The sequence below is a fragment of the Nilaparvata lugens genome, chromosome 4 (genome assembly GCF_014356525.2).
Source record: "Nilaparvata lugens isolate BPH chromosome 4, ASM1435652v1, whole genome shotgun sequence".
NCBI lineage: Eukaryota > Metazoa > Arthropoda > Insecta > Hemiptera > Delphacidae > Nilaparvata > Nilaparvata lugens.
Genome location: NC_052507.1, coordinates 61,932,632 through 62,076,404, shown reverse-complemented (window position 1 = coordinate 62,076,404; position 143,773 = coordinate 61,932,632). Strand labels below are relative to the sequence as shown.

The 143,773-nt window shown below is 35.3% G+C and overlaps 1 protein-coding gene, 1 long non-coding RNA gene and 1 other non-coding gene across 3 annotated transcripts; 2 read left to right on the top strand and 1 right to left on the bottom strand.

The window, feature by feature from the left end:
• Window positions 1-25,610: 25,610 nt before the first annotated feature.
• LOC120350898 lies at window positions 25,611-51,409 on the bottom strand. The gene is made up of 3 exons (XR_005571089.1): window positions 49,326-51,409; window positions 27,908-28,137; window positions 25,611-25,745 (listed from the first exon to the last, which is right to left on the bottom strand). It is a non-coding gene; the product is annotated as an uncharacterized LOC120350898 (long non-coding RNA).
• On the top strand, window positions 46,047-46,119 carry Trnak-cuu. The gene has a single exon. It is a non-coding gene; the product is annotated as a tRNA-Lys (tRNA).
• Window positions 51,410-52,737: 1,328 nt separating the features above from the next.
• LOC111053427 (glutathione hydrolase 1 proenzyme) lies at window positions 52,738-133,185 on the top strand. The gene is made up of 8 exons (XM_022340318.2): window positions 52,738-52,958; window positions 54,393-54,612; window positions 61,069-61,281; window positions 111,863-112,118; window positions 116,373-116,566; window positions 120,541-120,778; window positions 121,234-121,347; window positions 132,605-133,185. The coding sequence occupies exons 1-8, from the start codon at window positions 52,811-52,813 to the stop codon at window positions 132,758-132,760; spliced, it is 1,539 nt and encodes a 512-aa protein (XP_022196010.2). The 5' UTR covers window positions 52,738-52,810; the 3' UTR covers window positions 132,761-133,185.
• Window positions 133,186-143,773: the final 10,588 nt, after the last annotated feature.

Here is a 143,773-nt window from a genome sequence, read left to right as displayed (position 1 = left end):
AATGGACAATGTTGACTTTGGAGTAATTCAGGGAAGCACTCTGGGTCCAACATTGTTCCTGGTATATATTAATAATATTTCCCAATTGAACACAACAAGTAAAATATTTCTATTTGCTGACGACACTGCTGTAATTTCTGTAGGTAGAGAATGGGAGGAAGTTTATAGAAATGCCACAAATGATCTCGCTAGAATAAAAAATTGGTTTGACCACAATAGTTCAACAGTAAATCTGAGTGAAACAAAGTATATGCCTATAGTGACCAGGAACCAATCTGATCCAGGTTCCAGGCAAGTAAAAATGCATTCCTGTAGGGATATAGAATCTACTGCATGTGCATGTGGGTCAATCAAGAGAGTCGACCAATATAAATACTTAGGGGTTATTTTTGACAATCATCTGAGTTGGGTCCCTCATGTACAGAATTTGAAACAGAGGGTTAGGAGGTTGCTTTATGGTCTGTCTCAACTCAGTAATGTACTAGACATCAGGTTGTGTAGGAGGATTTATCATGCCTACGTGCAATCAGTGTTGCAGTATGGCATAATAGCATGGGGAGGGGTATCATCCACATGCCTGGAGCCACTGGCCGTTACCCAACGTACAATCATGAAGACCATCCTGAAAAAAGAACCCAGGTACCCCACGTCACTGCTTTTCTCGGACTTCCCTGTGTTAAATTTAAGACAGCTATTTATTAAAACAATTCTTACATATATTACATATATTTATATATTTATAAAATATAACTTCTCGCCAACATACAGCACAATTACCATACTAGACTAAGAAATAACCATGGCTATTCTATCCCCAGATTAATGCATGGAATAGAACTTAAATCACCGTTCTACTTAGCTCAAATTATCTATAGGAATTTGCCGGAAGACATGAGGGAGGCCGAGGGTTGCAGCGATGTGGTGTATAAAAGGAGGTTGGTGGGGTGGCTCTTTGGCTTGGGCTGGAATGGAGCTGAACAACTTCTTCTTTCACCCTACACGTAGCATCCCAGCATTGATTATATACTAATATTACATTTGCATCACCGCTTGTCTTGATCCCTTTGCTCTTTCACTTTTCTGTATCTTACTTTTATGATCACTCTGCGCTAACAAACAAAAACAAAATGTTTTGTCTTGTTTTTTTCTCCTCTGATGTAGACAAAATGATATCTTATTAATTAAGTATGTTTGTAGTATATTATTATTTGATGAGATACATATTACTCTTACTTGATAAGAACTCTCCCTCAACCACAGACGAACAGTCTTTTTGGGGGAATTCCTCTCTATATATGTATTATGGTAATAGTATTTAATATGTAAAAAAAAATCTTTAATAACCTGTTTGAAATATTGTAAAAACAATGAAATGTATGCACTTTTACATATTCTTTTAATGTACCAAATGTGGAAATAAACTGATTTGATTTGATTTGATTTGATTTGTCTGTTTGTGTGTATGGCAACAAAGGCGGTACATATTGAGTTGGTATCGGATCTATCAACGCCCATGTTTTTAGCTGCGTTTCGTAGTTTTTTGTCACGTCATGGACCCTGTCGTGTGATGTATTCCGATTGTGGTACTAATTTTGTAGGTGCCAAGGAACAGTTGCAAAAAATATCTCAACTTTTGAACTCATCCGAGTTTCAAACCACATTGACTAGTCAACTCGCCGAACACAAAATTGAATGGAAATTAATTCCCCCTGTTCACCGCATTTTGGAGGTCTGTGGGAGGCAAATGTCAAATCTGTAAAGTTGCATCTGTTCCGAGTAATTGGCAATCAACTTCTCACCTATGAGGAACTGAACACGGTATTGGTGCAGATCGAAGGTGTCCTGAATTCCCGCCCACTGTGTGTACTGAGTGAGGATCTGTGTGAACCGCTGGCTTTAACCCCAGCGCACTTTTTGACTCTAACACCGTTGAAATCATTTCTCATGCGGGACGTGGACGGTGTCCCCGTGAATCATCTCACCAGGTATGGATTGATTGGTCAACTTATTCAATCGTTCTGGAACCGATGGAGAAGAGAGTACCTGCACGAACTTCAAAGTCGTAAAAAATGGTTGAAATCACCCACTTCTATCAGTGTGGGAACGGTTGTGGTAGTAGACCAACCCAACACACCTCCATTGCATTGGCCACTGGGTGTCATTGAGCAAGTGTTTCCGGGAAGTGACAGTGAGATTCGAGTGGCGAGTGTTCGCCTAAAAACTGGTATTTATAAAAGACCAGTCACAAAATTGTATCCACTCCCAACTCAATAGTTGTTGTGCTTGTTGCATTTTTTCTTTGTGTTGTTTTTTGGTGTTGGTGTTTTTTTGTTCTTTTTGGCATGTCTGGATTTTTTCCTTTCTGTGGTTTTTTCAGTTTTTGTAGCTTTGCTGAGAAATAGTTTTTCAGAGGCGGGGGTATGGTCCGGCCAGAGCATTCGAATCGTAGCGCCAGAATCCCAGACTTCAGTTCTGCCAATAGTAGGCTTGTTTGCGCAAGCGCAGATCGTCCAGCTGTTTTGCCTTGCCATTCTAGTAGTCGTTCAGTCGTTCTTGTTCGTCCATTCGTCATTCACTTGTTTTGTCAGCCCGTTGTCTTGTTGCAAGACCGAATTTGTATTTGTAATGTAATTTCGTTCGGAAATTTCTTATAATTGATTGTTTAAGTGTCGTGTGTGTGAATTGAGTATAACAGCGTAAATAGTGTTAAATTGAATTAATTTGAATCGGATTTGAATTTTTAAAGAATCCAGTTTGAGCTTCGTTCGAAATACAGTACAGAGCCTGCAAGCGGAACGTGAAAAGGCTGCCCAGAAGCAAACCTTTCTTTTCCCAGATTTCTTTCCACCCTGAATCTGACCAAAACACCTAATAAAGGCTTCGAAGGGCAATTAGACAAAATTGGATTAAATCTGGTGAGTTTTTGCTCTTTTTTATTGTTCATTAATGCAGAGTTTGGCTGTACAAATAACCTGGCTCAAATTGAAGATTAAATTTTGCCCCTCGTTTGTATTTGATTATTTGAATAGTAAATTACAGTCCTCTAGTAGCTCTAACCTGAGCTTTGTTCAGAACACATACACTATAACCCACAATAAACGGTCATAACAAAACTGGAAGTACAAAACTAAGAAAACTAAACACGGCAAGTTCTCAGAATTTAATACGTACCGCATCAAAACTTCGGAGAATTCGCGTCGGTGTGCATCTGCTATTAACAATAACAATCGCTCGCCAATCGCCAAAGTTGTTGGCGTACTCTATATATTTATGTCAACATTCTCTAAACCCAGACAAAACAAATGGAAAATTGAAAGAATATGGAATTCTGTGTAATTCGTCGTATATCGCATATCTCCTGAACCATCTATTGACAATCAACAACTATGAATGCATTAAATTCATCTTTGAAACACTGATTTAACCTATCTATTTTTTTTCCAATTCAACACTTTACAGATAAATAATACTACCAATTGATTATGATGAATATGTTTTCGGAATAATAAATGCTGCATGACTAAGCACATAGGAAGTCCGTACTGAGATGTAAATGAAAATATTGATTGTCAGATAAAAATTCATGATTCACAAAAAAAAGTTGAGTGTGACATGAGATACATTGACGTTTTGGCGTTACGAAGTTCGCCGGGCAAGCTAGTTCTTCTATATAATAAGAAAGAGTAGGGTTGTGTGTTCGTTTGTTCGCATCAAAACATGTCAACTTATGCATACCGGATAAACGGGAATGATTTAGATCTCCAAATTTTGCACATAGATTCTAAAAATATCAATCTCGTGTACCAAATTTTAATTTTCCTTCTAGATTTTTCAGAATTAATTTCTAAATTTTTCATTAATTTCATAAAAAAATCACCAAATCATATGGTCGAAATTAAAAAAGGAACATCTGTTTCTATATTGCTTTCTACCTGAAAAACATAGATCACAAAGAGTTTCAAAGAGATTCAAAGAGTTTATCAGAGATTGACAATGGTGTAATAACCGAAACCGGTCTTTCTAATTATCAATAAATCAGTGGTTTTTTGACAATTTCTTAGTCTTTTTCATTCAATAGTTTTGAAACTTCGTTCTCCTGATGCAATGTTTAGGCCTACACTTGGCATGGATTATTAATTTTTCAGCTAGAACAATTTTTGAGACAAAGTGCTAAATAAACGTCTACAGTTTCATCAATGCTGTAACGGAAATATGAAAACGCATGCAGTTAATATGTCTTTGAATGAAGGTGTTGTTATTTACATAAAGAAATTATATTCTTCCATTTTCATTCAATTGAAATTTCAAAATTATTAGAGCCCTGATAGAATGACTGACTCACTGTACAGTCAGTCGAAAATTTTAATATTGGAATGAGGGGTATTTTGGCAAGCTGAGCAAAAAAATAAGGTCATATGCACCTTCTCGTTATATCTATCTTCAAATGGAAAATGAGTTTTGTGGGTTGTCAAAACTCCCTCTGAAAGGGAAACTACTCAACTTATTCTATCTTTTCGTAAAATAAAATAACAATGATCATCCATCCATCTATTATCTTCTGTTTTATAATGAAGGAAAGAACTGGATTATACACGTATACAGGTGTAAAGTATAGGAAAATCATGTTTGACGCATTATCACGTCAGAACTGGACTGATTAACTTGAAATTTTGCATATAGATTTTTGCCTAACCGAGGGTGGTTATAGACCAATTTTAAATTCTTCAAGATTTGATTACATCACGTTTTCAGTTTGTCAAGTTTTCAATTATTTGTCATGCTCCCAGTTTGTATGGAAGCAGCAGAAGATTTCTCTTAAAAGGGAAATTAGAAGATAGGTATGATTGGGGATCCTTTTCGAATGATAAAAACAGGTTTTCCGTCACACCCAAATTTTTTCCACCATTATAACTTCTTTTTTTTAATTAAAAGGTGGTCATACTGATTTACTTGAAATGCAGCATATGAATTCTTAATCAACCGAGGATTCTTATAGGCCTATTTTGAATTCTTCTAGATTTCATTACGTCAAGTTTGAAGAAAGTCCCTTGTGAAGCACGGGTTACCTGCTAGTATATAATATTACAATAGTTATAACTTTGGTATTATCTCCCCAAATTTATTTTATTGATATATTAATGTATTGGAAATATAAAGATTAGATTTTTAATATTGTATGACAAAATATTTTTATTGTATATATATATTTCGGCGGCGCCCTCAATTTTGCCGCCCTCAGACAAGAATCTTACTTACCTTCCACCAAGACAACGTAGCCCTTAAAACTTAGAGATTAAGAATTTAAATCTCATCAACAATCGTGAAAATCTTCAATGATAACCTCCGAAAAAATAGAAAAGAGCATATTAAAAAAGTTTGAGTTTCAAACAAATAACCAAATAAATACCAGAGAAGAAAAAAACCTATTTAGAGATTGAAATTTTTATTATGATGTACATTGGTCATTGAAAAATACTTGTGAGTTACAAACAGAATCTAAAATAGACCAATAGAGAGCCTCTGCGAGCGATAATCACCCAATCAACTAAAAGCGCGCTAAAGAATAAGTAAGCCGGGAGATTCAAAACCGGTCTTACGGAATCCATTCGCTCGAACAGTTTTTCGGATCTGGAGGGGAAAGGAGCCATGGAAAAATTCTACAAAAAAACAGGAACATTTATCTTAACATTAGTGTCCTTCCCATAAATTTTCAAGTCAATCTGTCAACAAATAAAAAAGTTATTGAGGTTTTTCGGATTTTATGTCATTAAACGATCAATGTACAATAAATTCTGTGTAACCAACATAGATGTTGAACACAATTCGGACTACCCATTTCATTTTTGTCAAAAATTGATTATTCAATGATATTTTTGAATATTTCTGAATGCAGGATTGTGTACCTAAAGAGTTCCTTCATATATCTAACATATCAGATAGATTTTAAATCGTTCAGTTCTTCCGTAATCACTTATATTTTATACACGCGTATATTTTTGACAATGATATATATGCTTTCAAGATGTATAATTTGAATACTTCTAGTTCAATTAACTACATGAATCAATAATATTCTAGTCGATTCGTAAATATTTCATTGACTTACTTGGAGGCTTTTATTCAATTATTTGAGTATAGTGTAACAGAGTCATACTTACTTACGACTTACGGTACTGCATTCGACTAATTATTTTATTATAAATTATAACTTACTTTCTTGTAAAGTCAATTAATGCAATGAACTGAGTGGAGATACTTGAAATAATTATTAATAAAATAGAACGGGTAGGTGTTTCTTAAGATGAATTACACCCAGCATTTTCACTGCGGTATGGAAATAAATTTTCCAAGAATCTTACAATCAAAACATTGAAAAGTATTCTAAGTAGAGTTTATTTGATTGTTTCTTCCTTATCACGATTCAGAAATATTGTCGCTAATTTATTTTTAGCATTACCACAAAAGAAGAAGTAACAGTATTCCTTCAACTTTGTGGCATTATACAATAATACAATCATTGTAGCTGAACTAAATATTTCAACTAACATACTATAATACAAGAATCCAAGAATCTTCTGATAATGAGAATGTGATTTCCTTAATTATAGGTACTTAAAATTATTGGATTTACAATCAGGACCTTTTGACTCCTCTTTGTTTTTTCGCTATGAACATTTTCCATCACTCATAATGTTCACCAGGAATTACAATAGCTTGTTTTTTCTTCTGTTTTTTTTTTCATTGTTATTTTTTTCATTACGTTTGTTTTCCAAGCTGGTTCTCAACTTGTTTTTGATCATTTCATCCTCAAGTCTCACAGTATGACCAATTAACAAACACTGTCTCATTATAATAACAATATTTAATTTCTATTACCACACTTTCTACAGTTTTACTTTGAATCAATTAGTTACTGATCTCCTTTAGTCTGAATTGCAGTAACTATATTACCCACAGTATGGCCATCGACTGTCACGCATTTGATTGACTAGCTCAATCACGTGGTACAAATCCGCCATTAAGATTTCAAACAAACTTTATAGTCCAATCTTATTGCGTTGGTAATTTGGTACTTATCTCTTCTTTCACCGATTAAAAACAAATTTTGAACTTCCGATGAGTTTGGTATAACATTTTCGAAGGGAAGTTGGTTAGGCCTATACTTAAAAAAAAAGACTGATAAAGTTTATTCAAATAACACTAATAGCGTAAACATCAATTTTTCTTTCCTTGGGCTCCTTGCGGACCACTTTCTGGTAGCCACTGATCTTGATGAATATGCAGATAGATTTCAATTTTATTGTATTTACTCATCCAATTTATTGGATCGAACTTCTAATGATCTAATTTCAAAATACTTTTGCAGCTCAATTGGATATAACATTTCAAGAAATTAATATATAAATCACGGTTGAATATTTTAAAGTTTTTTCCAGCCTATGAAGATTCGAAATATAATGCAGCATAATTATAGTGAATTATAAGTAGGATCGCTCGCCTTCACTTATTAAAGTATATAAGATTTCCGTGATTACTTCGATATAATCTCTCTGGAGTTTTTTATATATTCTCAATAGAGTTTTAGAACTTCAATCAGTAAATGGTAGATAATAGCAAGTGAAAATGGAAGGTTCCTAGTAACGCAACCTGAAAGCTGAATCTCCAAAAAATGACTGATAATCTTTTGAAATATGTCAGGATATTGTTATGTTATATATTGTTCCATTGACAAAAAATAATCATTTTATAAGTGATACTTTGAAACCACTGCTAGTGGTATTGCAAGTCGAAACTCATATATCAACAGCTATTGAACAATTTAACATGCTATGGGTAGGCTTTTCAGGACTGAAGAGAATCAATCATAGAAGAAAAGACGGAGTGCGGTACGGCATACAGTTAAAACAGAGGCGAGCGATTACCAGTAATGTCATTTCAGATTATCATTACTCTTTAACCCTACACAATCATTCTTCACTGTCATTACTTTCCTTCAGTAAAGGTGTGGTCAAGCTTGTGTTACCACAACGTAAAAAATGGATCAAGCAAAAAAGCTTGTGTTGCTATAGTTGACCGAGCGAAGTGAAGTCTAAGATTCAAGTCGACAGTTTGACATTTCTCTTAATGTTTGAATGTTTAAATGTTTATATGTTGCGCATTTACGGCGAAACGCGGTAATAGATTTTCATGAAATTTGACAGGTATGTTCCTTTTTCAATTGCGTAAAAATCAGACTATAGAATTATTCATCATGAATCAGCTGACAAGTTATTACACAGATGTGTGGAGAAGCCAGTCTATTGCTGTATTTCCATAAGGTCTTTAGTTTCAATCAGGTACTTGTGGATGAGAATACTGCGTGGAGTCTACTTTTCACAGAACTACTAGTTATAGTATAGCTACAAAAAGGCGGGTAAAACGTAAACGCTGGTTGAAGGATTAGTTGAAAAAACGTGAACAGTACTCTCATGTTGTGTTGTTAAATGAAATTCAACTCACCAGCCAGGACTACAAAAACTATTTCCGCATGAATGACATTATGTTTGAGAAATTGCTGAAACTATTTACACCTTTTTTACTCCGAGAAGATACAAACATGAGACAATGTTTGCCAGTTAAAGGAAGACTAGCAGTAAAATTAAGGTACTTTGCCACTGGGTGAAACTTTGAAGACCTAAAATTTTCAGCAGTCATGTCACCTGCATCAATAAGCAATGCCATTGTTGAGACTTGTGAAGTACTTGCATACATCTTGCAAGACTACATGAATGTACATTTAATTTACTTCATACTTGCATTTATTTATATTCAGCATTAGTATGTTATTGTTAAAAAACATACACAGATCAATTAAGTTTCCCTTTCCATATGTAGAATATAGAATACTACATGCATATAGTGAGGTCCACGTTGTAATGACAGTGTTTGATTAGCAATGGTATTGCTATCCTTGTCTATCATTCAACAAAGCGGATAGCACTATCTCTTTCTCGCTTTGCTCTGTTGCCAGATCGTTTTTTAACAATGCAGAATGGATAATTGATTGACAAAATAGGTTCCACAGTTCTGGAAGGAAGTGCTTCGAATGTTTTGATGAACTGTCGCAGATGTTCTTCTCCAAATGTATTTCCTTCACAAGGTGCAATCACTTTACTATCGCTGTCCATGATGATTGTACAATCTTGCAGTGCGAACTGAAAAATGACGATATACTGATGCACGACACTACACGATCATTACTAATGATATTATCCAAAGCGAGTAATGATTACTGAAATCAGAAAATCCGGATTTTTGTCATTACTATCCATCATTACTATCTATGTCTCACTACACGATCATTATTAATGACATCAGTCTCCAGTAATGACATCAATAATGACCGTCTAAGGTTTGCTCAACAGCTGATTTTTAACATTATGAAACATTATATATGCTCATGTTTGCTGAATTTGCGATGCTCGGCGGAATGCACGGTTTGCTACGCGGTTCGAGGTTCGGTTCGGCATGTGTGGACGCACCTTTGGTTGTTACAGGACATTTATACAGATCAGAGGCCAAAGCGACATAATAATCTAACTATAATAAAGGAAAAGAACTGGCTTATACACGTACGGAATAGGAAAATTATGTTTAACACAATAATCACGTTTCAAGTACTGGACTGATTAACTTGGAATTTTGCATATAGATTCTTTATTAATTAACCGAGGATGGTTATAGACCTATTATCGATTCTTCAAGATTTGATTACATCAAGTTTTCAGTTTGTCAAGTTGTAAATAGACCCTTGCGAGCACGGGTTACCTGCTAGTTAACAATAATAATCGTTTACCAAAGTTGTTGGCGTCCGCTATATCTGTGTTGACATTCTCGAAACTCAAACCAAAACAATGTTTGTTTAGTGACGTTCACAAATACATGTATTGAAAACGTTTTCAAAACACATTAGGAACAATAGAAACCAATAGAGAGCCTCTGCGCGCAATGATCACCCAATCGCTTTAAAGCGCGCCTAAGGGTACGTTTATGTCGGAGCTGCGATTAGTGATAAAAGCTGCGATTCTAGCAACGCGTAGATAATACCAACGTGCTTTCTAATAGGCCTGTTTATGTCTGAGCTGCGATGAAAATCGATCTTGGGTCCTGACCATCGATAAGAGCATCGATAATGGTTCGGTCCATTTTCGAAGCTGGTATCGAGGCTAGTATCGAGTTGTAGAATACAAAGTGATTTCGTGGTGATCCATGATTCACTTCCATACAGGAGAACAGGGGCAGCCATCACTCTGTAGAACTTCATTATAGTTTCTTTCCTCGCTTTCTTCCCTAAAGTTCTGCTGATGTTACCACATATCGATTGGAATTTTCCGATTTTCCTTTCAACATCTAAATCATCTTTGAAACTGATATCACAACCAAGATGACACTTGCTCTAATACTTTGTTATCAATAACTATCTTTGATCGTGTGGGAGACTTGCCAGTGAATGCCATAATTTTTGTCTTACTTTGAGAAATCCTGAAATTATAACCCTTGCATATTTCATATAGTACATGGACTGACTTTTGGAGGCTATCTTCATTTTCTTGTATTATCCAAAGGTCATCCGCGAAAAATAGTGCGTTCAGGTAAACGTCTTCACTTAATTTAATACCTAAATCTACTCTGTATTTCCATTCTCTGAAAATGTCATCAATGTAAATGTTGAATAAAGTAGGCGATAAACTAAACCCTTGTCTAACTCCTTGATTAACATTAATTTCTCTTAGCCTACCTGTATTTATAATTATCTTTGTATCGCGGTATAAGGTTTTGACAATATTAACCAAAAGAATTCAGTTCTTCCGTAATTAACACTTATATTTTATACGCGCGTATATTATTGACAATGATATACGCTTTCAAGATGTATAATTTGAATACTTTTAATTCAATCTTTTCTCTATTTTTGATAAACTTCCATCCTCAAATCTCGCAGTATGACCAATGCACTCACTCATTCCAGCAATATTTCATTCTTATTATTCTTATTTTTACACTTTCTGAAACAGTTTTACTTTGAATCAATTAGTTCCTGATTTTCTTTAGTCTATATTGATAAGCTGTTATGTACAAAAATAGGGAGTGACTTCGAAGCGGAACACATTTAATATATTTTCTAACACATCATTAATCATAAAAATTCTTATGAATTTTCCTTCTCGAGTAAATAGTCCAGGCGCAAATGTCATGAATAAGGCACTCCGTGGTCATTTATGCGTAACAGCCGTGGAAGATGTATCAATTTCTTCGTTAGGTCTAGCATAATAAGGATCGTGATGATGATAAGTCAAAATCACAGGCAAACACCTCGAAAACAAGATGGCCGCCAAAATTTCCAGGGTTTTGCTATATCGCTTGTATTTCAATAACCGTTCAAGATAATCAACCTTTGTTTTGGACGAAAATAATTTAAAAACCCTCCAATATAATTTTTGTTGTATAAAATCTTCCTCTAAAGCTCATATTGTTTTAGTTATGACCTTCAAAAGCCCCAAAAATACGTTTTTTCTAATTTTTTACAAATTTAATTCCTTTATAACTTTTTTCGTGCAAGAGATACAGAGAAATTTTGAATCTATGAAGTTGAGAGCGTTATTTCAGCTTTGGAACGATATATCTTCATGCGCTGTACGTCAGGAAATGAGTTCTCAAGCGCCCTCAAAATAAAACCCTGCACGGTTTCTGGTGCTTTTTGCCATACACATGAGGTGACAAGCTAGAACTATAAAATCGATTTTTTCATGACTACTTCAAGATAGAGACTTGAAAATGGTCTCAATCTCTTCGTTACAACAAGCCGAATAAGAATATTGATGATGGAAACAACAAAAATATTCTACATCATTGAAAAATTCAAGATGGCGGTCATTATTGACAGAAATTTTTATATCGCTTGCTATTTAGTTATTGTGAGAGATATCACAATATTATTGTATGTAAAGAAAATGAATAAATAAATAAATAAATAGATATCGGATTGGTTTTACCACCAAAGTGTTCAGAATCGAACAAACTATGATGTTCGAGAGAAGAGAATCGACTCATTTCAACCACTCTTCTCATGATTCATTCAACTTCAAAAACTTGAAACATACATTTTTCGGCTACAATATTTTACTTTCCACCCTGTAAATGTATTCGCAGTAGACATACACCAGTGTTATTGGTACAGTGTTCTAGTATATTTCTAAAGCTTCAAAATGACATCTGGTTGGAGGCAGTCAGTTCATATTCCACGGCTGGAGCGTCATCGGAAAAAGAGAGAAGAGTACTGTTTGCAGCTGAAAACATGCTTTTTCCACCAAATGCCAATCCCAACAATTAGAAAATCCTTTAACTCATGACTCCTTGAAGGTACAGACTTGGGAATGGTATCAATCTCTTTATAATAATGTGTAGGCAGAGATTATACATTATGGTAATCTCAAAAATGTTTGTCATCATAAAAAAACAAGATGGCTGCAAAAATATGCCGATTTCTAAGAAATTGTCCGTAATTCTAATAATGTCGTGGATATCGGATCAGTTCAGCCATGTGGAAGCTCCAAAATAATCATACTACAATATCCGAAAGATTTATCTAATTCCAACAACTTCTACTATGGTTAATATAGATGTCAACCAGATGTCATTTTGAAGCTTGGAAATATACTAAAATATAAACTTTGAATTCTTTGTTGCCTAGAGGACTGGTACATAGAAATTTCAGTCTGTTTCCACTGTTCCGATGAAGTTAAATTCTCTTTCTGCCTGGCATTCATTTGTATCACCTTTTAACTTATAGCTCAGCAATCACAAGTGAGCAGCTTATTTTATAATTCTCGTATTTTGACAGTAGGCTTATAACTGTAGCTCTCTCAATAATGAAGAATTTGAAAATGATTAGAGCTTACACAAGACAATCATCCCGTTGTTCTCAAGATTATTGCTTGTGCTTAGGCCTAATGATTTTTAGAAATTATTGCTGAGGAAATCGAATTTCTTCAATATTTAGCATTTTCTCAATTGATTGACAATCGGGAGTATTGAGTATCGGATTGACATTGAAGTATGATCAAGCTAGACAATATAGCAAGATTTGTAAAAATTGATCAGCTATCAAAAACTTTCAAAACGTTTGAGGCTTGCAAGATTGTCAGAAATCATAATCTAATTTGTTAGGCAACAAGGAATTCAAAGTTTCTATTTACTGCAGTAGGAAAATTCATGAGAATTTTTGTGATTAATGATGTGTTAGAAAATTTATTAAATTTGTTCCGCTTCGAACTATATTATTTTATTTTATCTGATATTATCAGATTAGCTCATTTACTTTAGATTACCAGTTTACCAGAGATTTATAATGGTGTAACAACCGAAACCGGTATCTCGATTTTTTATTAATTTGTGGTTCGACAATATCTTTTCTTTTCATTTAATATAAATTACAAAATACGTTCGCTTGAATTCTAGGTTATGATAGTTGAAAATGATACTAATTCAGTATTCAATTGATTGACCAAAGCATAAATACTGGAAGGACTTATTTGAAGAAAGAGGGAAATGAAGAGAAAGAGGGTGCGAGAGTCAGGTTCTCTTCATCAGACAAACCCATGAGTTTGTGAGCGGGTAAAAGAGAGTAAGATAGAGAGATAAAGAAATTATAAAAGATAGCAAACGATAGAAGATAGCAAATGATAGGGATTCAGAGAGCTTGTACAAGAAAGCAAGAGAGTATTGGAGGGTGCATACAAACTCGGCAGTAATGGTCAAAGGAATTTCAGAATTTCATGGAACCCTCAAAAAGTGCTATACAAACTCGGTAATTTTTGTAAAGATTGAGCAGGGACTACATAATACACCTATTGTATTTCGTGCTTGCTTGTACAAACCCTTTCCACTCATCACCATGATCCTTCCCATGAAACGCACATGACACCACTCAATCAAGTGATCTAACAAATAATTATTAATTTCGAATCGTCCTTTCCAGTTTTCAAGTAGATTTCAACAACTCTTATACTGACAGATAACAATTTCTATGAGATTTACAAGGTTCTGTTGAAATTCAACACTACAATAGAACATTACTACATCATTTACAATGTATAATCCTATATTGTTAGTTATAAGATTGTTATTCTTAGTCTATCATTCATTAATTTTATAATATGGAAAACTGATATTATTTCATATGATCTTCTTGAAGAAATATCTTGAAATGCAGCATATAAATTCTTAATCAACCGAGGATTCTTATAGGCCTATTCTGAATTCTTCTAGATTTCATTATGTCAAGTTTGAAGAAAGTCCCTTGTGAAGCACGGGTTACCTGCTAGTATATAATATTACAATAGTTATAACTTCAGTATTATCTCCCCAAATTTATTTTATTGATATATTGTTGTATTGGAAATATAAAGATTAGATTTTTAATATTGTATGACAAAATATTTTTATTGTACATTTTGGTGGCGTCCTCAATTTTGCCGCCCTCAGACAAGAATCTTACTTACTTAAAAAGCCTATTTAGAGATTGAAATTTTTATTATGATGTACATTAGTCATTGAAAAATACTTGTGAGTTACAAACGGAATCTAAAATAGTCCAATAGAGAGCCTCTGAGAGCGATAATCACCCAATCAACTAAAAGCGCGCCAAAGACTATTTGAGCCGGGAAATTCAAAACCGGTCTTACGGAGTCAAATCGCCCGAACAGTTTTTCGGATCTGGAGGGGAAAAGAGCCATGGAAAAACTCTACAAAAAAACAGGAACATTTATCTTAACATAAGTGTCCTTCCCATAAATTTTCAAGTCAATCTGTCAACAACTAAAAAAGTTATTGTGATTTTTCGAATTTCATGTCTTCAAACGATCAATAAATTCTGTGTAACCTACATAGATCTTGGACACAATTAGAACTACTCATTCCATTTTTATCAAAAAGTGATTATTCAATGATATTTTGGAATTTCTGAATGCAGGATTATGTTTCTAGAGAGTTCCTTCATACATTTAACATATCAGTTAAGTTTTAAATCGCACAGTTCTTCCGTAATTAACACTTATATTTTATACACGCGTATATTATTGACAATGATATATACACTTTCAAGATGTATAATTTGAATACTTCTAATTTAATTTTATACAAAAGAGATTAGTTTATGTGAATAACAAGATATTAAGATTATGAAAGTTAAAAAAAAAAAAAACAATTTTCCAGCAATTAGGGAATTATGAAGGGGGAATCATAATACGAAAGAGAGGGGAAGGGACATAGAATAAGAATGCTGAGATCCACTCCAGGAAGAGTTTGAATAAGAAACAATCTAGAATGTAGCTTATACACAATTTTTATGCTAAATTTACATGAATGATAATGCAAAAGAGAAAAACCATCATTTTTACTTGTGAGTGGAGGGAAATGATTATAAAGGATAAGGATAGGGTTTAAGGAAGGTTTAATTTGAATGTCATGCTGCTCTAGGGTTGGACAGTTTCAGCCATTTTTTCTAAAAGATAATGTCTGGATGTACGGGTGAAGGCCGTTTGACTCTCTATGGACCTAATTTGATTTGGGAGTCCATGCACGACAACCGCTAACAAGGAAGGACTTTGTATAAATAGTTGTTCAATGATTTGGAATTCTTAGAGTATTTTTTATTTCAAGTTACAACCAAAATAGGCGATATTCCAGTGTTTTATAATTTTTTTCTTGGGAAAAAAAGAATATATGATGTTCATATTTAGTGATAAATTTCAGATTTGGTATGAAACTGTTACCGTATATTAGAAAGACTTCGAGATAATGCCAAAGATACAAAAAAATCAGAGCTATTTTAATGTTTTTCTGCGAGTCTCCTAAATTTGTCTGCGTTTACTTAACCGAGAACAAATGAACAGAAAATGGTCAAATTTAGGAACAGGTGAAATTTTTATTAAAAATTCAAACTCCCGAAGGAATTTGAAGTAACATCAAATATAAGCCCCAAATCTACGCTTTCCAGCGTTTCTTGCCTTTTTCGAGAGCAGGCTGGAAGAAAACTTTCAGGTTACGTACAGCGGTTCAGCTAGGGTCATAAGATTTTGTGATGAGAGAACTCCAATATTTCGTCAGAGTTACGTCAAAAATTCATGTTCCTCCAGCGTTTTTTATCATCTTTCTGTTTTTTATCTCCTTTTTTAATAATTCATGTCTTTTTATTCTTCAAAAAGTATATTTACAAATTAATAGTGTTACAATAATTTAATAGATATAACCCCTACATGGATGATTCGTGTGTGTGCTCTCAAATTCCTCCTCTAACCAATAGTTAGACACATACAATTCTTCTAGGCTCTCAAACTGTAAAATATACCGTATCTTGTTTCTATTGTACACTTCTTTTATTGCGATAATGACCAACTCTGTACCTTCTGGTAATTCTTCTAATCTTTTGCACTGTCCTACTTTTACTTCTCCTTTATTTTCCAGCATTGTGATGTTATTATACTGCTCCACTTCTGTCTGTGTGAATGGGGTGTCTTCCAAGTTTTTCCATACATCTGACAAAAATTTCAGATTTTGTATTTTTGGAAATGTGTTACCATTATAGCTTGTCATGCCATTGGTGGTAATTTAACAAATAATTTCGTCCCTTGGTAGACAAATAATTTCTTTTTGGTCGTTGTATGGGATTACAAAATAACCCACTTTCTTAAGGTCTTCTATTGCGTTGTATGCATTTGGAAAAACATTTTTGTGATACCCTTTTACAATGTACACATGTTTCGAACCTTCCTTTTCTCCTAAAACACCTACATATGGAAATTTCCCTTATTATTTGAAGAAAATGCAGTCACATTATAAACCCCACTAGGCTCAAAATTCCTTCAATGTGAATAAAAATATGGCTCAAGTTCCTCTCTCAAATTTTCCATTTCTTTCTCAAATTCTATAAGTTGTTTGTGCTGCTCCTTTATGCTCTCTGTAGCCTCTAAAAACTCAATTTTCCTCCGTTTTAGATCAATTTCATCCAGTTCTAGCTTACGCTTCTTGACTGATAGCACTGTGATAGGAGACAAGGGCTGTATCTCTTTAACAGGGTATGGGAGAAGCTTACAGGTTATGTTTGCTCGTTTTCTTAAGACTTGTGGTATCAAGTTACCTGTTGCTACAAGGCCCAACTCATCTAGGTCAACAACTTTGGATATGCTAGAGAAAACTGTGGTTGACTTGAAGAAATAAGTCTCACCACTCTTAATATAACAATTTTGTATAAAACTAATATTGTCCTTGTTGTCTGTATCCTCGAAAATTTCCACATAATTAATGGGTAGTAGATTAAAGCTAAATGCAGAGATTACATAGGATATTATTTTATTTCGTTGTTGTGGATTGGTAGGCAGATTTAATTGTACTCCAGTCAATTTCTTGGTATTGCTATTTCCCCAGTAAACATATTGTAAGAGATTGTTAAAAACCAAACAACAGCTATTCTTCAAATTGTTTGTTAGTTTAGTCCACATTTTAGCTAAGGATACAGAAAATATAGGAGCATTTTGGAAATAAGTCTTACTGTCATTTAAGAGTGACAAGCAATCTTGAATAGGGTCAAATCGATTAGAGCTATAGTTATTTCTAATGCTGTAGTTATAAATTGTTGCTTCCAAACAAGTAATACCATGCATTTTAGCCAAGTCAGAGGTAAAGGTTTCACATAATCTTGTATCTGGACAGGCAATAAAGTCTACAATATGGTTACCTAGCTGCTTATTTACACCAGGGTTTGTCATTTGACAAATAAACTTATTATAAATTTTTACTCTCACATTATTATTAACCCAAGTCAAGCAATCAATTCCAACAGTTCCATCATTATTCACAATTACATTATAGTCTTCTTCATATTCTCCTTGGAAACAAAAACAATGATTTGTAGTTAGAAAATCACACATTCCACTCTTGTTAAATATTCCAGCAAAGTCCTGTGTTATGTCCAAGTCCAGAAGATAGGAATGTTCCTTCCTTAGCTGCTCCAATATTGTTGGTAACTCCTCCATCAATGTAGCAATGGGGACATCGGCAAGCTCTACTTTGTATGGTATCCCCACTGGATTGTAGTACTTCTGCTGCACTTCTCTATAGTTGTCCTCCCCAAGCAGTTGTAGAATCTTCTTCGACATATCACTTCCACTGTCCAATAAGTATGGTAACTTTGCTTTAACTCCATGCTTAGCTGACACCATTTTGGAGAATTTTCCTCTCAAGTACAAATTGAATGATCCACACATCTCCTTCTTTAGAATAAAACATCTTTTATGCAGTTCTTGACAGTCCTCCAAACCACAAACCTTTACCAGCATAATATTGTCACAAAATGGTTCTGTTATAGGCACAAGATTTGATTCATCCTGCACTAACAGTTCTTCTCCAGCAGTGTAATCAATTTTCCCAATGTCTGTAATAAGGTTGTCATTGCACAGATTTTCTGTCAACAGCCACAAACCAAACCGCTCATTGGTAGACTTTATTTTATTACCACAAAGCTGAGAAACACTAAACACTTTGGAAGAAGCCATGTTCACTGTTTCGCTGTTACTATCAAACTGAGCGAATGTCAATTATCCTGGAGTATTTATAGGGATACAGCTAAGGAGAAGGATACTGCGCATGCGCAATGATAACTAGATTTTGTGTGAAGGGAGTGTCTTCCAAGTTTTCCCAAACATCTGACAGAAATTCAAGATTATGTATTCTAGGAAATGTATGACCATTGTAGCTTGTCATAACATTGAGTGTAATTACACAAATGTTCTCCCTCCTTCTTCTCATTCCTCTCTCATTTTTTCTCTCCTGCTAAACGAGTGGAGGAGGAGGAGGAGGAGGAGGAGGAGGACAAAGGAGGAGAACGGAGGACAATTTTTGTCCTCGGAGGGGAGGATTTTTGTCATCGGAGGACAGTTTTTGTCCTCGGAGGACAATTTTTGTGCTCAGAGGAGAATTTTTGTCCTCAGAGGACAAAGGAGGACAAAGGAGGAGAAAGGAGGAGGAAGGAGGACACAGCAAATCAAATGTTAGAAGAGTTAGCAGAAGGTATAGAGTTGGTCATTATTGCAATAAAAGAAGTGTACAATAGAAACAAGATATGGTATATTTTACAGTTTGAGAGCCTAGAAGAATTGTATGTGTCTAACTATTGGTTAGAGGAGGAATTTGAGAGCTCTAACATTGATTTGAATTATAAAATTAGAATTAAGCTAGATGTTCTAAAGCATAACCCCAGAAGACATAAGGAAAGAGTTGTATTTTGTATTTAATTTAAGGTATTGTAAATAGTGGAAAATGTGAGCAGAGAAGGTTGTAATCCAATATGACATCATCCAGAATAAGAGCAGTGATGGGTGGAATCAAGGTCACGTGATAGTGGGAGGAGGAGTGGGGGTCGCTGAAATTGCATCGCCGAAAGCATAGCAAGGTGATTTCTTACCTATATGAAGGAGCTTCGGTGAGGGGAGGAGGATGAGATGGAGTTTGTGAGAATCGTTAATGCACCAATGGCTAAACCGTGGACCTCCTCTCCGCGAGCTGGCGGAAGATGTGCCGCACAGCATCATCTCGGCTCGAGAGGAGACAAACCACCATGGCAGGCGCATAATATTATAAATAAACATTTCATCCACGAAGAAAATCTCTGAGGTATATCTACCTCAGAGATTTTCTTCCATAATTTCTCCTGCTCAAGTTGTGAAATTTAATAGTAATTGTAAGAATTTAGGAATAGTGGTGAAGCATGTCAGTGCTACATGGACTGACGTTAAGATTGTTAAAATTTAACAATCTTATTCTCATACCATGTTGTGGTGACAAGCTTTACAAGTAGTAGTAGTATATTATAATGTAGTGATTAATAATAATAATAAATTGTGTACATATTTGATAAAAAATTGTTTTCAATTCTTACCTGTTGTTGATAAGTTCACAATGAATAGTAGAAACATACACAGGAGAAATGGTTCATGTGCTTACACTCTGTTGTGAATGATATTTAAATAAGGTGAGCGCCCCTTTTATAGTTTGTTGCGAGCATGCTCACTTGTCTTTACTGCTACACAGACACACACGCACACACACACACACACACACACACACACACACACACACACACACACACACACACACACACACACCACACACACACACACACACAGCCGTACAGCCAAGCGCCGGCTTCGGTGACTCACTCCCTCCCACATCTGTTTGGCACATGTTCCTGCAGATGTGGGTGGGCGCGCGATGGCGACGTCATTTCCCCCCTTTTCAAATTGTCTTCACCTTTTCATATAGGTAAGAAATCACCTTACTTTACTTTCATATAGGTAAGAAATCACCTTACTTTACTTTCGGCGATGCAATTTCAGCGACCACCACTCCTCCCCCTATCACATGACCTTGGTTCCACCCATCACTGCTCTTAGCCTGGATGATGTCACATTAGATTACAACCTTCTCTGCACTCACATTTTCCACTATTTACAATACCTTAAATTAAATACAAAATACAACTCTTTCCTTATGTCTACTGGGGTTATGCTTCAGAACATCTAGCTTAATTCTAATTTTATAATTCAAATCAATGTTAGAGCTCTCAAATTCCTCAAATTGTTTATTGCATGCATTGAGACTGCATAAAGCACGTACATGTTGTCTGTCGGCAATTAATGAAGAAAGACCACTTAATTACTCTATAATAGTTCCTGCATACACTTAGTTTTGTTCATTCGCTTATCATGGATCTGAGAAAGTGGTTGACTGCTGACAACGAGTTGGAAGTGAGGTTAAAAAACTGTATTGATTGGTATGATGAGTGTGAAAGTGCAATTAGGAAATCAACTCGTGAAAATTATAGTTTGGGGAAACAATTGAAAGACATTTTTCTAAGCACGGTTAATTTAAATGACATAAGAGACTATCTATGTTATTCTCGTCCTCATAATTTGTGTATAGATAAGTTAATTAAAATTGAAGATGAAATTATGAATAGTTGTGCTGGTGAAATGTGTAAATAAACTTTTTCCGTGTTCAAATGATTTTTCATTCCAATATCCCATTCACGATTTTTAGTTTAGTACTCGCCCAGAGCTAGACGTGTCAACACATGTGGTGTGATCTTTTTTATACAGACGAGACAAGTCTTCAAGTTGTAGGTACAACACGTGCATATTGTAGGAACAGACACACATGTCAAACATGTGGGAAGCTGTTAACATGCAGTGTTATGGTTTTTCAAAATTCAAAAAATTAACTCGTCTCTTGATGGGAATTTCATTTAACGAATTTGATTCAATTGCGAAGAATATTAAATTTTCAACAGGATGTCAAGATGTTGTTTTTCTGTTAACAAAAACAGAAAATGTACACTTTCCTATTTTATCTGAAATATTCGAATTGCTCGATATACTAGACAGCGGCCATCTACATTATGATTGTACAAATGATTCGCCATTATCTGTTGTTAAAAATTCCGATGAACTTTGGAAATGCTTGTACGATATTGCAGATAAAAAATGTAAAAGAACTTAGATTATTGTAGAGATTCACTTTAATATGACAGTATAGATGTGAGAGAGGGATTCACTTTAATCTGTCAGTATAGATGTAGAGTGAAGGATTCACTTTAATCTGACAGTATAGCATTAGAGAAAAGGATTCACTTCAATCTGACAGTATAGCATTAGATGTAGAGTGAAGGATTCACTTCAATCTGACAGTATAGCATTAGATGTAGAGTGAAGGATTCACTTCAATCTGTCAGTATAGCATTAGAGAAAAGGATTCACTCCAATCTGTCAGCAAGGGAATTTTTTCACCCTCAAAGGGAAATTATTTTTTCCCTCACTTTCTTCATCCCCCTCATCTATACTGGGGAAGGGGAAGGGAAAATCTATTTGAGAGAGAGAGAGAGATATCTCTTTTCATCCCCCTCATCACCACTAGGCAAGTGGAAGGGGATAGAGAGAGAGAGAAATATCTCTTTTCATCCCCATCATCTATACTGGGAAGGGGAAGGGAAAATCTATTTGAGAGAGAGAGAGAGAGAGAGATATCTCTTTCCATCCCCCTCATCACCACTGGCAAGGGGAAGGGGATAGAGAGAGAGAGAGAGAGAGAAAGATATATCTCTCTCTTTTCATCCCCCTCATCTCCACTGGGCAGGGGGAAGGGGAAATCTATTTTTAGAACACCCCCAAACACCCCCCACCCTGCTGGCGGGGGGAAGGGGTGGTGGGATGGACAAGGGGTGAGAGGGGGGAGGGGGTTTTGGAGCAAAAAAGCTTCCCAGTTCTCTTGTTTTATATCTACTGAGGTCTAAGATTCAAGTCAACGGCTTTGCATTTATCTTTATGTATATGTTTACATGTTTATATGCTCCGCATTAACGGCGAAACGCGTGAATATATTTTCATGGAATTTGACAGGTATGTTCCTTTTTAAATTGCGCGTCGACGTATATACGAGGTTTATGGGAATTTTTCATTTCAAGGATAATATATAAGGAAAAGTAGCCTCCTTCATACACCAATAGGAGGGACTTCGCCCTCCTTGGTTTTTAATAAAGGCAGCGATTCAATTCAATTCAATATTAGAGTAAAAATCACACTATAGAATTATTTATCATAAACGAGCTGTCGAGTGGATTATAAATTGCATGCAATGGTCTTCTTCTTCATCTTCTTCTTACAAACAAGGATTAGGCTTTAACCTGTTTTGACTCACATCTAGCCAATTATTCAAATAAACATAAAAAATCCTATTATTGCCACCTCTTGCGTGGTCTGCCAACATCTCTTTTGCCTACTGGCTGATAATTATAGACTTTAAATGGTATTCTTTCAGCTGACATTCTTTGAACATGCTTCCTCCATTGATGCCGATTCTCCGTAACTCTTTCATTCATGCTGCAGATTTTAGATTCTTTCCTAATATCTTCATTCCTGAAATGATCTCTTCTGTCACATCCCTTGGTTCTTCGGAGAAATCTCATCTCGGCTGCCTGCACTCTACTTTCAAGTGGCTTCATAGTGACCCATGATTCACACCATAGAGGAGGACTGGAGCGGCCATTACCTCATAAAATTTCATAATTATATCTGTTGCATAATTGCAATGTTTATCAGAAGTATTTCACAAGACATGCAACTTTGGATATAGAAATTGGTCATTTTCTGTATGGGCTTATGTACACTCAACAATAAATTTTCCATTTTTCGACCGAATTTGACTTATTATGCATGATTTTGAACCGCCGTGACGAACCGAGAAGGATGAAGTGCAGTACGATGAAATCTGAGCATTGTGTCAAAAGTTATGTGTTTGAAATTTTTATCCTTGAGGTGTCCTTAAGCGCGCCTCACCACTAGGAAATACTGAAATGAAGTGTATCTTACGGGTGATTCTCATAGAACATAATCTCAAGAACTTATGTCGTTAAGCGAAATATCAATGTGTGGACAATGTAGTTGGTGATGATGCTTGAAGCTGAAAATTAGGTGTTTTTCACAATACAAGGAGCATTGTTGTCAGGTGTACCTGGAATATGAGATAGATCGCTATACCTGATCTCAGATTGTAGAGCACAAAAAGAGCTTCTGAAGTGACTACAATTTTATCTGGAGCTATTGTTCCAATATGTCAACAGTTACTAACTAGAATCACAGCAATTTTGGACTTGTGGTATTCAAGTAACAGTCTTTCGAATAATTGAAGTCAGGTTGTGACTAGAAAGATACATCAACTCTAGTTCACAAGATTTGTCATCTTCATGGTTTAGTCTGAAACCTCTCGGGATATCCTTGAGGATTCGGTCTTGAAATTTCACCCTAAGCTAATTTTAGCAATCATTGATACTCATATCATATTCATTCAATACATGATAGATTTTTTAGGAAATGAAAATGGATTAAGTTTTTTTATATGGATATCTGCACTCCTTACAATACGAGGACCTCTTTTCCAGAGCTAGATTAATTAGTGTTAAACACATGTTGAGGAAATAATTGTTGTAAGAAAAAACTCTTTCTTCCTAAGAAACGAAGAATCCGACCTCTCATTCAATTCTAAATAACTATCTAACCTTTACATGGGCCACAGAAGTAATGTAAATCTTCAAGAGTGTTCTTGAACACACTTCACCTATGACTAACAGTTCAAACACAGGTTTCCACAAATAATACAAAATCAAGATGAAATGCCATTATATTTACCACTCAAAAAATTACATACTCTACATTCAGAAAATAACATAATATTCCAGAATATACACTCATCTTCTACTGTAAAAAAGTATTTTACAAAACATGCTATCCTTGCTAATGAAACAATTTTCTATGTCCATGTTTAAAACATATTAATAACTGTTAAAAGCAAACGAATTAACTACATAAATTCAATTTATAATTACTAAATTTTTTCAATCTCTAATGTACTAACAGTTGATTTTAGAAAAAGCTTTTTCATTTTGTCTTAAAATTAATGTAAGCTAGATTTGCGCATTTAATCATTGTTTCCATAAAAAGTTTATTTTATCCATATCTGGTTTTGCTCTTTCTTTGATGAATTCCCTAATTTTATAAACAGAATATGATAATAAATTACAAAAACATCGTTCAGGAAGCTCATAGGCAGATTTCCTGCATATCCTTTCACTTAGTAATTTGCTACCAGAATAACATACACTCAAATGTAGCTGTCTTTCTAAATCACTTTTTCCTGGTCTCACAAACCATAGAAATTCATCAAGGTCTACATAGTTTTTTCTGTAATTCGCTATTAAATCAACAAAACTCATGAGAATGTCACACATACAACATTGATAACGTGGAATTATGCTAGCTATGATATCCATGTCTCTGAAAGCAAATATAATAACAATATTAGTATAATTGCTACAGACAATTACTTTTTTTCAATCCTGCTTCTAGTCCACACTGTTCTAATAAATTGTAAGAAAAATCGTCACCAGCTGATTTTAAGGTTTCATTTTCATTAATATGCTTTTGTATGATAGATACTTTCATAGCTAGAAAAGAACAGGGACATGTATCTGTTACATCAGGACAGCGTTTCCCTTCACGTTTTAACTTATCAAAATCTATTTTTGACATATAACAGAATCTTAAATGTCCGAACTTTCTTTTAGCCCTTCAATCTAAAAACAAAATATAGTCCTTCAATGTAAGACCTGAATTTGCATAATCCTTTAAGCTATCAATAAGATTGTCCAATAACACTGTTAGACTACAACGGTGAGCTTCCAATTTGAAATTTGCAGTAGATGTCATAATCTGAAATAATATATATACATTTCACCTTCAAATTTCATATTTTCATATCATCTTAAAACTAGTCTTCATCATAAAATAATCCAACATCTATACCACAAACTTTAATAGGTTTTCTTGCAAATTCTTTTCCCACATGATGATCTTCAAAGATATCATCACTCAGATATTCTATTAACTTTTGCATTGCTGAAGATAGTTTTGAGCATTCACATTGATTTTTCTTGCAATAACCCCAATGATCAAATTTCCTATTTACATCATTCAAATTCCAGATAAGCTCATTGAGGAGGAAATCATGCCCAACATATTTTTTCATCTCAGTTATAATATTATTGAGAAGCTCTACTAGAATACCCTCTTTGAACATTGTCGCGGGAATGTGTGACTCCATATCTGAAAAATACATAAATCTATTATTATTAATTCAAAATAAGATCTTTTTTATCAATCCAACTTGGTTCTATAAACCTAAACCATTTAGCTAAAACCTTTTGCCCCTTAAATCTCAATACCTTTTCAACTAAGTAAACATTTCTATCAGATTCATTTAATCGAGTTCTTTGTAATTCTTGTTAATAAAACCTTCCAATAATATTTTCGCCAGACAGATCTTTCAATGAATATGTTGGTGGTATTGTAGCATGAACTCCAACTATTTCAAATAATTCTAAACTCCAATTTATTTCATAGGCTTTTTCAAAGAATTTTTTGTATTTAGAAATCCTCACTATATCACCTAACCCAAATTTGGGACGAATAGGTTTATTACTCTTTCTTAAGTGTTTTTTATTCAATTCAGCAATGATTTGTTTCTCATGTTTCAATGTTATTTCAGCCGGTTTCATTTTGATAGTTGGATGAAATGAATTATTATATTAATCAACAATCTTGTCTAACTAAGATTCCCATTTATAATTGCCAGTTGCAGTGAAATAATGATATATGCGCAACTTTAGAGTTCTGTTGAAACGTTCAATAAATGCTGCATGAGAATTGGAATAGACACTATAGTGATGTGATAGAGCCTTTACTTGAGAATTATAAAATTCCTTCCCATTGTCTGTACAAAATAGCTTGATGCCGAGATTTCTCTTAAATATCGGTCTTAAAGCATCACTCACTTCACGAGCTGTTTTTGTCTTTAGTGGCACAGCATTATGCAAACTTTGTAAATGCATTTATAACAGTTAAAATATATTTATAGTTCGAATTCATTCTAACAAAATCCCCCATTTCTATAAGGTCCGCCTGCAACATGTCATTAACCCCTTTTAGAACATAACTCCTTTTCATAAAGTTTTTACGGACAGGTTTATGCAACTCATTTGCCAACTGCTCTTGTACATTGCTCATTTTATCCTGTTCTCTCTTCAACTAGCAGATGGATACTGATGTCTCAATCATATCCACGCTTCTCCTATACACATATTAATTACAATCAATATGGTTGAGGTTATCCTGTTCACTGCATTGGGATTTACTGTACCAACACTTCTTCTGTATCATTTCCATCATTATCTTCTTCAGTTACATTCAATTCTTTTTCAAGTCTAATATGATGTTCAATCTGATTATGTCCCCAGGCTAGTGTATTGATATTATTGGGTAGAATGAAGTGTTTGTCATCAAGTGGGGAAATAGCTATTTTTGATATCCTAATCTCAAAAAAATTATGCAGATATAAACATAATATGTTGGATGATTCATAATGAATCTTCCTATTAAATAGACAATCCTTATATATTTCAAATTTCAAATTATTATCAATTATATAACGTGACACGCCTTTAGCTATATTCTTATTAGCGATTTCAGATGACAGTTATGCTTATGTTGGGGTTTAATCCTTCAAATTTTAAAATATCACGTGAAGAAATTGGAAATCTTATAGAATCGGTTCTAAGTTCACTTTTAAATTGTTTCAAGTATTGAACATTCAAATTACTACGTCTATAATGAAAAAAGCCAAGATGCTCCAAAGAAAACAATATGAATCATTATTTTTAATGTTTATCAGAACTTTCTTGTTGACAAGTTCTGGCGGTGTTTCTATATAATATGTTGAATCACCACCATAAATAGGATTATATTTTATAAAATTGACATCTAAATTTAAAATACAATTTACCACCCTACCAGAACCATTAGAAACAAATCGCTCAAAACCTGTATTCAACTTAATACAAGTCAAATTGATGTATTAATTCATCAGTATTTTGATTTATATTAATAATATTATAAGATGCGCTATGAAATGTTGCAATTGTCTCCACATTCATAGTCTGTTCTTGACCATCCAATGTTGGCGGTAAATGTGCTATTTTTATCAGATGAACTCTTACAGCAATAACCAACGTATGTTCCCATCAAAAATTACTGAATCATTGATTAAAATGTTGAATATTGTTTCTTTCAAAGTTGTTAAAATCAACTGTAAATCCAACTGGGTTTCAATGAACGAAAATCTATATTTAACAACATTTCCATTAATAGCTGTAGTTTTTTCTAATGTATATTCCATAATACTCTTATAATAGATAATAATTGGATCTCACCAGTCTAGTGTTTTCTACTGTTGAGTGTTTGCTCTTGATGGGAATCCCTTGATAATACCTTGTCTAGTATAGTCAAAGTTTGCTGTAAGATGACTCCCTGATGTAGTGATCAAAAGTTCACTGTTCTCTGCAAACGTGTGATGTTCTTTGATAATCACTATTGCTGATGGGATGATGCTTGCTTTGATTGGTAAAGTTGGAATTTGTTGTTTGTAGAATAAGGTGATATCCTGGAACAGTACAAGAATAATACTGTGAACTATTTGTCTTATACATAATAATGTATTGAGAATGATAGTAAAGTTAAAGTTAATGAAGATAAAGAATTGTCAGATGATAGTGAATGGTTGAATTCAAGTTTAAAGTATTCAATCTTATCTGGAGTGTATGAATTCTTATATATCGTAATTGAGGAATATGGATGTAGCAATGATCATCATATAATTACAATCACAGATAGTAATCAATTGTGAGAGGTTATTTTTGATCTAGTTGAGTAGAAATGTATTAGGGAAGGGTGAAGTTAGTGTCATATTTAGCCTTTCAGTTACATCATGTCTGTGGACAGGTTTGGACATGTTTCACATGGTAAAAGTAATGAGATAGATGCTAAGGAATATTTAGAAAATCAGTTATGTGAGCATAAGAAAACGGTTCTAACAAGATCTGACTTTGATAATGAAAAGGCGGATTTGGTAACATACAAAGATAGTTTGAAGAAACAATAGGAAAAACTTAAAAATAGTTTTGACAATATCAGATTTAAAATGGAGAAGGTTGAATTAGTCTCATTTAATCAACTCAAATCGAGTTTGAATGATTTGATATGAAAAAGATGATCAGAAATTAAATGGAAATAAGTATTTGATGTATGTATATTATATTTATTGTATATTTTTGAAAAGACTAACCATATTCCTTGGATTCGCTTGATAGGTTGTTCTGTATGAATCTCACATTGAACACTGGGTGAAGACTGAAGGTTGAGTGGAAAAGCTGGTCTATTTTATAGTAGGCCACTTACAAAAAGTAAAAATGAAATTTAGTTTTCATGTTTGAACCTGCATAAGTTTGCAAACCAGTTTTCTCAGTATATTATAAATCAGTATATTATGAAACGTTGCAGAGAGAGAATGGAGAGAGGTGTACAGAGGGTTTCAGAAAGTTTGATATGGTTAATTATATTCAATTGCAGTTTTTGGATTGTGATCATATTACATTCGACTTATAGTCCATCAAAAGGAAACTATACTATTATTTTGACAGTGTTTAATTCATGTTTGGATAATGATAATTACACCTATACTTTTAAAAGAGTGAACATCAATTCTACATTACAAAAAAATAATAATATTGTTCTAATGACTCTCAATCAGAGTGTACAAAATTTTTTTTCACTTGAGAAAGAAATTGTAAATTCAAATCAATTATCACAAACAGAGCGGGTTATCTTGAATAATGATAATTACACCTATGCTTTTAGAAAGATTGATAAAAATTCTATATAACAAAAGAATGCTAATCGAAAGACTCTCAATCAGAGTATGGAAAATGATTTTCCATTTGAAGAGGAAATGGTAAATTCAGTTGAGAAGGACAATTTAGATTCAGATGCATATTCAAATCATCTATCACAAACAGAGCAGGATAGTACATTTTTTATATTTGTTCCCTGTTTAAAATCAGCTCTGAATTATAATTACAATAACTCATTGGGACTTGAAACAAGAAAGAGGTTATATAGTTTAAATTCCTTACATGATAATGTTTGCAGTTTTTATAAATCTTATAGAATATTAGATAATTGTGTAAGCAATTCCTTCAGCAATAGCAATTTGTTTGATTTGATAAATACTACTAAAGTATTATGTTGGTACAGTTCATGACAGTACTGTCAGAGACAAGACAAGAAATCTTATGCTTAACCTTTATCTATGGTACTGTCTATAACCTATAACTGATTCTGCAACAGTTTGGAATCTCCGCCGCTAGATGGAGGCACTCACCGATAAAGCATCAATACCTTTGGAATACAACTGATGTCTAGTGCTTTCGATAATCTTCGTGCACGAGAGCCTTTCTCGATAGTGGTGGCGATGAAGGGGAAGTTGTTGTAGTAGAGAGGGGATGCTTCACAAGTGGATCAACGACAAACTGGGTCGAAGTCGAAACACATTTCACTCCAACGACAAACTGGGTAGAAAGGCTAGAAACACCCTCAGGTGGGTGGAGACACCCAAAGGCTAGAGACTACCTCAGGTGGGAAGTGGTTGATAGTGGGCATGAGCTTGGGACTATGACTATTATGAGGGGCACTGGTTTAGCTTTTGAGGGAACTGGTTTAGTTCCCCTCCATCACAGTGGGAGGGGGGGGGTTGCCGCTTATAGCTGGTCCCCTTGGGGGGGGGGGATTGTTGGCCTACTACAGTTGTGGGTTGTTGCAGGAACAGCATATCCAAACAGGGGTGTGGCCTTGCCCCCAGGACCCGGGGACCAGCGCCAAGGCCAACAATCCCCCCCCAAGGGGACCAGCTATAAGCGGCAACCCCCCCCCCTTCACCATAGGGGGAGGGGAACTAGTAACTAGTGTTATATAAACTCGGCTATTTTTCTCAGGTATGAAAACTCGGCTATCCTTGTCAGGGCCCTACAAACTCGAGAATCGAACTTTCGATTTAAGATGATTGTATTCGACTCTCAATGGATGTAAATGTATAAAAAAGTATGCTATTTTTGTAATAGGACTTATTATTATCAGAAGATTAAAACATTCATTTATCTCACAGCATTTAATGGCTACAGGTGACCAGCCACAGTCACCATTAAATATCATGAAGAATGACCAATCGAATATATATTTCATACGTTTAATGAAGAATATAGAATGATCCCATTTAATTTCAACAGTGTCTCCGTCACATTTACATCAATCATTTAGTAAGAGTCATGATCGAGAATCAGTATGCGATGAATTTTAGTCGGTGTCCAATTGAAATTACCACTCCCATCTCCCATGTAGAAACAATGTATTTCTTGCATCAAACTCATTGATTTTGAAATATTTCTTGCCCTATCTGTGACTTGTTGATCGAAGTCTTCGTATTTAATTTCCTACTTCATATGCCACATTCATATAATTATTTCCTGTAAGATATAATTATTTCTTCAACAAGATCATATGAAATAATATCAGTTTTCCATATTATAAAAGTAATGAATGATAGACTAAGAATAACAATCTTATAACTAACAATATAAGATTATACATTGTGAATGATGGAGTAATGTTCTATTGTAGTGTTGAATTTCAACAGAACCTTGAAAATCTCATAGAAATTGTAATCTGTCAGTATAAGAGTTGTTGAAATCTACTTGGAAACTGGAAAGGACGATTCGAGATTGATAATTATTTGTTAGATCACTTGATTGAGTGGTGTCATGTGCGTTTCATGGAAAGGAACATGGTGATGAGTGAAAAGGGTTTCTGTACAAGCAAGCACGAAATACAATAGGTGTATTATGTAGTCCCTGCTCAATCTTTACAAAAATTACCGAGTTTGTATAGCACTTTTTGAGGGTCCCATGAAATACTGAAATTCCTTTGACCATTACTGCCGAGTTTGTATGCACCCTCCAATACTCTCTTGCTTTCTTGTACAAGCTCTCTGAATCCCTATCATTTGCTATCTTCTATCGTTTGCTATCTTTTATAATTACTTTATCTCTCTATCTTACTATCTTTTACACGCTCACAAACTCATGGGTTTGTCTGATGAAGAGAACCTGACTCTCGCACCCTCTTTCTCTTAATTTCCTCTTTCTTCAAATAAGTCCTTACAGTATTTATGCTTTGGTCAATCAATCGAATAATGAATTAGTATCATTTTCAACTATCATAACCTAGAATTCAAGCGAACATATTTTGTAATTTATATTAAATGAAAAGAAAAGATATTGTCAAACCACAAATTAATAAAAAATCGAGATACCGGTTTCGGTTGTTACACCATTATAAATCTCTGACAAACTGGTAATCTAAAGTAAATGAGCTAATCTGATAATATCAGATAAAATAAAATAATATAGTTCGAAGCGGAACAAATTTAATAAATTTTCTAACACATCATTAATCACCAAAATTCTTATGAATTCTCCTTCTGCAGTAAATAGAAACTTTAAATTCTTTGTTGCCTAACGAATAAGATTATAATTTCTGACAATCTTGCAAGCATCAAAAATTTTGAAAGTTGTTGATAGCTGATCAATTTTCACAAATCTTGCTATATAGTCTAGCTTGATCATACTTCAATGTCAATCCGATACTCAATACTCCCGATTGTCAATCAATTGAGAAAATGCTAAATATTGAAGAAATTCGATTTCCTTAGCAATAATTTCTAAAAATCATTAGACCTAAGCACAAACAATAATCTTGAGAACAACGGGATGATTGTCTTGTGTATGCTCCAATCATTTTCAAATTCTTAATTATTGAGAGCACTACAGTTATAAGCCTACTGTCAAAATACGAGAATTATAAAATAAGCTTCACTTGTGCTTGCTGAGCTATAAGTTAAAAGGTGATACAAATGAATGCCAGGCAGAAAGAGAATTTAACTTCATCGGAACAGTGGAAACAGACTGAAATTTCTATGTACCAGTCCTCTAGGCAACAAAGAATTCGAAGTTTATATTTTAGTATATTTCCAAGCTTCAAAATGACATCTGGTTGACATCTATATTAACCATAGTAAAAGTTGTTGGAATTAGATAAATCTTTCGGATATTGTAGTATGATTATTTTGGAGCTTCCACATGGCTGAACTGATCCCATATCCACGACATTATTAGAATTACGGACGATTTCTTGAAAATCGGCATATTTTTGCCGCCATCTTGTTTTTTTTTATGATGACAAACATTTTTGAGATAACCATCATGGATGATCACTTTCTACACATTATTATAAAGAGATTGATACTATTCTCAAGTCTGTACCTTGAAGGAGTCATGAGTTACACGGTTTTCTAATTGTTGGGATTGGCATTTGGTGGAAAAAGCATGTTTTCAGCTGCAAACAGTACTTTTCTCTCTTGTTCCGATGACGCTCCAGCCGTGGAATATGAACTGCCTGCCTCCAACCAGATGTCATTTTGAAGCTTTAGAAATATACTAGAACACTGTACCAATTACACTGGTGTATGTCTACTGTAAATACATTTAAAGTGAAAGTGAAATATTGTCCCCGAGAAATGTATGTTTCAAGTTTTTGAAGTTGAATGAATCATGAAAAAAGTGGTCGAAATGAGTCGATTCTCTCGAACATCATAGTTTGTTCAATTCTGAACACTTTGGTGGTAAAACCAATCCAATATCTCTCACAATAACTAAATAGCAAGCGATATAAAAATTTCTGTCAATAATGACCGCCATCTTGAATTTTTCAATGATGTCGAATATTTTCGTTGCTTCCATCATCAATATTCTTATTCGGCTTGTTATAACGAAGAGATTGAGACCATTTTCAAGTCTCTATCTTGAAGTAGTCATGAAAAAATCGATTTTCTAGTTCTAGCTTGTCACTTCATGTGTATGGCAAAACGCACCAGAAACCGTGCAGGGTTTATTTTTTGAGGGCGCTTGAGAACTCATTTCCTGACGTACAGCGCAAAAAGATATATCGTTCCAAAGCTGGAATAACGCTCTAAACTTCATAGATTCAAAATTTCTCTGTATCTCTTGCACGGAAAAAGTTATAAAGGAATCAAATTTGAAAAAAATTAGAAAAAACGTTTTTTTGGGCTTTTGAAAGTTATAACTAAAACAATATGCGCTTTAGAGGAAGATTTTATAGAACAAAAATTGTATAGGAGGGTTTTTAAAATATTTTCGTCCAAAACAAAGGTTGATTATCTTGAACCGTTATTGAAATACAAGCGATATAGCAAAACCCTGGGAATTTTGGCGGCCATCTTGTTTTCGAGGTGTTTGCCTGTGATTTCGACCTATCATCATCACGATCCTTATTATGCTAGACCTAATGAAGAAATTGAGACATCTTCCACGGCTGTTACTCAAAAATGACCACGGAGTGCCTTATTCATGACTGTTGCGCCCGGACTATTTACTCGAGAAGGAAAATTCATAAGAATTTTGGTGATTAATGATGTGTTAGAAAATATATTAAATGTGTTCCGCTTCGAAGTCACTCCCTATTTTTGTACATAACAGCTTATCAATATAGACTAAAGAAAATCAGGAACTAATTGATTCAAAGTAAAACTGTTTCAGAAAGTGTGAAAATAAGAATAATAAGAATGAAATATTGCTGGAATGAGTGAGTGCATGTATTGGTCATACTGCAAGATTTGAGAATGGAAGTTCATCAAAAATAGAGAAAAGATTGAATTAGAAGTATTCAAATTATACATCTTGAAAGCGTATATCATTGTCAATAATATACGCGTGTATAAAATATTAGTGTAAATTACGGAAGAACTGAATAGAATGAGAATAGAATACAAAAATAGAATGAGTAGTCCAAATTGTGTTCAACATTTATCTAGGTTACACGGAATTCATTGTACTTTGATCGTTTGAAGACATAAAATTCGAAAGATCGCAATAACGTTTTTATTTGTTGACAGATTGACTTGAAAATTTATGGGAAGGACACTAATGTTAAGATAAATGTTCCTGTTTTTTTTGTAGAATTTTTCCATGGCTCCTTTCCCCTCCAGATCCGAAAAACTTTTCGGGCGATTTGATCCCTTCAGACCAGTTTTGAATCTCCCGGCTTTCATAGTCTTAGCCGCGCTTTAAAGCGATTGGGTGATCATTGCGCGCAGAGGCTCTCTATTGGTTTCTATTGTTCCTAATGTGTTTTGAAAACGTTTTCAATACATGTATTCGTGAACGTCACTAAACAAACATTGTTTTGGTTTGAGTTTCGAGAATGTCAACACAGATATAGCGGACGCCAACAACTTTGGTAAACGATTGATATTGTTAACTAGCAGGTAACCCGTGCTCGCAAGGGTCTATTTACAACTTGACAAACTGAAAACTTGATGTAATCAAATCTTGAAGAATCGAAAATAGGTCTATAACAATCCTCGGTTAATTAATAAAGAATCTATATGCAAAATTCCAAGTTAATCAGTCCAGTACTTGAGACGTGATTATTGTGTTAAACATAATTTTCCTATTCCGTACGTGTATAAGCCAGTTCTTTTCCTTTATTATAGTATAGATTATTATGTCGCTTTGGCCTCTGATCTGTATAAATGTCCTGTAACAACCAAAGGTGCGTCCACACATGACGAACCAAACCTCGAACCGCGTAGCAAACCGTGCATTCCGCCGAGCATCGCGAATTCAGCGAGCATGAGCATATATATGTTTCATAATGTTAAAAATCAGCTGTTGAGCAAACCTTAGAAGGTCATTATTGATGTCATTACTGGAGACTAATGTCATTAATAATTATCGTGCAGTGAGACATAGATAGTAATGATGGATAGTAATGACAAAAATCCGGATTTTCTGATTTTCAGTCATTATTACTCGCTTTTGGTGGGGATAATGTCATTAGTAATGATCGTGTAGTGTCGTGCATCAGTATATCGTCATTTCTCAGTTCGCACTGCAAGATTGTACAATCATCATGGACAGCGACAGTAAAGTGATTGCACCTTGTGAAGGAAATGCATTTGGAGAAGAACATCTGCGACAGTTCATCAAAACATTCGAAACACTTCCTTCCAGAACTGTGGAACCTATTTTGTTAATCAATTATCCATTCTGCATTGTTAAAAAACGATCTGGAAACAGAGCAAAGCGAGAAAGAGATAGCGCTATCCGCTTTGTTGAATGATAGACAAGGATAGCAATACCATTGCTAATCAAACACTGTCATTACAACGTGGACCTCACTATATGCATTTAATAGCCTACATTCTACATATGGAAAGGGAAACTTAATTTATCTGCGTATGTTTTTTAACAATAACATACTAATGCTGAATATAAATAAATGCAAGTATGTAGTAAATTAAATGTACATTTATGTAGTCTTGTAAGATGTATGCAAGTACTTCACAAGTCTCAAAAATGGCATTGCTTATTGATGCAGGTGACATGACCGCTGAAAATTTTAGGTCTTCAAAGTTTCATCCAGTGGCAAGGTACCTTAATGTTACTGCTAGTCTTCCTTTAACTGGCAAACATTGTCTCATGTTTGTATCTTCTCGGAGTAGAAAAGGTGTAAATAGTTTCAGCAATCTCTCAAACATAATGTCATTCATGCGGAAATAGTTTTTGTAGTCCTGGCTAGGTGAGTTGAATTTCATTATTTAACAACACAACAGAGTACTGAGAGTACTGATCACGTTTTTTAATCAATCCTTCATCCAGCGTTTACGTTTCACCTGCCTTTTTGTAGCTAATACTATAACTAGTAGATAGTAGTTCTGTGAACAGTAGACTCCACGCAGTATTCTCATCCACAAGTACCTGATTGAAACTATAGACCTTATGGAAATACAGCAATAGACTGGCTTCTCCACACATCTGTGGGAGAAGTAATCACTTGTCAGCTGATTTATGATGAATAATTCTATAGTCTGATTTTTATGCAATTGAAAAAGGAACATAGCCTACCTTTCAAATTTCATGAAAATCTATTACCGCGTTTCGCCGTAAATGAACAACATATAAACATTTAAACATTCAAACATTTAAACATTAAGAGAAATGTCAAACCGTCGACTTGAATCTTAGACTTCACTTCGCTCGGTCAATTATAGCAACACAAGCTTTTTTGCTGGATCCATTTTACACGTTGTGATAACACAAGCTTGACCACACCTTTACTGAAGGAAAGTAATGACAGTGAAGAATGATTGTGTAGGGTTAAAGAGTAATGATAATCTGAAATGACATTAATAATCTGATGATGACATTACTGGTAATCGCTCGCCTCTGTTTTAACTGTTCGCCGTACCACACTCCGTCTTTTCTTCTATGATTGATTCTCTTCAGTCCTGAAAAGCCTACCCATAGCATGTTCAATTGTTCAATAGCTGTTGATATATGAGTTTCGACTTGCAATACCACTAGCAGTGGTTTCAAAGTATCACTTATAGAATGATTATTTTTTGTGAATGGAACAATATATAACATAACAATATCATGACATATTTCAAAAGATTATCAGTCATTTTTTGGAGATTCAGCTTTCAGGTTGCGTTACTAGGAACCTTCCATTTTTACTTGCTATTATCTACCATTTACTAATTGAAGTTCTAAAACTCTATTGAGAATATATAAAAAACTCCAGAGAGATTATATCGAAGTAATCACGGAAATCTCATATGCTTTAATAAGTGAAGGCGAGCGATCCTACTTATAATTCACTATATAAGAAACAAATATTTCGAATCTTTATAGGCGGGAAAAAAACTTAAAAATATTCAACCGTGATTTATATATTAATTTCTTGAAATGTTATATCCAATTGAGCTGCAAAAGTATTTGAAATTAGATCATTAGAAGTTCGATCCAATTAATTGGATGAGTAAATACAATAAAATTGAAATCTATCTGCATATTCATCGAGATCAGTGGTTACCAGAAAGTGGTCCGCAAGGAGCCCAAGGAAAGAAAAATTGATGTTTACGCTATTAGTGTTATTTGAATAAACTATATCAGTCTTTTTTTTAAGTATAACCAACTTCCCTTCGAAAATGTTATACCAAACTCATCGGAAGTTCAAAATTTGTTTTCAATCGGTGAAAGAAGAGATAAGTCCAAATTCCCAACGCAATAAGATTGGACTATAAAGTTTGTTTGAAATCTTAATGGCGGATTTGTACCACGTGATTTAGCTAGTCAATCAAATGCGTGACAGTCGATGGCCATACTGTGGGTAATATAGTTACTGTAATTCAGACTAAAGGAGATCAGTAACTAATTGATTCAAAGTAAAACTGTTCTAGAAAGTAGAAAGTGTGGTAATAAAAATTAAATATTGCTATTATAATGAGACAGTGCTTGTCAATTGGTCATACTGTGAGATTTGAGGATGAAAGCTGATCAAAAACAAGTTGAGAACCAGCTTGGAAAACAAACGTAAGATAACAATAAAAAAACCAGAAGAAAAAACAAGCTATTGTAATTCCTGGTGAACATTATTAGTGATGGTAAATGTTCATAGCGAAGAAACAAAGAGGAGTCAAAAGGTCCTGATTGTAAATTCAATAATTAAGTACCTATAATTGAGGAAATCACATTCTCATTGTCAGAAGATTCTTGGATTCTTGTATTGTAGTATGTTAGTTGAAATATTTAGTTCAGCTACAATGATTGTATTATTGTATAATGCCATAAAGTTGAAGGAATACTGTTACTTGTTCTTTTGTGGTAATGCTCAAGATAAATTAACAACAATATTTCTGAATCGTGATAAGGAAGAAACAATCAAATAAACTCTACTTAGAATACTTTCCAATGTTTTGATTGTAAGATTCTTGGAAAATTTATTTCCATACCGCAGTGAAAATGCTGGGTGTAATTCATCTTAAGAAACACCCACCCGTACTATTTTCTTAATAATTATTTCAAATACCTCCACTCAGTTCATTGCATTAATTGACTTTACAAGGAAGTAAGTTATAATTTATAATAAAATAATTAGTCGAATGCAGTAAGTCGTAAGTAAGTAAGACTCTGTTACACTATACTCAAATAATTAAATAAAAGCCTTCAAGTAAGGCAATGAAATATTTACGAATCCACTAGAATATTATCGTTTCATGTAGTGAATTGAATTGGGAGTATTCGGATTATACATCTTGAAAGCATATATATTATCATTGTCAAAAAAATACACGTTTATAAAATATAAGAGTTAATTACGGAGGAACTGTACGACTTAAAACCTATTTGATATTTTATATGTATGAAGGAACTCTTGAAAAACACAATCCTGCGTTCAGAAATTATAAAATATGATTGATTAATCAATTTTTGGCCAAGAATGAAATGAGTAGTCCGGATTGTGTTCAACATCTATGTAGGTTACACAGAATTTATTGTACTTTGATCGTTTGAAGACATAAAATCCGAAAAACCTCAATTATAAATTTTTTATTTGTTGACAGATTGACTTGAAAATTTATGGGAAGGACACTAATGTTAAGATAAATGTTCTTGTTTTTTTGTAGAATTTTTCCATGGCTACTTTCCCCTCCAGATCCGAAAAACTGTTCGGGCAATTCGATTCCATAAGACCGGTTTGAATCTCCCGGCTTACTTATTCTTTGGCGCGCTTTTACGTGATTGGGTGATTATTGCCAGCAGAGGCTGTCTATTGGACAGAGCTGATAATTTGCTTTGTGACTGTTATCCCACACCTTATACCATATCTTATTACTCATAGATTCCTTTTAGTGTAGAAATCTCCAATAATAATCATATTGAAGATGTATTAAAAACTCATTGTACAAAATAATTGAATAAAAAAACACCTGCTTGGAGAATAATAACTTTCATTATCTTTATAGGTTCATATTCGTGTATCTGAATTGTGATGTGTAGTTGATTTAGCTCTCTCTCTCTCACTCTCTCTCTAGTGATGACTAGTAAACAACATCGATTTAAATTCACTTGACAAAAGTAATGTTGATGGTTTCGAAATAGCTTACTGTGATTCAGTTGAAAACCTTGGAAATTATGAACGAAAATCTTTTCTGGTCTGATCAAATTAATAAGACTTGTAAATTTGTATTCTCTGCCATGCATTCATTGAAGAAGATGCAAGATATTCTTCCCAGAAAAATTAGTTTGCTACTAGTCAAATCGCTCATATTCCTACACCCTATGTATTGTTATTTTGTGCTCAATGATATACAAGTAACCTTAAACGATAAACTTCAGCGATGTCAAAACTATTGCCTCAGGTAACGCCATGAACAAATCACTCAAGCCCATATTGATAGTTCAACTTTAAAGTTACCTGATCAGAGAATCATGTAAATTTAACATAAAAATTGTGTATAAGCTACATTGTAGATTGTTTCTTATTCAAACTCTTCCTGGAGTGGATCGCAGCATTCTTATTCTACATCCCTTCCCCTCTCTTTCATATTATAATTCCCCCTTTATAATCCCCTAATTGGAAAATCATTTTTTTTGGAACTTTCATAAACATATTATCTTGTTATTTACATAAACTAATCTCTTTTGTATAATAATTTCCCTTTCTTATTAACATTATTTTTGGATTTACATCTACAAATCTCTTTTCCAATGATAACTTCCACTCCGTCATTATTCCACTTATTATTACATCATATCGATTTTCTAATTATTGGGAATTAACTTTTTCTTTATTTTCATCCTTATTATGATTTACTCTTTTCTGTTGATGTATGATTTACTCTTTTCTGAATGATTTATTGTTTCTATGATTTGGTTTTTACTTGATATTTTTTCCTAATTTTTTATGCTTAGAATAATAATATTTCGTTTAAATTTTCAACTTTCTTTTTCTACGGTTAAGTGCTGAAGGGGAGGGTATCATTGATTCCCTCACTGAGAATGGACTTTTTAAGGTTCAAACTTCACCGTTTCATTTGGAAACATTACAATAGTACCTCAACTTTTGCATATTTCATCATTTTTTTTGCTCAATACTATTGTAGAACTCATTAGTTCAAATCATTAATTTCAAAAACTGCTAAAGGACGCCGTGCTTCCGCACTGCAAGAGTCGCCGTGCTTCCGCACTGCTAAAGGATGCCGTGCTTCTGCACTGCAAGAGTCGCCGTGCTTACCCACTGCTAAAGGACGCCGTGCTTCCGCACTGCAGGAGATAGAGTCGCCGTGCTTCCGCACTGCTAAAGGACGCCATGCTTCCGCACTGCAGGATATAGAGACGCCATGCTTCCGCACTGCAAGGAGACGCCGTGCTTCCGCACTGCAAAGGGGACGCCGTGCTTCCCCACTGCAAGAGTCGCCGTGCTTCCGCACTGCTAAAGGACGCCGTGCTTCCGCACTGCAGGATAAAGGGTAACACAGAACACAGAAACACAGAAACACAAAAACACAGAAACATAAAAGGTGAAAAGCACCTCCGACCGAGTTCTTACTCAAGCCGTCGCGGTGTGTCCACATCCGCTGACTTGCAGGAAAACTGGCCCCTGCTTTTACACTAGGAAACAGAGCTTGCGCCCTGTTGGAGGGCTGTGTTTGCACACAGCAAGGCACGAGGATTTTCGCCCCGTCCGGACAAGCCGAGCTCAAGCACTGCATCACTTCCAGCATCAGACAGCTGGAATGAATCTTCAACACGACCAGGCAGGAACTCGTCGTGGTCTCAGCAATAGTCAGCTGAGATACAGCTCCAATAATTCCAGGAGCTCGTCGAGGAAGTAGACTCAAGTTGCAGTCCCCGTCCTCAAGAAGAAACGTGATACACAACAATGTAACACTTCACAGAAGGCAGAAGTTGATAGAGGTGAATTGGAGTCCAGGAAAATTACCAAGTGTCAGAGTGATGGATACCCTCAGTTAGTTGAGTGTATCAGCAACTTATTGTTCACAATAAAAGATGGGAGATCACAATATGATGTAGAATGTTGAATTATTTGGTTGACATGAAGCCACTAGTTATGATGTTACTCAACATATTCCGATTTTATATCACAATTAAATGTAGTCAAAATAACAATCCTTTTTCGATCTGTCATGGGGATCACAGCCTTCTCACTATATCACAATAATAAAATTGGAACTATAAATTTCAACTCAATATTCCACTTCTCACAGTTCCTTTCAATAATGAAATCAATCACATGATTTACTTATGCAAAGTAACCATCCATTGGATATAAATGACAGTGTGTTTATTATAACAGATAACATCTGCTAATTAATTCACAATCAGTGAACATTTATTATCTCTCTTTCTCACTTCAAGACTTATTTCACCCCGAAATAAATCTTAATATACTTTTTCAAAGTAATTATCCACACAAGGCGTGTATAATGACACAACAGCTGTTAATAAATCACACTAAGTGAAGAATTGATTTTCCGAAAAATAATCACAATTAGCACAAATAATAATTATTGAATGAATCAATACACCGTCAATAATAACTCATGATGGTAGGCTGAGTAAAAATTAGATTCACTCTCGAGACGTGATCTAATTCCAAAACTAACAATAGCACGATCAAACTCAGACTGACTCAATAGCAGTAGAATATCTGAAAAAACTAGAATTCTCATGAATTCAATTTTATAAATTGTTATTGAAAAGGAGAAAGTATATTCTCTTCTACAGACTAGAAGCTTGGCGATAACACTTAGCTAGTTGAGATAATGTTTATCTTATCTGCACAGCACAAGTAACTTTTTGATCCAACATAGAATTAATTCCAATTAAAATAATAATTACTTTATTCCAATTTATAGTAAGTCCTCCGACTTTATTTTCAAGTGAAATATTAGAAAATTTGAATCATAATCTGAAGCTAATAACCCCCGATTGTAGTACATCTCGAATCACAATCAAACGCAATTTATTCATTCCACATGGAAAATTAATTGCAACGTAATTCACTCTTATCCCACACAGTATAATAACATATGTTAATTAACTGCATCGTAACACTTCACACGGATTAAAGCAATTACCACCAGCTTCATTAAATGATTTCAATTATTATAACCATTACCTCATTGTTAAAATATTATTCGGATCATACTGATCTATAATATTTTCTAATATTCTCTATCCACTTATTTCGCCACCAACTATTTATGGCAAATAGAAAACAAGCTACTGCAAAGTTTGTTTGTTAACCTTTACTTGGCTACAACAATATTGGTAATATACCGATCAAGGACATTTAGTCTAGTTGGAATCGACTTTAGCTGTTATTAACTAGTCATAGGCTGTAGAAAATTTTCTTGATCACCCTTGCTTGGTCACATCATAATAATATTGTAAATAAATTTCAAACTGAAATTATTGGGATTGCCTTCAGATCAAAAGAAACGCATTAATTTGTCAATAATAATTTTTTCCATCTAATTCAGCCAGTGCTTTATGACTGATTCTAATTGTTAAACTATAATGGTTGGGTTGCCATTTAGTTTAAATAAAACCCTATTTTATAGGAAAAATTAGACGGAATATGCTGTTCCCTTTTAATAAACTATTGACCAATTTCTTTCAATAACAATAATATGTGAGTCTTTTAATATTTTCATTATTTTCGGAATCGTGCTAACGCAAATAATTTTCAAAATTCGGCTAATAAATTTGTGCTAATAATTCTGAATTGATTTTCTTCAATTTCTATGCAATTTTGTCTTTGATAACAAAATTTAATTTCCTCATTTTAAATGGGATAATTTATTTATAATGAATTTTGTGATAGGCAGCGACCCTCTATAGACTCGCTCAGCCTCCTGCTGTCCATCCGCTCGAATTCCGTCAACCTTTTCGCAACTTCTCCATCACCATCCTCTTCCTCATTATCGGGCAGGTGTGGCTGGAGCTTGATGCCTTCCTCGTGCACAATAAACTTCTTACCGGCACTCAACATTTTCTCGACCTCATAGAGGCCAGAAAATTCCGGCGCTAACTTCGCGGCAAGCTGATCAGCACTCGAGGACAGGTGACACTCATTCCTGTGGACTAGCTGTCCAGAGTTCACCTTCATCGTCCTCTTTTTCCAATTATAATACCGGTTGGCATTATAATTCTCGTCTCCAATATCTGAAACTACTTTCTGTGTAGTTTCCAGCACCGGCAGTCTTCTAGACTGCGCTGCTCGACGATTATCTCCAGCTCCTTGCTGAAAATTATCCTCCTTCTTCCGCCTCCGGTACAGCTTTTCCGGACAGTTGAACCTCCAGTGCCCAGCTCGTTTACAGTGCCAGCAAATGAACTTTCCACGGGCTGGAGAAATTTTCTGAGAAATAAATTCCTCTTTTCCAGTCTTCCACACGGCTCCTACGTCTTCATGGACTTGAGGAAATTTCTTCTTCTCATGCTTCTCCAGGTGGCTTCCTTGACCTCCATATGTCAGGCTGTGCTTTAACAGTAACCAGCCTCGAGTTGACGGCTCCCTTCCCCACCTTTGGAGTGGAAATATTGTCTCCAATGTGTGCTTTGACGAGATGAGGATCCTATTCCACTGACCGGGAATAGGGGTCTATTTTCACCCGGTGCTCACGAAGAAACTCCATACCAAGCAGAATATCTGGAGAAAGCCCATCCATTATTGTGAGTGTTGTTGATAGGGATATTCTGCCGATTTTCAGGTTGATTTTAACACCACCTCGCAGACGTGCAGCCGCTCCGTTAGCCATAGCAGCGCCGCGCTGCACAGGCTCTCGTTCCACTGCTTCCAAACTATTAAAAGCTTTAGAGCTAATATAGTTGGACTCTTCTCCGGTGTCGAGAAGAGCACTATACTGTCTGTCTCTATTTCCACTGTAGTGAAGAGACGGCTGTCATCCTGAAGCTCCAGCTCTAGCTGGATTTGAAGCCTCGTTTCAACCACAGCTGTTTTATCAGAAGTCTTCTTCTGCACTCTCTCACATGAAAAATTTGGTCGTGGCTTCCGCACTTTGAGCAGAGTGAAACCTCCGGACACTCTGGTCTCCAGTGTCCCACCTTCTTGCACTGCCAACACAAGGGGCCTTCTGGAGGTTGTTCACTCCAACGCTGTGTAGTAGTAGTATCCTGTCGAGGCTTCGTCTGCTTCATCACCTCCTCCTGCTTCATGGCTCGTTGTCTCTGTTGAGCGTTCTTCTCCTCGAACTTAATCCGTTCATATTGTCTCGCTGAGTGTAGCAAGTCGTCGATGGAGTACACTTCAGCCTCCCTGATGTAGATCTTGTAGCATGGTAAAAGATTTTTGTACAATCTGTGTACCTGGCTCCTCTCAGGAAAACCACCTCTTCTTCTCATCAGCGTTAGCAGCTCCTCAACATTGTTGTCTATGAGCTCGCCTTCTCTCTGCCGCCTGTCGAGAATTTCATTCTCAAGATCCTCTTCATAAGTAGGTGGATAGTAACGAGACCGGAAGTCTCTGAGGAAATCGTCCCAGTGTCTCCACTGTTCTCTTCTATTCCTCATCCATAAGGAACATTTCCCCGCTAACATTTCAGGCAACGCTGGAAATAACTGTCTGCCAGACAAGCCATATGCTTGTTGCAGCTCCTCAAGCCGCTACATAAACCTTGGAGCATCTCCACTCCCATCATATGAGAGCCACCACCCTCGAACATTGTCACACACAGCACCCGGGTTTATAAAGGATGTAGCAGGCACCGCTGGTCTGGTAGGTGACCTCAATACATGCCTAGGCATGTTATTATGCCTCTCCGGCATCTCTGGCCTCACCAGTGCAGGCTCTGCATGATATAGTGTCTCCGCAGTTGCCTCCTTCCTAACTGGTGCTGGCCTCCGTGCTCCTCATCGAAGCACCTCCTCCCCATTATTCAAAACAGGAAGCATTTCAACAATCTGCAGTCGTTGCTCCAGTAGAGCCCTCCTCAGGCTCGTACTTGTGTCATCTGTCAGCACTGAGTCGATTAGTAGATCAATAAAGCCCTGATCATGCACTCTGTACACCCAGGAGTTGCTGGAGTCGCCATCAAACTCTGGAGACATCTCCTTGGGTATTTCTTCCAGTCTGGAAAATGTAGTGGCCTCTGTGACTGGTGGCCACAAAGCTGCAGGTCCTTCCTCTTCCTGACCTGTGCCAGCTCCGCCACCGATCCTGTTTAGACCGGCGGCCTCCACCATTGTACTCAGGTGGTTTTCGACAAGAGCTCTCCTGAGCTCGGCCATGGTTCCAGTTGTAGGTAGCCCTGCCGTGGCCAAGAATTTCACTGCTTCATCCCTATGAAGCCTGTAAATCCAGGCCACTCTTGGATCCCTGATGTTGTCTTCTGCATCCTCCTTGACGCCTTCCTCACTTCTGCAATTACTCCTCTCTTCAGCACTCATTGCTGTTCTTCTCCTCCTACCTTTAGCCCCACGTTCATGTGCCAATCTTCTGAGTAGATTTTTGCCCACACCTTCTTCTACTAGAATTCCCAGTGTTGCTCTGGCCCGGCTAGCTCAGTTGGTAGAGCATGAGACTCTTAATCTCAGGGTCATGGGTTCGGGCCCCACGTTGGGCGCCAATCTTCTGAGTAGATTTTTGCTCACACCTTCTACCAGAATCCCCAGTGTCGCTCTGGGCCAGCTAGACTCAGTTGGCGACTGGGGTGGGCCGCAGCAGGGGACGGGAGACTTGGTGGGGCGTCCGTCAACCACCCTCGTTTGGGTTGGGGGTTGAAACAGGGTCTTGAGCACCTTGGAGAAATACTTCCCTCTTTTAGGTAAGAGGGGCCGTGCTTTTGCACTGCCTAACAGGGTTGGGTTGGAGTGAGAGGAACAGGAACGATCTGGTGTCTGCCGTGAGGGGGGTCTCTGTTACTGGAGTAACATTTCTGATTGCCACTAGATGTCCTTCTGCTATTAGGATCAGAAAAAGCAGGGTTCAAGAGCCTCAGAACGGGTTGTTGTAGTCGGTCACTGGGTTCCTAACCTCGGGCACCGGCTATTTCCTGTGGCCAGGATTGCATCACGAGGTCGTGAAAGGCCTTCCTAAGCCTTCTTTGAGGACCTCTTGCTATTGGAAGACAAAATAGCAAGCTATGGGAGCCCTTGCACCGAGCGTCACAACTGGTCACCAGGTCCCTAAACTCGGGCACTGGCATTTCCTGGGGCCAGGATCGTGTCTCGGAGTCGAGAAAGGCCTTCTCAAGCCTTACTCGAGGTCCTCTTGATGTTCTAGGATGAATAGCAAGGTATGAGAGCCCTTGCACCAGGCTTCACCTCTGGTCACCGGGTCCCTAACCTCGGGCACCGGCTATTCCCTGGGGTCAGGATTGTGTCTCTGAATCGCGAAAGGCCTTCACAAGCCTTACTCGAGGTCCTCTTGCTTTTCCTATTGGAAATGGCAAGGTATGAGAGCCCTTACACTCATTGTCACTGTCGGTCACTGGGTCCTCAACCTCGAGCACCAGCTTTTTCCTGGGGCTAGGTTCATGTGTCAGGGTCGAGAAAGGCCTTCCCATGCCTTACTCGAGGTCTTCTTGATTTTCCCATTGGAAATAGCAAGGTAGGAAAGTCCCTTACACTCGCTGTTGCTGCTGGTCACCAGGTCCTTAACCTCGGGCACTGGCTATTTCCTGGGGCCAGGTTCGTGTGTCGGGTCGAAAAAGGCCTTCCCAAGCCTTACTCGAGGTCTTCTTGCTTATCCTATTGGAAATAGCAAGGTAGGAAAGTCTCTTACACTCGCCGTCGCTGCTGGTCACCAGGTCCCTAACCTCAGGCACCGGCTATTCCCTGGGAGCAGGGTCACGTCTCGAGGTCAAGAAAGGCCTCCCTGAGCCTTATTCGAGGTCCTCTTACCTTTCCTGGCCCTCACGATGATGTACGAGGGTCCAGTCAGGTTTTAGCCAAAACCTGACTTGTTGTTACTGGTTGAAACAGGCAGATTGCTGCCAAAAGTTGTCAAAGTGGTCGAACAACACTCGCCTGATTTGAGTGCTGAATCTCAGAGCTTCCAGTGTCTTTGATTAACTCCCGTTAACCTCAGACACAACTCCTTGTAGTTGAAGGAGTCGGAGTACACTCAGGATTCGAGCTGTACTATGTTGCTAGCTGCGTGCTGCTTTCTTCACCCTCTCTGCCGACTGCTCGCACTGGACACCCGCACTATACTGGGCTCCTACTAGCCCTTCACGAGCCTCCCTCAGTAGCCGAGAGGAAGGGGGTAAGGATGCGCGGCACTGCTGAGCGGTAGCTGAGCATTGAATGATGAGCTTTCTGGCGAGTATGGCAGCTACCAGTACAACGATGTGAAGTGGACCATGGACGTAAGCAGTTGAAACAAAGTTGCTCCTGACGGACAGCTTGAGCACGTTCTGAAGTTGGAATATTCTAAAATATGTTGCAATTGAAAACATTATGTGGTACTCTGACAAAATAAACAGCTGGTAGACCTATTGAACATGGTGGGTTGGTTCGAATTGGACTTGAAATTAGCATTTCCAAATTTAGATTGCATGGGGGGCTTAACAGCAGAATGTTGATTAGTTACATTGTTGCGCGAATTGATTTGAGAGGCATTGTTATTAGCAAATGAGACAGCATGAGAAAACTTATGTTGCGATTCAAGAAAATCCCAAAGATGAGAAATATTCAATTGTTTTTTAGTAGAAACAAAACACTCCCAATCCCTTATGATGGAAGTGTCAAAACGTGAGACAGTAACTGACATGAAAATTAGATCTTTGACAGGAATATCAAGTGACAAGTTTTCGAGGGCAGAAATGTTAGTTTTTTGATTGTCTATGAAAATACACCAGGATTGTGCTGAGTGGCTATCCAATTTGGGTGGGTTCAAAATAGCAGAGATGTGGGTTTCAGTGATAAGCAACGAATTATCATACTGTTGTGTAAGTAAATCCCAAGCTACAGAAAAATTCCCAGAAGGAGAGTTTGCAATTCGATTGAGAGCTTCACCTGACAGGACTTGATGGAGGTAATGGTACCTGAGGGTATTGTCCAACAACTTATTATTAATGATCAAACTAGTGAAGGTCGATTTGAAATTCAACCATTGGTCAAAAAAACTTCCATCAAAAGTAGGAATTGGAATATCAGGAAGATGAGTGCTGAATGCTTGGTACGTCACGGGATGTGGTTGCACATTAGAATTTAGGGCATGAGAAAGTAAGTTGTTCTCACATTCAAAGTTACGCATGACAGAAGATATTCTCGAAAAAAGATTAGTGAATTTTGTACAAATGGTATGAGTTAAATTAAAATCCAATTCAATATTCAATGATTCTACTCTTTCAAGACATGCATGATACCTCTCTTTGAGAAAAGTTACTTCATTTTTTAGATGTTCAATAGCAAAATAGCAATCTTGATTTTGTACATCACATAGATTGCAATCATTAAGGATGAGGTCAAGTTGACCATCAATTACATTCAAAGGTCTAAGGTGAGGTGCTTGAGCAACTTGAATTGGTTGAGCATGATCTTCAATTGATTGAATGTCTGCCACATTGGCAACAGGATCAGCTTGATCATTCATGATTGATTTTACAAAATTCAAAGAATACAATAAAATTACTATTGATAGCAAAAGATCTCAAGTAGATCAATAAAATCGTGGTGGAATTCAGATTACTAGAATATGAGTACCAATACTGGCAAATGACTCTAGATCTCCATCATGAAAAAATACAGAAATAGTAAAATTTAATAATTCTATGTAGATGACAATAATCACAGAAAAAATATTGAACAACACAGATATATTCACGTCGATTTCCAGTGGATCCAGGTAAGAGAAAGGCGCACACACTAGTGCAGACAATGAGCTGACTCAATGCTTTTCTGAGCAGAGTGGAATCCATGGAAGTACAGGGTCGGCACAAAAAGCTGTCTCAAACTGGCGCAGCAGTCTGTCATGAGAATCAGCAAGAACACCTTAATTCTGAAAATGACAAAGTACATTTATTATTATAGTGCTTAGACTGATTATGCTAGGTAAATAGTAAGACTGGGACACTACAAAGATAACCTACCTACAGTGGGCAAAAATAACCTGATCTGACAGAGGTTTTCAAAATTGACAATAAAGAGGTTTTGCCCGTGTTCCAATAGGTCAATGGCCTTGATCCGGCCAATAGGAGGACCGAAACACTTATGATAAGTCTCGTGGCAGGTTGGGTCGTAAAGCCAACCTAACTTGAGTGGACTGTATGGTGTGAGAAACAGAATTAAAAGAACTAATACTTGTCTAGTTCTTGTACCACAGACCCAACAAAGTGCCAAATTGAAATTACAACTGTTATACAAATTGTAATTAACTCTGGAAGCTAGAATGTTTAAAAAGAATTGTAACTGTAAACCTGAAAAATGTAATAGTTCTAAGTTGATACCTGTGATAATGATTTTTTCTAAATAAAGACAAAGTTGTACAGAAACAATGACTGATTTCATTTTGCCTTTTTGTCATAGGCTTAGAATAATTCACAAACGACAAAATGTTTATTGATGATGGAGATATAAAAAGGGCTGATACAATAATACAAATACTTGCAGAAAAATTCAAAGATGTCAATAAGACAATGGATATTACATTTGTGAAAATCTGAATATAAGAAATGTAATAATACAAAAATGATTATGGATAAGTTTCCAATGTAAATTAATATATAATTTAAAATATAGATGAATGTAACTTGGATGGTTTGGTTTCTACCAATAACTGAATTGAGAAAATTAATAGTCCTGAGTTAACATATTTATGAAGTCAATAATCCAATAGGTAAGCAATTGACTGTGAATTCTCTTTCACTGATTCTTAAGATTATTGTTCCTGAAAAAATGAGTGACTAAAAAGGCTAGAAATATTACACAGTAGGTATTGATGATTAGAATCAACCATGGATCATCAATAAATTCATAAAGTCCCAACAAATCATAGCAATACTTCAGAGTGATCCGTGGTGTAGTGGATAGAGAGCTTGTATAGCAGCATAGAGATCCTGGGTTCGAACCCTCTCACAACCAAAAGTTTTATAACCAGATCACTCCCGTGTTATCGGATGGGCACGTTAAATTGTCGGTCCCGGCTGAAGTATGACAGTTGTAAGGCCCATTGATGGCTATAATTATATATTCATATATTCAGGCGGTGGGACCTTCCCGCAAGGGACTCGGGACCAACAAAAGCCATACGAATTTACTTTTTATAACAATTAAATTGGATAGACGTGAGAGTACACCAGAAGCAACTTGGCTAATGTGTAGAACAGAGCAAAGACAGCTATACTGTCTGATTTAAAATGATTGATAATTAATGTGAAAACGTTGAAAATTCCTAGAATCATACATATACAGAATTACTAAATGTGACTTCAAATTCTTGAAGTGGCAAAATTGTTGCACAACAGACTTCCAATGTTGTGGTAAAAGGAGAAAGAGACTCATAAAATAGGTAAGTAGAAGTTTCAATGTAGCAAATAAGTAGCAATTTGAAAACAGAATTAAAATATGAATTTTAGAAATACCTCTGTGAAAAATGGGCCAAAGAATAAAACTAAAAATATTAAAAGTGACAAAAACTCATCTGATAAACAATTGTTGCAAGTCAGGCCATCTAACTTGTTCCCGGGAGGGCGCATGAGACACACACCAGTGACTCAGACCTGGACAGGCGGCAGGGCACCTTGGATGCAATCAGTGAGAGAAGGGGAGACCAATGAGAAGGACACCAAAGACCAATGAAGCAGAACTCCGACAACCGATGAGATGAGCTCCATCGATCAAAAAGAAGAGTGCCGAAGACTGATGAATGACCTCAGAGCGGATACACAGGATTCAGGGTGGACTGGCAGAAAACATTTGAATTTTGATGATAGAGTTCATGGAAAATTGGTTCTGCATTTTTAAAGTTGAGCACAAGGTGAAGTAGCACTAATAGGTTAGCTTTTGGAATGATGAATATATTTTGAACAGAAAAAATCCCACAGAGAAACTTATTTGCACAGAATGACAAGAAGAACTTGGACAACACTTTAAAACATTAAATTTGGGTGAAAAGATAAAATTGCTACATATTTGAAGAAATGAAAAAAGAAGCCTTGACCAGGCAACTTGTTTGGAAGAAAGGTAGAGCAGAAGTGTTTTTTGATCCTACCCACCAATGGCCGGCCGATTGAGGTATTGAAAATAAAAATGACACAGAACTAATGCAAAATTGTTCGAATAATTGTAGAATATGACGAAAACTGCAATATAAACTACTAGAACAATGAAATGGATAAAATACATCAGAAAATCACATCTTAAAATATACAAAATTAGAAGTAGACAAAGTGTGTAAACGACAACCAGCACTAACAAACAACTAGCGTCAGAGTGGACAACTTACAAACTGAAGGAGCTTGACGCCAGAATACAAAGACCAAAGTCTCTGTGACTGAGTTTTTACAACTAATCTTAATCTTCTGTATTGCTTCTAAAATATATTTATTGAACGCATCAGGAGAGACTGATGTTTTCCATTGTTGATATGGATTTGAACTTTTTCTAATGATTTTCCAAGCAGCTGAGCATTTGTTGCTTGCCGACTCGATAAACCTAACATTGGTATTCAGTATAGATGCTTTCAATTCAGATCAATAGATTCTCCTCAAATTCCGATAATTAAGTTTTTCATTTTCTGACCCAAAATTCTTGTATTTATTGTAAGCTATGAGTGACGCATTTCTCAGACCACTTGAAGGAGGCGATAGTTTCATCTTACTGATTTTGTCATTGTTGGGCTTCCTACTTTTCAAAAGAAAAGACTTGAAAGACTCATAAAATGCATTGAAAATTGTCTTCAGCTGATTTGTGAATGAGAATACTAGACCGATCCCTACCATAGAATTGATAATGCAGAAGCTCAGTAGATGGTTAAGCTCAATGTTTCCTTTTAAGGTATGGAAAGACCTGACTACTCCAGTTTCCACTAAAATTTATCCAAACACTTTGAGAAGTATAACACTTTCTAATTTATCTAAACAGTATAAAAAGTTCTTATACTGTTCTGTAGAATAAAGTCAACCGGTTTAATTTTAGTGATGATATGTTATTCTATAAATTGCAAGTGACTCTGTATATTGCAGTTACAATAATTATTAAAGAATTAATGGAGGGTGAGGAAACGTTTTCTGTTTAAGGGACATCTTAAAGAAAGGAGGCAACGCAATCGAGGCTGCAATTGCCACAACAATCTGTGATGGAGTGGTTCGTATGGATTTGGTGGGCATCGGTGGCGGATTTGTCATGAATATTTATCATCAGAGTGGGAATAAGTCGTACATACTGAATGCTAAAGAAACAGCACCCAAGGCAGCCTCACAGGACATGTTTAATGGAAAAGAACACCCTTTGGAATATGGTGAGCCAAGTTCTAGAATTTATTATAAAACGAAACTAAATTTATAAAACAGAATGGACAGGGATTTTGTAGAAGTGGATTTTGAAATTTTATGGAAACAAGTTATAGAATTTATTATAAAATGAAACTAAATTTAAAAAACAGGATGGACAGGGTTTTGGTAGAAATGGATTTTGAAATTTTATGAAAACAAGTTATAGAAAATTGGGGTGGGTTATTGGCCATGTAAACTGAGTTCCTCATAAATATTTTTGGACAATGTAGAAATTACAATGTGGAGGAGAAGAAAAATCAGAAAGATTTTTAGCTCAAGAATCTTCTTTTACAGAATTTTGAGTAAAAATATTATATAATAAAGACAAGAACTGGCTTATACATATATGTACCAGATAGGAAATACATTAATTTCTATGACGCATCATCTCGTCTGAACTACTGAACTGATTAACTTGACATTTTGCATTTATAGGTTCTAATTCACCGAGGATGGTTGTAGGCCTATTTTAAGTTCTTCAAGATTTCAGTACGTACAATATCAAGTTTTCAGTTTGTCAAGTTTCTAATTAGACCCTTGCGGAGCATGGGTTACCTGCAGGTAACTAATAAATTTATGCCTCAAAATCTTCTTCTACAGAATGTTGAGTGAATAATATAATGCATTATGAATAATGTTCTATTTTTTGCGGAGTGTGATGCCGCCCACATGAGCTCCGCAGGATTGGGCATGGGTATAATAATGACAAGATAACGGATGACGAGTGATGAGCTTACTTCAACTTCAGCTGGGATCTGATAAGGATCGGGAAGTGAGCTTTTTGAAATCATAAATAATGGCATTCAGAGGAGTTGGCTCTTCAAGTGGTCACCCTTATTACAATGAAAATAGCATTGATGGCGAAGCTAACTATACCTAAAAAGGGAGACTAAGAACTCTAGGGCTCAACTCACACTTACGTGACTCAGGTCGAGAAGAGACTCGACTCTAGCATGTGCTTTTAATAATGGTGACAGTCGCGGAGACTAGCGTTGATTGGTCTGAGTGTCACCATTTGGAAGCACATGCTCTCGACTAGAGTCGAGTCTCTCTCGACCTGAGTCGCGTAAGTGTGAGTTGAGCCTAAAGCTCACCGCTTATCTTTCAAAGTTCATTTTAATTCTAACGAGCATATGCATATTGATCTTAGAATAATCTAAGTGATACCGTTAAGCTTATTATCAGCGCGAGCGAAGAGTGAATATATATTATAAATCTCTGAATTATGAATAATAATAAACCATGAATACCCCGAAACAAATAACCATTAGACTAATTTTGTCAAAATTTATATTCAAAAAACAGACTCCCATCTACTACAGTTCAAGAACTAAACTATCTAGAACGTTTACTGTATTTTTTGGTAAATTTACAGAATATGGAATCTCCTTTGTTTTTAGGAGCTTTAGCATCGGGCATACCCGGTCAGTTGAAGGGCTATCAAGAAGCTTTTAAAAAATTTGGAAGCGGTAAAGTGACCTGGAGTGAATTATTTGAGCCTTCGATAAAGTTATGTCAAGATGGGTTTCCAGTGACTGATCAGTTTCGCAAAAGTATAAAAGCCATAACAGAAGACAGCAAGAAATCAGATGATAAGATGAAAAAGACTGGAACACTTTGGTAGGTGAAAACCTCATTCAAATCTATATTGTACTACAGAGGTACGGTAAGTTGAGTGTTAAGTCATAATAGCCTACCTATTGGAGAAAACAGCTAAGCAGGACATTCGATTTTTACTTTCCTTGCCCTATTACAGTAGGGGTAAAGTGAGAGTTCTGGAGAAAAGCTGGAGAAAAGCATTTATTGTAGAGATTCTCATTTTCAATCTTTTCCACTCGAAATTTTTTGTTCAAATTGTATCTGAAGCCTGATAATTGAGAATCTAAAATCAAACTTTGCATAGATGGGGCGGAGCTCCTGAAATTTTCACAGATATGGGACTTGTGGCAGTTCATAGAGCTTATCGATGACTATTTTAGGTATAACTTTAATCAAAATTGTTGAAGCTGTTTTCGAGAAAATTGCGGAAAACCCTTTTTTTGACAACATTTTCGCTATTTTAGCCGCCATCTTGAATCGCATTTGATTGAAATTGTTCGTGTCGGATCCTTATATTGTAAGGAGCTTACGTTCCAAATTCCAAGTCATTCCGTTAATTGGGAGATGAGATATCGTGTACACAGACGCACATACACTCATACACACACACACACACACACACACACACACACACCACACACACACACACACACACACACACACACACACCACACACACATACAGACCAATACCCAAAACCACTTTTTTGGACTCAGGGGATCTTGAAACGTATAGAAATTTGGGTACCCTAATTTTTTTCGGATAGCAATTACTTTCCTTACCAATGGTAATAAGTAGGGGTAAAGTGAGAGTTCTGGAGAAAAGCTGGAGAAAAGCTGAAGAAAAGCTGGAGAAAAGCTGCCCCAAAGCTGCCCCCAAATCTGCCCCAAATCTGATTCTTGGTTCTAACCTTGCCCAATCCAATGTAATCTGATCTAACCTAACCTAGCCATACCCCTAATCTCACAATAAACCTCAAATGAAGATTTCCCACTTTTTTGGAAAAAAAACTAGATCCAGCTTTTTTTTATTTCTTGAATAACTAAGGAACCGTTAATTTTACAAAAAAATTACAAGAGTAACTTTTTCCAGTAAATCTAATAACGAATCCATTGACACACCATTTGTCAAGATTGAACAAAAAATAAGGATCTCATGGGAAAACTAGATCCAGCTTTTTTTTATTTCTTGAATAACTAAGAAACCGTTAATTTTACAAAAAATCTACAAGAATAACTTTTTCCAGTAAATCTAATAACAAATCCATCGACACCCCATTTGTCAAGATTAGACAAAAAATAAGGATCTCATGGGAAAACTAGATCCAGCTTTTTTAATTTCTTTAATAACTGAGAAACCAAGAATAACTTTTTCTAGTAAATCTAATAACGAATCCATTGACACCCCATTTGTCAAGATTGAACAGAAAATAAGGAAAAATTAGATCCAATTTCTTGAATAACTAAGAATAATTTTTTTCAGTAAATTCATTATTTGTCAAGGGGATCCTAACTCTGAAACTGAGCAACAAGCATTTTCATGTTGAGACCCTTTCTCAAGCAAACCTCAGCACTAAACCCCCCCCCCCACAGAGGGGGGGGGTTGGGGGGCTTGACCCTCTGCCTTTAACCAGCTAAGCTTGAACTACTTGAAAACTCACTTCAGGTTGTATTGAGAAGAAAAAAATATATAATAAAAATGTATAAGAAAGAAGTCAAGTCGGATATATTACTTGTTGATCAGAGTGTACATCTTGATGAGAGTATTACCAAATATGAGTATATCACTCACAAACCATATATTCAACAGACATTTAATTACAATGATGAAATTCGAATTAGTTTAAAACAAGAAGATATTTATACACTTCCAAGTAGAAGTTTTCTCATAATTGAAGGTGAAATCAAAGTGAAAGATAAGAATGATGTTGAAACCAAGGACTTTTCACTTATCAATAATGGAGTTGCATACCTATTTGATGAAATCAGATATGAATTGGGAGGGGTTGAAGTTGATCGCTCACGTAATGTAGGATTGACAACAACCATGAAAAACTATCTACGTCAATCAAAACTCAATGAAAGAATTATGGAGAATGCAGGATGGAAGTTGACTGGATGGAAAAGTTTAGATAAATTCTGCTTCCGCATTCCTTTGGATATGTGGTTAGGTGTAATGGAAGACTATAGAAAAGTTCTATTAAATGTTTGTCAGGAAGTTGTTCTATTAAGATCAGACTTAAATTGTAATGAATCAGAGACAGCAAAATCGGTGAGAATTGATATTACAAAACTACAATGGAAAGTACCTCACATACATTCTTCTGACACTGTTTGTCTTGATCTGCTGAGTTTAACACATAGTGATATACCAATTACCATTCCATTCAGATCATGGGAATTGCATGAATTTCCACAATCACCTGAAACTACCAATCTTCAATGGACAGTTAAGACAACTTCAAACATATTGAAACCTAGATTCATTATTCTTGGATTACAAAAGAATAGGAAAAATGTTATAACTGCTAACAGGTCACATTTTGATTTCTGTAATCTGAACAATGTTAATCTCTATTTAAATGCTCAATCATTCCCCTATGAAAATATTGTTGGTAATAAACATTTATTGTATCACATGTTCTCTGAATTCCAAAATGAATACTATCCTTATAACAGCAGTACATCAATTGAGTATAAAACATTTGATGAATATGCACCATTGGTTGTTATAGACTGTAGTAAGCAAAATGAACTATTGAAATCTGGTGCAATAGACATAAAGTTGACATTGGAAACAACAAATAATTTCTCAGAAAAAACCAGTGCCTACTGTTTAATCCTCTATGATAATGAGTTTGAATATACACCACTGAGTGGAACAGTAAAAAGAGTATTATAAATCTTCTATAAAATAACAAAGAACTAGACAATATTCAAATCAAAAGTATTATCTACAAATGTATCAATATTTTACCTTCAGTATCATCCCATTGATTTGTAGAATTGTTCTTGTCTTGATCTCAACCATTTTCTTCAAATTTAATTTTAAAGCATTTTATATTATTATTCAATTTATCAGCTCCTTTCAAAGCAAAATACTGACTGTGATGATATAGTGCTATCCATATAAGCTTAGATTTTTCATTAAAGTTGAATAATGTTCTTGGTCTGGATAACCAAACCTACATTTTTTTCTGGGTGTACTCACCTACATCTAAAATTTCTTTCTGGGTGTACTCACCTAAACCTAAGATTTTTCACCTATATTTATTACATTCTTTTCATACCATTCTTTAAAAGAGATTCCAGAAGAAAGTGAGAATTGTTGAATTAAGTTTGGATCAGTCATATACTTCCATTCTTTTTCATTATTGAGATTGATGTTTGGTATGAAAGTTGCAGCTAATGGTATACATTGTAAAAAATGGAAAAAATTCTGAATCAAATTTTTTATATCAACATTAATATCTCTATTATTATCTTTATCATACAAATATCGACCAAATTTATCAACACTCATGATCTATTTTTATAATAAATGTTTAATACAACCTGAGGTGAGTTTTCAAGTAGTTCAAGCTTAGCTGGTTAAAGGCAGAGGGTCAAGCCCCCCAACCCCCCCCCTCCTGTAGGGGGGGGGTTTAGTGCTGAGGTTTGCTTAAGAAAGGGTCTCAACATAAAAATGCTTGTTGCTCAGTTTCAGAGTTAGGATCCCTTTGACAAATAATGAATTTACTGAAAAAAATTATTCTTAGTTATTCAAGAAATTGGATCTAATTTTTCCTTATTTTCTGTTCAATCTTGACAAATGAGGTGTCAATGGATTCGTTATTAGATTTACTGGAAAAAGTTATTCTTGATTTCTTAGTTATTAAAGAAATTAAAAAAGCTGGATCTAGTTTTCCCATGAGATCCTTATTTTTTGTTCAATCTTGACAAATGGGGTGTCGATGGATTTGTTATTAGATTTACTGGAAAAAGTTATTCTTGTAGATTTTTTGTAAAATTAACGGTTTCTTAGTTATTCAAGAAATAAAAAAAACCTGGATCTAGTTTTCCCATGAGATCCTTATTTTTTGTTCAATCTTGACAAATGGGGTGTCAATGGATTTGTTATTAGATTTACTGGAAAAAGTTACTCTTGTAATTTTTTTGTAAAATCAACGGTTCCTTAGTTATTCAAGAAATAAAAAAAGCTGGATCTAGTTTTTTTTCCAAAAAAGTGGGAAATCTTCATTTGAGGTTTATTGTGAGATTAGGGGTATGGCTAGGTTAGGTTAGATCAGATTACATTGGATTGGGCAAGGTTAGAACCAAGAATCAGATTTGGGGCAGATTTGCTATCCGAAAAAAATTAGGGTACCCAAATTTCTATACGTTTCAAGGTCCCCTGAGTCCAAAAAAGTGGTTTTGGGTATTGGTCTGTATGTGTGTGTGTGGTGTGTGTGTGTGTGGTGTGTGTGTGTGTGTGTGTGTGTGTGTGTGTATGAGTGTATGTGCGTCTGTGTACACGATATCTCATCTCCCAATTAACGGAATGACTTGGAATTTGGAACGTAAGCTCCTTACAATATAAGGATCCGACACGAACAATTTCAATCAAATGCGATTCAAGATGGCGGCTAAAATAGCGAAAATGTTGTCAAAAAAAGGGTTTTCCGCAATTTTCTCGAAAACGGCTTCAACGATTTTGATTAAAGTTATACCTAAAATAGTCATCGATAAGCTCTATGAACTGCCACAAGTCCCATATCTGTGAAAATTTCAGGAGCTCCACCCCATCTATGCAAAGTTTGATTTTAGATTCTCAATTATCAGGCTTCAGATACAATTTGAACAAAAAATTTCGAGTGGAAAAGATTGAAAATGAGAATCTCTACAATTAATGTTCAGTAACATTTTCACCTAAAATTAAAAATAAGCTCGAAATTCGAGAAAGTGTTATTATCCAATTGCAAACTGTTGGCAACTGTTGATTCTATTAAATGATTCACTATGAAGAGATAGCATACCTCGTGTGTCTCCAGCGTTAATTGCCCTGTCACCAGCTGGCTCAAATCTTTGAATAGTAGACTTAAGATGCGCGGAAACACTAGCGTCAGGTGATCAATTCTCATAACGGCAAGGAGAGTTGTGTGAGTGCGCCACACCAGATTTTTTATTCTGTATATGTATCTATATCCTACTATTTTGAAATACTTACCGTCGACCGGGGTGACTTTGTCTACCCCGAGATGACTTTGTCCCACCTCGCGGAAAAAGATTCAAATCAGTTTATATCTGATCTCTGTTATCCGAAATCGATGTTTAACATTGATATCCGTAGCCCTGATCATGATGTAGGTTCCACAATCGATATCTTGTCGAATCTCGATATAGTACTTGAATTATCGACATAAAACCTAACTGCTTGCTTCATCTTGTGATTTTGTTGTCTGAAAACTTCGTATTAGAAAACTCATTTCTAAAAGACTTATAATATCGGCGAGTACATTCCATTTTTGTCTTTTTATTATATTTCAATTGGTATATCCATAATATCCAGAGTTGAATTGGATAGGGTTCAGTTACTAGTTGAATACAACAAGGTCATTTTTAGGTTTAACTTGGGTTGACTTTGTCCCAGTATAAAAATTGTGTTATTATGCAGGATATTTGCATTCAAATACAATTCAAAATATTATAAATATCATATATCCTACCTAATAAAACAAAATATCCACCTTGCTTGAAATTAATACGTTCTCATGCAATATTTATTTTTCACTGATTCTGCAGCTGGAGCCAACATGCCTCGACGCTGCCTTTCGATGCCTCGAAAAAGATTTTTAGACAGCAGAAACTGAAATATTTTCCAATAATTTGTGATTTTTTGAAGTGAATTTCATTTGTTTTTGATGTAATTATTCATTTTGAAGGCTAACAGTTGGTTTCACTTTGCATAACTCTTGAAAATTAACTTTTTCCATATATTTTTCGAAGTGAGACAAAGTCGTCCCCACCCCTGGTTGACATTGTCTCTTTTATTTCCAAAAAATATATGTTTGTTTAAGTTGAGAAAAATGCTAACTTTTCATAATGAAAAATAATCTTCAAACATTGCAGAATACAATAAAAGTATTGCAGAAGATGCGTCTCAACTTGAGTATTTATTGAAAGCTGTTTAAAATCTCAACTCCCCAAAATTTTGACTAAGTCACCCCGGTTTACCGGTACCTAACTAATTGGTATACTTATATAACTACTGCTGTATTTTTGTCATTTTTTTTTTACTAAAAGTCGCACAGATAGGCTCTGAGCTTACGAGACCGAGCTTACAAAGACTATAATGGGGTTGTCTTAGCATTCCTGCAATTATCCCACTGACGTGCCTCTTTGACCCAGCTGTCAATCAACTCCCAGTAGAAAAGACACCAGCAGGGCATTCTAGAATCATTGTACCTAACAGCAGGTCAATTTTTGCTTTATTATCTAGGGCTACAATAGGAGCAGCAGAAAATACACAGGCTATTCATGTGGATAAAATTCAATCGATTAGATTGACTAAGTTAGCTGAAACTTTGAAAACTATTGCCAACTCACCAAAGCAAGCTGACGAGTTCTACAAAGGATCGCTGACTAAGCAATTTGTAGACGATATAAAACAAGAAGGCGGCATTATTACAGAAGAGGATTTGGCGGGTTACTCGTAAGTTTTGCTTTTTTTCTTTACATTCATTTTTCCCCCCAAGTACTATAGCCTACAGTATTTGATATAGGCCTGAAAATAAATCAAGCTATCTATATATGTATAAAAGCGAAATGGCACTCACTCACTCACTCACAGGACCAAAAATCTACCGGACCAAAAACATTCAAATTTGGTAGGTATGTTCAGTTGGCCCTTTAGAGGTACACTAAGAACAGATTTGGAATAATTTCGAAAGATACGCCCAAAATCTGCGTTTTTCCAGCGTTTTCTTAGCCTTATCGAGAACAATAAGGAACAGAAAATGTTCAAATTCAGTACAGAAGCTCAGCTGGGGTGTAATAATGTTGTGTTAGATATGGAATTTGAAATAACGCCAAAGATATGCCAAAAATTAGGCTTAACTGGAGTACAATAATTCTCATAATATTCTAACGAAGTTTTCTACCCTGCACTGAATAATTGAAATTAATTGGTGTATGAATCGAGCAATGAAGTACTTTGACTTTCTGATGGAATGAAGCATGCTCAAATGAAAAATGCAGGCGAGCGAATATAATGAATATTAATATTTATTCATTCATATACAATTCAGATATTAAAATATCAGAACATTTTTCTACAAATATAATTTTATACTAGTAGTTCTGTGAACAGTAGACCTCACGCTCAGTAAGTTACATTCACCTGTTGTTATGTTTTCTCAAAAATTAATAAATAATTCATCAATTTGAAATGCCTAGAAAAAATTCGAAATAAACATAGAGCTTTCTGTCCTATCGTACCATGACGTGTCATCCCAGAATGTGAGTGTGAGCGCTGTTACCAGCTCTGGCTGATAGCTGTAGCATAGCCACCTCTAATACAAGGCCGCGGCCTACAATATTGAACGTCGCAGTGTAGGCCTAGAATCTAATACATGATTGGTGAAAAAGATCAGCTGGTATTTTTTTAAATCTTTTTCACCAATCATTGTATTAGATTCTAGGCCTACATTGCGACGTTGCAATATCGTAGGCCGCGGCCTTGTATTACAGGTGTATTAGAGGTGGCTATGGCTGTAAGCTAGTATACAACGTTGATGGCAAGATACAATTTTCAAGATGTTCGATGTTTTTGAATGGGTAGTATTTTAGTCAACTGTCTACTAACGTTGATGGAAAGACACATTTTCAAGATGTTTGATGTTTTTGAACGGGTAGTTCAAAAAACTTCAATGAAATTGCCACCTCTTCTAGCTCCAGAGTTTGAGGAGGAAGATGAATATTCGGAGAGATACAGCTTCATCAACTTGGAGGATCAGAATGCGAGCAAAATCATGGACCAGAGTTTACTGGAAGACGTGGGAACTCTCCACGATCTTTACTCCGATCTCATTAAATGGGGCAGTGAGACATTTGAAAAAAAGCTATCTCGAGCGGTTTTTATCAATACAGTGCTCTTTGCAACAAGCTGGCATTGATCATAACCAGAGTTGAAACGAGGAAAAAAGCCCAGGAGAAAGAAAATAACGAAGTTATATGCGGACTGGATAAATTGGAAAAAAGCATAAACCAGCTCTCATCGGACTTCAAGAGAGGACAGCCACCCACTACTACTGCTACAAGATCATTTGCAGAAGTAGTGCAAGTACCAATTAAAATAAATAAATAAATAGCAGCAGTAACAGCAGCAACAAGTGACTGGAAAAAAATTAGTGCGCAAGATCACTGATAAGAAGAACATCGTGATAGTGAAGCCTGCAGTGGTAACAGAAAGTGATAGTGAAAGCAGTGCAAAAGTCCGAGAAACTTAAAAAAAAAAACAATTCCGAGAGAAAAATCACTGAAAATAAAAAAAGCGGTAAACGTACGTGGAGGTGGAGTGTTATTGATGATGGACCCATCCGAGGACAAGGTAAAAGTTCTAGGAAACAAACTAATTAATGATAAAGATTTAGAAATTAGTACTCCTTCGTTGAAAAAACCTAGAGTACCTAATTATATATAATGTATCTGAAGAATTGAACCAGAGTGATTTAAGTATAGAAATTTTCAACAGGAATTTCTCAAACACAATAAATAAAGAAAAATTTGATAAAGAATTCAACCCATTATTTAAAGTAGGTAAAAAGAGAGAGTACACTCATTAGGTAATTGAATGTTCTCCTGATATTCGACGATAAATAATTAATAAGGGACGAATCTATGTAGATTGGACCTCTTGTCGAGTCAAAGATTACACATCAGTAACTCGTTGCTTCAAATGCTTGAAATTTGACCACACCTCAAACTTTTGTAAAGCAGGAACCACAATCTGTGGTTTCTGTGCTCAAGAGAATCACGAGTACAAAACTTGCCCTAACAAATCACAGGCGCCTATATGTGCCAATTGCAAGAACAATAAAAAGGATGATAAACATCTAGTAAATGATACTTGTCCCTGCTATATTAGAGCAATTCAAAGTTTAATAGATAAAAAAGACTATGGCCAACAAAATTCTGTATTTAGAGCAGAGGTCAAAAACCTTTTCTATCACTATACTTATTAAGAGCCAACTCGAAATTGTGTCATTCAAACAGAAATACGAAAACCTAAACATTTTGCTGGCTCATCACATATCAAAAACAATTGACTCTCATTTTTTTTACTACTGTTTAACAGATTAGTTTTTGGAGCCTTTTACCTTATTGTGATTAATTTATTTTTACTCTATAAATATGACGAATGATTTAATAAATAATTTTGAAAATGAAATCTCAGTTGAGTCATACAATACAATTCAAGTAGATGATATTTTCAATTTCAAACCGCAAAATTATACCACTGAGCCATGTAGATTTGTGAATATTTGTCACATGAATATAAGAATAAATGGTTGATAACTTAGCATATACTCTAGGGAATTGTGATACTAAATTTGATTTTATAGCTCTTAGTGAAACTTGAATTAACGATAGCACAATTAATTACAGTTTGAATGATTATCCAATTCATAGTGTACCAGGTAGACTGAATAAATGCGATGGAGTTTGTATTTTTACTAGGATTCAATGTTGAGAACATAAATTTTCTCATACTCGAATGTAATTCTCTAATACTGAGTGTCAGTGTGCCTGATGAAAATATTTAATTCACAATAGTTACTATTTACCGTTCACCTTCTCCTAATTTGAAAATTTTTCTCAATAGTCTGAATGATTGCATTGATTACTTGAAACATGAAAATAGTCAAAACATAATAATCATCGGTAATACAAACATAGATATAAACAGTAACACAAACTTTGTTAATGAATATTTCAATCTTTTGTCATCAAATGGTTCTAAATCTTACATTAATGAGCTCACTCGAGAAATAAACGGATCCCAATCATGTATTGATCACATATTTTACAGAAAAACAAATGATGTTTGTGAGTCTATTATTTGATTAATAATGAAAACAAGTATTACTGACCACTATCTGACTTGTATAAACATTGGTCTTGGAAAAAATACTGGTAGAACTGAACCAAGTGTTAACACTAGAAAGTCTATAAACTACCATGATTTTATAAATAATCTTGAGAGGTACAACTTGATTTGAATATTGAAAATGCTGTTGAATGACTCCTTGATGCATTATCCACTGAGATTGGAAATGCAACCCAAATAAAAATTGTACCACACAAACTAAAGCCTCTCAAGCCTTGGATAACTGCAGGATTAATAACTTCAATAAGAAAACGAGATAAAATGCATCAGAAATTAGAAAAACAGCCTCAAAACAACTTTCTCAAATCACTATGTAAAAACTACAGAAACACATTAAACAACATGATAAAAAAATCTAAGTATGACTACTATAATAATATACTACTCCAAAGCAGAGGCAATTTGAAAAAGACATGGGAGTGTATCAATGATCTATTGAATATAAAACGAGATAAAAAATACCCAATATAGATCCCGAAGCTCTAAACCACGATTTCACGCATGTAGGTTAATTTTATGCTAATAAAATAATAAATAACAGCCCTACACAACGTACTCATGCCGATTCGTCAATCCCCTCATTCAATCCATTTTATTTGGCTGATACAAACAATGATGAAATAATAGACACAATCAGTTCTCTCAGAAGTAACTCTTCTCCTGGAGTAGACAATTTGAGTTCTGCCTGTCTGAAAAAATAGCTTCCTATATTGTAGAACCTCTTTGAATGATAATAAATAAATGTGTTTTGGTAGGTTATTTTCCTAAACTATTCAAATTTGCTAGAGTTGTTCCTCTTTATAAATCAGGTGATAAATTATCACCCAATAAGTTTAATAAATAATTCAGCTAAAATAATGGAGAAAATTATAAAAAAGAGACTAGTAAGTTATTCGAATAAACATAGAATTATCAATAGAAATCAATATGGATTTAAGAGTGGCATATCAACAGAAGATGCAATATCCGACTTTTTGGAAAGAATAATTGAAAACTTCAACAGTAAAAATAAAACTTAAACAACTTTCTTAGACTTGGCAAAGGCTTTTGACACTGTATCTCAGTCAAGATTATTAGAGAAGATGGAACACCTTGGAATCAGAGGCTCACCTCTCAAACTATTCAATAGTTATCTAACTATTATTATTATTAGCGTATGGCAAACACATAGACACACACATACACACACATTAATTCACAAAAATATGCAGGTCTTTGACCTTTGTCAGCTTGAAGAAAAAAAAATATATATAAAACAAAATAAAACCATTTATCTAGGTTATAGAATACAAACAAAAATATATGTCAAAGAAAAGTGTATATATGCACAAGGAAATAGGAAATAATATTATATCCAGTTATCTAACTGAACGGTATCAACTACTTACGCTGAATACTTTATCAAGTAATAAAAAACTTACTGAATATGGTCTGCCTCAAGGCACTGTTTTATCACCAATACTTTTCCAAATTTATATTAATGATTTACTTAAAGTTGACATTGGGAACTGCTCAATCGTATCCCTTGCTGATGATACCGCTCTCACTTTCACTGGCAATTCCTGGGAGGACGTGCGCCTTAGCGCAGAAAATGGTCTCAGAGTAGCACAATCATGGCTCGATGAACATCTGCTTACTTTAAATGCTTTTAAAAGCGTATTCATGACTTTTTCACCCAATGCCCAAACACAACCTCATGAAATAGAAAGTATCAAAATACACCAAGTAAACTGCAATATTGTCAACAGTCAACAAATCACTGCTTTTGTCCTGAAATTCCAAAAAAGACCAAGTAAAATACCTGGGAATACTGTTGGATCCATATCTGAGATGAAATATTCATATAAACAGCATGTGTTTAAAAATAAAATTTCTAATATATAAATTTCATGGAATTGGAGAACTAAATAACTTGAAAATAGCTCAATCAATCTACTTCTCTTATGCACAATCTGTTTTACAATATGGAATAAGAGCTTGAGGTGGAGCCTTGAACACACATTTTGAAAAACTTTTCATAATTCAAAAATATATTATTAAAACAATTCTAGGCAAACCCAGACTTTATCCTACATGCAATCTTTTCAATGAACTCAAAGTACCAACTGTTCGACAGTTGTACATAAAAAACTTGATAATATATATTAAGAAGAATAAAAATAAATTTCTTCTCCGTTAAAGAAACTTGAATTTAAATTTACGTCCTATTAGAGAAACATCCCATCAAGACAAAATGGGTTTGAATGTATGTAGAAGACAATTCACTTACTCATCACAGAGGATAATAAATCTTGTTCCTACTCATTTTTTTGCCAATACAAGCCAGAGCAAAAAACTAAATTGCGAGATTAAGGAATGGATAAGATCAAATAGAACTGAAGAAAAAATGTTCTAAGCACCAACTGTTTCTTGTTTTATGTTCTGTTTTTATTTATCATAGAATAATAATTATTGTGTTTTACTAACTTTTATCTAATTTAATCTACAAATTTATATTTGTGTGTAAATTCCACTAATCTTTGTTCTTATTTTGGTTTAATTTCTTAGTTTATATTGAATAAATATATTACTGCAACTTAAGTCTACGCACAGGTTTTACCTTGTAGGCTACTCCTTAAACATAGATGGACATAAAAAATTATATGCTGCAGTTTTGGGATCATTTTATATATTTCATAGTATTTTTCTTGTATTATTTCTAGATGTTATAATATTATATTATTATAATTGTGTATGTTTTTTGAGAAATAAATTTGAAATCCTAAATAAATGCTGTAAATCACCCCGAAGACCTCTGCTACTGCAGACATTGACAACAGGGTTAACAGCTAGATGGAAATTCGATGAGAACTACTATCCAAGAATCAGTTGCCAGCCCGGGAATCGAACCCGGTACCTCCCAATTGCTAGTCAGGTATGCTTGCCCTTACACCAAACTGACAATCTCTGGATAGCAGCGCTCATTTTAGGGCTGGCAACTAATTTTTGGATAGTAGTTCTCATCGAATTTCCATCTAGCTGTTAACCCTGTTGTCAATGTCTGCAGTAGCAGAGGTCTTCGGTGTGATTTGCAGCATTTATTTAGGATTTTCGTTAAATAATAATTATAAATCAATTAGCATTTGAATAAATGCATTCTCTATTTAATTCCATCTGTAAATAAATTTGAATTTGAAAAAATCATAGATTTGCTTCTCTATCAGACCTTCATTAATTATTATCAAATATTTGATAAAATGGACTGTTACTCCATGAAAGACTGTTGATCAAATACGAAGTGAGGCATAATAATTAGCGATTTTAAAAAGCGCACGAACCAAGTTGCGTTGGAGGGAGGTGGAGGGGATGGCATCAGTTACGTTTGGCGCAGAATAGCATTTAGTCACAATGGAGTGCTGGATCCCACAACATCATGCGTACGCTCTCAAAGCCTTTTATCAAAACGGTAGTTCATACCAGTTAGCACGTCGTGCATTCCGCAACCATTTCAACATTAATCGGAATCAGCCGGTGCCATCTGCCTGTGTGATTAAAAATCGGGTTAAGAACTTTGGAGAGACTGCGTCAATGACAAGGAAGAAAACAGGAAGACCAAAAACTGTGTGCAGACCTGAAAACGTTGAACGTGTAAGAGTCACCATTGACAGAAGCCCTCGTCGCTCAGCTCGCCGACACAGCGTTACACTTGGGATTTCAAACCGAACGGTAAGACGAATTTTACACCAAGATTTGCACTTCCACCCATACAAAATCCAAATGGTTCAGGCCCTAAAGGAAACGGATTTTGTAAGCAGAAGCTAGTTCAGCTTAGAATTTTTGGATTTGATTAATGAAGACGAGGACATTGTAAACCGTTTGTGGATGAGTGATGAAGCGCACTTCCATCTCTCAGGTTATGTTAACATAACATAATTGATTCTTGTTTGAATCATTTTTGATTGTTTAGATAATTTTTCATTTGCGTTTTTTCGCATTTTCCATCAGTAGAAGGAATCTAAGATTTTGAGGCCACTTTTTTGCTCCAAAACCCCCTCCCCCCTCTCCCCCCTCGTCCATCCCGCCTCCCCTTCCCCCCGCCTGGTGGGTGGGGGGTGTTCTAAAAATAGATTTCCCCTTCCCCCTGACCAGTGGTGGTGAGAGGGTTGAAAAGAGAGAGATATATCTTTCTCTCTCTCTTTCTAAAAATAGATTTCCCCTTCCCCCTGCCCAGTGGAGGTGAGGGGGTTGAAAAGAGATATCTCTCTCTCTCTCTCTCCCCTTCCCCCTCCCCAGGTGAGGGAAAAAATTTCCCTTTTAGAAGGAAAAATTCCCTCTCTATACTGACAGATTAAAGTGAATCCATATTTCTACATCTAATGCTATACTGAAAGATTGAAGTGAATGCTAGATGAGGGGAAAAAATCTCTTTGAGAGGGAAAAATTCCCTTGGTGACAGATTAAAGTGAATCCATATTTCTACATCTAATGCTATACTGACAAATTAAAGTGAATCCTTTTTGCTATACTGTACTAGTGAATCCATATTACTCTAATGCTATACTGACAGATTGAAGTGAATTGAGAAATTCTCTCTCTCTCCCAGTATAGATGAGGGGGATGAATAAAGTGAGGGAAAATTTCCCTTTGAGGGGAAAATTCCCTTGCTGACAAATAAAAGTGAATCCTTTTTGCTATACTGTACTAGTGAATCCATATTACTCTAATGCTATACTAGTGAATCCAAAGTGAGGTCAATGACTCTCTCTACATCTAATTGAATTGAGAAATTCTCTCTCTCTCTCTCTCTCTCACATCTAATGCTATACTAGTGAATCTCTACAATGATCTAAGTTCTTTTACATTTTTTATCTGCAATATCGTACAAGCATTTCCAAAGTTCATCGGAATTTTTAACAACAGATAATGCTGAATCATTTGTACAATCATAATGTAGATGGCCGCTGTCTAGAATATTGAGCAGTTCGAAAATCTCAGATAAAATCGAAAAATGTACATTTTCTGTTTTTGTTAACGGTAAATCAACATCTTGACATCCTGTTGAAAATTTAATATTCTTCGCAATTGAATCAAATTCGTTAAATGAAATTGACATCAAGAGACGAGTTAATTTTTTGAATTTTGAAAAACCATAACACTGCATGTTAACGGCTTCCCAGATGTTTGACATGTGTCGAATGAGGGGGGTGACTAGATATATCTCTCTTTCTAAATTGATGAGATGCACATGTTATAGAGGCTCGTGTCTGTATAAAAAAGATCACACCACAGGTGTTGTCAGGTCTAGCTCTAAGCAGCAACTAAACTAAAAATCGTGAATGGGATATTATAATGAAAAATCATTTGAAGGCAGAAAACGTTTATTCACACATTTCAGCAGCAACACAACTATTCATAATTTCATCTTCAATTTTAATTAGCTTATCTATACACAAATTATGAGGACGATAATAACATAGATAGTCTGTCATTTAAATTAACCATGCTTAGAAAAATGTCTTTCAATTGTTTCGCCAAACTATAATTTTCAGGAGTTGATTTCCTAATTGCACTTTCACACTCATCGTACCAATCAATACAGTTTTTTAACCTCACTTCCAATTCGTTGTCGGCAGCCAACCACTTTCTCGGATCCATGTTGTTGAGCGAATGAACAAAACTAAGTGTAGGCAGGAACTATTATAGAGTAATTAAGTGGTCTTTCTTCAGTAATTGTCGACAGACAACATGTACGTGCTTTATGCAGTCTCAATGCATGTAAGCAATAAACACACTGAATCTGTTTTCCGTTGTAGAAGAATCCATAACGAGCAAAGTTTCTTTTCTGTGAATTTGTGTACATCGGGGCCATTTTCATACTTTGCATTCGATTGTTTTCGCACAAGAAATTATTTGTTTGACACATATTTTTAAACAACAAAGAATTATAATGTTGGGCAGAGAATAAAGCACAGCGAGAATGTGGTCTATTTTTATGAATGTTACACACAGCATAACACCATGAACTAGTGAAAAAGCTGAAATCAGGTTTTGGAAAGTCCTCTGGTATGCATTGAACGTTGCTATGCAATCTTCTTAGAAACTTTGCTTTCTCAGTTCCTTTTGTGAAAATTTTCTCATAACCTGCAAGGTAATCACGTATTAATGAGTCACTGTATTCTAAATCTCCATCTTCCCATTTTATTTTATGATAGTGACGTTCTAACCATGTTACATCGTTATACAATTTTGCACTCAATTCTGTCTTTGCAAATGGTGATTTGAAATGGAACACAATATAATTATTAAACTGATCAATTATGGCAAGTTCTTTCACAATAATTTGATTACAATCTTGTTTAAACCAGTGAAGATCAACCGTAGCAATTTTCGTAGGCGCCTGCTTGTCCACTTCTTTATCTTCGGCGGCAGGCTCCTCAAATCCACAGTCTTTCCCCTCCTCTTCTCGTTTCTCCTCCTCCTCCACCTGCAGCGGCTTCGGTGTACTTGCTTCATAATAGAAAATATCAAGATCGCACTGAATACCAATAGAGCGAGTTTGTGGCTTGTCCAAAATATCAGAACACAAAGAATAGGACATGTTGTCTGTTCAAAGGTGAAACTGATAATGAACTACATTGAGCAGAATGCACACCTTATATAGGCGGTGCGCAAATTACTGAACTTCTTTCACCATGCTCGTCAGAGGTGTGTACTCCATCACATGATCGCTAATTAAAACGCAATACGCGGAAGTATTTGCAGGTACTGCGCTATTAAATTCCATTTCAATACAAACATCTGTCGATGATTTCAAATGACTTGGTTGGTGTGAACAATCTACAACAATCAGCGGTGTTGATTCACAAAACATTTTAAAGTCAATTTCTGTTCCGAGTTCGCTATTGATTGAATGATTATAATACGAGGGCGCGAAATCCAGGAACATGCGGTATAATACCTCCTTCTTACCTAGCAGATTTTCATATGGATAATACTTGCTGTTCAAATATACTTTAACATTGTAAATACCACAGCTATCGAAATTGGATATTGATTTTTTAATTTTATTCTTACGATAAGTTTGAAATGCAATTATAACGTATTTTGGACTATCAAAACTCGATGTGGTACGAACTGCCCAAGAATGGTTAAGTGAATTTTGCAAATTTGGTAATTCACAAATTTCCCAATGCCGGAAACCTAATTTCAGTGGAGTGTCAGCATCGAGCAGTCTCAAAAATTTCAGTCTTACATGATCTTCTAAAGTTATGTAGGGCATTCTCCATTGTAGTTTTGTAATTTTCACACTAATGCTTGTTCCACTTGTAGACTCAACACAATTTAGGTCTGTCGGTGACCTCAATAAGACGAGTTCCTGTTTCAAATTTAAAATTAATAATAATAATAAATAATAAATAAAGCCTTTATTTTTGTCCAAAACACACATAAGTTACATTACTGAAGTACTTCAAAATACTTTTGAAATCAATTTCATTTAAAACAATCAATAGTCTTTTTCATGTTTTGTTTTGTTTTGTTTTGTTTTGGAAACTAAGCCCGTCACCGAGCATAGGCCTCCCCCAGGTTGATCCATCTCTGTCGATCTCTGGCTGCTACCATCCAGTTGATTCCTGCTATTCTGACGATGTCATCCTTCCATCTCACTCTTGGCCGGCCGACGTTCCTCTTCCTCCACGATGGCTCCCATTCAGTCACTTTCTTCATCCATCTTCCATCTTGTAGTCGCGAAACGTGTCCTGCCCATTTCCACTTCAGTCTTCTTATAGTTGAAATGACGTCTTCCAACTTGATTTTGCTCTTGATGGTTGAAGTGCGAATTCTTTGCATACGGTGAATGTTCAGAATGCTTCTTTCCATAGCCAGTTGGGTTTTACGAATAGAGTCTATAGTGCTAGCTCTACAGGCCCAGGTTTGTGCGCCGTACGTAAGAGTGGGGAACACACACGATCTAAGAACTTTGGTTTTGGATGATAAGCTGACTTCTTTATTTTTCATGATGCATTTGAGCGACCAGAACTTGTTCCAGGAAGCTGTTCGTCTTCGTTTGAGCTCTTTTTCCTCTCTTTTATCGAATGAGTAACACTGACCAAGATAGACTACTTCCTGCGTCCAATTTAAAGCCTTTCCATCCAGCTCAATTATTCCTGGGGCCGCATTTGTCATGAGGTTGGTCTTTTCAGGATTGATTTCAAGCCCAGCTTTCTTACTTGCCTCTGCCAGCTCAAATATCATATTTTCCAGTTCCTGTAGTGACTTTCCTATCAACATCACGTCATCGGCAAATCTCAGGTGGCTCAGGTGCTCCCCTCTTATTGAGATACCTCTTCTTTCCCATTCCAGCTGTTCGAACACCTCCTGGAGAGCTGAATTGAAGAAAATCGGTGATAAGGATCGCCCTGCTTGACTCCTCTACTCAGTTTGAAATACCTTCCTGCTCTCTCAAGACGAATTCTCGCAGCACTACTCTCATAATAATTCTTGAGAATGTTCAAATAGACTTCAGGCACTCCCTGCTCACGAAGAGACTTGAACAAAAAGCCATGATTCAAACTGTCAAAAGCTTTCTTATAATCTATAAAGGCCATATAAATCTTAATTCGATATTCAGAACACTTTTCGATCAATTGGTTTATTATATGTAAATTATCAACTGTTGAGAATCCTCTTCTGAAACCAGCTTGCTCATTTGGTTGATGAATTATAAGGATTGGCTGAATACGATTTGACATGGCTTTCATAAATAACTTTCCAATGCATGATGTAATACTTATTGGGCGATAGTTATTTATGTTATAAATGTCACCTTTTTTGAATAGAAGAATTATATCTGCTAATTTCCACTGGTATGGAACCAGTTGCTCTTTAAGTATTTTATTGAAACAATCAACAAGCGCTCTCAAAATGTTTGCCGAGATAGCTTTTATCATCTCATTAGAAATATTATCTATTCCAGCCATCTTATTATTTTTCAATCCCTTTATAATATCAGACAATTCTTGTTCATGGAAATCGGGTAATTCTTCTTGTGCAGCTGTGACCGTAGTATATGTATCTATATCATTCCAACTTTTGAATAACTCCTCATAATACATAGATGCTTTCTCAATGATGCCTTCTCTCTTCCTATCGATACAGCCTCTTTTGTCTTTCAAACCCGTATTCCATTCCACACCATTTGAAAGTTTTCTTTATTATTATTATTATTATGTCTTCAAAAAATAGCAAACAATATTTATAAATTACATTTTTGTGTGATTCAACCAACAATATGATTTTGAACTCATTGACAAATAATCATCTACAGCTCAGTAGAAAGATGCCACTTTCGACAAGTTGGAATACATTTCCTATGTTTGGCCAATAGAATTTTTTGGCCGGTGGTGGTGGATTTCCGCGAGTAAACCAAGCTTGTCGTGTGTGTGAAGCAACAAGCTGGATCGAAAAAAAGACCTAGTTTGTCGTTGTCCCAGTTTGACGAAATAGCCCAATTTGTCTCATTTTTTTTTTGGTTATTCGCGCCGGGGCAATGTCAGTATACACCACCGTTAAAGTCAGACACATCCATCCTAGCACTGAAAATCAGTCTTGTTTTGGCGGTGGCTACTTTTGTCGTTCTTGTGCTGAAAAAGAAGTGTCTTGTTTTGGTGGGGCCAGTCTGTGACTAATTTCTCTACCTGGAAAACAGTCTCTGGTTGTCGCTATCAGCTTTTGTCCCTTATGTCAGTTAAGCTGGCAGAATAGCTAGGAAGTAAACTGGTTTCAATTTAAAATTATTCTTTGAAAATCTTCAAAAAATGGGAGGATTAATTTCAGCGGTACACAGAAAGTGAATTTATTAACCGTTAGCTCATATCCTGCTCTGTCAAAACCAGCCAAGTGATATGTGTTTTATCGAGAGTATTCTTCACTAGAATAGCTTTAATTGTGGATGTTAATCCAATCAATCTTGATTTAGAAATTTGCTGACCTGCTAATTCATATTGTATTTCGTCAAAAAGGTTGCCGATTACGTTACTGCTTAATTTATAGTCTGCTGCAACTGGTGCATCGCCCGGGTCTGTTCCCGGTTTTGTACAGTTAACTGTTCCCTCAATCAATATGAATGATTTACAAGGTAAAGAATAGACATCTAAAGAATTTATGTCAATACGTGCCTCGTCAGAGTTTTTTATTTCCTGTCCCGAGTAAACTGTATGAGTGTGAAATTGGAATTTAGTAATATCATTATAAAACTGAAGGTCTGTCTCCAAATCCAGAATTTCACTAATTGCTGCCACTCCCCCTCCTAACATTTCGCCAATCAACTATAAAACCCAACTTTTCTAATATTCTCGCGCTTTTAGCCGACAAAGCACGTTTGTTTTTAGGTGTTGACGCTATCGCGTTCCTTTCTCTAATGACTTGATTGTGCATGCACGTATTCGAACGTGGGTTGAAAATAAGATAACCCATCACTTTTCACGTATGTGCAACCTAATTGTAATTGTATCTCCATGGAAATCAATAAACGATCCGTTCTGATCCGTTACCTTTACATTAATAGTTTGAATTTGATGCGTATTCAAAGGTACATAAATAATTGGTGATGGTACTTCGTTTATTAGATAGCCGCTAGGAACCTTTGGTAAAAATTCGTAGATTATATGTTTTTGTTTTCTGTCAGAGTAACTGCCACATGCTAAATTACACTCAACTACAATACTGTCAATGCTTGTTATGTTAACCAAATGTTTGGAATAATGCCATTTATTTGGGTGCAAAACAACATTATCAAAACCAAGTATCTTAGCAATCGAATCAGAACGTGTTAAATCAATGGGTTTATCAGAATGAATTTCAATCTTCATAGTATTTGCGTTTGCACGTATAATAAGTTTATTCTTCTTCCCATCAATATTCAATTTATTCTTCAAAGATTTTATAATATCCTCAACTTCATATGCACCCATATCCAACTCGAATAATCTATCGCCATATTTGAAGCTGGAATTTGTTCCTTTGTTAATGTTTGCAATACTATTGTAACTAGAAAAATTAATCAATCCAATTTCCCGTTCGCGATTTTTATCCAATTCTATAATTTCTTGTAAATGTTCATAGAGGTTACTTGTGTTAGATCGTAATGTAATAACAACCATCTTGTGTGTGTGTGTGTGTGTGTGTGTGTGTGTGTGTGTGTTGTGTGTGTGTGTGTGCGTTCAGCACAAACACTTAATTACAACTGATTTGCAAGAAACAATAATGTAAGATGACCACAAAAATCACTATTTAATGGTTGCATGTGCTCTACATTATAAAATATATTTACTCCACTTCCTTTTTTCCAATATTTGTCCAATTCATATGGCGGTTGTAAATTTCCAATTGGATCAAAATACCAAACATTAGAACCAACTTTCTTATATGCTACCCAATGTGTGCCATCCTCGCTTTCCCTTGCTAAATTCACAATGGCATTCTCGTTTTTCAGAATTTTTTTGGGTAATGCATCTAGCATATATATGCCTCTTAGCTGAGTCTGTAATAATTTCGACCAATCAATCAAATCATAATTACTCAATTCTCCTTCAATATTCATGCCTTCTTCTTTGTCTTCTTTCTACTCTTCTTTGTTGTTCTACGTTTCTTAACTTGTTTTTGAGGGAATAAACTCACTCCATATGATGATGGGGGTAGGGGTGGAATTAAAACTCTCCCTCCACTAGTTATTTGAGGAAAAGGCTTCAAAAAATAGCCTTTTCCTGCAATATGCTTTTTCAACTGAGCTATAGCTTTGCATCTAATATCGTTACTATAACTTCTCCTCTCATTCTTTTTCTTCTTCTTCTTTCTCAAAGACCCACCAAACGCCGCTTTAGCTTTCATGACGTTTGTAACAAGATAGCTAAGTGCTTTCTCGCCAAGGGGTGTTTGAGGATTTTTGAAAATGTCCCATGCAGCGTTTGCTAGAGCTCTGTCAGCTACCGCTCGAGTTTTATTATCACTATTTTGCGTATACGCTATATCATGTACCTTGCAAGCTCTATCTAATGAATTTATACCTTGATCACCTCTCTTTAACCTTTCATTAACCTTTGTTCCTGGCCCACACCACTCGTATCCCGGAATATGAATTTCCTCTTGGAAGTTATCAATTACCTTATTTAAAATAGTTGATGTCACATTACCTGCCAAACCTGACACACCTTTAAAAACTCTTGCCGCTGAACTCAAGATTCCTTTACCCCGTTTCCTTGAACTCTGCTTTCTCCTACATACCATTTTTCATTACCTTTCAACTCAATGGTTGAACATTAACTGAGGTTAATTAATCAATACACCAACTTGAATTGAATTGAATTGGTTTAATTTTCAATCGAGTTGGAAATGAATTCACACGCTATTGCTATGATACATTGCTCGAATGATAAGAATATTATTTCAAATGGCAAATAATCTGAAAAGGTGAATGCAATTTGAAAAGGGGGGAAATGATGCTGGCATTGCACGCCCACCCACATCTGCAGGAACACGTGCCAAAACAGATGTAGGAGGGAGCGAGCGAGAAGCCAGCCCCACTTGGGTGTACGGCTGTGTGTGTGTGTGTGTGTGTGTGTGTGTGTGTGTGTGTGTGTGTGTGTGTGTGTGTGTGTGTGTGTGTGTGTGTAGCGGTAAAGACTACTGAGCATGCTCGCAACAAACTATAAAAGACCCAGTCACCTTATTTAAATATCATTCACAACAGAGCAGCTGAACCATTTCTTCTTCTGTGTGTTTCTACTATTCATTGTGAACAGGTAAGAATTGAAAACAATTTTTATAGAAACAATATTACAATTTATTGAACACTACTTTCACACATACATAATAATAACATGTAAAGCATGTTAATGCTAGATGCTTAGCGACATAAAAATTGTTGAATGCTAATTTAGAATTTAACAATTTTTATGTCAGTCATAAAAGCATTAACATGCTTTACAAACAGAGATAAGGTTTTGCACTTTAATTAAAAATTTTCAATGTCTTTTGTGCTCAAAATCCGGGTAAACCTTTCTGGAAGATAAAAATCTGTTGTTCTTAGTCCGGGTACCCGGATTTTGAGCACAATTCGCCGCCCATGCTGGTTGGACGCCTCTCTCACGTCACATATTGGATATGGCAACCCCTCTTCCAGCTCGCGCAGAGGCGTCCATGGCTTCTCGGTGCGGCTATTCAATAATCTTAGAAAGCTCTCCGATTCCATCTTATTCTCTATCTCCACTTCCTCCTCCTCCTCCTCCTCCCTTCGTCGCACCTCCTTCATCAGCGGCAGCATGGATGAGTTCTCGTCCTCTTCCGGCACACGTTTCTGTTGAAAAAATATTTCATTGGACTCTTATTTGTTTCAGATTTTTCATCATCAAATCATACGAGAGAGAGAGAGAGGGAGAACTTGATCGATAGATTATTGATCCCTACATCAGATTATTGTCATAATCTCAACTCGACATCATCGAATTGGCATTCTCTGCATAAAGTGAGTAATATCAGTTATTGAAATAACATTGTTGCATGATCGAATACTTCAAACAATAATATCTCATAATTCAATTTCTAATCACTTCAAATAATATTTCCTTTGCATTCTAATCACTTCGAGGAAATATTGGTAACATTTATGCATGATCGATTACTTTAATCAATAATTCAATTTCTAATCAGTTCAAATAATATTTCCTTAGCATTCTAATCACTTCAAGGAAATATTGGTAACATTGTTGGATGATCGGTTACTTTAAACAATAATTCAATTTCTAATCGCTTCAAATAATATTGTATCAAATAATTTATGCATGATCGAGTACTTTAAACAATAATATCTCATAATTCCATTTCTAAGCAGTTCAAATAATATTTCCTTTGCATTTTAATCACTTCAAGGAAATATTGCTAACATTGTTGCATGATCGAATACTTTAAACAATAATTCAATTTCTAAGCAGTTCAAATAATATTTCCTTAGCATTCTAATCACTTCAAGGAAATATTGGTAACATTTATGCATGATCGAATACTTTAAACAATAATATCTCATAATTCAAATTTCTTGCATTCTAATCATTTCAAATAATATTTGTATCAAATAATCAAAGACTTGTATGTGCACAGATTTTTTAACAATCAATCACAGAAAAAATCTGTGCATACACAAGTTAATAATATTTGTTGAAACTAACCTTTGTTTGAGAGTAGATTTACTCCTCCTCCTCATCCCCGCTAACCTCAGGCTCCTCCTCAAACACCAACTTCCTCTTTGCCTGCTTCTGCTTGATGTTGTTCGAGAGGGTAGCTAGCACCGCACGCCGCAGTGCCCAGGTAGGTGCTGGAGCTAGACATTGAAGAGGGCTGTCCCCGACGATGATCTCCCCGGCTGGTGATGGTGGTTCCACGCTGAGCGGTGAGGGGTCGGGTGGGGCAGCAGACTACTCAGCAGCGAGGGCAGCTTTCCGCTGCCAGTAGTTGAGGATGTGTTGGTGTGGTGGTGGGCTATCTGGTAAGATGAACGATTGAGAAGATGATGGAGAACTCATCTCGTACGATGTGTGAAGTATACTCGAATCTGTCTCTGATGTAAATGATAATTTTCCTCTCATCACTTCTGTTTATATAGCATACGTTTCTCTCTCTGTTCCAGGCTCGTGCGAGCGAGAGTGAAGCGTGCTACAAGGCGAAAAAAATTCAAATTTCTCCCCAACAACACGTGCTCCCACATTGTTATCGGTTTGTAAGTATTCTCTCTCCTATTACAAAAACTGACACTCGATCATTTTTCAAATGGCATCCTTGTACATGTGTGTTAGAAGACGAAAAAAAAAATCTCGTCTAGAACTCAGCATGAGAGGGTGAAAACACCTGCTAGAAGCTGAAATCCCCCATGTCAACTCACTTAAACATATTAGCATTCTCGAATGATTTCTAATATTATTAAATATTTCACACCATTTCAACATAGAGGAATAGCATTCTCGAATGATTTCTAATATTATTAAATATTTCACACCATTTCAACATAGGGCTCACTCAAACATATTTTGAATAGCATTCTCGATTGATTTCAGTTCAGTTATTAAATATTTCATTGTTTTCACAGCATTTTCTCACCTCTCAACTTGAGTTCCGAACCTCATAACCAGTTGAGCTCTCGTGAGGGAAACATACCTGAGCTGAGACAAGCATAGCCGAGGAGATAGCTAAGCTGAGACGATACCTGAGCTGAGACAAGCACAGTCGAGGAGCTACCTGAACTGAGAGAAGCATAGGCAAGGAGATAGCTGTCATTTCGTGAAATCAACACATGTAAGTTCATTTTTACTTTAATTTTATCCTTCGAGGACAAAAATCCTCCTCTCCGAGGACAAAAACTGTCCTCCGAGGACAATTACCCTCTTCTCTGAGGACAAAAATTGTCCTCCGAGGACAAAAATTGCCCTCGAGCACAATTTTACTCTTCTCCGAGCACAAAAATTGTCCTTTGTTCTCCTCCTTTGTCCTCCTCCTCCTCCACTCGTTTAGCAGTAATGACTAACTCTATACCTTCTGGTAACTCTCCTAATCTTTTACACCGTCCTACTTTTACTTTCCCTTTAATTTCCAGCATTGTGATGTTATTATACTGCTCCACTTCTTTTTGTGTGAAGGGAGTGTCTTCCAAGTTTTTCCATACATCTGACAGAAACTTAAGTGATTCTATTCTAGGAAATGTATGACCATTATAGCTTGTCATACCATTGACTGTAATTACACAAATTTTCTCTTCCCTTGGTAGACAAATAATTTCTTTTTTGTCAGTGTAAGGGATTACAAAATAACCCTCTTTCTTAAGGTCTTCTCTTGCATTGTATGCATTAATAGAAACATTTTTATGGCACCCCTTTACAAAGTGAACATTCTTCGAACCTTCCTTTTCTCCTAAAACACCTACATATGCAAATTTTCCTTTATTATTTACAGTAAATGCAGTCACATTGTACACTCCACTTAGATCAAAATTTCGCCAATGTGAATGGAAATATGGCTCAAGTTCCTCTCTCAAATTTTCTATTTCTTCCTCAAATTCTTCTAGCTGCTTATGCTGTACCCTAAATGACTGTGTGGTTTCAAAAAACTCAGTTTTCCTCCGTTTTAGATCAATTTCATCCAGTTCTAGCTTACGCTTCTTGGCTGATAGGAGACAAGGGCTGTATCTCTTTAACAGGGTATAGGAGAAGCTTACAAGTCATGTTTGCTCGTTTTCTTAAGACTTGTGTTATCAAGTTAGCTGTTGCTACAAGACCCAACTCATCTAGCTCAACAACTTTGGATATGGTAGAGAAAACTGTGGTTGACTTGGAGAAATATGTCCCACCACTCTTAATATAGCACTTTTGTGAGAAACTGATATTATTTTTGTCTGATGGATCCTCAAAAATCTCTACATAATTTATAGCTAGTAAATTGAAACTGAATGCAAGTAGATGCTATTTACGGGTGGTGCGAGACTTTTTTGCGACTTTGAATATTCTTTGGAAGACTAATAGTGAATTCAAAGTTCTTTTCTGAATCTATATTGATATAAATCATTCTCACCAAATCTTACATTCTCAACATATTATCAAACTGAAAAACATTGTAATTTCTTGTTGTAGTTTCCACAACACTATGTAGCAACGTTTGCTTACCGTGAGACAACCTTGGGCGTTATCATTACGCACCAATTCTGCTCTTGGCTGATGATTAACATGTTTCAAAATTTCACTTCAGAGAGCTTACAAGGACGAATGCTGTTGTGGTCTAATTCAATACTTCACTATTGTCATGTTTTGCAATTTTAGTTCACATAGCTTACAAGGACAAATGCAGTTCCGGTCTAATTCAATACTTGAGTATTGTCACGTTTTTGCAGAGTTCACAAGGACGAATGCATCTCTGTTCTAATCCATCTCAAATTCGTGCATTAACACGTTTCGTACATAATCTTGTTTCAGCTTGGAAAAATGCATGTGAACGTTGAAATAGAATGTAGCTATTTCTCCCAAGCAATTTGCATAGTGAAAATCGGTTAAAGATTGATATGATCCTAACTTAAGGGTTTTAGAACATCGGCGTAGATACTTAAACTCATCTTATCGGTTATTAAATCACCTACTTGATCTTCTGTCAAATTATGCGATTTCGCCTCAATCCAATTCATATGGAAACTAACTTTCGCATAATTTCGCACTATTTGGTATGCTATTCGATGTATAAATAAGGTGAGATAATCGGTGAATGCAGCTGAACATTGTAATCTTGTCACTTCATCATTCTCTGTATTTTTAATTGAAGTTGCTATTTCCTCACGAATTGATTTGAGTGTAGCTTGTAATTCATCTTTCTTAATAAATGCTTGCATTTCACTACTCAGATCATTTTTCAATACATAAGTTTCGCTAAACGTAGTTAGCAATGTATTCAAATCGTTTTTTGAAACAAATTGTTCAATCCCCTCCATAAGATTTGTCTTTATCGTATTAGTCATTGCAGATAATCGATCTTCTAACTCTTGTTTTGTTATAACAATGTTATTCAATGCCTGCACAGTTTTATCCAAATATTCCTTATCAACCGATAATGAATGAGTTTCATTTACTCTAGTAAAAAGTTCTGTGCTAAGCTGTTTCAATCTGGTATTTAGATAATTTCTATCTAATACTTGCAAATCTCTAATCTTGTCTGAGATAACTTTCAATTTCTCATCCAAATAATTCTTGTCAACTTCATTATCGTTGATCGTATTCAAGTGTGATCTGAATATCTCTGTTGTTGATTTGAGATCATGAAGAGAATTCTCCAAATTGATAGATTTCTCTTTAAGTCCCCTATCGATATTGTCAGATAACTGTTGTAATATACTGAAGATGTGTTCCTTTTCGATCTTGTTCAATCCAATATTCTTAACTATATTAGATAATTGTGAATCTAAATACGAATGCAGAGATTCACTAACACCCTGTTGATTAATTGCCTGTATTATTCTCTCACTAAAACTGGTAAGATCTGGTCCATTCCATACAATGTCTTTCTTCACGGCGACTCTCTCGCTTTTACCTCTGAATCTGTGCACGCTCATTCTGCAACTAAACAATAATTTTACCTTCACGCAATTCTTCTATAATTGATGCAATCTCAACATCATGAGCTGAGTGCCCAGCAAGTTTTGATGATTTTAATAAATGAAGTCTCTGAACCAATTCGTCATAGTTGTCATAATATTGGTAAATTCTATTGCTAGAAGTGTTTTTTGCAAATTTCAATAAGCCAGAACCTCTCTTACTTGTTTTTTTAACAGGAAACAGCATTTGAATTAAGCAAGACTTTACACCACTGTTACGTTTCACATATCCTCGTCAATCCAAATGAACTTTTGTTATTGATAAAATCTTCTTGTATTTATTTAGATCTTTTTCATCAAAGAGATATGAATTTGGTCTTTGCGCAAATAACAGTTCTAATAGTCCATGTGTAATTCAGAATTTTTTGTTATCAATATAAAAGAAGTAGTTATCAAAGCTAACAACCATCTCACCCATAAAATATAATTTTCGGTCAGAATCGTAGGAAATTCCATAAGGAATCGAGTTATCCAATTTTCACAATGAAATGTATACAAATATTGTGCAAGCACTTGATTCTTTATCTTCTTTATGTTACCGCTTGTATCACTCTCAAGCCTAGTTGAATTAAATATACTTGATTCGTTCATGCTTAGATCTTTTTCAGCTGCTGATGGTGATGCAACTTCTATTGTTTCATCATCATGTTTTTCTCCCAATTCCATACTTTCGTCTTCTTCTTCTTCTTCTTCTTCTTGTTCCTCCTTTTTTGGTATAAAACTCTGATCAGAGTGGTGAGAAGATTTAGTTTTCCCCATTTCAACTAAAGGTGTGATAATCGGTTTAAAAAGTTTTTCTCTGTAATTGTCAGATTGCTTTTCAAAATGTACAATGCTTCTATGTTTATCTCTAATAACTTTCCTCAATTTCTTAATCTTATCGATTAGAGCAACACTAGCGTTTTGTCTTCTACGAGACATCCTCATTCTTTCACTGCTACTCACTCTCTACTGAATGTCAATAAAGTTATCCAGACCCTGTCTATATTTTCCACTATTAGCTGTACATTCGGTCATAATAGTAAGAAAACTATGCTTCTTAGAATTCCACACATTTGAACACAATTTACTGAAATCTCTGAAGCAAATATCTTCACCCACATAGTCTCTATGTATTAATTTGAGTGATAATTGATAAATTTTGAATATAACAATCATATTTGCATTATCTCTGGTGAAATGTTTTTGGGTTGCACCATAACTTTGAATTAAATATGCTGTATCAATATTACGATGTCTACCCATGGTAAAATAATCTCTTATTTGAGGTGTGTGACTAAGTTGTAAATCGTCGAATATGACAAGAGAAAATTGTTGAATTTTATTTTGGGTGGAGAATTCTCTCGGGGAATATCATTGACATGAAATTCAATACCTTCCATTTTTGAAAAGACTTTTCTTAAAAACAAGTACTTATCTTGATATTGGCTTTTAGTATTTAAATGAATATGTTTAAATCTCAATCCATTTTTGGAAAAAATCAAGTTGAACAATAAATTTGTTTTACCACATGCAGACGGGCCTACGATGAGAATTCTAGCGTTATGCGGTATCAATGTACCATTCTTACACCATACAGGCTTTTCCTCTTGTGCAATTAACTTATCGAAATTTACAATGTCGAGTTTGTTCATGTTGAGAAAGTGAGATATACAAACAGAACTGTTTCATGTGTCTGGTTCACTCGGTAATGAAGCGTTTCTAGGTGACTAGATGTACTCACCCATTCAACATCTAGTCACCTTGTGCCACATGCTACTAGCACTTCTCTATGACAAAAATGAGAAATGAAAGAGCGATCATTCAATTCAAGTTGTTTTTATTTAAAAAACACACAATGTAAAGAATATTACAACAGATGTGGATAGATAATGTACATTATTTACATCATATGATCTTACTCTAATTATTTACAACAAATGTGGATTGATAATGTACATTATTTACATCATATATGATCTTACTCTAATTATTTACAACAAATGTGATTCGATAAAATTATACCATGTGATCTTACTCTAATTATTATTATTTACTCTAATAAGTTCTCTCGATTTATGAATGATGGTTGTGGAAATCCAATCCATTTCACAAGCAACTTATCCTTATCTCGTCTCAATATTTTTTCTATCAAATAAACATTTCTTTCAGATTCATTCAAAAGCATTTTTTTAATTTCTTCTTGATAAAACCTACCCTGTATTATCTCACCACTAAGATCTTCTAATGAGTAAGTGATAGGTCTTGTGGGATGTATGCTCACAATTCGGAAATATTCGGATGACCAATTCATTAGATATTTTTTATCAAATATCTGTTTCTTTTTAGAAATTCTCACAATATCACCTAGCTTATATTTTGGTTTCAACACTTTTAATTTGAATCGTCTATTAAATGCAGAGTTTAGTGATTCTAAAACACGTTTACGATGTTTTTTAGTTACATCTTTAGGTCGCATTCCAATGCTACTGTGTACTGTATTGTTATAATCATCTACAATATTTTGTAAGTTATTAACCCAGTTTTTACTCCCACGTTCAGTTAAAGATCGATATATTTTTGATTTTATTGTATGATTAAATCTCTCAGCGATACTAGCTTTCTTATCAGTAAAAACAGAATAATGCTTGATATTATACTTATCTAACAAATCTTTCACATGCTTATTAAAATACTCCTTCCCTTCATCTGTCTGAAAAAAACGCATATGTCTATTCTTACAAATAATTGGTTCGAGTGGATTATAAACACTTTGTGCAGTCTTATTCTTTAAAGGTATACAATAAGCGTACTAAGTAGAACAATTAATAACAACTAAAATATAACGATATCCTTTATTGAATTTAGATAAGCTACCCATCTCAATCAGATCTGATTGATATAAATCGTTCTCATTCTTCAACTCATATCTGCGTGTGGGGTAATTTACACGTGCAGCAGAGTGAAGCTCTGCTGCTAATTTTGCTCTAATATTACTCATTCTTCTTCTTTGTGTGAAGACACGCTTGAAACAGAATTCGATGTGTTGGTCACTAGCTCGTTACACACACACACACTGATCTGTGCCATCAGTTTGCTATTTTGTAGTGACCAAATGGTAATGTATCGATTCCGTTCTCTGCAATAAAGCGCTTGTCATCGAACGGGCTTAAACAAACCTTTGCGCATTCAATTTGATGCATTTTATGATTGAAGGATCTCAACATATTACATTTTTCTATATGTTGGCATCGTTCAATCGAACATTTCTTATACAAGTCAAAACTAAGTTTTCTATTTTTCACATGTGTCTTCACACCTTTCGCTACACACTTATTTACAGTTTCCTCCTTCTCATTATTTACAAGATATGAATATAATTTCGCCCGTAATCCCAGAAAAGATTTTAAAGGAAATGAAGCTGCCTCATCCTTGAATTTCCCTACAACTTTATTCCTCTCATTGGAGAAGCATTCGTGCTCAGCTGGGTAATTTGAAGTGTCAAACAATTCTAGATTTTCTCTTATCAGTTGGTAGACGTCGGGTGTCTCCAATGATAAGAGGAAGCTATCTGTATCAGTCATACAAAGCTGGATGCGTTGCCATGGTATGATTTTTTGCAATTTACAATAGAAGAAATCATACATGTGCAGTTTACTCAAATCCAGGATGCAGAAACCTGAATAGATTGGCTTATTCATTTTTAGTTCCAACTTTCGCGAGAAAACCGCAATCACATCCGAACTTATTATCTGCCAGCGTTTACATAGGGGATTTGAAATGTACTTATCTAGACGCTTGGCGTCTGTGATAATTTGAACATTACATTGATGCCGATTTCCCTGTATCGATTTTCCGAGCATAAGTTACTCATCTGTTTAAAGAAAGAGACTTCAAATTTATTTTTCGCGGCTTGCCTATTACAGGTATTGAACTCAATGTAGTTCTTCAACCAAGGCGATTGGGAAAAGCTAATGACGCGATGTACCTTTGTTAATTGCAATCCGAGTTGAAGGTACAGTTTCAAATTCATGTAATGAACAATGTACCTCTCTCGATCAAAAAGTGTGTTCATGAGTTTTTTAGTCAGAGTTTGACCGTTCTCATTGGTTGGTACTCGGAGAACAATTCGCTAGGAGGAATTTGATGAAGTGGAGCGAGAGGGAAATTGGCATGCATATCATGTAACTCCTGTGGGTACTTGAGATCACATTCAATTACATAACCAGTTTCTGATTCACTCTCCAAATTTGTAAAGTCAAGAGCATGGATTTCTTCCTCTGAGAGGAACTTGAAATTTCCATAAGGTAAGAATTGATTCATAGAGTGCGCATACAAAGAATTACAATCTATATAAAGCAAATAGTTACTTGGTTTTGTGGGATCGTATGTGTCAGGGATGTGTTTGTTATTGGCTTCGCAATAACGCTTGCCAATAACGAAACACCACCGCGCATTCCTGATTCAAACAATAGATGTATATCGGGATCGCTAATCAATTGGAGTTCAACCGGGTGAACTTTAACATACAATTCCAAGTGTAATGAGCAAGCGAAAGAAAATGAGTCACATCGAGGCCATATGACCTAAAAAGCGTTGACCTCATTTCTTCGAAAACCTCAACTAATAGCATGACGTCTAGGCACAGATAGAAATCATGATACTCGCCGAGAGATTTCAACTTGAATGTTGAGAACACTCTTTGTGCATGCTCATATTCTTTGGGGGAGAGGGGTGTATCGTTAAGATCATTATAAAAACATTCTATCGGAGGGAGAGAAGTCTCAGCAAATTTTTCAGGGCAAGATATGTACGAATAGGGATATACTCCTTTTTTCAACAAGAGTTGCCTTTGTTCGAGATCAGGGTCATTAAATACTGAAAACAGTCATTTGAACTTCGATTCCATATCTGTACTATCTACCAAGTTGCGCACTAATACTTCTAAAGATTCATTCATAAATTTATATGAATCTAAAAACTTGATTTTTCCCACTGTCAATGTCAAAAATCTTTCTGATGTATTGGCGATACAGGAAATTTCTTTTTTACATTTTCCGAGAGCTTTTAGAATAAAATGACTGTCAAATCCGCTAAAATTATGGAAGTAACAGCTAATCGTATCGTCAGTTCGAGTATTTAAATTACACGACACATGAGCAGCACACAAAAACTTTCCATTTTCATGTGCATGATGGCGTACCTTTGTGTCTGTTTCGGTAAAAACTTCATCGCAAAGGCCGCACTTATCAGCATTTTGAAATTCGCGTTGCTGACGTTCACTTAAATGCTCCATCGGAATTTCACATTTTATATCTGCACTCAATAAATCGCCCAGTTCGATTATTTCCTTGAGAAATTTCTCCATGATCTTTTCATTGATATTACTCGATCTATAGAGTACTGGGCAATACGCGATATCTCCATTCACATCAATTACAACGAAACAATACCCGCACGGAATATGACGAGCCGTTTTCTTGGTGTAACTTCTGGTAATAGGTACATCCTCAGATTCGTTACCAACCATATTCACAACAAATGTTTCCAAATCCGCGTAGATTGTATACTTTTTCTTCAAAGTCGAACCGAGTTTTTTAAATTTGATTGTCTCACCACGTTTTGGGTATGAAGTTCTCTGAGACTGGAACTTTGAACAAAGTTCTAGATGTCTCATCAAATTTGCTTTCCCATCCCGGTTTACTCTTTTGTCTGATGTAAATCTGTGAAAACAGAAATTACAAACATCTACTTGTGCTTTAGCTTTCGAAAGGTGAGAAAGAAGACGCGACAATCCGTTTTTCCCGTTCGCGGTGTTAATTAAACAAAAATGAGTTTTTCCTGCATCGCCTTTCAACATTAAAAGATTAATTTGGTATTTACGCGTACGGAATATGCTTGTTCGATAGGGGAAAAACTTTTTGTTGTCATACGCGATAACATGAATTGCGATGTCTGTATTGAGAATTTCAAATTTCTTTATGTCGCGATCGGTGGTTGGGAAATTAACTCCGCGAGTGTTCAGCCTGTGAGCAAATTTGCTCAAATATTTCACCGTTAATGTCTGCCTATTGGTTTCTGGTGAAAATAGGCTAGAACACTCCACAGAAAACACTTTTTATCAGAAAGATTTTTGATATTGATAACACATTTCTTATTGTTGATGAACTGGGGTGTTTGAATATAACTGCTTGTGTACATTGGATTATATCTAATCACATTTACATCAAGCGAGTCGATCTTCTTCAACACCCACCCACTCCCAAATCGAACAAAGTTATCGAATGAACTTAAAATTTTCCTAACTGCTAACATAAATTGTTCATTCAATTCGTCATAACTCTCCAAGACATTCATGCCTATGGCCGAGTAGCTATGAAGATTCACAATGGATGAAACAGCTTCGGATTCCTCTGATTCTAAAACTACCATCTTATACAATAATACATTTAATACTAAAAACCATTTAACATTTCCTTCGAAACGTGCAGCGTGTTCTCTTATTATCTCAAAAACACGAGCTTTCGAGTTTTGAAGCACATTTTCAATGTCAGGTGCTACGTTTTCGAAGGAAATGCGATGGTGAATTGCTCGCGAACTCACGCCTCCAACTCTGTGTTCTCTGCTATGCTCCATCTCTGCTACTAGCGGGTTACTGAAAACAAACAAAGAATAAATTACTATGGCACAGAATTAGATATAAAAACAAGTAAACATTGATCTAAAAATCAGTTGTGATTCAACAAGCTGCAAGTACAGTGCAAAAAATGCTATCACAGGATCAGATTTTCATGCACGAACGATTGAGGTTATTAACATTTGATAATCGTTGGAAATTAGAATCGAGTCTGTTGTCACCTCAAAATATGGCTAAACAGGGTTTTAAATTTGTGCGAGCACCTGACGTTGTTCAATGTGTGTTTTGTTCAGTATATTTAGAAAATTGGTTGCCAACAGATGATCCTAGTAAGGAACATGAGCGATGTAGTCCAAATTGTGGATGGCGCAAAGAAGATAATATTTCATGTGAAGAGGAGAATTTCGATAATAATATTCTACGGCAATATGAAGAACGAGTTTTAACTTTCCATCGTTCAGAACCATTCAAGCTCTCGGTATTTATTAATAGAGCAGACTATTTTGCAATAAATGGATACTTTTTACATGAGAAATCATATCTGCAATGTGTATATTGCAAATATATTATTGAAAATCCTTACTAAAAAGTGATACATGTTCCATTTTGTATATATAAAAAGATGAGCTATAATGGAAAAGAAACTACAAATGATGAAAAAGAAGATGCTGAGGGAAAACAAGCTGGATATTGTACAATATGCACTCTGTTGTAATTGAGATATTAGTGATTCCTAAGTAATCAGGAAAGAAGTAACTTCTGAAAAATCATGATTAGAAAAATAAAGAATTGTATCATACTTACATGCAATGAATGATGTGCTGTACTGTCTCTCTCTCTCTCTGCTTACACTAGTTCTTCATACGTCTTTCCTCCTCGAAGACTGGAGTGATTATGCAGTCTCGAACTCTGTGAAATCAACAAACATAATGAAAATCACAATAATATTGAGAAGAAATTTAGCAAGTCAACATGTGATGTTAATTATGAAAATTAATGAGGAGATTACATTCGAAATATTGTTATTCGAGATATGTGGAAGTGAGAATTCGAGTGCATTGTGAGAATTTGATATTTTTTCTCTGAATGCAACTTGCTGTACGTGTAAGAATGCATTTGTATGTCAAGGATGTGACAAGTGGGAAAATGCACTATCTCTCACTCATCCTAAAACAGAGAGAGAGAGGAACGAATGAGTATATAAGCGGCGGTCATTGGATTTGCCAGCTTCATTGACCACTAGTCACGTTTCACACATATCCTCGCTATCATCATCATGGAGTCCACACGTGAGCAGTACATCCTTCCGGATACACCTCCTCAACAAGAACCATCATTCCCATCTTACTGGGCAGCGCAAGCTGCGCGGAAGAAGAAGATTCCTTCTACCAGTGCTGCTCCCCCTGCTGCATCCGACGCCGAGGAGTCGCCCCTGAAGAGACGTGGAGTCTTCGTGGAGAGAGGGATGAGCAGCGATGAGCTCATTATACCAGACACACCACCATCTCATCTAGGATGGGCACCGAAGCGAGTGCCGCTAACAACAATTACCACCAACAGGCAGCAGGGGAAGAGAAAACTGCAATTTCTGGAGGAGGAAGAAACCAACTTCGTACCCTCACAGGTTAGTTATTTCAAATATTATTAACATGTAATGTGAACAGATAATTTTAAATCTTTATATGTTGTCATCCAAAAGCTTGCTAGTATCTGATAAATTTCTTACTGGGAAAAAAATAATTTCCAATGTTCACATTACATGTACTCACATTGGAGTTATTGATGAATCTGATTTGAAAGACAATTTCTTGATAACGAATATAGGAACTTAATTCAACTTTAGAGTTCAGTTAAGATGTATATTTGACTACATGAATATGATATATTCATTTGAATTGAGCATAAATTGTTTTATGAAATCAAGAAATATAATTATTTGAAGTGATTAGGTTGAATGCATGCTACTATCTAATAAGTGAGAAAAAACTAATTCCAATAGATGTCTTTGTACAATGCACAATGTGATATTAAATGATTAGAGTTCAGTTAAGATGTGTATAATTTTATTTTTGAACTGATCAAGCTTACTAGTAGTTCAGTCAAAAAATTGAATAAGATGAATATTTTGATTTCATTATTATGATGCTTACATATTATTTGCTATAATATTGAAGTGATGTGTTAAGAAAATTACTGATTTAGTTGATAGTTATATTGTGATATTAAATGATTAGAGTTCAGTTAAGATGTGTATAATTTTATTTTTGAACTGATCAACCTTACTAGTAGTTCAGTCAAAAAATTGAATAAGATGAATATTTTGATTTCATTATTATGATGCTTACATATTATTTGCTATAATATTGAAGTGATGTGTTAAGAAAATTACTGATTCAGTTGATAGTTATTTGTTGCAATGAAAGAGTTTGCTTATTAATTTGATTCACTATTGGATTCTGCAAGAAATATTATTTCAATAACTGATATTACTCACTTTGTGTAGAGAATGTCTTGTCAATCTGATGATATCAAGTTGAGATTATGACAATAATCTGTTGATCACAAGTAGAGAATGTCTTGTCAATCTGATGATATCAAGTTGAGATTATGACAATAATCTGTTGATCACAAGTAGTTGATAATCTGAAACAAATTATAATAAAGTTACTAATCATAGATTTTCATTTAACAGAAACATATGTCTGAGAACACCTCCATGGCTCCGCTACTGGAGGAGGCAGCCGCGCGGGATGATGATGATGAGGACTTCATCGCACTCATCAATAACCCATCACCAAAACCGTGGATGCCTCTCCGCGAGCTGGCGGAGGATGTTCCATATACTATCATCTCAGTGTGGGAGGAAACGAACCATCATGGCAGACAAATTATTTTGAAAATTAATATCGCTTCTACGAAGAAAATCTCTGAGGTATACCTGCCTCAGAGATTTTCTTCAATAATTCCACCTTGTAAAGTGGTTAAATTTAATTCTAACTGTAAAAATTTAGGAATAGTAGTGAAGCATATAACCGCTACATGGAGCGACATTAAGATTGTTAAAATGTAACAATCTTATTCTCATAGCATGTAGCAGTTATATGCTTCACAAGTAGTATATAATGTAAATATTGTAGTGTTTGATAATAAATTGTAATATTGTTTTTAAAAAAATTGTTCTTAATTCTCACCTGTCAAAGAAGATGTAGAATAGTACACTGTTCACGCAAGAATAGATCCTCTTGTAACTGAACACTCAATGAATGTAGAATAGTAATGCTCTTGTACAGTCAATGAGTGTTCGCTCACAAGAGAAGCTATTTTATAGTTGCTGCTGCGCGTGCATGCGCATGCCAGTCTTGACCTTGTTGTGAGATTCTCCTCCATCTGTTCGCGCTATACACTCACTATAGATATAGCAATCTATTTTTATCAGTATGCTTACAACACTTGAATGGAGAAGTTGTGCAATGAAGATAATCGTATGGAGAGTTTTATTTGTTCTTCTCTTTATAATATGTTGTGTGAATATGCTATTACTTTTCCATATTGCTTTGAAAAAATATGATTCAATGCAAAATGATAGTAAGAGAATATTGAAATCTATACAAAATGTACGAAATGAGATTAGGGATTTGGAAACACCTCAATTGATGCAGGAATCACTGTTAGTAAGAAATCATACATTATCTTATATCAAATCATGTGTCAATTCATCAGATGCTTCTCTCGATGTTAGTCTAAGACATTGGTATAGATTTATGATTGATGAACGTTCAATTCTTTGCAATTTCTACAAAACTTACAACATACTTAACAAGTGTGTTAATAAGACACATCATGATGATAGAAAATTGTATTCCCTATTGATTAAAACATACCAACTTTGTAGTAATATATAAAGCACATAGTGAGACAATTTCTTTGTCTCTCGATTGAGGTTAAGTGTTTGATTAATTAACCTCAGTCGATGTTCAACTATTGAGTTGAAAGGTAATGAAAAATGGTATGTAGAAGAAAGTTATCTTCTAGGAAACGAGGTGAAGGAATCTTGAGTTCGGCTAGCAAAATTGTCAAAGGTATAGCGGGTACTGCGGGGGACATTACATCAACTATTATAAATAAATTAATAAATGCATCACCTGAAATTCACCTCCCGGGGGGCTACCAGTGGTGTGGCCCTGGCACCAAGGTTAATGAAAGGTTAAAGAGGGGGGATGAAGGTATAAATTCATTAGATAGGGCCTGTAAGGTACATGATATAGCATACACTCAAAATAGTGATAATAAGTCGCGAGCGATTGCAGACAGAGCTCTTGCAAACACAGCATGGGAAATATTCAAGAATCCAAAATCATCTCTAAGTGAAAGAGCACTTAGTTATCTTGTAACAAACGTGATGAAAGCTAAAGCAGCGTTTGGCGGTGGATTGAGAAAGAAGAAGAAGAAGAAGAGCACAAGTGTTGGGAAAACTCATAGCAGCTCGATAAGGAAAAAAGCTATTGCTCAGTTGAAACAGCATATTGCAGGTAGAGGTTACTATTTGAAACCGTACCCTCCAATCTCGAGTGGTGGTCGTATTTTGATTGGGCCCAACCCCACATCCTCCTCCTCACCATATGGTGTAAGTTTATTCCAAAGAAAAAAAGAGTTAAAAAACGTAGAACGACAAAGAAGGTGAAAAAATGAATATCGATGGTGAATTGTCCAATCACGATCTAATAAAATGGTGTAAATTATTACAAATTCCCCTACGAGGTGTATACATGATAGATACATTACCTAATAAAATTCTAAAAAATGAGAATTGTATTGTTAATTTAGACACTCAATCCGGACATGGTACACACTGGGTTGGTTATAAGAAACGAGGATCAAATGTTTACTATTTTGATCCAATTGGTAATTTACAACCACCTTATGAATTGAATAAATATTGGAAAAAAGAAACAGGTGTAAATATTTTTTACAATGTTGAGCACATGCAACCATTACATACAAATATATGTGGACACCTTATGCTCTTGTTTTTTGCGAACCAGTTGTAATCCAGTATTTGTACCGAAAACATATAAGATGGTTGTTATTACATTACGATCTAGATCAAGTGATCTCTATGAACATTTACAAGAAATTCTCGATTTGGATAAAAATAAAGAATGGGAAATTGGATTGATTAATTTCTGTACTTACAATAGCATTGCAAATGTTATAAAAGGTAAAAATTCTAGCTTCAAATATGGTGATAAATTAATTGATCTTGATACGGGTGCATATGAAGTTGATGACATTATATTAGCTTTAAAGAGTAAATTGAATAGTGACGAAAAGAAACTTAATATAAGAGCTAACACGAATACTATGAAGCTCGAAATTCGTTCTGATAAGCCTATTGACTTTACATCATCTACTTCAATAGGAAAAATGCTTGGTTTTGATAATGTTATATTACAACCGAATAAATGGTATTATTCTCAGCATTTAGTTAGCATAACAAATATTAACTCTATTGTAGTTGAGTGCAATATAGCCTGTGGGAGTTACTCCGATGGCAAACAGAAACATATTATATACAAGTTCTCACCTAGAGTACCTAGCGGGTATTTGATAAATGAAACACCTAATCCGATAATCTATATGCCTTTAAACACACATAGAATTCAAAGCATTAATGTAAAGGTAACCGATCAAGAAGGATCGTTTATTGATTTCCGAGGAGATATAATTACAATTAGACTTCACATTCGTGAAAAACAAAGAACTTGAAATGGGATTCCTCGTTTTCAAACCTCGCACTAGCATTTGCTCACAGAAGCTCATTAGAGACTCGAACGTGATAGAGTCAACACCTAAAAAGCTACGTGCTATATCGGCGAAAAGCACGAGAATATTGGAAAAGTTGGGATTTATAGTAGATCGGCGTCATGTACGGCGCAGCAATTAGTGAAATTCTCGATGTTGAATCTCAACTCGAGTTCTATAATGATATTACTAAATTTCAGTTCCATACTCATATAGTATATTCGGGACAAGAAATTAAACCCTCAGATGAAGCTCGCATCCATGTGGCTTCTATGGATCAGTACAGCCTTCCATGCAAATCATTTATATTTATTGAGGGGGAGGTGAAGTGTACAAAACCAGCTGTGAAGGCTGGGGATGCTCCGATAGAAGCTAAGTATATATTATCCAGTAACCTCATTGGAAATCTCTTTGATGAAATTCGATATGAATTGGCTGGACAACAAATTTCTAAATCAAGACTAATTGGATTAACATCAACAATTAAAGCTATACTAGTGAAAAATATGTTTGATAAGAACACATATCACTTGGCCGGGTTTGACAGAGCAGGATATACACTGAAAGATAATAAGTTTACATTCTGTGTACCTCTTAAATTAGTTTTACCATTTTTGAAGACTTTCAAAGAATAATTTTAAACTTGAAACAAGAACTTGTATTATTAAGATCGCCAACAGATCTCAATTGCATCGAGTCTACAGAAGCAACAAACGTTAATATAAAAATAACGAAGCTTCAATGGAGAATTCCCTATATTACTTTAGAAGATCATGTGAGGTTGAAATTTTTGAGATTGCTCGATACTGATACACCGCTGAAGCTGAGCTTTCGTCATTGGGAGATTTCAGAATTACCAAATTTACAAAATAGCACTGTTCATTCTTGGGCAGTAAAAACCGCATCACATCTCGACACACCAAAGTATGTTGTTTTAGCGTTTCAAACAGATCGTAAGAATAAAATTAATAAATCAATCTCGGAATTTGATAGTTGTAATCTTCAAAATGCAAAGGTCTACTTGAACTCTGACTATTTTCCTTATGAAAACCTCCTTGGTAAACAAGAATTGATGTACCGTATGTTTTTGGATTTTCCCTCGGCCTACTATAACCATAGTATCAATACTGAGCTTGGAACAGAGATTGATTTTGACACATTTTGTACTAAAACACCCCTGATTGTAATTGACTGTTCACATCAATCTTCTCATTTGAAATCCTCCACAGATATTAGAATAGATATGGAATTTAAGGAAGCTGTACCTCCAAATACTTCCGCTTATTGCATTTTAATCAGTGATCGTATCATGGAGTACACTCCCCTTACTTCCATGGTGAAGGAAGTTCAGTAATTTCTCGATAGAGCACAAGCTATATAAGTATTGCATTTTTCAAATTTCACTCATTTGAGGTTTTAGCTTTGATCGGTTAACATCTAGAATGTCTTCTAATTCTGAGAAGAAAACACGCTCTATCGGGATACAGTGCGATCTTGATAAAGAAGACAGCATCTACTATGACTCCAGATGTAGTACGCCTATAATGTGTTATAATTCTGGGAAGAAAATACAATCTATTGACACGCAGTGTGATCTTGACACGCAGTGTGATCTTGACACCGAACAAGACTTCTTCTACTATCACTCAAGATGTAGTACACCTAAACCACAGGAGGAGAATGGAGGAGGAGGAGGAGTAGGAGGAGGAGAAGGAGGAGGAGAAAGGAGGACAAAGGAGGAGGACAAAACAACACAAGAGGAGGAATCCTCCTGTAAAAAATTTGCAACAGTCGACATGCATTGGTTCAAGGGAACTTCTAATCAAATTATCGTGAAAGAAATCGGAATCGTAGATCAGCTAAATAGCTTTGTTGTGTTACATTTCAAGTCGCCATTTGCATAGTCGGAATTGAATGCTAAATTGCGTAAGCAAGTAACATGGGCTGAGAACAATTATCACAAAATACGCTGGGAAGATGGTAATTTTATTTATACAGACGAATTATTGATATCTTATCTTGAAGGATATGATAAAATCTACACAAAAGGTACAGAGAAAGCTAAGTTTCTCAGAAGGTTACACAAAAACGTATGTTGTTTACCAGATGAAATTGAGAAACCAAATTTTAACTACTTTACAAGTTCTTGGTGTTATAATGCCTGTGAAATTCATCATCGCAATCCGCACGGTCGATGTGCGTTATTCGCAGCGGTTCATTACAATACTTTGATAATGAAAAATATGGACTCATCTCCAAATTTCATGTGCGAAAACAATAGAATGCTTAGCATGAAAAAATGTCAATTCTATTCAAATACAGAAAAGAAAAACTTTGCAAGATATGGCTTTTTCTATAACGGAGAAGAAATTCAATGTGTTTATCATAAGCAAGCATTGAAATATCATACTGCTCGTGTATGTTGCATTGGAGGGAAGGCACAGGAACCGTTTAATTTCTCTATATTAGTACCGACATATGTATAGTTTCTTCATTTGCTCATCATGGACCCGTGCAAGTGGATGCAAGCTGATAGTGAATTGGAAATGAGGTTAGAACAGTGTATTGATTGGTATGATGCCTGTGAAATTGCAATTAAACATTCAACTCATGAAAATCATCATTTGGTGAAACAACTAAAAGACATTTTCTTAAACACAGTGAATTTGAACGATATAAATGATTATCTATGCTATTACAGACCTCATAAACTGTCTGTTAGTAAACTAATAAAAATTGAAGAGGAAGTGATGAACAATTGTAGTGAATTGTGTAAATAAATTTCTAGTGTATACTCGATTGTTTTCATTGTACCTACAATGTCTAAGTTTAATCCTTCAGTATTGCTTTGTTAGTTGAGCTGAAAAGATCTCACATGCGTTGAAGCTCAATGCTATAAGTGTGCAGATACAAGTAGTTTCTTATCACGTTTCACCTGTACATACACTCAACTGAAAAATATGGTTGATTGTTATAGCTTTTCAAAGTTCAAGAAACTATCTTGTCTCTTGATGACAATTTCATTCAATGAATTTGATCTAATTGCAAAGAATATTAAATTTTCAACGGGTGATGAGGTGAGTGATCTTGCATTAACAAAAACAGAAAATCTTCACTTTCCAATTCTATCTGAAATTTTTGAATTATTGGATGCATTAGAAACCGGTCATTTCCATTATGGTTGTTCAAATAATGATGAATCATTAGCTATTGTTAATAATTCTAATGATCTCTGGAAATGCTCATATGACATTGCCAATAAAAAATGTGAAAGATCATAGTTCGCTCTCTAGAGAGTTTAAAGATACATGTTCTGACGTTATTCTTTATATTTAAATAGCGATTAGCCTCCTGCTTGGCATCAGTCGGTAAAGCATGAGATATTTGATATAATCATATAATTAGGTCGTGGTTTTTTAATAGGATTCAGTCTCAAAAAATCTTGATAGGCCTAGGTATGGGCTTCTCCTATAACTCTTGTAATTCAATAAAAATAAATATATATATAAATATGATACTTATACTATAGTGTTGAGGAATAAAAATAAATTGCACACCATAAACATTTCATACATATATTAAACAAATAATGCAAAAAATAGATCGAGGCAAAAAATATATAAAGAGCGATAGAAAAATATAATATAAAAATAGAACAATAATTGAAATTAGTAAAATATCACAGGCTAAACTTTATATTCTAGATTTATGGCACGAATCATTACCATGTGCCTTTATCTTAAAATCATATGCATTCTTTTGCATGTAGCTGCGATATGCGCTTGCTAATACTTGTTGACTTGGACAATTCAATTAAAAATATGTGCTTTAAGATCAGCTTGATAAATTAGCCACTAATAATCCAAATATATATATATATATTAAAATCTCTAGTACTTAGTAGATTTCTTTGTATCGAATATATATTTTTATCTCAGGGTGCAAGATTCGGCACCTGACGGAATAGGTAGAGCCATTCATCTAGTGAATTAGAGCTATAACAAACTATCGCAAATTATATTGCAAAAATTAAATATCATATGCATATGTTTTAATAGCTTAGATTTTATACTTCTTTGATTCAATAGAAATTTCTGAAATGTATTGATCTATCTTTTTCTTTCAATAAAATACCTTTAATACTAATTTTACTTGCGCAAGTATTACTCTTATTAATTTCTTAATTTATAATAAAAACCCTTTCGGCGAGCTAGCTTTGATTATTAGATTAATTCGAAGCACTAGAGCGCCCATCACTAATTCAATATTTATCACTCACGTGTCGAAAATCTTCTTGTAAGCCGCCGATGTCGATCCAACTCCATGTGGTCCGGGAATATGGTAGCCGGAATCGTCTCTTCCAAGGGGTTATAAATTTATTTGAAATTGAAAATGACTTCTGCTTTACAATAGCATCACAAAGTCCTTTAAGAAATTTAATAATGTGATTTAACTTTAACTTTTACAAATTTATTAGCAAGGTACTACGCTCAAAAATATTTGGGGTCCTCTCCTGGTGGCATTTGGTTGGCGAGTGCTGGTTCTCCTTTCTCAATTTTTACAAATCTTATTTCCGACTTTCAAATTAACATAAAATTTGAATATCTTAGTCCTCCGCCATTTAGGGTCAAATAGATCTTACAAAAAATATCAAAATATTACTTAGATTGTACGATTAATAATTTCTTTGCTTTCGAGCCATATCGATAACATAAACTATACAAAGTTTTAACACAAAATCTAGTACATTTATATAAATATATAGAAATATTTTTGAATTGGCCTACAGTTGCCGCCTATTAACTGCCGTTTTACTATTGGTGCATGCAAATTTTATTCGGTATTCATGCGCCTGGTACCTCTTATTTCCTGAATACACTTAATTATTTTTATTTGGTTTATTTGTTATGCTCTTTACATGCTAGCTAATATTCTATACATTAATATTAATTTCATGCTACCTAATAATTAGCCACGTGATCAGGTGTTTTTTCACATTGCACACCGTTTGATTGCAATAGAGCTCTGCCAAGGGGTTTTGGTCAGATTCTACGTTTCTCGATTTGATCGATCTCTAGGTTACCGATCCGTGAATACATGTACCTAACCTCAATCTTCAAAATATTTTATATAATAATCTATTTATGAGCAATAAAATTCCTTCAAATCCTTTTTAGGTTTTTGTACCATTTAGCCAGAACAAGCTGATGCTATCTAATCTTAGTTATTATCTATTTGGCGATATTAGCCAGTTACTTTATTTTCAGACCTATTACTATTTCGGTTAGGGATTTTTATCTACCCAAATTCGATACTTTACAATGTGTATTTGGATATACAACTTCATTCTATGCATTAGTTATGATTGAGGAAACATTAAAAATATAACGTTCGTTGTGTGTACAACCCATTGTCAAGAACATGTTTCAGTTAAGTTCGTTTCACTTGAATCTGTCAGTAGATTGCCTCTCTCTCTCACACACATATCTCTCTCTACTATTAATCATCAAATAGACTATGACTAAATGTAATTGAGCATGACTAAATGTAATTAGCCATGACTATATTAACTAGAGCATGACAAGAGAGAGAGAGAGAGTATCATCTTCCTCTCCTTCTAACTAGAGCATGACAAGAGAGAGAGAGTATCATCTTCCTCTCCTTCTTCTTCTCCTTCTTCTTCTCCTCCTTCTTCTCCTTCTTCTTCTCCTTCTTCTTCTCCTTCTTCTTCTCCTTCTTCTTCTCCTTCTTCTTCTCCTTCTTCTTCCTCTTCTTCTAGAGAGAGAGAGAGAGAGGTTCTTCTAAGGGGGCGGGGGCGGGAGAGGTGCGGCAGGAGCGGGGGAGGTGCGGGGAAGGTAGGATTGGTGCATGAGGAGGGGGGAGGGGGGGAAAAGTCATAAAAAAGTCTCGCAAAATCCGCGTTATCCATCTACTAAATTCTTCCTCAATTCGTCTATCCGTCTTCCTCAAATTCTTCTAGCTGCTTATGCTGTACCCTAAATGACTGTGTGGTTTCAAAAAACTCAGTTTTCCTCCGTTTTAGATCAATTTCATCCAGTTCTAGCTTACGCTTCTTGGCTGATAGGAGACAAGGGCTGTATCTCTTTAACAGGGTATGGGAGAAGCTTACAAGTCATGTTTGCTTGTTTTCTTAAGACTTGTGTTATCAAGTTAGCTGTTGCTACAAGACCCAACTCATCTAGCTCAACAACTTTGAATATGGTAGAGAAAACTGTGGTTGACTTGGAGAAATATGTCTCACCACTCTTAATATAGCACTTTTGTGAGAAACTGATATTATTTCTGTCTGATGGATCCTCAAAAATCTCTACATAATTTATAGCTAGTAAATTGAAACTGAATGCAGAAATAACAATTATATAAGAATAACAATAATAAGAAATTATTTTATTTCTATGTTGTGGCTCAGTGGGGATCTTTACTTGTACTCCAGTCAATTTCTTGGTATTGCTATTTCCCCAGTAAACATACTGTAGAAGATCATTATAGACCAAACAACAACTATTTTTTAAATTATCTGTCAGTTTTCTCCACATTTTAGCCGAGGACAGAGAATAACTTGGGACATTTTGGAAATAATTTCTACTATCATTCAAGAGTGACAAGCTATCTTGAATAGGGTCAAAGATTTTGCTATTGTCTCTATTTGTTAAACTATAGTTATAGATTGTAGCTTCCAAACGTGTAATACCATGCATTTTAGCTGCATCAGAGGTAAAGGTTTCCTGTAATCTTGCATCTGCACAGGGAATAAAGTCTACAATATGGTTAGCTAACTGGTTATTTACAGCAGGGCTTGTGATTTGACATACAAACTTATTATAAATTTTTACTCTCACATTATTATTAACCCAAGCCAAGCAATCGATCCCAACAGTTTTATTGTTATCTACTATCACATTATAGTCTTCTTTATATTCTCCTTGGAAACAGAAACCAAGCACTTGTAGAATCTTTTGAGACATATCACTTCCACTGTCCAATAGGTAAGCCAGCTTTGCTTTGACTCCATGTTTAGGTGTCACCATATTAGAGAATTTGCCTCTTAAATATAAGTTGAATGCTACACATATATCCATATATATTAGAACGAAACGTCTCTTATCCATTGGCTCACAATCATCCAAAGCACAGATTTTCACAAGCATTATATTGTCACAAAAAGGTTCTGTGTAAATTTTATGAACAAGAATTAAAGAAATCAGAGTTAACTTTAGATGAAATGCAAGTTTATCTTGTAGAGAGAATATTGAAGAAAGTTGGAAAGCGTTATCTTGTAAAGTGGCTCGGTTTTAGTGAACCGTCTTGGATAGATAAGAGTCAATTACTAACTAAGTAAATATTTTACAATTGATTATATACGCTGATCATTCCAACTTATAGTTTAATATGTTCTCAGATATGAGCTGTCGAACGGAATCATTTGATGAATATATAAGCTCAGTATATATTATAAATAGGCATTTTAATGAATTACGTAAATATGATTCTCTTTCTTTAGAAAAAATGGCGAGAATACAAAGTTATTGTTGTGAACTAACTGAACTATTGGAGACGCATCAGCAATTATTGGACCAGTTAGCAGAAAAAGGATGGACAAATATGAAATATCTAACATTTGTGAGAGACTATGAAAAATTAGGAGTTTGGCATAGTGATAACTATAATCATATTTCTGTTTGTGATTTATACTGTACATCATATGATGCTTACAGGGAAAAAGATTGCCCCGATTCATGGAGATGTGATTGTGCACATCTTAAAGAGTCTATCGATAAAATTAAAAAATGTATAACAGAAAAAAATAAACATTTAACAAAAGAACAATTAAATGAACTTATCTGGAATTTTTTATCTATTTGTTCAGATGAGAGTGGGCTAGAACAAGATTGATAGCATATTATGTTTAATTTCAGATTGGAAATGGATTCAATTTCATTTGATAAGAACTATTTTTCGAATAAAATCGATGAAAAATATAGATGTTGTTATTTCGAACTTATTGACAAAACAATATAAGAATTGAATAATTTCGGAAAAGAAGGACTAACGTTTGAGGAATATTTAACATTTATAAAACCTGGTAAAAGTGAAGAACAGAAGTCAGAACATATAAGCGTATGTTATATTATAAATAAGAATATAGTTGATAGACATCGAAGATGTGAATTAAAGGAAATTCCTGAATTTTGCTATTGTAATTGATTAGGTTGGTTGAATATTCAAATGTATTATTTCATTGAAGATAGGTTAACAGATAAAAACATTGATAGTGTAAGATTTACATTTGAAACTATGAAAATGTGTGGCGAATCAGCAATGTTGTACAAACTATAACTTTAACTTTTTTACAGAAATTATGATGAACTCATTAATTGAGGAGAGAATAAAACTTTTAAATACTAAAAGCTTTGAATGTGAAAATTAATTGTAATAATAATAATAGTAATACTTGTAGAGGTTTAAGGAATAAATGTATTAGTTGTAAGTTATGAATAAATAAATGCAAAATTATTATAACTATTGACAAAAGTTTGAAAAATAAAGACGATATTGTACAAATTTTTGATTATTGCATACCATATTTAATGAATGTAAACTATATACTTGAATTATGTAAAGAATTATCAAAAATAAATGCTGTATAATGTTTCTCATTCTATGTTGATTTATTGAATTAAACCAAGCTACTCTAGTTGTAAAGGTATGTGTAAGTTAGAATAATATATGAAGCCGTTTAGTCTGATTAAGTATGTACACATATAATTGATTGAACAGTAGTAAGGAAGTCTTCATACTAACAACATAGAATATTATGGTAGAAGAGAAAGGTATTTCAAAAAAAAAAAAAATAAATAAATAAATAAATTATTAGTTCTTGTTCCACCACACCATGTACCAGGTTGAATGTGCAAAAATCTGTTTGAGTCCTTATGATGATAAGAGGTACATTGCTGAGAACGGTGTTGACACTCTCCTTTTTGGACATTATAGAGTGCCCACAACACTCTAACTGATTGCTCAGTATGTTCCATGACAATCATCCAACACCACTGATTTGACTGTTGTAAATATCATGAATATTATTAGATCTAAGCTAGCTTTAGAGCTTCATAGCGTGCCGCGTGTGAACTATGCCACTCGCAAATATGAACTGAAAAGTGAAAAAGACCTGCTTCAAGCCAACCTTATTGAGATGTCAAGTTTATCGCGTTTTAATAAGGGTTATAAATATATCTTAGCTGTTATTAATTGTTTTTCAAAATTTGCATATTGTGTACCATTAAAAGACAAGGCAAGCCAATCTGTATTTAACGCTCTCGAACCAATTATTTCTAAAAATAAGGGAGTTAAGCTGTTCCAAACAGATCAGGGAACAGAATTCTTTAATTCAAAAGTTAAAGCGTTATTAGATAGATATAGTATTAAACATTACCATGTTTTTAGTGATTAGAAAGCCTCCATAGTTGAAAGGTTTAATAGAACACTTGAAGCAAAAATTTATAGATATTTAACTGAACATGGAACCAAAAACTGGATATCACAACTAGATAGTTTGGTTCGTGATTATAATGCAACAACGCATTCATCCATTAGAATGAAACCTAAGGATGTGAGGAAGAAAGATCGTAATCATGTTCTTAAGTCATTGAATTCTGCATTCAATAGACGATATAAATTGAAAAATTCAAAACCGAAATTTAAGCTAGGAGATGTTGTACGAATCTCAAAAAAAAGGGTTCTTTTCGATAAATCTTATAACATAAACTGGAGCGCGGAGTATTTTGTAATTCATTCTATATTTCCTTCTCAACCTGTAACGTATAGCTTGCGAGATCTAAATGGAGAAGTAATTAGTGGTAGGTTTTATGCAGAAGAAATTAAAAAAACACAATTAAACGAATCGGAGAGACAAGTGTATTTGATTGAAAAAATATTAAAACGTGATAAAAAAGGATTGCTAGTGAAATGGATTGGATTTTCAATGCCTAGTTATATTAGTAAAGATCAACTATTAGATGAAAAATAATCTATTGTAATATCTCATTTTAAATACATTCCATTCAGTGTAAATATGTCAAAGATTTGCTGTAAATATAATAGCTCCTCATCGAAAATGCTTTTCATTTCAATCTGAAGTTTCATTTTCGTAATTTGCTAAGGCTAAGGGTCAAGCAACAGATGCATTCTCGTGAAGAGGGTGCGGGAAAGAGAGGGAACGATATGTTGAAGTGAGAAACTTCTATCAGTGGGAGGGAGCGAGCGAGCGAGCTCCTGTCGAGCGATGACCCATGTGGTGGGTCACCCTCCTGCCTGATAACTTATCAGTTCCTTATCAGATCACATGCTGTACACGTGACTAACATGATTCCGATAGTAAATTTCGACAATGTTATAAGAGAGAAAGAAATGCCAACATGGTGTAAAAATGGTAAGTTGTTACCTCATAATGCATGGATCCTTATAATAGGCTCTTCAGGCTGTGGCAAGACCAATTTGCTATTTAATTCAATTTTTTCAAAGAATGGCTTGAGATTTAAAACTATATACTTGCACACGAATAGCGAGTATCAAGATAAGTACTTGTTTTTGAGAAAAGTCTTTTCAAAAATGAAAGATGTTGAATTTCATATAAACAGCAATTCGGAATCTATTCCTCACCCAAACAGAATATCACAATATTCTTTAGTAATATTCGACGACTTCCAACTTAATCATGTACCTCAAATAAGAGAATATTTTACTATGGGACGACATCGTAATATTGACACTGCATATTTAATTCAGAGTTATGGAGCTACACAGAAACATTTCACTAGGGACAATGCAAATATGATTATAATCTTCAAGATAGATTTATTGAGTCTGAAATTAATTCACAGAGATCATGTTGGAGGAGATATTTCTTATAAAGATTTCGTTAAACTTTGTCATAAAGTTTGGAATCGTAAACCTCATAATTTTGTAACTATTATGAGCGAGTGTGGAATTAATAGTGGCAAATACCGAGATTCGCTCGATATGTTACTTACCGTTCAGTAGAGATTAATTCTTTTTGCAGTCATGTTGTCATACAGCAGCAGAAAACTGAATAGAAAGAACGTTGGTTTAATCGAAAAGATTAAGAAATTGAGAAAAGTAATCAGAGACAAGCATAAAAGCTTAGTCAATTTTGAAAGACGATCGGAGGAATACAATAGGAAAACTCTATCACCATTGATAGAACCTATAATTGAATTGGGAAAAACCAAATCTAGTTTTCACTCTGGTGTAAAACCAAAAAAGGAAGAAGTAAAAGAGGAGAGTATGGAAATTGATGATAATGAGGAGGATGAGCAGAGTTATGAGAGTTCAACAGACAATTTTTTAAGCTCGACTAAATTTGAAAACAGTTTACTTGGTTCTAGCAGAAACAATGATGTGCTGTCACAATATCTAAAAACGTTTCATGCGGAAAAATTGAATAATTCAATCAGTTATGGAATTTCATACAATTCTAAAGATGACGTGTATCATATTGGAAATCAGCAAGTAATATTCGATAACGGTTATATAGATATTAATAATGAAAGATTTCGTTTAACACATGGTCTACTTGAGTTATTATTCAGTGCGAGACCAAACTCGAATCTTTATAATCAGAGAGATCTGGATAAGTATAAAAAATCTTAACACTTACAGGCATACATTTAGATCGAAGAGGCTATGTTAAACGAAATCAGGGAATTAAATCGCAAATGATTCAAAAGTTATTTCCCAGTAAAAAAATTAGTAAAAAGAAGGGGTGGGGTTTATTGAAATTTGCAAAAAATAATTCTCATGATAGAATTTATCAATACTTTGATAATTTTGACGAATTAGTGGAAAGATTAAATTTACTCTATTCCTCAAAAGCTTCTGGCAACACTGGACATGATATTGGGATCGCGTCTATAATTGAAGAGCTAAAAGATAAAGCTAATATCGATAAAGCTATTGCAGAGAGAACTCTAACTTTAGAATCTGCTCTAGGAGAAGTGAAAACTTTAACAGACAGCTTTTCATCTCAGTTGCTCAGTATTAACAACGATAAAGTTGATAAAGCTTATTTAGATAAGAAATTAAAAGCCATATCGGATAAAATTAAGAATTTGGAGGTGTTGGACAGAAACTATCTCAATACTAAATTAAAACAGCTTAGTACAGAAATTTTTACTAAAGTAAATGAAACACATCCATCGTCAATTGATAAGCAATATTTAGAATCTGCTTTGCAGAAATTGACTAGTTCTTCATTAACAAAAGAAGAGTTTGAAAAACGATTATCTGAAATGGTGAGTGCAATAAAAGCTAATATTATGGAGGGTATTGAACAATTCATTACAAAAGATGCTATTGCTATTCTGATTAATCAAATTGCAGAAAAGTACGCAACTTAAAATGATATAGGAGATTTTATTAAGAAAAACGAGATGGGAGTCGCTGTGAAAAGCGTTCGTGATGAAATAGCTGAGGCAATTAAAAATTCGGAAGATGGTACTGTCATGAGACTGCAATGTTCGGCTCCATTCATAGATTATCTAAATTTATTCATACACAGAGTGGCCCTGGACATTGTATCCTCATATGCCCGGGTTAGTTTTCATATGAACTGGATAGAGGCTAAAGAACACAACCTTACAGAAAATCAGATAGTGCAAATTATTACAGAAAAAATGGACCTAGCCCAATATAAAGACTTTGTATTGTCGCCGAAAACATAAAATCTTGTAAACACTTGCGTGAGAGAGAGTGAACTTTAACACATGCTGCTTCAAATTTCAGTCTAGACATTTTTGACTATGATTGATTGCATAAATCTTGTAAAAGGATGACATATTATGAGAGAGAGTGAAGTATTTAAACATGTGCTGCTTCAAATTTCAGTCTAGACATTTTTGACTATGATTGATTGCATAAATCTTGTAAAAGGATGACATATTATGAGAGAGAGTGAAGTATAATGAATTTAAACATGTGCTGCTTCAAATTTCAGTCTAGACATTTTTGACTATATCGGTTTTTCCATAAATCTTGTAAAAGGATGACATATTATGGGAGAGTGAAATTTGAAGTATAATGAGCTTTAACGGTTAAACACATGCTGCTTCAAGATGAAGACGGCGAGTATAAAGGCTTTGGTCTCTGAAATTATGCAAAAGGATGACATATTATGGGAGAGTGAAATTTGAAGTATAATGAGCTTTAACGGTTAAACACATGTCGCTTCAAATTTCAGTCTAGACATTTTTTCATGTAACAGAATGTAACGGTTTTCGCTGCAGGAGTTATTGGACTTAGAGGGGAACCTTGCAGAGCGCACGTGTCTAGAGGAGGGACACAATCACGAGTGCACATGCCACTGACAACATGAAAGATTCGACTGCACAAGTTTCAACGAGTTGTCTCAGAGCCGCAAGCCAATTGGGGTTTTATGCCTATGGTTGGGATTGAACTTTTGACTGTCAGTTGGAAAGCAAGCATAGTATGACCCATTATAGAACTTAGATTATTGTAGAGATTCACTAGTATATCATTAGATGTAGAGAGAAGGATTCACTAGTATAGCAGAAAGGATTCACTAGTACAGTATAGGAACGATCGATCAAAATGGAACTTAGTTAATCCTTGTCTGTATTCTCCTTCTCTAGCCTTTCATAACGCAAAGATCGTTGAGGAGAGAGAAGCATGTGGTTTCACTTTAATCTGACAGTATAGGAACAGTCGATCAAAATGGAACTTAGTTACTCCTTATCTGCTTCACTCCCCTTTCGTAATAGAGAATAGCAAAAAAGGAATTTAGAAGGGTGCCAGTAAGAGATGGAGCGAGTAAAAGAAGGAGAGAGCAGATGTGGCATCTGGCTAATACATCATAGATGTAGAGTGAAGGATTCACTAGTATAGCATTAGAGAAAGGGATTCACTAGTATAGCAAAAAGGATTCACTTTAATTTGTCAGTATAGCATTAGATGTGGAAATATGGATTCACTTTAATTTGACAGTAGAGAATTTTTCCCTCTCAAAGAGATTTTTTCCCTCATCTAGCATTCACTTGAATCTGTCAGTATAGCATTAAATGTAGAAATATGGATTCACTTTAATCTGTCACCAAGGGAATTTTTCCCTCTCAAAGAGATTTTTTTCCCTCATCTAGCATTCACTTCAATTTGTCAGTATAGCATTAGATGTAGAAATATGGATTCACTTTAATCTGTCACCAAGGGAATTTTTCCCTCTCGAAGAGATTTTTTTCCCTCATCTAGCATTCACTTCAATCTGTCAGTATAGCATTAGATGTAGAAATATGGATTCACTTTAATCTGTCAGTATAGAGAGGGAATTTTTCCTACTAAAAGGGGAATTTTTTTTCCCTCACCTGGGCAAGGGGAAGGGGAGAGAGAGAGAGAGAGAAAGATATATCTCTCTCTTTTCAACCCCCCTCACCTCCACTGGACAGGGGGAGGGGGAAATCTATTTTTAGAACACCCCCCACCATCCAGGCGGGGGGAAGGGGAGGCGGGATGGACAAGGGTGGAGAGGGGGGAGGGGGTTTTGGAGCAAAAAAGTGGCCTCAAAATCTTAGATTCCTTCTTCTACATGCAATCTTTTCAATGAACTCAAAGTACCAACTGTTCGACAGTTGTACATAAAAAACTTGATAATATATATTAAGAAGAATAAAAATAAATTTCTTCTTCATTAAAGAAACTTGAATTTAAATTTACGTCCTATTAGAGAAACATCCCATCAAGACAAGATGGATTTGAATGTATGTAGAAGACAATTCACTTACTCATCACAGAGGATAATAAATCTTGTTCCTACTCATTTTTTTGCCAATACAAGCCGGAGCAAAAAACTAAATTGTGAGATTAAGGAATGGATAAGATCAAATAGAACTGAAGAAAAAATGTTCTAGGCACCAACTGTTTCTTGTTTTATGTTCTGTTTTTATTTATCATAGAATAATAATTATTGTGTTTTACTAACTTTTATCTAATTTAATCTACAAATTTATATTTGTGTGTAAATTCCACAAATCTTTGTTCTTATTTTGGTTAAATTTCTTAGTTTATATTGAATAAATATATTACTGCAACTTAAGTCTACGCACAGGTTTTACCTTGTAGGCTACTCCTTAAACATAGATGGACATAAAATATTATATGCTGCAGTTTTGGGATCATTTTATATATTTAATAGTATTTTTCTTGTATTATTTCTAGATGTTATAATATTATATTATTATAATTGTGTATGTTTTTTGAGAAATAAATTTGAAATCCTAAATAAATGCTGCAAATCACCCCGAAGACCTCTGCTACTGCAGACATTGACAACAGGGTTAACAGCTAGATGGAAATTCGATGAGAACTACTATCCAAAAATTAGTTGCCAGCCCGGGAATCGAACCCGGTACCTCCCAATTGCTAGTCAGGTATGCTTGCCCTTACACGAAACTGACAATCTCTGGATAGCAGCGCTCATTTTAGGGCTGGCAACTAATTTTTGGATAGTAGTTCTCATCGAATTTCCATCTAGCTGTTAACCCTGTTGTCAATGTCTGCAGTAGCAGAGGTCTTCGGGGTGATTTGCAGCATTTATTTAGGATTTTCGTTTAATAATAATTATAAATCAATTAGCATTTGTATAAATGCATTCTCTATTTAATTCCATCTGTAAATAAATTTGAATTTGAAAAAATCAAAGATTTGTTTCTCTATCAGACCTTCATTCATTATTATCAAATATTTGATAAAATGGACTGTTACTCCATGAAAGACTGTTGATCAAATACAAAGTGAGGCATAATAATTAGCGATTTTAAAAAGCGCGCGATCAAGTTGTGTTGGAGGGAGGTGGAGGGGATGGCATCAGTTACGTTTGGCGCAAAATAGCATTTAGTCACAATGGAGTGCTGGACCCCACAACATCGTGCGTACGCTCTCAAAGCCTTTTATCAAAACGGTAGTTCATACCAGTTAGCACGTCGTGCATTCCGCAACCATTTCAACATTAATCGGAATCAGCCAGTGCCATCTGCCTGTGCGATTAAAAATTGGGTTAAGAACTTTGAAGAGACTGCGTCAATGACAAGGAAGAAAACAGAAAGACCGAAAACTGTGCGCAGACCTGAAAACGTTGAACGTGTAAGAGTCACCATTGACAGAAACCCTCGTCGCTCAGCTCGCCGACAAAGCGTTACACTTGGGATTTCAAACCGAACAGTGAGACAAATTTTACACCAAGATTTGCACTTCCACCCGTACAAAATCCAAATGGTTCAGGCCCTAAAGGAAACGGATTTTGTAAGCAGAAGCTAGTTCAGCTTAGAATTTTTGGATTTGATTAATGAAGACGAGGACATTGTAAACCGTACACCGTGGATGAGTGATGAAGCGCACTTCCATCTCTCAGGTTATGTTAACATAACATAATTGATTCTTGTTTGAATCATTTTTGATTGTTTAGATAATTTTTCATTTGCGTTTTTTCGCATTTTCCATCTTTATAGAGTGATCTGGCAAGAAGCAGTTTCAACAGATATTGGGCATAAGGGGGACTCGAAGTTGACTTTCTTGGCAGCTCCTCTGCCGAGCTCAGGGGTGTTCACCAATTATGCAATGAAAATATTCGATAATGGAACATTGCAAGGCTCAAGCATTGTTGACCCTGATAGCCTGAGGATCACACTCACCGGCTTCAAATTTGCTTTTGCCCAGCGCTCCAACTGTGGCGATCCATCGAATAACGCAAGTAGCAAGAGTTGTGTAAGTTTCAATTAATAAATTTTCAAATTTTCATTACATATCTACCCTTAATGTAAGTAGCCACGCTTAGTGAGTTAAGTGGAAAAGGGGGCTCTTATTGCCTCAAATTCGCCCACATCACTCTTTGTAATGTTATTAAGTGAAAATAAAAGATATTCATCTATCTATCTATCTATCTATCTATCTATTGTGATGAATTTTTTAAATAGACCTCATGAGAAGAGAGGAAAATTGTGATTACCTTTTAAAATGAAAGAATTTGCTAAATGAATGGTTAGCGACCGAGCGATAAAGCTTACTTATCAGTAACTGTACATTAGATAAGAGTACCGTTCTGTACTGAATATTTTCTAGAGAATTATTAAATAAAATTACAATTATTCTGCAAATAAAGTACGAACCATTTATGAATTGCTCATTGAATTTTGAGGTTACACTTTGCTTACTACCGATCAGATGTTTTAAAGCAGCTCAAACACAGCTGACTGATTCAGCGAATTTTAAATGTCATGCCAGACTCATGCAAGCTATAATTTTATGTCTAAAAAAGTAAAAACTATCAATAAAGGACCAAGAATTTCGAATAAAAAATAAAATGTATGTATTATTGTTGAAATTATTTATTACTTAAAAAATTATATTATAATGTCAAGTATTATTGTAACTAACTAGGTCGTAGCATGAACATTATATTATTGATAAAAAACAGCAGAAATTAATTATAACAGTCCCAGACATAATGAAAATTGTATAAGAATATTCCTTTATTAATTATTACTTCAACTGAACCACATGGTGATTGAATATCTTTGGCAAATCTAAGCCAATCATAGTGCATAGAAATAGCACCAAAAAGGTGATCGCTTGAAAACAACACATGTTAATCTACTATCAGACAACAAACCTGCCTTATCATATACGCTAGCACATGTACATTGTATAAGAGGAACTATGTCTAGGAGATTAAGCAGTTGTAAGAATTATACAAATTGAGTTATTATTGTAATTAAAGGAATTATATTCTACTGCTTGCCACTGATGTCACGTCTACGTCACAATCGTTCTACCAATGGCAAATTTTCATGCAAATTTATTACACAGAGATTCTTAGAGAAAGATTCTAGCCAAGAAGCTTAGAAGAAGACGTCACTTCCCTTTTGAAATCCTCACCGTTCAGACCTCGTAAAAGTTACCAAGACCTATTCGTAAAAATTTTCGTTCGATTTTATATGTTCTATTTGTGAGCCAATATTTCAGGCTAATCTATTTGTTATTTGTAAATCTATTTTCATCAATCGATAAATTAAAAGTTTAAAGTTAAATCATCCCTTAATTAATTTGGTGAAGGAAATTTTAAATTAAAATTCCCCACGTGCTGAGACCGAAGCCTGGACCGCCGCCAATCAAACGATTTTGATCTAAAGAAGAAAACCACGACAGCCAAGGAATTTCACGTGAGTTATAACTTTAAAGGGGCCCCAATCTACGCTTCGAAAATATTTCAGTGCAGAAAAATATAAAATTTTCTTCGTTAAACTATTGGCCACGCCGACAAGCGCTTTTAGTTATTAAGAGCCTAAAATTTATTCATATAGAATTTATAAAACTTGTGGTTGATTAACTATCCTCCACTGCCAGAACCACGACCCCGAACAATTTTAAAAAACATTTTTTTATTCATTTTTTCACTATTTTTTCAAAACTGTTAACTTTTATCAATTGTAAAATTCTGTCGAATCATGCATGGTGTCATGCAAGCACAAGAACATTTTTAACTCTTTTGTTAATGCTAAATTATTATCAATCTGTAAATCAAATTCTGAATCTGCACTGTGAGATCATATATTTTATTATAATATATTTCAATTTTGTTAATTCGTTTTCTGAGTTCGATTATTTCTTAAGCCTGTCAATTATTGTGTCTGATACGTTCTATATCATCAAGAACCGATCGAATACGATCATTGAAATAATTGAATTGAGCTGGATATTGGAACAGGTCTAAGTGGATGTAGTGAGTGGGGTCAGATCGAGATATTTGTTCTTTGTCCTTACCTGCTCATATATCAGCTTTTATCTGTTACCAACCTCGACTTAGGAGCGAATACATCAACAGTACAGCAGATGCAGCCAGAGATCATATAATTTCCTACAATAGAGCTTAAAACCTGACAAGACTCTGTTCTCAAAATATATTCTGAACGATATTTGGTCCAAGTACCGTATTTCAATCCTTCAGAACTTATTAGAGACGCAGTCCCGTAAATTATCTACATCGGGATTTTTTGCTCGACCTGTATGATTTTGTATGCTCATTCTTCACAGGTAATAATTTTAAGGTATCCGTATTCAGTGTTTAGCATCCGCTACACTACTTATAAAAATTTCATCACCATACAATCTGTCATAAGAAGAATCAAGGGTGAGCAGCGTTTGGGCCTCCTGCGATTCCGACAATTGTATTGAATCTTGTAGTGAGTCAATCAGTCTGGTGTACACTTAGCGTCCACGCACGCAGTTACAAAATTTATAACCTTAACACCGTTGATTTAGTACAAGATTCACTCTACGTATGGGAGGCGAGTAAAAAACTGCTTTACATGATTTGCCGACACAACGTGAGACATTTAAAAAGTAGCATTACAGGATTATACATATGTGAAGCCTTTAAAAAACGCTCTACACTATCTATCCATCTTAATCAACATACACATTGACAAATTTACAATCGCAAAGCTGGTGTGGCGACCCATGGAAAATACGAAAATATGTAGGTAATTATAGTGCAGTAGTTGAGTTTGAATAAATAAATAAAGCAATTTTATTGCCAGCCAAGGAAGCACAAGACAACTTCAATATATCTTCAACATTAAACATAGAATAATTATCAAAAGGTCCGTCTATTTTTCCTCTTTCAATAACACTTTGAAGATATTTTAAACTACTAGATGAGTAGATAATAGCTATTTATGTATTAAGAGCTTAATGCGTGACTTCATCGCTCGCGCAAAACAGTTATCACACGATGCGAAGCGGAGTGTGATAATTTTTGAAGAACGATGAAGAAGCATTACATAAAAAAAATTTCTACAACTGCCCAAACCTGTTAAATTACTTATATCGGTGGAGTTACAATTACCAACTTTTTAGGTTAAGATCTGACTTTTTGGCGAGCTGCTTACCATCAGTTGATTAGCGAGCATAAATAAACTCTTCTGCGTATGCGCGAATGATCAGCGAGCATAAAGAAAATCTACTGCACATGCGCGAATGGTTAGCGAGCGGAAAAGTAGATTCTCCTCAGAAATAATGAGTTTAACGAGGAGAATTGAGTATGTAAATTCTTTCTTTAAGCGCAGTTGTAGAAAAATAGTTATTTTGCTACATGCATTAAGATTACATTTGTAAGAGTCAATTAATTTTAACTTTCAGTCATTACATCCTCCTAAAGTGATTAATCAATAAAGCAGTTTTTCTGGCTCCCCAAAATTCAAATTTTGTCACTTGAGTTAACGGTTTTTTAATGGATTGAGAAATAGATCGAGTGGGCTATTATTTTTTTTCATCAATGTTTGTTTCCATTACGAACTGCTTGTATAAGTCACTTTTGAACAACTAAATTACGACATAGCAGTCAGGTACTTGACTGCCTGACTGCTATATACCGACATACCTGACTGCTATGTCACAAAGTTATTCTACTAATGTTGGCTATGTCGTAATTTAGTTGTTCAAAAGTGATTTTTTTTTTAACAAGAGACTATCAATAAAATAGTGTGGTATTGTTTCTATGATAATGATATTAATTTCCTTGTGAGAGTTTTTAAAAGTATTTTGAGTATTTCAATATAGTTTTTAAGTAAAGATGTGAACTGAGAAAAAATATATCACAGCCTCCTAAAAACCTATTGCCGTAACTACAGTAATTGTATAACCAGGTCATATATAGTTGAGCTGGGTTTACACCAAAGTTATTAACAAAATGTTAATAACTTAATCCTTATAGATTCTATTAGATTGAACATAACTTATCATACATGATGAACATAAAGGTGTTTGTCAAGTTCCATTCAATATCTAATAGGATCTATAAGGATAAAGTTATTAACATTTTGTTAATAGCTTTGGTGTAAACCCAGCTTTACTGTAACCGTAACTATCAAATTAGTTAGTTTCTTCTAGTTTTCTTAAAACTCAACTTTTGACACTTGACGGGTTACTGAAATAGTTGATTAAATAAGTCTCTTTCAACAGAAAATTAGCAGCATGTTTGAGGACGATGCGTTGAGAAAGGTGCGTGCGGAAATAAAAGTGAATGACGCGTCTCATGATAAAGACCTCTTTTACTGGGGCGCAGAGTATGATTTCAAGGAGGATTTTGGTGGAGCTAGTGTAGTCGTCTATGCGAATGGAGACGCCGTTTCTGTTACTAGTTCACTCAACTCCCTGTGAGTCAAGTCTGTTGGAATACAATATGCTAAATCAACATGCATAGTGCTACAAACTGAATAATTAATCTATTATAATATTATTAGAACACAATGCATTATCAATAATATTGTAAGAATCTTTATTGGATATGAGCAGGTGTAACCTGTGTTCCCAAGGGTTTGTGGAAAATAAAAATTGATTGAATCTAGTTTCATGAATTTTATGCTGAAAAAAAAATTACCATCCAATCATTTTTTTATTACGGATGATGCCCATATTACAGTAACTATATAACCACAGAATGACCATTGACTGTCACGTGGCACAAATCCGCCATTTGCAAGTCTCTATCTTGGAGTAGTCATGAAAAAATTGATTTTATAGATCTAGCTTGTTACTCATGCGTATGGAAAAACGCACCAGACATCATGCAGGGCTTTCTTTGGAGGGCGCTGGAGAACTTATTCCTCGACGTACAGCGCATAAAGATATATCGTTTCAAAGTTGAAAAAATGCTCTAAATTTCATAGATTTGAAATTTATCTGTATCATATGCATAAAAAAAGTTATAATGGAATGAAATTTGAACAAATTTAGAAAAAAAGTTTTTTTGGGCTTTTGAAGGTTATAACTAAAACTATATTCGTTTTAGAGGAAGATTTTATGAAACAAAAATTGTATAGGAGGGTTTTTAAAATATTTTTGTCTAAAGGAACGGTTGACTATCTTGAATGGTTATTGAAATACAAGCGATATAGCAAAACCCTGAACATTTTGGCGGCCATCTTGTTTCCGAGGTGTTAGCCTGTGATTTCCACTTATCATCATCACGATCCTTATTATGCTAGACCTAACAAAGAATGTGAGACATCTTCCATGACTGTTACTCATAAATGACCACGGAGTGCCTTATTCATGACATTTGTGCCCGGACTAATATGTTTTTGATGCAATGAAAAATTTCAAAGTTTTTAGTGCGATTGAATTTAGTTGTAGTAAGTTATTGACCGAGCGAAGTGGGGTCTAAGATTCAAGTCGACGGTTTGGCATTTCTCTTAATGTTTAAATGTTTATATGTTTTTATGTTTATATGTTGCACATTTACGGCGAAACGCGGTAATAGATTTTCATGAGATTTGACAGGTATGTTCCTTTTTTAATTGCGTGTCGATGTATATACAAGGTTTTTGGTAATTTTGCAACTCCAGGATAATATGAAAGGAAAAAGGAGCCTCCTCCATACGCCAATATTGGAGTAAAAATCAAACTATAGAATTATTGATCATAAATCAGCTGACAAGTGATTATTCAGATGTGTAGAGAAGCCAGTCAATTACTGTATTATATGTCCATAGTTTCAATTGAAGACCTTAAAGAGGTATGCATCTTTAAGCTGAGTTTACACCAAAGTTATTAACAAAATGTTGATAACTTAATCCTTATAGATTCTATTAGATTGAACAGAAGTTGACAAACTTACATCTTCATCATAAGTTATGTTCAAGTATGATAAGTTATGTTCAATCTAATATGATCTATAAGGATTGAGTTATTAACATTTTGTTAATAATTTTGGTTTAATTGCAGCTTTAAGGTCTTTGTTTTCAATATTCTGTTTTGCAGTCATGGTATTATTACCTATGCGTGCCCATTAGTATCAATATTCTCACATTCAAAAATACTAATTTGATAGGTGATTAGAAATGAACAAATGAACTAAAATAATGCTGGAGAAATTATGATATTTTTGATTGTAAAAAATTCATTTTCATCAGATAGAATGATTATCATGGAACTGGATGAATTATATCATATGGAATAAGAATTCAAACGTGAACTGAACTTGTTAACATTAAGAAAAATCTGGTCACACAACTTTCTTTGCCATTATGAAAATTGATCACCTAACGCTAGTGTGCACGAGCATCTCAAGTCTACTTATAAACAAAGATCTGAGCCAGCTGGTGACAGGACAATAACGCTGGAGACATACGAGGTCTGCTATCTCTTCTTAGTGAATCATTTTAATAGAATCAACAGGTGCCGATAGTTTGCAATTGGATAATCACATTTTCTCGAATTTTGAGCTTATTTTCAATTTTTGGTGAAAATGTTACTGAGCATTAATTGTAGAGATTCTCATGCTCAATCTATTCCACTTCAATTTTTTGTTTTGTTTTAATTCTATCTGAAGCCTGATAATCGAGAATCTAAAATCGCACTTTGCATAGATGGGGCGGAGCTCCTGAAATTTTTACAGATATGGGACTTGTGGCAGTTGATATAGCTTATCAATGACTATTTTAGGTATGAATTTGATCGAAATCATTGGAGCCGTTTTCGAGAAAATCGCGAAAAAACCTTTTTTTGACAACATTTTCGCCATTTTATCCGCCATCTTGAATTGCATTCGATCGAAATTGTTCGTGTCGGATCCTTATAGTGTGAGGACCTCAAGTTCCAAATTTCAAGTCACACACACACACACACACCACACACACACACACACACACACACCACACACACACACACCACACACAACACACACACACACACACACCACACACACACAACACACACACACACACACACCACACACCACACACACCACACACCACACACACAACACACACCACACACACACACCACACACACACACACACACACACACACACACACACACACACACACACCACACACACACCACACCACACACACACACACACACACACACACACACACACACCACACACACACACACACACACACACACACACACACACACACACACACACACACACACCACACACACACACACACCACACACACACACCACACACACACACACACACACACACACACACACACACACACACACACACCACACACACACACACACCACACACACACACACAACACACACACACACACCACACACACACACACACCACACACACACACACACACACACCACACACACACACACACACACACACACACACACACACACACCACACACACACACATACAGACCAATACCCAAAACCCACTTTTTTGGACTCAGGGGACCTTGAAACGTACAGAAATTTAGAAATTAGGTACCTTAATTTTTTCGGAAAGTAGGGAAACATTCAAACATTTATATAGATCAATTTATCAATAGATATTGATAAATATTACATTCGTAATAGGGCAAGGAAAGTAACAAGTGACATCACTGTGGTCTACTGTCCACAGAGCTACTAGTTTATCAGGTTTGTTCTCGGAATCTTTTTATTAGTAAACTAGTAGTTCTGTGAACAGTAGACCTCACGCAGTATTCTCATCCACAAGTACCTGATTGAAACTATAGACCTTATGGGAATACAGCAATACACTGCCTTCTCCACACATCTGTGTAATCACTTGTCAGCTGATTTATGATGAATAATTCTATGGTCTGATGTTTACTCTTATATTGGCGTATGAAGGAGGCTCCTTTTCCTTTCATATTATCCTGGAGTTGCAAAATTTCCAAAAACCTTGTATATACGTCGACGCGCAATTAAAAAAGGAACATACCTGTCAAATTTCATGAAAATCTATTACCACGTTTTGCCGTAAATGCGCAACATATAAACATTCAAACATTTAAACCGTCGACTTGAATCTTAGACCTCACTTCGCTGGGTCAATTAGGAAAAGTCATGTAGAGCACATGTGTACCTTTACACATACTAGAACCTACATAACTAACCCTACTAGAACCTACCCTTGTATTAGCATAGGATAAACGATCTTGTATAAATTTATAGATTTTCTCTTATATTAGATAGCAGAGTTCAACCCATCAAATGAGAGAGACTCTGGGTAATTCTGTATGAGCCATTTTTCCAAACTTGCTTTAAAATATTAATTTCTGGAAATTCATTTTGAATTGTATTAGACTAGTTTCCATAAAATAGATCACTAATTTTCCAACTGATCAACCGTTTGACTTGTTTCATTGCAGCTTCGGATGCAAATTTGTGTCTCAGAGCACAGGTATACTTCTGAACAACGAGTTGGACAGTTTCTCGCTGCCGGATAACCACAAATCGCAGTTAAACCCTTCACCAGCCAACTTTATTGGTCCGGGAAAGCGGGCAATGTCATCAATGAGCCCGACGATCGTACTCAACAATCAAGGTCTAGTGCAGATGGTCATCGGCTCATCTGGGGGGACTCGGATCATCACTTCTACTGCCAGGGTACGTTCATCCGTATGAGCACCAAAAGTAAGCAATCAAATTTCAAACTTCACGAATATTCTTTTATTTATTGATAAAACTTATTATGAAGTACAGTGAATTCAATGCCTACTTGACTCGGATATGTTGTACGATGAAGCTTTTTTTAATATCTTTATCATTGAAAATGGTGTCAAATTCAATTCAGTTGGATAGTGAAACTCACTAAACAGACTAATATTGCATTTTATGATTTTATTGGCATGTAGGCCATAAAAATTGGAGATGTTTTCAAATTCAATTCAGTAGGATAGTGAAACTCACTAAACAGACTAGGTACGGTATCCAATATTACATTTTATGGTTTTATTATTTTATTAGCGTGTAGGCCTTTTGTTACAGGTAGTTTCACCTATCGCTATCTGTATTATGATAAATCTTTTTTTACAAATTTAAATCTATTCCAAATTCCTTAGGTTATGATAATCAACTTATTTTATGGGAGACCAGTGAAGTATGCGGTGGACAGCCCAAGGATACATCATCAACTTTACCCACTGACTGTTTTCTATGAACCTGGAATTCCAAAGGTGAGAGGACAACATAAGTTTCACTTCACTACTTTACTTTTTTGCCCAAGATATTCCCTATTTATTGATAAATTGATCTGTATAAACAGCCGCAGATTTTTTCAAGAAAATTCTGCGCCGAAATGGGCTGAATAAATTGAAATGACCAGATGTGCTGTAGCACAAATGGCTGCACTTTCTTATGGTAGTAAATAGACGATTTTCACAAGTCACTGCAATTTGCTGCTGAATTAGCGCTTAAGTTTCTTAAAGTCCTACTACCTTGAGCAAAATGAATCATAACTCCTGAGTATAGCAATGATGTATATTTTACGATTATTTCAGCTACTCATCAGAACTACAGTTACTATTATATCATATTCTTCATACAGTAAGTGTAATCATTAACAGTATCTACCTATTTACAAGATTCCCCAAGTTATTGTCATAAGGTAGGCTAAATTATCAGATTTTTCTATTAAGCTTTGTTCCATTCTTGTATCTATTTATTAAGTTATTGTAATAAGGTAGGCTAAATTATCAGATTTTTTTGTTAACCTTTAGTTCATTCTTGTATCTCCAAAATCTCATTAAAGTCTTCAAAGTCGTTATTGAATTTTCTGCCCAGAACTAGTGGACTGTATAAAATGAATGAAGATAGAGAAAATGATTGAAAGGCTAATATTAGAATAGATGGTCAGAAAAATTAATATAATAAATACCGGTGCACCCTTGTGCATGCACTTGCCTTGGCCAATAGCTTGTCCATGCAAAAGGGTAGATGGCACCTTTGGTAGCTCAAGGGATTGTAGATAAAGGGAAGAGAGGTTGTCAACTCCAAAGTAGTTGAATAAGCAATTTTAATGCTCAAAAGACAATAATTATTGAAAAAGGTAAAAAATCAGGTGGAATTAATTACAATAGATAATCAAAAAATATATGAATGATATTGTCATTTATTGTCATTTATCTAGTCATTTATCATGGACTAGACAAGATAATCAATGATATTGAGTTGACAAAGCCGGGAATTGATGAAATTGACAAAGCCGGGAATAGAAAAAATCATTCAATAGTCAAAAATACTTGTATGTAGACTGTACTTGACAAGTTATGATTAAGATCTCAAACTGGAGGACATAACCTAACATAAATAGTAAAGGTTGAACAAGTGAATTAAAAAGGGAATTAATGAATCCTTATTAAAGACTTAAAATACGTGAATAAAAAGAATTAAAAACTTTACCTGGATGGTATTTCCCAGTATCTGGAACAGTGGATACAGCTCAATGCTTCTCAGAAGTAAAGTTGGCTACGGCAGACGTTCGCTGTGCGACTTGGACAGAAGACCTCAAAGAGTTGAATATTCCCATGAATGAGGTAAGCAGAAGGACCCTTCCTTAACCGCGTAAGGACAGGATTGGAAGTAGACTCCACAAGATGATGAATTTGATGAGTAGAAATCCCTTTATCCAACGTGAATAAAGAAGGAAATGGATTTAGTGCAATCCCCTAGATGATGAAGTGATGAGTAGAGATCCCCTTTATTCATCGTGCATAAAGCAGGAAATGGATTTAGTACAATCCCAAGATGAAGAAGTTGATGAAAACTTTGAAGAAGTTGAGAATTTCCTTGTTGACATGAGCACGTTGCAACTCAAAGCAAATGCAAACTAAACTGAGCAGGAAGCACTTTAAAACTGGGAATGATGTTTTCAACAATCAAAAAACATAAGAGAACAATTTTTATAGTGCTGAAAGGCTACATATTCAAAAAGGGGATGAGAAATGAACATTTTTTACAAGACCCAAGCAAGGTGTAGAAGTTGAAGACATTTTAACAAGCGGAAGAAGGAAGTGAAGTCAGAGCAAAATGTAAAACCGGGATCATGGCAAAAACCAATGCCAACATGAACTGCTAACAACAAATATGCCAAAAGATATGAAGGATTCAAAGATAAGAATCTCCTCGCAGTAATTATGCAAAATGAAGAAATAAGAAATGAACAAATTCAAAATAAATAAAACATATGAAATGCTAAATTAAAACCTGAGAGAAAGCTAATTTCTTCCACCAGAGCAGACATAATCTAGTAGGCAGCTGACATCAAGCATTGAACTAACAGCTGAGACAAGCATGCTAAATACAAAAATGAAATGAGGAAAAATGCGAAGTGAGATTTAACATAGACTGGGCCGGGATGTAAATATCCACAGGAATTTTCATCAAAAAATGAGAGAACAAAAAATATGTTAAGCAAACTAAGCATTTTCATCATTGTCCATTGGCAATGGTGCTGCAATGCTAGTGATAGCTCATTTGACCAATGCTTCGAAGTCAAAGTCCTTGTCACCCAACCTCCCACAGCCACCTCCATAGATGTCGACACAAAAGAATTGGCTTTTATTTAGGTGCTTTGAGCTGCTTCCAGTCCTGGTCTCAACAGACAGCAATAGTACCATAGCTATCAACTCTACACCAACTGTAGCCCATATCAGTTAAGACCATAACCACACGAACCTTATTATCAGGGCCTGGAAACACTTCAGTTATACAACTTAACTTCCAGACTGTAGGAGGAGTCCCAGGGTCCTCAAGTAACACAAGTGTTCCAACGGTGATATTTGGTGATTGAGAGGTCCATTTATGTTTTTATTGAGAGTCACCAAATACTCTTGAGACCACCTTTCCCAAAGTTGACTATTCATTTCCGAAACCCTTTGCCAACGAGCTAAATGATTTATATGTTTAGTCTTATACTGTCTTGAAGGCAATGCATTAAGAGGTTGTCCTATAAGAAAGTGACCTGGTGATAAATAGAACAAATCATGAGGATCCTTGGAGAGAGGAACCAAAGGCCTAGAATTGAGTATGGCACCAACTTGAGCACTAAGCGTAAGCATTCCTTCAAGATTCAACACTTGTTGTCTAGTGACGATTTTGAAAATATTCTTAAAACTTCTTATAGATCTTTCCCACAAACCACCTTGATGTGGCGCTTGAGGGGCAATGAAGATTGACTTCCAATCTATTCTGAAGCTGGAAGCTGCGTTTAGAAGAACCCATTAGTTTTGAGAAGAAGAAAGAAATTGATGCAAATCCTTGAGCTCATTATCAGCTCCTACAAAAGCTGTTCGATTATCAGAATGAATTGAATTTGGTAAACCTCTTATTGAAACAAAACGTGATAGTGCGGCAAGAAAAGATTTTGTAGAAAGTTCAGATATGATTTCTAAATGTACAGCGCATGTGACCATGCACACAAAGAGTGCTATGTACGCCTTGGTAATAGTACAAGATTCGGGACCCCCTAGATGTAAACTGAAAGGGCCCATGTAATCCAAGCCTGTATTTAAAAATGGTGACTCAATGTTAATGCAAATGGCAGGCAACTGGCCCATGATTTGTTCACCTGTAGATTATTGTGTAAATCGAAAACATTTGATACATTGACGCAAAATACTTTTGATTGTACATCTGGTAGAAGAAATCCAAAAATGTTGTTGTAAGGAGGCCATAGTGGCTTGAATGCCAGCGTGACATAATCTATGATGGATATCAATAATCAAGGCTTTAGTAAACTTATGCTTGCTAGGCATAATCAAAGGCTACATCAGCATTTTTCAACCTACCACCAACTCCAAGTAAATTATCTGTGTGAATAAAAGGAGACAAAGATTGTAATTCACTACTGCAATTCAAAACATTGTTGGCACGCGATAATTTCAACTCAGAACTAAAACATTCTTCTTGAACTGATTTCACTATGTGAAGTTCTGCATCAACCAGTTTGGAAGGTGATAAAGTATCGTTGGAACGACGTGCATCAGGATGCCATAAGTTATTTGTAGAACGCAAAACATAGGCAACAGTATTAATAATTTTTGAATAACTAGAACAACATGACAGTACAGATGAAAAAACAGATTCTGAAACATTGTTAACCAGAACAGTCTTCATTGGAGCTGGAATAGACCTTTCAGAGAAAGATGAAAAACACTTGTCTGTGCTTGCTAACCAATTGGGTCCATGCCACCAAAGATTGTTATCAATAAGTTCAGCAGGAGTTGAACTGTGAGAAACAATATCGGCAGGATTGTCTGAAGTCCCAATATGTTTCCATACAAATTGTGAGATATTTTCCTGGATTTCAGCGATCCTAACTGCTACAAAAACGTCTTTTTTATTAGGAATAGTATGAATCCAGCTACAGACAGTAGTAGAATCCGTCCACAAGATTACATTGAGAATGGAAATTTTTAATAAATCAAACCCATTAATAACATGCTGAATCAAGCATGATAATAAAAGAGCAGCACACAATTCTAACTTAGGAATAGTGAATACCTTCAATGAAGCGATACGAGATTTTGAACACAAAAGTAGTGTCTGCACAACATTATTACAAATAGAACGAACATACACACAAGCACCATAAGCTGCTGAGCTGGGATCTGAGAATCCATGTGATTCAATTACAGAATCCTGTTGAGTATGAAGTATATAACAACTAATGGACATTTTTGAAATATCTTACAATTGATGAAAAATCTCTAGCCATTGTTTCAGTAAGTCGGGTGGAAGCTTGTCATCCCAATCCAGTTTCAACAGCCACAATTTTTGAATTATTATTTTAGGTAATACAATAATAGGATTCACTAAACCTAGAGGGTCATAAATAATAATAGTATTATTAGGAATAGGAATAGGAATAGGAATAGGAATAGTATTCAGAAGTTCTTGTGAGCTGGACATAGACTTTCAGTTCAAAACCTCCACGTTGGAGTGTACAAATCAATTATTGTGATAAGGAGATAGCTTCGGCAATATTTGGTCCCCCCAAAATAGAGTCGTTGATGTAAAAATCCCTGTGTATTGATTGATAGACAGGAGAACTCTCAGTAGATTCTGTTTCAGCGATTTTATTCAAGGTGCGGGTTCCCAGAAAGGCAGCTGGTGCAGTTCCATGAGTGATTGTGTTTAAACAAAACTGTTGCAGTGGTAATGAAGGATCTTCACGCCAAAAAATCCTATGCAAGTTTCTGTCAGAAGGATTAAGTTACACCATTCTATACATCTTGGCTACATCAGAAATGAACGCAACCTTATGCATACGAAAACGTAATACAAAATCAAAAAGATCTGGTTGAACACAATGTCCAGAAAAAAGTACATTGTAGAGTGAGATATTAGATGAAGCTTTTGTGGAAGCATCAAAAACGACCCCAAGTTTGGTTGACAAAGATGATAATTTAAGAACAGCATGATGTGGTATAAAATATGCAGGTTCATTTGCTTCAAGAGGTGGGACAGGTGACATGTGGTTCAATTCTTGATATTTGCACATGAACTCGACATATTGATGTTTTAACTCAGGATTTCTCTCAAACCGTTTCTCAAGAGAAAGGAAACATGTATGTGCTTAAAACTTGGAAGAGCCTAAGGCAAAAGCATTGTCCTTACGAGGCAAGGTTACCATGAAATGACCATCATCACATCTGACTGTAGCTTTGTCATAGTGTTTTTCTATATTCACCTGTTCTGGTGATGTAGGAATCATATTTGACAAATCCTCAAATTTCCAAAAACGCTCTAGCTGATTAGATAAATCAAGGCTTGAGATGAAGTTAGAATGAACATGATTATGACAAATTGTGGGTTGAATGAGTTCCATTTGACCAAAAATGATCCAACCTAACAAGGTATTTCGAAGGATGGAACCAGGAGCAACAGACATTTGTCTGCATGTCATTACAGCTGCAAACATGGAAGTGCCTAGCAGAAGATCAATGCCCTTGGATTGAGAGAAGTTTTTATCAGCTGAGTGAATATTCTTTGGGATGTTGAATCTGTCAATATCAATGTTGGCAGGAGCAAGATTGAGAGATATTTTGTTTACAACAAGACATTCTTCAAATGCAGACCAAGACTGGTCGGTTGACTGTACCTTGATGCTATGAGCAATATTTGACCCAGTCAAATTACCAGAAACAGTATGAATCAATTTATTACTATGAATTGCAGGTAGAGCAAGACGAGCAGCTAGTCTCTCACTTGCAAGATTAGAATCACTACCTGTATCTAAGAGTGCATGACATGAAATAGACTGACCACTTGAGTCAAACACAATGACCTCAGCAGTTGGCATAATCGAAATAGACATAATACTACCATTTACAGATGAATTAGAACTGGAGTGAACGTTGATGGCAGCATCAGAAGTTCCTACAGGCAGAAATAATGCTTGTAGATTGGCTGCACGATTGAGCTTACTATTTGAGTGAGAATTAGAGATAGGAGGTTGACCAACAGACACATGGCCACTGAATTCTCCAATAGAATTAAGCGCGACTTGAGAGTTTGTTTTAGAACTGATAGAAGTTGCATTCAGCCTTCCAACAGACTGTGCCAAGGATGATTAGATAGTATTTGAAGTGACAATATTTCTACCATTACCCTTAAGATGTGACATGGCATCATGGAGGAGTGTATTATGCAAATTTCCGCATTGACAGCAGGAGCCAAGACAGGAGTGACCTTGAACAGAAGGCTTCAAAAAATTAAAACAGAGTGATTTCCTTTTTACAGCATCCCTTCTATCAACAGGAGAGATCTTCAAGAACAAGGGACAATTGAAGACATTGTGAGTTATATCTTTACAGAACAAGCAAGCAAATCACTTTTGAGTAATAGGAACAGAGTGTTGCTGACTACCCAGCTTAGATGAGGGTTGAATTGATTTGACATTATTACTAATATTAGTAGGCTTGTGTAATAAATGAGTATTATTTACAGTACTAGATATGACAGCTTGTGTGACCTTATGTTGTGATTCCATAAAATCCCATAGATTTTCCATTGATGGAACGGTATGGAGTGAATTGTATCTCTACCAATCCCTCAGGGTACGGGAATCAAAACGTGAGACAAATATATACATGTACAATAGATTTTTTATATCAATACCCAGATCAAGTGATTGTAAAGCAAAGATGTGAGGTTTCAAGTGATCAATAAAGGCTCTCCAAGACTGAGCGGAATTGGTGTTCAAATTGGGAGGATTCAAGATTACTCCAACATGATTGTCAGCAATAAGCCTAGGATTGTCATAATGTTGCTTTAGTAGAGACCATGCCAAATCAAACTGCCCATGTGGAACATTTAAGATGATCCACTTAGTGATCTTTTTATATATTCAAATTTTACACTAGGAGCTACTGATATATTATCAGCGACAATGATGGAGAAGGATGAGTGATACTCTAACCAACGAGAAAATACACCATCAAAATTTGGTAACTCGAATTCAGGTAATTTAAAACCTTGAAATTGAATAGCAGGAGAGTATTCAGGCTGCCAGAGTGGTTGAGATTGAGAAACCACTGGCGGCTGATTAACTGTGGACCCTGAACCTGATGTTGGATTAGAGATAGGAGCTGCTGCTGCATAATGAGTGACAACAGGTGCCTGATTGGGCAACAAGGCTAAGGTTGGATTGATGATGAACATGTCTTGAGACATGTTCACATGCTGAGCACTGTTGTGCCTGTTGACATTCAAAAGACTCACATAGTATAGTAATTTTAGTGATCAACTGTCTCTTGATCAATTTGAAAGTAGAAATTATCATACAATTACTCTTGTTTAGTCAGGCGAGAGCCCACTGTTAGTAGTTTTCTATGTTCATCACTATTGGTAATTTTACTTCCAATATGATTGTCATACACTCGAAAAAATTAATTTGCAACACCCATCCATTGACGGACAATGACATCAGTCTAAGTGGCTTTAGGAGCCATTTTTGATCAATTCAAACTGTTCCAAATACGAGGAGAGATACCTTACAATAGCGGCGATGTTAATCTGCACAATGAGCTTTGAGATTTGTAGCTCTGGAAGTCTGCATCTGAAGCAAGGATGCTTTGCTTTGAAGCAGGTGATGGTAGCTTCCAGATTGCGCAGTTGAAAGAGGGTGACGCAGGTCAGCATGGTAGAAACGTGTCACAGCACACCCTGATAGAACAATATGCATTAGTTAATGAATATCCTAAGAAACATACAAAATCTTTGAGGAAAAAATAACACAGTAGAATTAACACCACCTGACATTTGTTGTAAGTATGCCGGTGAGGCCTAAAATGGTCAAGATCAATTGAAAATGGTCTGGTCGATCTTGTGGCCCAAATCAAAGGCCCGGTGGACCAATTTATATTGAATTTTCTGCCCAAAACTAGTGGACTATAGAAATGAATGAAGATAGAGAAAATGATTGAAAGGCTGATATAAGAATGGATGGACAGAAAAATTAATATAATAAATACTGGTGCACCCTTGTGCATGCACTTGCCTTGGCCAATAGCTTGTCCATGCAAAAAGGTAGATGGCAACTTTGGTAGCTCAAGGGATTGTAGATAAAGGGAAAAAAGGTTGTCAACACCAAAGTAGTTGAATAAGCAATTTTAATGCTCAAAAGACAATTATTGAAAAAGGTAAAAAATATAAGTTAGGTGGAATTAATTACAATAGATAATCAAAAAATATATGAATGATATTGTAATTAAAACAATAACCAACAACAAGTAATAGAAATTTCATAAGAATTTCCTAGAGAACAAAGTAAAGTGCAAAATGTTTAAGAGTGCTATTAAATTTGAAAACATAAATCCACAATTTCTAAAAAGTTGACAATTATGATGTCTGATGTCAGACCAAAAAAACAATAAAGTTTGAAAAATTGAAATAATAGAAAAATAACAAATTATTCGATTATGACACTCAGAAGAGCTCAATAGAGAATTATCACAGGAATTTGGAAAATTAAAAAGTTGAAGCTAAGAAAAATAAATCAATTCAAAAGAAAAATTATTGAAAATAGTATACTGTATCAAAAACCAGGATTAAACGAATGTTTGTCTGTGAACCTAAAACAATCTGGAGTGAACTAATAATAATTATGAAATGTACAAATTTGAACTTTCATCATTGAAACACAGATATTCCTAATGGTAATTACAGAAATGTGATTCTGAAGGAAGGTGAAAAAGAGAAAAGGCTAGGTTAATAGCTAGCCTAAAAATGTAAACAAATTGGATAAAGATATGACATTTCAAAACTGAAATTACACCTGAACTTCAAGTGCAGATCCAAAAATAAAGAAAAATAACTAACAATTGATTACTAAGAAGTAACTCAAGTTGAATACTTGAAGATAATAGAAACAATAAAATGAAATGAGGTTACAAAAATATTAAGCAACCTAACAACTTGACATTGGTCAATCAAGAGTTAAAGAATACATTTGTTCATGTTTAGTCATTTATCATGGACAAGACAAGATAATCAATGATATTGAGTTGACAAAGCCGGGAATAGAAAAAGTTGACAAAGCCGGGAATAGAAAAAATCATTCAATAGTCAAAAATACTTGTATGTAGACTGTACTTGACAAGTTATGATTAAGATCTCAAACTGGAGGACATAACCCAACATAAATAGTAAATGTTGAACAAGTGATTAAAAATTGGAATGAATGAATCCTTATTAAAGACTCAAATACGTGAATAAAAAGAATTAAAAACTTGACCTGAATAGAAAACCTGGATGGTATTTCCCAGTATCTGGAACAGTGGATACAGCTCAATGCTTCTCAAAAGTGAAGTTGGCTACGGCAGACGTTTGGCGTGCGACTTGGACAGAAGACCTCAAAGAGTAGAATATTCCCATGAATGAGGTAAGCAGGAGGACCCTTCCTTAACTGTGTAAGGACAGGATTGGAAGTAGACTCCACAAGATGATGAATTTGATGAGTAGAGATCCCCTTTATCCAACGTGAATAGAGCAGGAAATGGATTTAGTACAATCCCCGAGATGATGAAGTGATGAGTAGAGACCCCCTTTATTCATTGTGAATAAAGCAGGTAATGGATTTAGTACAATCCCAAGATGAAGAAGTTGATGAAAACTTTGAAGAAGTTGAGAGTTTCCTTGTTGACATGAGCACGTTACAACTCAAAGCAAATGCAAACTAAACTGAGCAGGAAGCACTTTAAAACTGGGAATGATGTTTCGAACAATCAAAAAACATAAGAGAACAATTTTTATAATGCTGAAAGGCTACATATTCAAAAAGGGGATGAAAAATAAACATTTTTTACAAGACCCAAGCAAGGTGTAGAAGTTGAAGACATTTTAACAAGCGGAAGAAGGAAGTGAAGTCAGAGCAAATTAATGTAAAACCGGGATCATGGCGAAAACCAATGCCAACATGAACCGCTAACAACAAATATGCCAAGAGATATGAAGAATTCAAAGATAAGAATCTCCTCGCAGTAATTTGCAAAATGAAGAAATAAGAAATGAACATATTCAAAATAAATAAAACATATGAAATGCTAAATAAACACGAGAGAGAGCTTATTTCTTTCACCAGAGCAGACATAATCTAGTAGGCAGCTGACATCAAGCATTGAACTAACAGCTGAGACATGCGTGCTTAATACAAAAATGAAATGAGGAAAAATGCGAAGTGATATTTAACAGTCTTCATTCTTACATCTTAAGAGTCTCCTCCATTATATGAGACCAACACAGAAAAAAGCATGATAAAAATCTCATTTTTTCAGTCTTGAGGCCGTTCTTGAGATTGACTTCCAATTCATTTTATTTTGAAGAGAAGTCCACGCCAATAGGGCTCATGCCTAGGTGTGCCCATTTTTATTTCGCTTCATGTTTTTGTCTTACACAGCAAAACAAATTATATTAAAAGTTGTATTTTCATAGTTTTTTTTCATTATTTTTAGCTGGTTACAATGTTAGTAATAATATAATCATGTTGTGCGAAATAGATTAATTTTTTAATTGAAAAAAATTGAACTTTCAGTACCTATAATCCTACAACTGCACTAAATATATGGATTTCGATTTTTCCGTATTTTTCCGTTTAGGAGCCTTGACACTTTCGATGGCACATAAATATAAACCACTCATTCCTATTGTCCACACTCTCACCAAGTCGCACATCCACACTGCAATGTGACTATTCATGGATGCTCGGCTAGTCACTTGCCTTCACTCGCCTCACCTCGAAAAAAATTGGAGTGAAAGCAAATGAAGGCGAGCACTGGCAAAAGCCACACTCACGCTCGTCGTCATTTGTTCGCACTAGGTGAAAGTGGATGTGGCATCACCCTAGAGCCTACTTATTGTTATAAAAATAATTGTCTCTACACCTTGATAATTTTATTTAATTCAACAAAACTTCCTAATGTATTTTGACAGGACACCATCACTAAAATGTCGTCAGGAGACCCCTACTGCTACAGCATGCAGAAGGAAGCCAGAGCATCTGGAATATCAATAATTACACGAAAAAATAAAGACACATTCCAAGCATATTCAGATTGGTATATTAATGGGGCCTGTGATGGTTATTAAAACACGTGATAGAAGTAGAGATAGGATAGCTTTCTCCAAAAAATGTAAACTCAAATTTTAGTTTAAACCATCACCTGACTCAATTAAAACACATTATAATGAACTCAACCATACATTGGTAAACGGGTTTAATAGTAAAACTTACTTTGGAGAGAGTGACCATCAATATAATCAAGTAAGTATGTAAAACTCAAGTAACATTCTTTATAGAGAAGTAATTGATTAACACTTTAAAATAAAAAAGAGGTGGATAAAATTATTATACATAATATTTTTTAGTTATTTAAACAATAAGGTAGTGGATCGATATGGTAAATAATTTGTATTTTATAATATTCATAAAAATATGTATTATGTTGCTAATGAAATCAATATTAATAATGTGGATTATTATATAAGAATGAAAAAATGTTTTTCATGATATTTATTCTGCAATACATTCTTCCAACTATCATCCAATTTTGCTATAGCAAGAAATTTAAAAGCACATTTTTGAGCAGATCAGCAAGGTGAAATTTTTTGGTTGTTCTCTAATCGTTTTTCAATTTTACTGCATTTTTCTTTGCAAATGTTTTATTGAAAATAAGAATAGCAAAGAAGTATAAGAATAATTCTTATAATTATTAATAAAAAATATCATTCTTCAAGTTTTACGAAACATACGTTCAAATTCACTACAAATTGGCGCAAATAACTTCTGATTGGCGCGAATAACCAGAAAAAAAATCTGGTGTGGCGCACTCACACAACTTTTCTTGCCGTTATGAAAATTCATCACCTGACGCTAGTGTTCCCGCGCATCTCAAGTCTACTATTCAAAGATTTGAGTCAGCTGGTGACAGGGCAATAACGCAGAAGACACACATGAGGTCTGCTATCTCTTCATAGTGAATGATTTAATAGAATCAACAATAATTTGCAATTGAATAATCACATTTTCTCGAATTTAAAGCTTATTTTCAATTTTAATTGTAGAGATTTTCATTCTTAATCTACTCCACTTGATTTTTTTTGTTTCAATTGTATCTGAAGCCTGATAATTGGGAATCTATCTGCATTGATGAGGCGGAGCTCCTGAAATTTTTACAGATATGGGACTTGTGGCAGTTGATAGAGCTTATCAATGACTATTTTAGGTATGAATTTGATCAAAATCGTTGGAGCCGTTTCCGAGAAAATCACGAAAACCCCTGTTTTTGACAAAATTTTCGCCTTTTTAGCCGCTATCTTGGATTGCATTTGATCGAAATTGTTCGTGTCGGATCCTTATAGTTAAAGGACCTTAAGTTCCAAATTTCAAGTCATTCCGTTGATTGGGAGATGAGTAATCGTGTACACAGACGCACATACACTCATACACACACACACACACACACACACACACACACACACACACACACACACACACACACACACACATACAGACCAATACCCAAAAACCAGTTTTTTGGACTCAGGGGACCTTGAAACGTATAGAAATTTAGAAATTGGGGTACCTTATTTTTTTTTTCGGAAAGCAATACTTTCCTTACCTATGGTAATAGGGCAAGGAAAGTGAAAATGGGACAAATTGGGCTATTTCGTCAAACTGGGACGACGACAAACTAGGTCTTTTTTCGATCCAGCTTGTTGCTTCATGCACACGACAAGCTTGGTTTACTCGCAAAAATCCACCACCTCCGGCCATAGTTCGTTTGGTAGAGGGATTGGAGGAGACGACATGGAACTGATCTTCAAGGACAGGTTTGAGGTTTTCAATTCCAGGGAAGTAGGTGGTACAGAGCTTTGGAGTTTGTGGGATTTGGGATTTTTTTGTGGTTGGATTTGTGCCAGTTTTGGTGGAGATTTGTTTCTGTAACAACCTTTCAGGATAGTTACATTTCAGGAGAGATTGGTGGAGATTTTTGAGGTACTGGTCAAGATGGTGGGGATCACTGCAAACCTTTTGGCCTCAGATTGAGAGGGATCTTTTGATGTGGTAGGGATGGCAACTCTCAAAGTGTAGGAACTGTTGAGTGTGGGTGGATTTGGTGAAAGTATTGGTGGATAAGGCATTGGAGTTGGAAAGGATTATGTTGACATCTAGGAAGTTGATGGAGGATTCAGAGATATTCCAGGTGAAGGAGACAGAGTAGCTGGAGTTGAGTTGATTGAGAAAGTGGGAGAGGGTATCATGTCCATGAGGCCATGTGAGGAATATGTCGTCAATGAAACAGAGCCATATCAGGGGGGAAAGGGTTTGTTTAGAAAGAAGATCCTGTTCAAGGATGCCCATGAACAGGTTTGCATAGGATGGTGCCATCCTAGCTCCCATGGCTGTACCCTGAGTCTGAAGATAATATTTATCTTACATGTTAGCACATAACAGAAGACACTTTAAAGTTTGTAATATAAATTGAAACAGGAGACACAAGACTTAAATAGATTGAAAACACTTATAAACTTATATTAGAAAGGGAAGTTTTCTGTTTCTAATGTAAATTTTTAAGTGTTTTTTCAATCTATTATGTCTTATATATGTTTAACTTTCCTTCTTCATCTCTTCCCCCTGTCCCCTTATTTTTCTCTATTCTCCCTTCCTCCTGGATACAGCTTTCTGCTATCTTATAATTATAACAATTAATCTGTCATTTTCCAATTATCTACTAATTTTTCTTTTTCTTAATTGCATTAATACTATTTTGATCATGATACTATCATTTATTTTGTTTGATTATCTGGATTATTCACAATTTCATTAATACTACTTTGTTCATGATACTATCGTTTATTTTGTTCCATTATCTAGATATATATTTTGTTATGCTTTTTTTGTGTAATGGTTCTGTCAAGACCCAGCACACTATCAAAAAATCAATCAATCAATCAATATCTCTCTCTCTTTCTCACACACAGCCACACACCAACTCTCAATCCACACAGCGCAGCAGTAGATAGAGAATTGAACCTTTATACTCAATACTGTAAAGCGTCAACCAACAAGTACGGTATAGAACTTTTTACATCTTGTGTAATATAGTATTTCAAATACTATGACAATTCATTGGTTGAAAAAGGTTGTCATACTCGATATTATCCAGTAAAAATAGAGACAAAGAAATTGTGATTCAATTTCAGCTTCCTCAATAAAATTTCACACAAGAAGACAAAAATAATATAAAAATAAGTTTATTTTTATTAAATAAAAAGTTGAAATATGTTTATTCTACAGCTAATACATTTTTTGGGAAACACTGGAATCATTATTTTACAGTATTAGTACTCTCTTGCTATAAGTTCAACCAAATTCTTCAAAGAAATAGAATTCTTCATTAATAACATTGAAGTGCTCACAGACTTTTTATTTTCGACTATTTTAGAGTTCCCGTGAACCATTTTACTAATTTGAGGGCGCTGAATCCGAGTCTGAAATCAAAACTTTGCTATCTTGATTTTTAGGTGATTTAGATTTTTGGTAACTACACGCACCCGGCCGGGAGAGCCTTCACTCTCACGGATTTCGCCCGAGCCGAGCCGAGCCGAGCCGAGCCGAGCCAAGCCCCGCCAGTAGCCCTGGACGGATTCAGCTCGGCTCGGCTCCCAATAAAATTGCCTACACGGGGCGATGTCAGTCTACACCACCGTCAAAGTCAGACACATCCATCCTAGCACTGAAAAACAGTCTTGTTTTGGCGGTGGCTACTTTTGTCGTTCTTGTGCTGAAAAAGAAGTGTCTTGTTTTGGCGGGGCGAGTCCGTGACTAATTTCTCTACCTGGAAAACAGTCTCTGGTTGTCACTATCAGCTTTTGTCGTTTATGTCAGTTGAGCTGGCAGAATAGCTAGGGAGTAAACTGGTTTCAATTCTGGCACAGACTGTACTTTCTTTGAAATATTCTGTTTATAACTTGTGTAACTATGTGTGTGACCACCATTGGACAATACTCCTGTGTGACATTGTCTCTTATCTCAACCTTATTTAGTTCTATTGCTTCCTCTCTCATTCTCTCTCTCCCACTCACTCTCTCTCCCTCTCCCTCCCTCGCCCTCTCTCTATCACTCCTGCGCCTTTCTCTCTCACTCTCGCTCTCTCTCTCTGTCACACACACACACACTCAATCTTACTCTCACTCTCTCTCACTCTCTCTCTAACTCTCTCTCTTACCCGGTTGTGTGCTGAAGCTGTCCTTTCTTCAAAACCCCTCAGGGTTTTATTAATTATCTTCAACCTATCTTGAATTTGACTTTCCCATGTCTAGATTTGTAAATTTTTTTGTGTCAATAATATTCATTACTATCAACTCTTGCTTGTAATATTGTGAATTCCTCCATTCCACCGAGTAGGATTGTATAATATAGTTGATATAGCATCGTACTGGAGGGTTGATGGTTAAATGTGAGAGAGGGCCGGCCGTGCAAAAAAAAAAAACTAAAACTGGAATTCAATTAAATCCCCACTTCTTCACTTTCTCACTATAGGCCTATATCCCTCAGAAACACACTCTCTTGTAAAATACACAATCCCCTACACTAAAATAATTTGACTACTTCAAGTTATGTGCTCCCAACTTGATAATACTGCCCGTTCTTCTCTCAATAATATTTGTTGAACGAGCGTTAGCAAGTTCTTACTTTTTACTCAAGTTCAAAGTTGTTGCCAGTCTGTGGGTTTGCTTGTTTGTTTGAATGCACTACAATAACATTAGAAAGAGTTGATTAATCAGCTTCAAATTTCAAACAACTCTTCGAACCTTTTTACAGGGCAAGTTCGTTGAACAACAAAATATTTTACCCAACTTCTTCGTCCTTTTCAGGATATAAAAGTAACATTGAAAGTACTGCATGACACAAAAAAACTTGCTCCTGTGTGTCTGCCTGACTATTATCCTTCAGTAGCATACGCGTAATATTAATGATACAAATTGTGATGGCAGTTGCTATGTCGTTGGTATTATTGATTTAACAGAATTTGAATTATGATTCTGAATCATTCACCCATACGGAGAAACCTATGAAGTTATATGGATTCACGTAGGCCTACAGCGTAATATTGATAGGAAAACAGCTTAATGTTCCTTTTCCAAAGATAATTTAACAGTGGGCTCCACTGGGATTCCTATTCAAATTGAAAAAAAAATTCTCTAGGTAGCTTCAAAATTTTGGTCGGCAATCTTCGTTCCGCCACATTGAATCAAAAATTTTCTATGGGGAGGTTTTAATGCAAGATTCAAATAAAGAATTTCAAGAGACAATGAATGATGGAAATCGTTCATCAATATATCAAACCGTTTTAAAGATATTCACATTTTAGTGTTGAAGTTTTTGGATTTCTGTGATACAGAAATATTGCTCACCTAGAACAGGATAGATTATTCATCACATTTTTATCATTATCGTTCGCTAGCAACCTATTTTGAGCGTTTATATAGTAGCTGCTGAGAGAGATTATTTATGTGATAGATGCGAATGCGAAAAATATTATAATATTTGGAACTCCAAAAAGTATCATTTAATTAAGAGACATCTATGTGACTGATAATTTTCTGAAAAACACTAATAATTTAGCAATATTTCACAAATAGTTTTAATTTTAGATGACTCTCTCCTGGATTATTGAGTTATGTGTTGGAGATTCCTCAGTGATTGCTGCATTATCTGAGAAAACTCCGTAAAAGTGATCTCTGTTCGAAATTAACAGAATGCTCAAGTATAGACAATTAGAAGAAAATAACCATTTCATTTAATGTTCATTGAAATCGACCACATCAGTATTTACTTGTGAATTACCGGTAGTGTATTGTTAATGTATTAAGATTTGAGAAGATAATATGAGTATCTTATTTATTGGTTTTTCTCTCAATGATTGAAATGAATGGCTTAATTGCTTTTATATAATTATGAAAATATCACAGTTTATTACATTCCAGTACAATTATCTTGTTTCACAATCTATTTCTAAGTAGAGCTCATAAGTATTGTAATCTTGCCATACAATTACCATAAAATAAATGAAGTTGATTTCATTTAACTTCAGTGGTGCCATTTCACCAAACTGCTAGGGGGGGGCAAAAACCAAGAGGTATTGGGGGGAGGAATACCCCCAAAGGATAGAGGGACCTGGGTTTTTCCCCATGAATGTTACATTCGAAGATGTTATTATATGCAAATGTGATTGAAGTATCAATACAAACATATACATTATCAGTTATTAAATTCAATCATGAAATATTTATTAGAAATATGGGTCTACAGAGAGGCCGTAAAGTAGGAATACACTGAAACAGATTTCTTAAAAATCATGGAAAAAGATAAATTTTTCTTTTACAATGACAATTTCATTGGGGATCATATTCTAATTGGAAAATAACTTTCAGTTAGAAAGCTAAAGATACATCAAGCTGTTCCCATAATTCTCGACAACTCTTGTGCCCTTTCTTTTGCTTTCACTGTGACATCTTGCAACTTGTTAATTCTCACATTGAAATTTATTCAATAACTCACTTATTGTGCTCTGATCAATAAGTGTACCCATTCTGTTTTAAAACTATACCACAGAGAAAAACATATTATTTATTACTCTGTACCCGTATCCATACTTTCAAGGCAATTTTGCTACATTGTTGATACTGTAGGAGGAATTATACTACTGCTGATAAAGAAAAGTATTAAATCATCATGAGACTCTAAGAATTCGTGTAGATATACCCGCATTTTCATTATTTATCTGATCCTTGAGGGGGGCCTAGGCCTCCTAGGCAGCTGATTATAAGTAATAATTAATATTGATATTTTCATAATACAGTATACCTGAAGAATTGGCAAAGTTTATGGTAAGGGGTGAGGAGGTACTCAGCTCTTCCAACTAACATAGGATTATTTTGTCCAGTCTACTATAACAGACGTTTTCCATATGGATGTTACTATAGACGTATTTATCATCTTCTGTTTGTTAGTTCGTTTGTATGTCTGACGGAAATCAAAAACGGCTCTAACGATTTTAATTAAGTTTGAAATATAGTGAGTTTGTGATACGAAAATCATCATTTGGATTAGGACTCATGTTTAGGATAACTCACTGAGGGAACTTAGAAATGATTAGGTAATAATATTCATCAACCGAGTAGCAGCTGACTGAGAGAGTTTTCCGTCGTCAGTTGAAAACACTTGAACGAGGGAGTTTGCCATTGTCAGATGAAAACGAGACAGATGTGTTGAGTCACCAAGTTTGTTGACGTCATGTTTTTGAAGTTATTACATGATTAGAGAAAATAGGTGCAGAGAGCAGCCGAGTGACAGCAACGCAACGCAAATTTGAATTTGAAACATAATGATTGCGGTAAAAACATTTACCCTAACAGGGTAGTCAGTTTTAATATACCTGGGTAATTGAATCATAACAATTCATTTACTTCTAAATTTCCATCTCTATGCCTTTGTACTTTCAACTCTGTTTCTTTGATATTGTTATCTTCATAGACGTGAAGTAGATAGATAAGGGTGGGTGTCTTCCATAAGTAAAATGAAATGTCTATTTCCGACTTCTGTAGTTGAATACTTGTAGCTAGTAGTTCTGTGAACAGTAGAGCTCGTACAGTATTTATAAACAGATCTCATTGTCAATATGTCACCCCAATCAGCCCTTTGGACATCGGAAAAAAGAAACCGGTATCGTGACAAGAAATCGTTAAGTGTTGAAACGGCCAATGACTGATTGCCGTGTATTGACGATGACAATATTACTTGTTATAAATGAAACCGAGAGCAGTGCCAAGCTGTAATCATCAAAAGCTAATTTACAAACATGCCAATGTACATATACAGACAAAAGCAAATCCCATCGTTGAAACGTAGAAAAATCAATCATCAAAATATGATCATGAAAAAATAACATTTCCCCGCTATTTAGGGGAATGATAACTGTATATCTTCCAGTATTGAAAATGACATTCAAAATGAAAAACAATAGTGAAAAATTTCATCATATTCAAAATTCTCAATGTTCGAGTAATTAACCCTCCAGTAAGCCTAGACTACATTCAACACAGTAGAACCTCTATTATTTGAAGCTTACGCGAGCAAGCATTTAATACGAATTTTGGAGGGTGACAAATTATATATCAAGCTCTGCAATATCGAAACTGATAAAATAAAATACGAAAAAATATATCATGGATACTGATCTTATATATAATATAATTCATATATTCATAATATTCATATATAGCAGATTCATGATATAGCCTCTATGAATGGATATTAGAAAATATTGTTAAATATTAATTTGAAATACTTGTAAAAGATTTCAGAGATCAATAAAAATGTCCATGAGCGAGTTTTTCAACCAAGGGTATCTCTAGTTATATTATTATATGTGAATCCATAGAACTTCAAAGTTCACTCCGTATGGGTAAATAATTCACTATCAGAATTCAAAATCTCTAAACTAATAATACCAATTACTATAAAGTTAAAGTTATCGCTATCACAATTTGTATTATCTAATACATGTAGGATATGTTAAAAACAAACAATAGACAGGCAGACAGACATTAACGAAAGCGAGTTGATGTAAAATGTGTATATTAATCAGCTGAATTCGGGGCTTTAAGGACAGTATATGTGATAATTCTTAAATAGCATTAGCTGTTATGAATAAATGGGTAAATTGTGGTAATTGCATGCAATTAATATTCCAGCTTACTAATGATAAATCACAACACCCTTTTTTCCAATTTATTCCATCAGTTGATGTGATTTTCGGACTCCTCATCACTGGAGTTATTAGTTACTGTAGCATAATTTTCGATGAACTCATTACTGGAGTTATCAGTTACTATGGCAGATTAGTGTATTTATCTTCATGGGAATACTAATTACAGTGTTTTTTATGGCAAAACTACAAATTATAGAGAAGTTTCAGTGTACTCACTAATCTTGACAATTGAACTATTAAGTGAAGCTATTTTTGTTTTGTATCAAGAAATTTACTAATAGTTCTATTATTTAAGCTCCAAATAACTGCAGAATAGAGAGACAACTGCTCAAAATAGCAATGATATATAACGAATTATACAGTTACAAGATAAGTCATCGCCTGATATTACTATGAAGAGGGAAAGAAAAGAGTGATAGGTTTCAGAAATAAATTGTCAATGGTCTTGTTAAGAATAGCCTACATGTGGGGATTCATCAGAACAGCCATTGTTTGAAAACCAGACAGCTCTACGTAGTACAGTCCGTCCAAGAAGTATAACCTGACCATCTTGTTTTGGAAGTGTCAGAGATTCAATGTGTCTGACTTTGTCGTTTCTGTATGAATGTAAAAGTGTCCGGTTTTGGCGCCTAACGCACACGCCAATTCGAGACTCTTTCAAAACAGTCTTTCCCTTTTGCTGGCGTACGGTGTCGATGGATGAGATAGTCGTTATCCACTCCTGTTAGGTTCTGGGTGTGTTGGAGGACTAAGGTGGTGTGTTCCCCGCCTAAACATTCAGGCGAGGCTCGCTGTAGAACTGCTCCAGTAGGAGAAAAAGGACAGCGTAAGATTCAAATCAGCTGTTTTCCCCCCCTCCCCCTCCCCCCGCCCCCCATCAGCTGACCAGTGACGTCACTTGACCTTGCAGCTGTTCAGTGACGTCATCTGAGACCTTTTCCCGCCTAAATTTCCCTCCATTTTTCCTAACCTCAAATAAATTTCCCTCCATTTTCTTCCCGCCATTTTTCCTAACCTCAAATAAAGAAGTTCCCTCCATTTTCTTCCCGCCATAAGCTGCGCGTGCACGCGCGCGCTCCAAGTATTGATTTTCACAGACATAATAATATGAAAATAGGCTAGTGAAATTAAATATTTTAAAATTTCCCTCCATCTTTCCTAACCTCAAATAAGGAGGAGTTCCCTCCATTTCTGTTGTTGTTCCCGCCATAAGCGCAGGGGTGCGCACGCACCCCGCCTCATTTTCCCTCAATTTTCTTCTCTATCCTCAAACTACTACTATAGAAGATTTTAGGCTAACCACCAAATCTTTTTTCCCACCCCCCCTGGCACAGGGGAGCGTGTGTGTGCGCGCGCGCGCTCCAAGTATTGTTTTCACAGACATAATATGAAAATAGGCTATTGTTATTAAATATTTAAGAAGTAGTAACAGTTGACATCTATTACAGCGTGCGCGCGCGCGCACAGCGCTCAGTGAGCATGTATTTGATTTACACACACACACAAATATTTGTTGTACATCTAATTTGCTATTGAAATATAATAGCTATTGATTTTCCACCTTACCCCTCCCAGTAAGGTTTTGTACGGGGCATAGAGCCAGAAAACACACTGAGAGAGTATTGATTTGCTGTACTGCAGATTGCATACTTTACCCCGTGACCCACAGAAGTGAGTGTTTTGATGTACTGCGGGTTGCATAACTCACCCCGCCGCTGCGTCTTCCCTTACCTGATGCACACTTACCTTTTGTAGCTATTGATTGGCAAACAAGAAGCCCCGGCAGGAATAGAAGCTGATTAATTGATACCCCCCCTCCCCTCTTACCCATTGGGTAAAGGGGGGCATCTAAAAAAAAACTGTCACAAGTAGCAAACTTGCTATATTGATTTTCCTCTTCAACTGATTGTCTTTAGTTTAGTTTGAGTAAGGAAAGAGAAGTAAGAAAGAAAGAGAGCCAGTGTGATTCAGTTATGTTTTTTTTCTTTTATTAACACATTATGGTAATGAACACACACAGACACACAAAACGTTTTTTTGATTACTCTTTTTGATAAACAAACATGATTGAGTGCTATTAACCTATATGTGACATACAAGTCACAAATTTGATTTGACAAAAACACATACATTTTGTTTTCAAAACACTTTTTGATAAACAAACATGATTGAGTGCTATTAACCTATATGTGACATACAAGTCACAAATTTAATTTGACAAAAACACATACATTTTGTTTTCAAAACATTATGATTTTCTTCTTCTTCTGAATGTAACAAACAAATATAGTGTCAGTGCTATATAGTAGCATACATCAATAAG

Bases quoted from the DNA above. Each gene is read 5' to 3' on its own strand.
- LOC111053427 (XM_022340318.2), top strand. From the start codon at position 52,811: ATGGATTTGGTGGGCATCGGTGGCGGATTTGTCATGAATATTTATCAT. The intron at 61,282-111,862 runs GTAAGTTTTGCT...CCATCTTTATAG, and splicing joins GAGGATTTGGCGGGTTACTC to AGTGATCTGGCAAGAAGCAG. The intron at 121,348-132,604 runs GTGAGAGGACAA...GTATTTTGACAG, and splicing joins ATGAACCTGGAATTCCAAAG to GACACCATCACTAAAATGTC.